At 43.7% G+C, this 144179-nt stretch overlaps 3 protein-coding genes across 5 annotated transcripts; 1 reads left to right on the forward strand and 2 right to left on the reverse strand.

Annotated features, from left to right (window-relative positions):
• The first annotated feature begins 1332 nt into the window (after positions 1–1332).
• Positions 1333–17195, forward strand: AMZ1 (archaelysin family metallopeptidase 1). 2 transcript variants are annotated; one of them, XM_032126248.1, is made up of 7 exons: positions 1333–1578; positions 8797–9127; positions 9745–9912; positions 10794–10922; positions 11264–11427; positions 12858–13034; positions 16490–17195. In XM_032126248.1, exons 2-7 carry the CDS (start codon positions 8824–8826, stop codon positions 17057–17059), a joined length of 1512 nt encoding a protein of 503 aa, XP_031982139.1. In that variant the 5' UTR covers positions 1333–1578; positions 8797–8823; the 3' UTR covers positions 17060–17195. The 2 variants fall into 2 exon arrangements, with proteins under 2 accessions (XP_031982139.1, XP_031982138.1); XM_032126247.1 differs by lacking the exon at positions 1333–1578 and adding an exon at positions 1713–8287.
• Positions 17196–22270: 5075 nt separating this feature from the next.
• Positions 22271–63682, reverse strand: GNA12 (G protein subunit alpha 12). Its single transcript, XM_032125709.1, has 4 exons — positions 63164–63682; positions 51325–51540; positions 30426–30476; positions 22271–29464 (listed from the first exon to the last, which is right to left on the reverse strand). The coding sequence occupies exons 1-4, from the start codon at positions 63482–63484 to the stop codon at positions 28895–28897; spliced, it is 1158 nt and encodes a 385-aa protein (XP_031981600.1). The 5' UTR covers positions 63485–63682; the 3' UTR covers positions 22271–28894.
• A 19211-nt stretch (positions 63683–82893) lies between these two features.
• CARD11 (caspase recruitment domain family member 11) lies at positions 82894–129386 on the reverse strand. Of its 2 annotated transcripts, XM_032126166.1 has the most exons (25): positions 129290–129386; positions 126612–126734; positions 106160–106372; positions 105423–105560; positions 104458–104783; positions 103522–103701; positions 101804–101956; positions 101585–101710; positions 100907–101104; positions 100227–100406; positions 99143–99197; positions 97809–97918; positions 96535–96638; positions 93835–93893; positions 93170–93302; positions 92490–92691; positions 91927–92053; positions 90605–90845; positions 90096–90192; positions 88945–89040; positions 87875–88007; positions 87154–87333; positions 85875–85999; positions 84929–85044; positions 82894–84368 (listed from the first exon to the last, which is right to left on the reverse strand). In XM_032126166.1, exons 2-25 carry the CDS (start codon positions 126622–126624, stop codon positions 84164–84166), a joined length of 3510 nt encoding a protein of 1169 aa, XP_031982057.1. In that variant the 5' UTR covers positions 126625–126734; positions 129290–129386; the 3' UTR covers positions 82894–84163. The 2 variants fall into 2 exon arrangements, with proteins under 2 accessions (XP_031982057.1, XP_031982058.1); XM_032126167.1 differs by lacking the exons at positions 126612–126734; positions 129290–129386 and adding an exon at positions 115286–115629.
• Positions 129387–144179: the final 14793 nt, after the last annotated feature.

Raw genomic sequence — 144179 nt, forward strand, 5'->3', positions numbered from 1 at the left:
AACTGCATGTGCCTGTCCCTGTATTTATAAAAAAAACCTGTGACAAGACAGGCTGCAAAACCCTGGAGTTCTGATTGTATCAACAACAAACAGAAAACTTGAGCAGATCAAGGAACCATCCTGCTCCCCACCAGTTTCATTTGCACCTTAACACAAGCAGTCCCACTTCAGGAGTCACTGAAAAATCCAATCCGGGTTTTCCCCATTCCATATTCTGAAAAAAAATCCAGTCCGGGTTTTCCCCCATTCCGTACTCCGTGAAAAATCCAGTCCGAGTTTTTCACCCATTCCGTACTCCAGAAAAAAATCCCGTCCGGGTTTCCCCCCATTCCGTACTCCGGGAAAACTCCAGTCCGGGTTTTCCCCCATTCCGTACTCCGGGAAATGTCCGGTCCGGGTTTTCCCCCATGCCGTACTCCGTACACCTGCCTTGGTCTGATTAGGAGAGCACAAATTAGGGCAATTTTTCACCAGCGATGCTGCCAGTGCCTCCAGAGCGATGCAGGCTCCGGGCACGCAGGCTGCAGCAGTGATGGTCTCATCCCGGTGCTTGCTAATCCTGCAGCACGGCACGTGGTCATCTGCCCACTCCCATGGCCACCGCGGCTCTGGCAGGACATTCTGCTGGCCCTTGCAAGGCCCGTGGTTGTGCTGGACCTGCAGATGGCATTCGGGCTTCCAGGACCACTACAGCTCCTGAGGTTGTAAAATATATTTTTTTTTCCTAATTTCAGTTTATGTCACTTAGGGACACGCTTGAGTCCCAGGCAGGGTATTCCTTTTTCCTCCCATCCAGGGATGGCAGAAATGAGGGATCAAAGCACTGAAGAGGATCAAAACCTGAAAGGCAGAAAAAATGAAGCCATGAAGAAACGGGAACAGAGATCCACTCCTTTAATGTAATCAACCTTTCCAAGAACAGATAATATTCCCGAATTAAAGGACATTGTGGGACACAAAAATGCATCCAGGTCATGTGGGAGCGATGCCGTGAGCGAGGCATCAGGAGAATTGCAAATACGGCTCGCAGGGCGGGGATGGCACCAGCCACCGGCACAACCAGACCCCAGACACCCGCTCCTCGCCCAGCTCTCATTAGAGCACAGATTAAAGGGTTTCCACCCCGCGGCACTGACGCGCTGCTCAGCCCCGGGTTCTTTTGGGAACGCGCTTCCCAAAACAAGGGCTGCCTGCGCTCCCGCTCCCCTCCCAGACGCCAGCGGCCGAGCCCGTCCTGCTCCCCCGCACCCCGTGTCCCCTCCGCACCGTGTCCCCTCCCGGCCCCGAGTCCCCTCCGGGCCCGGCCGCTCCCTCAGCCCGGCTCCGCGGGCGCTCCCCGGCGGTTGCCCCGCGCCCCGGCAGGAGGCGGCTCTGGGCGGCCGCTCGGCGAATCCCGCGGGCTCCCGGCGCCGGGGCCGAGCCCCCCTTTGCTCCCCCTTTTCCTCCTCCTCCTCCTCCTGCTGCTCCTCCTGCCGCCGCCGCCGCCGCTGCCGGGCTCCGCTCCGCCTCGCCAGCCCCGAGCCGGGTGCCCCGGCCCTGCCGCTCCTCCCGGCCTCCGCAGTCCCGGCCCGGCGGGCGGTGAGTCTTGTCCTGTCCCCCCGGGCAGGTCAGAGGGTTCGCGGGGTCGCCTCATCGGGGTAGAGCACGGCCAGGCGGGAAGGGGGGTCCGAGCGGCCCCGGCGTGCGGCGGGACCCCCCGGGGGGCTGGGGCATCTGCCGGGTGATGGGCATCGCCCCCGGGGTGACGGGCACCGCTCCGCGGGTCAGTGTGGCCGGGTTCAGGGAGATGGGCAGCCCTTTCCCGGCGACGGCATCGCTCCCCGGGTGATGGTGGCCGTGCTCGGGGCATCCTCCCCCGGTGGCGGCGGGTCACGTTTAGGGCATCCCCCCTCCGGCGGCTGGTGACCGCGCTTGGGGCATCTCCAGCCGGGGATTAGGGACTGCGCTCCGGGCATCATCCCCACGGGCTCCAGGGGTCCTGCCCGGGCACTCTTGGTGCACCCTGCCGGGGGTTTGCGGTGCCGGGCGGCTGAGCTCGGTCTTCGCGCTTGGTGCACGGTCCCAGAGTGCTGGGGGACTTGTTCCCTCTCTGCACGCCCACCCGTGGGATTCCCGCACCGGGGACCAGCATCAACAGCCCCTTTTCCACATCAGCGGGGCCGGGGGTGTCCAGGTGTCCCAGGAGCAGCACCTGCTTCTGCAGCCCTTCCAGAGCACGCCTCGTACGCAGCAACCCTCCGGCTGGCAGAGCTGGCACATCAGGGTACAGCCGGCCCCTACGAAATCGTGGATTTGGGCTCTTTGTCCCCCCTAGACATACTGGCTGTAGTAATACCTTGGATCCCCCTCCTTCTCCTTGGCTATAAAATGCCCACAAACATCCCCGACCTGGCGGCACCATTTAAAAAGCACTTGATGTTTTGGGAGGAGGAGGCACCGCGTGCCTTTATACCGCGGGATGAGCCACTTTTATAACGCCCGTGCTCCAGGGAATACCCACCCTTAGCTATACCTGTTTGGGAGTTCATCCGTATGGAAAACGCAGCCGCTTTCCTGGCTAACACTGGGGTTGTCTCGCAGAGACCATTTAGTCTGTCTAGACAAGTATGATGAAGAGCAAAGTGCCTGGAGCTGTGAGTGATTAGAGCTCGGGTATCTCTGCAGTGCTACGTTTGTTGCACAGCTCTGATAGATGCTGCTCGGTGCTTTCGGGTCTTTGGTTAGCAAGTGCACAGCACGCACACACAGATTGTGGAGGATTATTTCGTGTCAGAGCCAGGGAAGGAGAACACAGCCAGCCCTTCATCACATGTGTGCATGGGAGAAGCATCACAGGCAGTTAAACCAGACTAAAATGAACAGAGAAAACAATGAAAATGGTGAATAAACGGGTGATGAGGGGGAGGAGGGGGAAAGGCACATACTGCCAGCTTACTTTCTAAAGGGTAGTACAGAGAAGTTCATGAATGTTTGTGTGACACTTAGAGAGCCTCGAATAGCAGGCACTGAAAAATAGGGTAGCGCTTTGTACGAGCATAGAATAAATAAAATCCGTAGAAGAGAAGGCTGAAACAAGGGATAATGTATGTCCTCAGTACATATTAAAATGAAGCACAGTGTAGTGGGAGAGCAGGCTTTAACATAAAACAAAATCAAGGGCAAAGTGGATGTGTATGTGTTCTTAAATACTTAAGAACACTTAAATAAGAATATTTAAATAAGGACAGATGGAAGCACCTGCCTCCATCTTAAGTATTTAATGACCTTTACAAATCTTGTCTTTCACCTTGCAAACCTTTTTTGCATATTGTTGAGCTGTCCATCTAACTCGTCCCGCAGTCCAAGTTAATTAATGAGGCAGATTCCTGGGAGGACAAACTTCCAGGACTGAGCCTTGCAGCAGTAACACATCAATCACATTTCCAATAGGACAGGCAGATTCCCCTCCTGGTAAATGCACACGTGAATCCCTGAAGGTTTCCACAGCACCAGGAATGACTCTTCTCGAGACCATCTGTTTCTGAGCCACAGACATATTCTAGAGACACGGCACACAAATATTATTGGGATCTGGCACTATGTGAGGCCAGAAGGCTTTATCTGAGTTTATGGGCTGGAACACACACAGATCTGACTCAGTGCTTTGTGGCCCTTTAATGCCAAGCGAACAGAGGATGCCACAGCTCCACAAGTAGAGGGCTGAGCAGGTCCAGAGTGGATTTTCTCTGTGAGCAGAGGGGATTGATTCTGAAAACTGCTGGGTATCTCAAAATACTTGCACTTCAGGTCTGAACCTGGCCAAACAGATTTGGCGTGACCCCAGAAGCTGAGCCTACTCGGCAGGCAAAGCCTGGCTCCGTGTGAGGGGCTGTGTCGAGCTCCTCGAGGAAGGAGCTGGACCAGTGAGAATTTTGTTTGGAGCAGAGCTTCTCAGTCAAGAAAAATCTCTTTCTATACACGTCAACAAATAAATTGAGAAAATTGCTTTCAGGCTGTTGTTGGTGCAATATGGGGAAGCACTGGGAAGGAGAGGCTGATCCTGGAGCATCAGTAGCAGACACTAAGTGCAAATCTCAGAGAAAGAGCTATTAAGCAACTGGGGCATGTGTTGATAATTAGTTATCGCTCGTTATGTTTGCTCTGGGCTTTTCATTTCTGTTGACTGGCAATGAATTTTCTGCACTATCACTGCTTGTTTACAGTACAGCACCTAACAAACGTAATTAATCAGCGTTAAGAGACCCTGCTAATGTCCCTCTGACATCCAAAGAACCGGGTTAAGTCAGTTTGCCTCCAATTACTTCACAAGAGCTGAGAGGGGAAGGGAACAGAGGGAATCTCCTGTGCATCTGCAACCTGCAGTGCCTATGGGACAGTCAGAAATTACTTACAAATTGGCTTATAAAATAAATAACTTTAGAATGATCAGCTTAAAAAATAAATTAAAAAAAATACAATCTCTGCAATGTTAGGGTCAAATTCTATACAGTACCAAATAAATCCATTATGCACTGAGTGCCCTTTCTGTACAACATGGAATTTCTGCACACAAGACCATCCCTGTCTTGTCAGAATATCCCAAATGAACTCACACTGTATGATATTGCCTTGGCCTTTGAGAATCACCCTGATAGCCCCAGGCATATCTATCCAAGAAAGCAGTGTCAATATATTAGAGAATAAATGACATATCTATGAATTACAAACAGAATAATTCATAGGTAATTTCCAATTACAGAGAATAATTTATATGTGTCTGATTTGCAAAGAGAATAATTTATGAGTAACCTGAATTACACATGAAGCACATTAACAGGTTACTGTGGGAAAGGGAGTGTACAGACTGCTCGGGTGACACGTGCTGAGCCTGGATTTTGGGACATTTCTTGTGAAAGCACTCCCCATGAAAATAAAATCTGTCAGATGTCATAGTAAACAGATTTGTGTAATGTGCCCAATCTGATCTGAAACCTCTGAGAGGTGCTGAAAGCCAGAGACAGAGAATGTATTGGAGCTCTTGCCGTGTGGAGCGCCACAAGCAGAAAGGCCACAACTGGGGTCCTACAACAACAACCACTGGAAAAGGCTGCTGCCAGGAGCACACAAAGAGCCCAGTGCCAAAACCTTTGGGTTCTTTGTGTCTCCTCTGCACTGCGTAGATGTGATGATGGACAATATGAAATATGCAAATAACAGAAAAAAAGAGGAGGGTCTCCCTGAACTGGATGAGATTCCCAGCACAGGCTCCTTCCCTGCCCCTGGAGCCTGCAGGTGCTGGAGCACAAGCACATGTTCCATCCCACACACAGGGACATTGCTCCTTTGTATCATGGAACCACTGAGGTTGGAAAAGACCTCCAAGATCATCAGGTCCAACCTTCATGGACTTCTTACGGTCCAACACAGGTGCTCCTTGTTTAGGAAAAATTACAGTGTTAGTAAATGGCTGTGAGATGGAATGACAAAATGTGTACTGGGAAGAGGATGTTTTCCTAATAGTAAGGTAGAGAATGGCATGGAAGTGGACGTGGAGAGTGCCTCCAGTTGCAGCAGATCTCTACATTATTATCTTGCTTAAAGCATTTCTCAAGTGCAACTACAAATTATTAGATTTTTAAACAAAAAGAGTTAGTTTCTCCTTCCCAGGACTTGCTGGTCAGGTCCTACAGCTTGTCACTGAACAAGGGGCCAAATTAGCTTCTTTAAAGGCAAGACATCTTCTGAAATACCTGAAGGGCAGAAGGATGCATTGGTGCTTCCGCTTCTTCATCTGCACCCTGGCATCTTAAAAACTGAGTCGGGAAAGAAACTATCCAAGCCAAAGTGCCATTTCCTCCTGAGGCACTGCCCCAGGGAGTTACACCAGGCACCCTCAGCACAAGAGCTAAAAATTGTAAAGCCCTGTTGCTCTGCTTCAGTTAATGAAACACCATATCCATATATTAGACCAAGACAAATAACATCTACTATGGCTAATGTTGTAAAAGAGCTGCTTTTTTCGACCACTAAAGTTGGTCCATAAAATTTTTCTGAAGCATTAATTTTCTCAAATGAAATATTTTAGAAAAGCTTACTGAAGAGAAGTAATTGTCCTGGATTTGGAGAGTGTAATGGGTTGCTGCTGTTCTGTTGGAAGCAAAGCCAGACTCTCCAGGACAATGAGGCACATGTCACTGGAGACTGAATTCCTACAAATGAATCCCTGAGCTTTTGAACCACTAAAGCGTCGTCATGGGCATCCTTGGGCATGGTGAACATCACAAAACACCCATGGTCACAGCTGGGAATGTCTGGAGCTGGGTGAATGTCCCCTTTTAGGAAGCCTTGGGAAACAATGTATATCCCATAGCTTTGGGCTCGCACTATATTCCATGAGGGACCCCGGGGGGAACACTTACTACAAGACTGTGCACTCATTGTATTTGCTGTCACATACATCCACTCTTTACTGCTTCCCATTTAGCAGAGAAAAATCCATACATTTTAACCAGCTGCTCCTCCCCAGACCGACACTCCAGTTGTTGCCCGGAACATTAATGAAGGCAGCTCATGCTTCCAGAAACTTTAAAATTTAAATCCTTTAACATGATTGGTCTCAACCTAGAGCAAGTGCAAAGTCTCTTTCCTAACTTCTCTGGGAGCACTAAGCAGGCAGCAGCTCCTGGGATCACATCCTTGGGGAGTTGAATATTGCTAAGAGTTTCCCAGTGAAAGTTCTGCAATCTCCAGGAAAATGATCCTTTTATTTAAAGGCTGTGCAGAGCAAATGAAATCTTGTCCATTAGGAAAAGGCAAATCTTCACCCTAATCCAAGGCAAAACTCCTGATGACCTGCTGGGGTCAGACTCTCACTTTGTCCTCCCAAATCTGGAAGCAAGTCTGAAGTGTAGAGATTTGTGTCACTAAGTGCAGAGTAACCTCACACAAACTCTTGCTGCTCCCTGTAAAAACCAGCTGGAGCAATTTGGACAATTTTTGGCAGTAAGAAGAGCTGAGAAAGTATCACAGATTTTTTTTTTCTAAACTTTCACTGGATTAGAGCCCTTGTACACTTCAGATCCCCCGTGTCACCTGCTGTCAGCCTTTAATATGAGTGAAATACAAAGCTCGCAAAAAAATGAAAGAAAACTGCTTACCCACTCCCTCTCCAGGCTACACACCCTTAGAGACAAAAAAGATCACACAAAATGAGCCCTTTTAAGGACTACCAGTACATACACAGCTCTTCCCAAGGGTTAGATGAGAAGGAATGCAGTGTTAATTTTAATGGGCTGCCACTTTCCTCTTACAGTGCAAACCACCTCTGCATAACTGAGGAAAGGCTTCAGCTCATGTTGGTACTATTTTTTTAAATATTGAATTTTCTTAATCATATTGATGTCCTCAGGGGCCACTGAATGCCACTTACCTGGCAGAACTAGGCTGCAGACCTACTTAAATTATAGACTTAACCAGTTCCTCCTTAAAATATTTAATTTCTCTTTTTTTTTTTTTTTCTGTGATTGAATGCTGCTGTTAGAGCAGTGATGGTCAGCAGCTGAAGCATTTGGTATCCACCCAGAAAGCTTGTCTGGCTCCTTTTAAGTTACTATTAACTTGCCTAGAAGAAGAGAACACTCATTCCTAGAAACCCTGTGATTTTGTGCATACATACCCTGAATTTCTCATTCTGCTGTGTACAGGTGGAGCACTTACCTGTGGTGGGCAAAAAGCCCAAAGCACTGCTCCAAAATGCTCCAGTTCTGCTTGACAAAAAATTAGTGTCTTTGGAAAAATCCAGACATAGATTAGTCACAGGGGCTCTGCTTTTCTTCCTCTTTTTCTTCCCTCTCCCCAAGGTGTTTACTGGCACCTCCCCAAGTGCATAAACTGCAGTGGGAAATAGGTGCCTGACTTCTGCAGCTTTGGAGAACACTGGCCTTAGAAAGGAGCCTGGAGAGGACATTTACAGGATGCTCCAAATGAGCTTCTTTGTGCTGCAGGCTTTCATTTGCTCTTTATTTACCACTTGACATCATCCCCAGCGTTGCTGATGCTAACACAGTGTGGCATGAAGCCATTCACAAAGGGACACGATGGCAATGGGCCCGAGCGTGTCCTGCTAGAGAGGCACCACCAGCACACGTGAGCCTCACACAGCAGGTCCCACCTTGGCCGGGCAAACCTCCCCAAATCCTGCAGCCTGACAACAGCACTGGGAGCCAGCAGATGCCCTGGGATAATACCTAGGATTAAAAGCTCTTAGAGGAAATTGTCAACAGTCAACAGCTGCTTTCACTGGTGTCAGGTAAGTCAGAAGTTTAGGCTTCTGATCGACAGATGAAGACCGATATCGACCTCTTAGTTCCTGACATGGATCTATTCCAAGGAGTGTGGTTTATCCCAAGCAAATAGAAGCACCACCTTTCCACATCCTACAAGGTCCAGTGCAACCAGTTGCACAACACTCAGAGGCCTTTCCCATCTTATTGGGGCTTCAGGATAGAGCACCAAAAAAACCCCCAAACGAGTCAAGCCATCTGGTTTACTCCAGACACCCAGCAACGTTCTGGAGCTATGCATTCTTGAGCACCATCTGCTGGCACAGGGTCCCTGAGCCAGTGACACTCAGGGGATGTGGAGAACTCCGCAACCGCCGCTCCCACGCGACACGTAGGGCTCCAGGCCAGGGCAGTGTACAGCGTCCATAGCTCCCATCAGCTGGGATATTGGAGCAAACTGCTCTGGGGGCCGAGCGTGAGAAGGTTGCCCGTCCCTGGCGAGGCCGGGTGCTGATGGCTGTGTCCCCTTGCGCAGGCAGTGCCCGCCGTGGGTGCCCCGGCCATGCTGCAGTGCAAACACGCGCAGGAGTTCAGCTTCGGGCCCCGCGCTCTGAAGGATGCGCTCATCTCCACCAACCCCGCGCTGCAGGAGCTCTATGCCAAGGCCTTCTCCAGGGCGGAGAAGCTGTTCCTGTCCGAGGCCTACAACCCCCAGCGGACGCTGTTCTGCACGCTGCTCATCCGCACGGCCTTCGACTGGCTGCTCAGCCACCCCGATGCCCCCGAGGACTTCGAGACCTTCTACCATGCCATGCTGAGGAGGAAGCAGAACTTCTATCGAAAGCACATTTACCTGCAGCCTATAGGTAATGGGGGAATCTTCACTGGGCCGCCTGGAGAGACACAGGGGGGGCAGTGGGTGGTGCTGAGTGCTGCTAACACCCTCCTCTGAGGACTCACCGGCAAAGGCAATGGCCATAGCAAAGAAAAGTGTACCAGGCAAGGCTCTGACATGCTCCCGGCCCAGAGTCACAAGCCATGATGGTAGACCTGCCATGTAAATGGTATGTGTGCCCCTGGGTGAGGCTCGCTATGAATTTATGCATATATGTGTTTCAAAACATGAAACAAGGCTGGAAAAACCAGCATTTCTGGAGGTCTATCTCTGGTGGTTCATTAAACACAGCCACTCATTCCCACATTAATAATTCTGCACAACTTAAACAGGAGACAACCTTCCAGCACATCTGCTCTGCTAATGAGAGCGTACTAATGCCTTGAGCAACCTCTCAGGAAGAGCTCCCTCTTCTCCTCTATATCCATAACCACCCAGAGGTGTCCACCACATCCCCAGGTAGGCAATTACCTCCAGAATGAACCAGCCTGCCCCGTCCCCAGTAGCTGTGGCCAGTCCCACAAAACCCCTTCAGACCCTAATGTTCACCCTGGCTTTAAGGGACTGATAAGGAGCTTCTCTCCTCAGACTTAATCGAAGGGCCTGCGGGACTCTCGCTGCTGGATTCCCTCCAGAGCTGTGTGGAGTCTTTCTTCCTGGGTCTGCGTGTGAAGTGCCTTCCCTCCATCCCAGTCTCTTCCATTCACTGCTGCTTCCGCCACAGCCGGGACTCGGACAGGGTGCAGCTCCACGCAGGTGAGGAAGGACCTGGCAGCAGGGAGCCCACAAACACACCAGCCTGGCACACGGGCATGAGTGCTCCCGTAGGAAATGCCTGACACAGCCCTTCATTGCCTGAGCAGGGAGGGGATGAGGAAGGGAGTGAAAAGGGAGAAATCCTGTTCCCATGGAAAGCCCAGAGCTTTGAGGCTGGAAACAGGAATAAAAAACAAAGTGACTTTCATCATCTTTTCCTCTGCTGTTTGTATTTTTCAGTGCTATTATGTTTAGGTCCAGCTCTGCAAAGCGATCGGATCAGCTCTGCGGGAAGGCTCTGTTGATTTGGTGCACTCCGAGTTCTCCCATCCCTTGTCCAGAGCCAAAGTAAATTATTGGCCTGGGTGGTTCAGGGGGGGAACTCACAGGCCTTTCATGATAGGAAATTTGGGTTCAAGTGTCACACAGCTCCCCAGGGGAACAGGTTTGCCAGCTGCCAAACTCGCACTGCGCAAACATCCACCTGGAATGAGCTGTTTGCGGGTACCATGGGCAGCACATGCTCAGCACAGCCCCAGCACTGCAGCCCTGGGGCTGTTCCAGATCAGTTCTGAAATGCCTGTAGGGGAATTCTGCTCCCAGGTGCTCATTTCCATGGGTTAGTACTGAATTCACCTGCATTTCTGCTTTGTTTTAACTCTGTGCTCAGCTCCACTTCCAAAGTTAAGTCTTCTCTGATTTGAGGGATGGGTTACACAGCCATGGTTCTCTCAGTTCATGGTTCTCCATGATGAATCCAGCAGCTCTGCCTGTCTGTGGCTTGGATTACATCCTCACCACCATAAGCAGTAGAAATTCCGGCTCTTTGTGCCTTCCAGGGATACTTCATTTAAATTAACACCACTCTTGTATTTGTCCAGATGGGATCCTGAATTTCCTGAAGAACAATAAGCCCATGGATGCCCTGTGTGTCCTTGGACTCACTCTGCTGGACCTTTACCCATGTGAGACCTGGAGCTTCACATTCAGCAAATTCCTGCCAGGACAAGGTGGGATTGGTGTCCCATGATGATCTAGCACAGCGTGTGAATAAGGCAGCACTGTACCAAAAGCCTTCCCTGGGAGACTAGAATAGCCAAACCTTATCCTTAACATGTTAATCAACCCCTGATAAGAGGAACTAGATTTTCCCAATTTAAAATTAGGGGGATCAGGGCTCCTGATCCAACCAGAGATAACTGAGGTGATACAAACCTTTTGGGGAGTGGGTCTCATCACACCCTGTGTGCCCAGCTGGACTCTGCTCCCACAGCTGTATTTTCATGCTGCATAAGATGAGAGACAGTTGTAAAAGAGCAGATGCCTGACTTGTACTCCCCTCTCTTCACAGAAGTGGGAGTCTGCAGCTTTGCCAGGTTTTCTGGGGATTTCCCCCAGGCTGGTTGTAGCAGCTTGAACCCACCCACACAGAAGGAAGAGCTGTGTGAAGTCAGCAAGGAGGGCAGAGACCGGACCTTGCAGTTCAGTGCCCAGGAGATGGTCCAGTGCTGTAAGGTAGGACCAGCAATCTCCTGCACCTTGTTTCTTCCTGTGTAGGGTTAAATATTTCAGGCCAGGGCACAATCCATGCTTCAGCCCAGTGAAGCAGCCATGAGACTACTCCCAGAAGCACAGGCAATCACAGCTAAGTCCACACCAAATTCAGACATAGAGAGCTTGCACTTTAGTGCACTGCATAGACAACTCCCACTCCCCTTGCCACTGGAGCAAATGACAGCATCAGTTATGGGGAGGCTACAGGACTTGCCTCAATACAGAATGGTTTGGGTTGGAAGGACCTGAAAGACCATCTTGTCCCAAACCCCTGCCATGGGCAGGGACACCTTCCACTAAAGCAGGTTATGTCACGGAGCAGCACTGAAACAACTTTGCCCAGCTCCCAGGCTCATGCCTGGGTAATCCTGAGTATTCTGCTTGTCAGGCACAGCAGGGCTGATACGGTATTTGGAAGTTAATCAGAATATCTGGTGGAGCTGTGTGTAACTAACAGATGGCTGGAAAGGGTGACTCTGTCCTCCTCAGACATTGGCACCTGCAAGGGGAGGGGTCCCTGTGCCAGACCTGGCACATGAATGGATGAGAATAATACCTCAGCCAAATTTGCACATTATATGCAGATGCCCTTAAACCCCCTCACCTCCAACACATCCTCTTCATGCGTGCTGTCCTCCCTCATCCCAGCATCTGCCAGATTCCAGCTCTGCTTCCAGTGTTCCTCCCAAAGCTGGCCCACACAGAGCAGTCCCACCAGTACCTTTGAAGTCATTTCCCTTTGCTCCCCTGGTATTTGCTCAGGATTTTCTAGTTTCAGGTCTCTTTCTGTAGTAATTTCAAATGATATTAAGTGGCAATGGGAGGAGGAGAGGAATCCTCCATCCTCAGCCTTTCCACAGTTGCCAATTCCCAAGTCAGTCATGCTTGGCCAGCTGACTCCAGCTCAGTCTTTTTGCTTTGGCACAAATGCTGATGGAGTCTGTTCTGGAAGGACCCAGATCTGTTATTGCCAATAGCTTCTTACACATTTCTCACCCAGGCTGTGTTGCTCTTTTCAGGCCCAGTGGGACTGGTTTTCCTCTTTAAAAAAACCCTGAAACAACCAAAAACCTCCAAACACCACATTGTCCTTGGGGAAGAGCAGGAGCAGCATTGCCCCACAACTCCAAACACGCTGCCTACAGAGCTTCCCACATCTGCCTCACCCACACCCACCCTTCCTTCTCCACAACACAAACATGGAACTGGGAAGAGGCAGCCAGGTTCTCTTATCACCTTGGAAAAGCCTAGGCTGGAGGAGTGCCATTGCTGGGCAAGAGGTTGGTTAGACCGTCAGGGAGCAGGGAACGTGGAACAGCAGAGGAGGAGGAGGAGGGGGCAGCAGAAACAGGAATGACCATGCACTGCTGTGACCTTTGCTTCCCTGAAAGGTGACCTGTCATGAGATCTGCCACCTGATGGGGCTGGGGACGTGCCGCTGGCTGCAGTGCATCATGCAGGGCGCCCTGAGCCTGGACGAGGCCCTGCTGCGGCCCCTGGAGCCGTGTCCCATCTGCCTGCGGAAGCTGCAGCACGTCGTGGGCTTCAAACTCATCGAGCGCTACAGGGTGAGACCCCATCCCCCAGGCCCTCCTGGAGCAGGGGCAGGGCGAGGACAGGGTGGCTCAGCCCAAACCTCAGCACTGAAGGTGCTGCAGCAGCATGGTGAAGGCAGGAGCTCTCAGGAGCTCTCAGTGCAAGGTGCTGAGGCACAGAGGTGTTGTACACGGGCTCTGACCAACAAAACAATTCACACAAGCTTCAGGGCTTTTGGCTTTTCCCAAGAAACACTGCCACAGTCAAACCACACTTTCCTACTCCCACAAACAAGGTGGGTAGGGCAGGCAGATTGCAAGCAGGGGCAGCAGCAAGCACAGGGATTCCCACAGCTACGCCCTTTCCTGTGCCACCCAGGATTTTTGCCTCTCTGTGGCTGCTGGAAACAGGGAGGACATTGTAACTGTGTACTTTGCTGCAGTTATTCTGTTTAAATTTATGAGAAAGGATCCCAACTTATTACCGCCAATAAGTGGAAGGTCCCAGACTCATCTTTTGTCTCTTCTCTCCCACCCACACATGTTTAGACAGATCAGGAACAGTGCTAAAACACCCTTAGCTCCTGAAAGGGTTTTCTACCTCTGCTGTCTAAAAGGCAGGATTCAGTACCCAAATGGTTGGTGGAATAGAAATAATGTCACCATTCTCACTCAGCACCCATCTTCTCCCTGGTTGTGATTCCTGTCTGACACACATCATGTTCAGAGGCAGGATTTTCCACGGCTGCCTATTTTAAAGTCTGTGGGTTGTATTTGTAACAAGATATGAGGAGAATGAGAAAGGGGATGCCTCTAGTTTCATTCAGCTCAGAATCAGATACACAGAACATGGCAAAGACTGTGGGGAAACACACATTTTTTGTGGTTTTCCTACTTATCTGTGGTGCTGCCAGACCCTCCTCTTACTCTGGCTGTTTGATCCCTGCTTCTGTCTGAGAGGTGTCTAAATTGCCCAGACCACCAGAGGAACAAATCCTGATTTATTTAAACACCCATCCTGTCAGCATCCAGCCAGTGCTTTCTAGAAGAGAACTGCCACCTGCATTAAGCTTTTTTAGAAACATTTTTGCCTTTACACCTGCAGCAAATACTGTAATTGGCTCAGCATCCTCCGGTGACAGGGAACACAAACCTGAAGGAATGATACACTTGCCAAATGTCACATCTGCTTCCTCGAGAAGGCAAAGCTCAGCTAGATATAGTACAAGCTGGTGTAAGAGAGCTGTGATAATCTCTGTAAGGGGCTTTGCCATAATGTTGAGAGGAGACATAAATACCAGAGATGAATTAAATAGTTAAGGAACCCGACAGAAGAGAGCAGAAAGCATTTCGAGACAATAACAGAGAGCAAAGTTAACTTGCCAAGCACGTTAAGTGCAAGTCTGAAGTCACATTTCCTCTTGGAAAACTATCACAGATCCCCACCTGCCACAAAACAGCTTCAGACACTCACAATAACCGCAGGAAATGCCAGACCCAAGCTGTGCTTTGGCAGCAGCAGCAGGTAACACTGCTCAAATCTGCAACTGAGACATGGTTACGGGCAGAGGAGCACGTGGGGCAGGAAAGCAGTCCTTATGCAGCAGAAAGAGCCCCTCAATCTATTTATCCGAGTTGCACTCAGAAACACACTCCATTTTTTCATCCCAGCTGCTTATTCCAGCATGAGTCATCTTGAAAACTGAAAGCAAGTTAATTCTCCTGGTGTTTCCCCACCACAATCAACATTTCCACATTTCCACCTGCTGCTTCTGCAGCATCCCAGGCTGTCCTCACTTAGTAGCTGGATGAGTTTGCAGTGGCCACACACACAGAGACAGCAGGTCCCAGTGACATCCTTGGGGTGGACATCCACTTCAACTGCTCTTGCCTGCAGGTAAACAAAACCCACACAGAGCTTATCCCTTCCTGGTTAAACAGGAGAACATAAGAGGCTGCAGCCCTTCAAACCACCCAAAGTTCAAAAGAATAAGCCACCCAAAGGATGAGAGACTGAAGAGATTCTGGGAATTCAGGTAGTGATCTTGAGTTGATCATCTCCTTTTTCTGCCTTGAATAAGCCAAATGTACTGTTGGAACATCTGCATCTCCACAGCCTTTTTTCTTCTTGGGAATTGGGCTAAGTAGCAATTGGGATTCCTTCCCAGATTCACTATTCTTGGGAATTTAGAGCCATTACAAAATCATGGGCTGCTTGCAGCTCTCCAGTAGCTTTGCTGTCCCTTTCACCAGCCCAGCTCCCACTGCAGCTTCTGGAGCTGCCTTTGTTGGATAAACCCAGAGGGAGGGAAGGGCCACTGGAGGTGGGATGAGGCAGGAGAAAAGTTGTCCCTGTACAATTTTTCTTGCCCCAGAGGGAGGGGGCAGGGTGGATTAACTAAGCTGAAAGAGTCCATTTTATTCCTGTACAAAATTCTTCCCCGAGGCTCCATGCTCAGACTGAAATGAGAAGCAGGGCCGATTTCTCCCACCCACTCAATTTGAGCTCTTTATCCTTTCTGTCACTTGCCTGAAGAGAGAGCAATAGAGGAGGGAAGGGGGAGGGAGCAGCAGGGTGCTGTGAGAGAAGGGAGCTCTGCAGGGCTGGGAATCTCCTGCCTGCTCCTCAAACACTGCAGCTCCCCCTGAGCTGGGCAGGGACAGGCCCAGCTCTGTGCCTGGCACACCATGGGGACAGCCCAGGCTAATCCTGTCACTGCTGAGCAACTGGGGGCTTTGCAAATGGATCACTGGGAGCTACAGAAAGTAAAGATGAAGAAATGGGGCCACAGGGGTGTGAAAAACTGCAAAACACAAAAAAAACCCCCAACACTGTAAACAAGGCAGACAAGATCCACTTTTACCCAGGGATGACTGGAGTACTGTGGTTAATTCCCTAAAGCATAAGAAATAAATGTGCCAGGAGCAACCCATCATATGCCTCATTGTGGCATTTAATATTTTAAAAGGAAATTGTCTCAGACATTTTCCTTTCATTAATTCTTTCCTGGAGCCAGCCTTCCCACTTGTTCATTTCAGCTCGGGAGGGGAAGAGCTATTCTTGGGAATAAAGCACACGTTACCACAGGCATTAACAGCACGATGAAATGCAATTCTTCACCACTATCTCAGGAGCTTTTATAATGACACAGTTTCCTCTGGAGAGGCATTGGTTTGCCTCTCCTGAAGACCACATTCACACAGCAGGGAGTGATCTGGTGAAGTTTTCTCTTACCATCTTCAGTAATAAGGCAGATAAAGTCCACATCTGACTGGAGGCAGCTCTGCCACAGTCCAAAAACATGGGAAAGAAAAGCTCCTGCTTTGTAGGGTCACCAGGAGTAATCTGAACCCATCATCTGGCAGAGAGGACCGTGGCAGCTGCAGCTGAGCCACCCAAGATAGACAGGTTTACCTGGCAAACACTGGGAAAGGTGTAACTGGTGTCTCTCATCCTCCACAATGAAACCTTTCTCCTCTCACCACAGAAGCTCTATTCTTGGACACAGACTGTGCTGTCCACGTGGCCAAGGCAGGAGTCAGCAGAGCTGTCTGCCTCAGAGGACATCCTCCCGTTCAGCTCCGACTCTGGGATGTGCTGCGAGAACGACTCCGAGGCTGTGACCTCCCTGTCCGAGCCGCTGACCCCCGACACCTGCAGCCAGGGCCTGTCCATCGGGCCGGAGCTGGAGCAGGACGAGCAGCCGAGCTTGCTGCCGGAGGCGCAGGGCCAGCCGCGGCTCCCCGGGCACACCAAGGCCACGGACACCATCAAGGATTACGAGCTGTGGCTGGAGATGTGCATTGCTGCCCTAGAGAGGAACGTCTCTGAGGAGGAACTGGCTCAAGTGGACAGGACCGTGGATGCCCTGGCTAAGTGGGAAATGTTTACAGGACAACTGCCTGCTATGCGGAAGGACCTGCCCTTTGCTAGGGACACCACCGGGCTACGAAAAGTTCTTGGAGACAAATTTTCCTCCTTGCGGAGGAAACTGAGCTCCAGAAAACTGTCCAAAGGGGAATCATCCCCTCATCGCTGGCGGTGGGAGGACAATTAGGCTGGGGCTGCCTTGGGCTGGCTTTGTTCACGTCACTGCCCTGCTTCCAGCCTTCCTCACCCCAAGTTGTTGCTGTCTAAGAGAAACAGCAACTCCCCCCAGGAATAAAAGGTGTTTTGTTTTCTGAGATTGCTAACACAGTTTTCATGTGATTGCTTCTTCTCTAAGGGTTTTTCCTGTGGTGGTCTAAGTGACAGCACCACCCCAAACCCACCTCAAGTCCCATGTGGGTGCTTTTATTTTCTTGGTCTGAAGTTGGCCAGGAAGAGGTCAGCCAGGTCCCCACCAAAGACTGAACATGCTCACACAGAAGCTCGGGCCATCTGAACAAACAGATGCAAACCAGGGCAGCTCTCCCACACACAGAGCTCTCCTCTGCTTAGCACGTCAGTCCCAGGCACAGATGAGATTTCTCCCTGTCCTCTCCCCCTCACAAACACTCGGAGTGCTCTGATCGCTGCCCCATCAGCTGGAGGTTGTGCTGAGCACAGGAGCACAATCCAGGCTGATGGGCTCTCACTGTAAGTTGGGGGAAGGTGAAGGAGATGGGCAAAGAGTAAAGCAGAAAGCTCCCTGGCAGCTCAGCTGGCCCAAAGAGCAGCGTTAGTGTGACGATTGTCTTCTGGCAGACTCTCAAGAGGATCTCCAGAGCTGCCTCAGTTCAAACAAAACCAGGCTTAGAGCGTGAGCTGGAACTACTCACATCCTCTGTAGATTGGCACAGGAGAGGAAACCTTTGGAAACATTCACAGACTCATTGATTATGAATGTAAAAGAGGGAACTACATGTGCATTCCTCTTTCTGCCTTGGGAAGTTAGCACCCTGGCCCTTCCCTCTTCCCTGCTCCATAAGGCCCCCACTGAGCAGGACTGGGTGCTGTGCTGGCACCCAGAGCAGCAGTGCCTCCCTTCCCATGGCCAGAGCATGCCGTTCCTCCCAGCTATTTATAGCCAGAGCTCAAGAGGCTGATGAGTTCTTTGCTCCTGCCAGGGGAAGGCTGACCCTCTCCATCCCCTGCTCCCTCAGCCCTGAGCACTGATAACGCTCCCACAGCTCATGGACACCTGGCTGAGCTCCAGATTTCTCCTGTCTAAAAATATCAGCAGGTAGGATCAGATCCAGTGCAGCTGGGAGAAGGGAGAGGATGTTTCCGTCTGAGAAGGAAACAGCTTTGGCTCTCCGGAGCACTTGCCCTGTGCACTTTGAGGCCTCCAAGCCTGCAGTGTGATTCTGGAGCGGGAAGCAAGAGGATAGACACTGGATAAACGCCGGAGATTTACACACGCAGGTGAGTAGCAAAGATGGTCTTACAGTAAATTCAGCTGGATTCCGGAAACACAAGCACTTCACACCCGCATGATTCATACCGGCAGAGAAAGGGAGTTTGGCTTCGGGACTGATGACAGCAATTCCTGGAAACATTTTTCCAGGCTGCGCGCCTGGACCGGGGCAGGCGCGGAGCAGCGGAGCCGCTGCTGCCGCCCTCTCCTGGCAGCCACAAAGGTGACGGGTTCTCATCCAAGACATTCTTCCCAGCAGCAGAAACTTTCTAAACAAGCTCCGCTTGAATTACAAATCCGAGTTCTGCCCCCGAACGCGCTCAGTTGTTGCCCGAACACATTTACTATTTTAAGCAAGAGATGACTCTCTGTTCAGCCTTGTTTGATCTTCCTTGGTTCCATACTCAATTATTAGGCTGAACTTTAGAAACCTTCCAGGAAGAGGCTCAGGATGACAATCCTGCCTAAGGGAACAGTGGCAGCTTTCCACCATAAAATTTCAAAGACAACAGAGGAGTGGGGTGGCACAGAAGGGCTGGAAGAAGTCACAGATGGGAGACTCCTTGTAACACTTGGCTTACATTTGTGCTGCTGCGAGAGCAGGAACTTCAACTGAAGAGCTGTTGTGACTCCAAACAGGTATTTTTGACACCATCACTGCCAGAACCACCACTTACCTGCTCAGCTTGTCCACAAGTGTTCCAGGTAAGACATAAATGAGATGGCTCAGCAGTGCCCACAGGCAACAGGCAGCTCCACAGTGAGAGGCACAAAATGGCTGGAAACCCTTCAGCAGCTGGAGGAGAGGGTCCCTGCAATATTCTACTGCAGGGTTTGGTCATGTGAAGACATTCCTGTGGAGGGGCTCCTCTTCACACCAGCAAAGGTTTCCAGTGCTGCTGCAGCACGTTAAGCACAGGGTCTGTGAGCAGCTCTTTGCCCCAGCCCACACCAATGCAAAGACTGGAGGCAGCCAAGGTTACACCGAAAATGAAGGTTATAACCAGAACTAAAGCACAAAGGCACAGCTGCTACTCCTCTCTGCAAGTAACAGAGTTGCAGGGGGCAGGAAACAGCTGACACAGGAATAAGTAGTAGACCAAATTGAAGGTAAGCCCCTAAGTAAGATTTCCCGCATTTTAAGCAGCAGGTTCCTGGGGAAATCCTTCTACTTGGAAAGGTGTGGGAACATAACTTGCAGCTAATAAGCTGCTGAGTAAGCTGTGAAACAGAAATACAGATGAGATAATTAGGAGCCACTTTAGAAGGTCAAGCTGTGGATCAACCATCAGCAAGAAGGAGTGTAGGGTGCTCTACATATAAATCCAACACCCTGAAGTCACTTACAACGCAGCAGCCAAGATTGGGGCTGGTTACAGCAGGTCCAGGAACTGTTCCTCTGTGTGGCAGGCAGTGGGCAGGAGACCTGGGTGCTCCCTGTGCAGCACCTCAGCCACAGCCTGGGGAGCCTTTGGCAGAAGACAGGCAGGGGAAGGAACTGGGCACTCAGATGGGAAGGGACAGCAGGTCCCAAAGGGACACAGTGCCAGCAGCCTGCCCCGAGCTCCCTGGGCACAGCCCAGGGCTCTGGCTGGCAGCCCTGGAGGGCACCACTTGTGTTTCTGTGCCTGGTGGCCTGGGGGTGCCTTGTGGGGACAGGCAGATGCTGTAGGAAGGAATCCTGCACATGACCGACCGTCAGGAGACCCCCCAGCAGACCTTCCTGCACCTCCTTCAGGCACCTCCTTCCTGCAGCTGCTGTTGGTTTCCCTGGAATACCCCTAAGGCACAACACAGATCCATGTCAGACTCCTCTGGCTCAGAGCATCTCCCCAACCACACCATCTTGTTGCCACCTGCAGCACCCTGCACCACCAAAGCAGCTCCCTTTCTGCCCCAAGCTCAAGGACACTTGTTTTGAAGCAATTTCTGAAGTCTAATCCTGAACATAGTAAAAACCAGTCTTTTAATAGCTTTACGAGCTCATAAAGACAAATATCTTCTTCCAAGAATAAACAGGCAGAACATTCCACTCCTACTATGAAAAGAGGGACTTGCTGTAGCTGAAGGGAGAGGGGAGACAAAGCAACTGTCCAGATGATAAAAAAAATCCCACAACAAAAAATTCCATGCTCTTTACTAGTTTGGGATGCAATTGCCTGCAACAGCTTGCAAGGGTGGGAGAGGAAAAACCAGCACCTTCCACAGACATTCCATCAGCATGATCCAGCCCTTTGTGATTTAACAGTGGCTGTGACCACCTCTCTCCTCTAAAAATGGTATTTCTCACTGAAGTCTGCTTCTGCTGAGCAAAATTGAGGCTTTAAGGGAAAGCTACTTTTGGTAAAAATCCCTGAACACTCATCCTAATTAACTCTTCCTGCCTTAACACCACACAGCTTCCCAAGATGCCAGTCAGTCCTGGGAAGTGGCAAGAAATTTGGTATTAGTAAAAAACTGAGTAAACTTCCTCCCAGGTCTGTAAGGATAATGGCATACCAGGCTGGAGCTAGAAACCACACAGATTTATTTAATTTCTCTCCTCAAAGAGTTCTAACAAATACTTAAATATTACTATAACCACCCCAAACCTTACACCTTGTACACTTGAGCAAAAATACAAGCTATACTTTGCATTTTAGAGCAGCCTCTCCCTGGGGAAAGAGCAATGCTTTCCCTTTTATATTCAGTTTGGATTACTGAAATTGCACAAGAGATACTCTGGTTCTGAACAGGGAGTTGTGCTGATCCTGGGAAGGTAATTCCAAGTTAATACATGGAGTTTAGGCTCTCCCTGGGGCACAAGCACTCACTGGCACTGAACAGACAAACCCACCTGCAGAACCAACTGCTTCAGCTCTGCTCTTATGGAACAACATCTGTGCAGCAGAGTTATGAAAGGAGCATCTCACAGGAACACCTGGGCCCCAAAAGGGCCAGTTTGCCTCACACAGCTCACCAAGGGGATCCCCTGGAGCTGCTGCTGTTGCTGAAAGCTTTTCAGATTACTTCGTGATCACACCTGGGCACCTTCTACCAGAGCATACTGGATTTGCAACTGGTCTGCCCTTGTTTTCAGAGGTGCAGAACACTGGCAGTACACGTCACCTGGAAGTGCTCAGCAACTCCAGGGACAAAGAGTTAGCCATTCTCAAAGGCCTGATGCAGCTGAAGTGCTGCATTTCCAATTACTAGTAGAAAGGACAAAAAATGCTCCATGAAGTGTTTTGAGTTGTGCACTGCCAGTGGAATTGGCATTAATAGTTTACACAAGAAACAATCAAGACTTGCCACAAAAATCTGCCAGATATGACCTTTTAAAGTGAGGGAATGTGAGGAAAGGTTATGGCATTCCTGAGGACTGGAGCCCGAGTTTTGGCAGCACTGGTTGCCACGGGATGGCAATGCTGTGTGACAGGGACACTGGTGACCCTCCAAAGGCTCTGCAGTGCTCCCAGAGAGGGGCCTGGCCCTGGGAAAGCAGCAGGCACAGTTCCCATGGCTATTTATTATCAGATGCTACACAGCACTGAGGAATCTCTAACAGGTGCTCCCATCCCAACAGGCCCAATTATCTTCCCTTGCTGAGCTTAAAATACATAAGCAAACTCCAGCTGTGCCTCCCCTCCCACTTCCCATCAGTGCTAATGCCCCAGTCAGCCCCAGGAATGCCACAGATGAACGAGTTCCAAGTTTCACTCAGGTTAATGTGTCATCAGCCTGAGCTCCTGGACACACTCAGAAGAATGACTCCAACCAGGAGTGGAGAAGTGGGAGATACCCAAATGTTACAGACTGAGATTTCATGGCATGACAGCTGCACTTCCGTACAGTCCACGCTGTCATTTGTCCAAAAAGCAACTCCCTCACAGAAAAAAATTTAAGAAAAAAGTCACTTCAGACTCTTGTTGAAAGACAAAACCCATAAAGAACAGTATAACAAGTCAAGTTTTAATAGATTTATAAAATTCATATATACAAAACAGTAAACTAAGTCACCAAAGCTATAAAATACACTTTTTACACATCACAATATAATTTTATCTAGTACACAGTTTTCATAAGTTGAAACTATTACAGCAAGTAGCTGCTTCTATCACGGATGCTGTTTTGGTGCTAGAAAGACACTTACGTGAGCAGTCTGGGACTGTGCTTTTACTTTATGCATTTTCCACCTTCTTTTAGTTTGTCACTGTTTTTAAAGTACTTTCCTGTGAATTGTTAAGAAAATTAAGGCTAAACTCAGGCCTTTCTTGCCCAATGTAGTGAACTGGTTTAAAAAAAGACTGATATTGCATAGTATGTGTGTTAACGCATAGGCACCAGAGAGCAAGTACATTGCAGAATAAAAGATATAACATCACTTGGCTTCCTAAGCTACGTGGTCATGTCACAGATAACCAACCTGGTGTTCTGTCAGTTTGCTTTCATACATTTTGATTCACAAACAAGACAACTCCTCACTAGAGCAAGAAACACCAGCACTGCTGTTCAGTGGAGTCTCCAGAAATACTTTTTCATCTGTATCATCAATTCAAGCCCATTCCACATTCCAGACAACACAGCCTGGAGGAACACTCCCTGTCCTACAGAGCGTTAATGGCTTCAGCGCAAACAGGAGTTTGAACACACCTCTCCAAACCTATGTCCCCCAACCACCTTCCCCAGTCTCGTGATCTCCCAACAGATCCTTTCTCCCCCACATCCCCCTGCTCCCTGCTATCTCCTCTCAGCCTTTGTGCCCAACCGCCTGCACGAGAGATTGACGGGAAGTAATAGCAGAGAAATTGTGCTACTCAAAACCTGTCACTTCCCCTCAAAAGATGCTCTCTGAGGTCCTAAAAATGTTGCTCTCCATCAGTTGTAGTTTTTATTCAAACAACAGAAACAGCCTCTTACCTTCTCATGCTCTGGTATCTTGAAGAAAGTTTAAGTAGCTGTCAGGAAGGAGTAAGATGCACTGTCTGGCCAGAGATCTGCATACTGTATTTTAGTCAAAATAGAGTTTCAGCACCCAGTGATGAACAGATGAAGAGAGATTTACAATGGCAGGGCCAGCCTTGCCAGCCTGCTGCTCTTAATTCACAGCCAATGGCTCCCTGGAGTCACTCAAAGCTTTTGGGTCAGTGCAGATGGTATTTCACCTCAATACAGTCTTCAAGCATCATCAGCTTTTGGGATCTGTTTAGAAACTAGCTCCCCTCTCCTGCTCCCCTCCAACATACTTTGGCTTTTTTTTTTTACCAGAATGCCCACCTTGGAAGTCAGTGCTGCTCTTTTTTCCCCCCTCTGACTATTTTCACACCAGACAGAAGATACGACCTTCAGTCACAGGCCAAGAGCTGTGCTGTGACAGCTCCTCCAGCCAGGCACAGAACCACCAGCACTGACAATCTAGTACCTCCACACTCTCCACCCAGTAAGAACACAAGCATATCAACACACAGACAAACTTCAACACTGCTTTCCAAATGCCATTAGAAAGATAAAAACGTCAAGGATCGAGCTAAACTGCCCAACCACCAAGATGAGCAAAGAAGCAGCATCACCTGGTTAGCAGATAGGCAGTTTCAGCTCCAAATCTCCTGGCTTTACCCATTTCCATCTATGTAAAAAAAGATTAGTGTTAAAACAAAGAAGTGCCCACGTCACAGCACAAAGCAGAGATCACCCCAGCTAATTACAAAACAGGTATTATTAAAAAGCACTAGGTCTTGCATTACCAATTATTCCTCACTAGGCTACAGTCCTCACGTAGAACTGTGTGGAGTCAGCATTAACTCAGGCCAAGTCTGGCCCAGACCATGCCAGTCTTGCTGATCCATAATGGATGCTCCCTAAAAAACTGTTAAAAGCTCATTTACAGAAGTAGGCACAGATGTTTTATAGTTGCTACTGAAACACCCCACCCACCACTTCGTGTTACAGAATTAAAGAGTATGAGGTAAAGAGTTGGCAGTGCTATATTAAACCCCTGACTACACCACGTGATTTTATACTAGAAAGAGAATATAGAAAAGAGGCTGCTACTAAACTTACAGTTCTCATCGTAAGATCAGTGTTTGGTTTACATGACAAACTGCACTGTGTGGAGGTGTTGCTGCATATCGTGTTTGTCTCTCAAGCTGGCACACATTAAATCATCCATTAATCCAGCAGGTACTCCTGAAAATTTGATGACAGAAGCCAAGCTAAGTCAGGTGTCAAAACTTGAAAATCAGAGGGGCCTTTCAGAGAAATCCTGTAGGTCCAAGCACAGAAGGATTTTTTTCTCCCCCAGAACTAAAGAAGTACACACATAGAAAAGACTCCAAAACATAAGTTAATATAAGTTAAAACATAGTTAATACAAAGGCAGCCATCTAAAGGCAGCAGAGGACTTGTTTTCTAGAATGCTGTTCTGTGGAAGGTAGCTGTCTGTCACTAAAGGCAGCTGCAGGTTTCTTCAGTGGTACCACGTCTGTTCTTTTAACTGCTTTAATTCTACGTTTCTTTGCAGATCACAGTAACCAGGATGGGTGAATTCCCAGAGGGAATGAGGCCATGGGGATGTGGGGGCAACACACGGACAGGATGGGAAACACTCCAAATGCACCATTTTTCACACCAAATGCCACTTCAGCTGTCCTAAGGGAATTATATTTTTGTCTCCAGTGCCAGTACCAACAAACTCTTCCTACTCCGCTTCCCTATAGTTTCTTTGCCATTACTTTTTCTGCCTGCTTGGCTGCAGTGCAGCTTTACCTGCCTCAGAAGGCCTGGGGATGGTCATCTTCAGGAGCTTCTTCATTCTTGTAACATGCCTAGTTTTAGGTTTTACAGAGCAGCAATTAAAAAATTTAAATACATTAGCAAGTTAATAAGTCAAATAATCTATGCTGCTGTATTAAATAAAATAAGATCCATTCTTTGCATGAAACTGAAAGCATCTTTGAGTTGTAAAATTGAGCAGGCAGTAATTTCAATTCCATAACCACCATTAATTAATTTTCAACATTAAGAACTATTTAATTCCTTCAAAGTGACAAGTGCCTATTGAATATGTCACTTCCAGAAAACCACTCTTCCTTTTTAACTTCACCGAGGCACCTTGCAATGCATCTAAGGATTGTTCAGAGATTGACAGCACTGCAAGCTGCAGGAATGGTACTGACTGACACACTCGATTAGCTTAACACTTGTTTTTGAGGACAACAAACACAAAGTAGTGTTGGATAAATGACTCCCATTTAATTTTTCTACTTAAAACTCCAAGATTACGTCAGTCTCTGCCCCAAGCACTGGCTGCAAGAGCTTCCTCTCTTTGTCCTCGGGAGAGACAACCCCTTTGCAACAGTCTGTCACTGACCCCGGCTGTCAGAGCAGGGACAGCAAAAAGCTGCTTTTTTCTTAAAAAAAAAAAAGAAAAGAAAAAAAAAAGGTACTTGTTCAAGATCTCCATCTGATGATCATCCTGCCTGTGACCCATTTCCTGACCAGCCAAATGAACAATAAACCTATAAAGCTAACAAGAAAAGATGTTCTCTCCAGCTGTGTTTACCTGCTAAGTTCTCCAGGATGTCACTTAAAATAAAGTTTTCTATTTGTTTCTGGTGAAAGGACTAAGCAACCAACCAGGCCTGTCCCGAAATATGTGAACAACCTCATCTACCTAAGCTCTGCTTTAGTAATTCACTGATTTACCACAACATGACTTTCTGGCTTTATTATACTACAACTCACCTTGAAAAAAAAAACCCAAACCCACGCAGCTGTGGCAAGAAGAGGAGCGTATTTTGCAGAGAAAGCTGACACTTCAAAAAGACCCCCACATCCTTTTTACTCACAGGCCAGCTCATTTGCAAACTTGGGAAGTGCTTGACTTTTGCAAGGAGTTTCCTGACGTGGGGTTCCTGGTTTGATCCATCATTACCCAAACCTGACAGAACTCTGGGCCCACAGAGCCAAACCACTGATTTTCATCTGCAGGCTGCAGCCCCACACTTAGGCCCATTTCATCAATGAAAACAAGAAAGGCAAGAACGGGCCCAAGGTGAACAAACTGGTTCCCTAAGACTTAGTGTGCAAAACTGCCATATACAAAAAAAAAGCAGCTTGAGAGCTCAGTGCGAGATCTCTCATGCTGTTTCATTTCCAGGTGCAGATTTTAAGTTACTTATATTTTAAGTTGCATCATTAGCTCTGTTGAGAGTTTTAAATCCATAAGGTGACTAAGGATACAAAACCATGGATGAGTATCAAGAGAAAAACAGAACAGGAAATTCCATGCTATGCTTCCAGGTAAAACTACAGTAGATTCAGACACCAAACTGAGGTAATTCTCTAGAAAAAATACAGTTGAAAGGGAATGTTTAACTAATTTGAGAAAACAAGCATTATATTAACCCATCTGGAAAATTCAGTGGAAGAATAAAGCTCACGGCAAACTAAAACTAAAGTGAAGTCAACCTAGAAGCCAGGTGAGCCCACAACTGCCTCCTCTTTCCCAGCGTCTTGTGTGAAGTGAAAACCACTGCCAAGAACTCAGAAAACATCTGAAAGCTTTGAAAGCAGCCTTAGACTTCAGCCAGACAAATGGGCTTAGAGAAACCAACCTTATGTGATGAGTAAACTTGTTTGCATCACGCCAGGGTGAAACATTTTCCTTTTCAAATGTAATAATCTTGAGATTTTCCCCCCATCTGAATATTAGTCACATAACACTCTTCACCTTCAAGGTTAAAAATCAATAAATATTTAAAAGACAGAGTTGGTCCTGGCAAAATAAGACTTGTTACAAGGAAGCTAATTCCTGTTTAAGTTTGCTGAAATTTAAGTTAGATTTTCCCATCTGCAACTTCTCAGCTGCTTCTTACCTCGATTCTGTGCCTGTTACAGGCATGGAAACAGCCACAGCTTTTCCACTCTGAAGCCTGCACAAAGAAAGCCAGGAGGCTGCTGCATCAGGAAACTACACAAAAATACTGATATGAACATCTGCAAGCTTCAGAGGGGAAGAAAGATTCCAGATTTTATCCAAATTAACATGAAAGGACGACGGAACAGGACTTTTCTTTGACCACATTTCCCATGGGACTACCAGCTGAAGTAAAACTTTGCTTGTTTTGACATGCCATTACAGGCTCAAAGGGGATAAGAACTCCAGGGAATCTGCTGACTTTTTATGGGTACAAACAGCCCTTCAGGTTTTATTCTTGGACAAAAACTATGACAAAAATTGCACAGTAAACTATGTGTGAGTTACCTAAAGGATAGCACTACAATATCTTCGGTTTGTTCATGTACCCCACACTGTAGTAGAAAAGATTCAATGTCTGTACGCAGAAAAGGCACCTGGCAGAGATTGAGAGCACAAGGAAATTCGGAGTTCACATCCAAATTATTCACAGCCTCTTGCCCTTTTACACACAAACCACTGCCCAAAAGGGGCGACTCCAAACTTGACCGTGCTCCGGGTTCCATGTGCATCCCTACAGGCTGAAGATCCCATTAAGACACAGATTAAAGCCTAATTTTACAGCAAGGTCTTGCTGTCCAAATACATCAGTGCAGCTGGAAAGCCGGGATCTCCAGGGTGTTCAGTCTTCCTACAAGGTCAGCTGTTGGGAACTAATCAAGCAGCTGCTGTGCTACCAAAACCTTTGCTTAAGAGTTTAATCAGCTTTCAAACTTTTGAGTACAGATGAAGCCCTGTCATGTGAGACACTGAACCTTCACAAATTCTGCCCACTGTGGCTGTGAGGACAGTGCTGGCTTGCCATGGAGCACATCTCCCTCGAGCACACACTGTGCAGATACATGGCTGGGTGCTCCAGCACAGGCTGCTGCACCAAGGAAATCAGCTTTCCCACGATGTAACACCCTCCATACATAGTGCAAAATAAACCCTTCTTCGTATCAGCAAGGCCTTAACTCCCCATCCCATTTACTCCAACATGAGTTTCCTTACACAGTTTTAGACTTCTGCCTCAGGAGACTCATGCAAAGCCTTCAGACAAGAGCTGTGCATCCACCTTGGAAGGTGGATTCTAGACCCTCAGCAAAGCTGAACACACACACAAGACCTGGTTATATTCCTAAGGGTTAAGAACGGAACTTCCATTAACATTCTCCAACACAGCTGCCAATCTCATCATGTTTAGATTAGTTTGATCGATTCAGCACCTCCAAACTACAAAAAAAAGGCAGTTTGTACAACTAGAGTTTCTGAAAAATGAGCGCATTCATTTGAAACGTGTCTTCCATCCATGGTTTGTCAGAGATTTCTGTTCTCAAAGAAGGCAGACGGTGGTTATGTCATTCAGCGTTCCAAACTCGGTACAGAACCTACCATGGCCAGGTTTCAGTAGTGTTTCTAGTCCAAATGATTCAGTAGCTAACATCAACATGACTCCTCCGGCCTATAGCTCCTCTGTTTGGACTGGCTAGTGTACAGCATTCCTGAGCCAAGGAATTCGCATGGGTCCTACACCGCATGCAAGGGCCAGAAAGAAAGGATAAAAACTTTGATCGAACCCTCCAGCGAAATTTCAACAGAGCAGGGGCTGCTCTCCTTCACTGCAGCATGATATCCTTGAGGTTCTCCTGCAGGATGGTGTCCTTGACGGCGTGGAACACGAAGCGGATGTTCTCCGTGTCGATGGCCGTGGTGAAGTGGTGGAAGAGGGGCTTGCTGCGGTTCCGCCGCTTCCTGTCGAAGCACTGCACCAGGTAACGCTGCACGTCCTCCAGCCGGTGAGGGTCGCCCTTGAAGTCCGAGAAATACTTCTTAATGCTGACAGTCTTTACCTTCTCGATGAGAAGATCCATCTTGTTGAGGAATAGGATAATGGAAACGTTAAAGAAAAGCTTGTTATTGACTATTGTCTCAAAGATATTCATGGACTCCACGAGTCTGTTTGTGCGCCTGTCTTCCATGAGGACCTGGTCGTATTCACTGGAGGAGACCATGAACAAAATTGAAGTTATTCCATCAAAGCACTGGAACCATTTTTGACGCTGAGATCTCTGTCCCCCTACATCCACCATCTTGAAAGGAATTTTTTTAATGATGAAATCATGCTCTACTATCCCCTTCGTGGCTTTTCTGGCCAGCAAAATATCTTGTTTGCTGGGAAAATAATTCTGCAAAAGAAAGGAGAGATGCATCAAAAAAAGTCGTTCAAAAATGCTGGCTAATGCCTGAATACTGAAGTAAATCACCAGGAGCTGCCTTTTTAAACCATCACATGAAGAATGAATACTCAACTCTAAAACATTGGCCTGTTAATCACTTAGCTCAACACTTTGGTAAGCAGCTACAGATCCTGAGACACACAAGAACAAAAATAAAGGACTAATTCACTCCTTCACATTTTTATCCTTCAAGCCTCTTCATTTAAGGCTGAAGTGTATTTTTTCGTCATGAAATTCTTAGCTACAGTGTTCCTGCCACTTAGGTACAACAAAGCAGATCAAGTCATCACTGTATTTTTTTTTTAAATTTACTTTTTCCACAGTTCATTACTCTTACAAGGACCATCTTGAAAGCTTTAGTGGAAATTCTTCTTCCAGGTTCACACTCCATGACCAGCGAGTACAGCAACAGATTCTACCACAAGCTGTGGCCCAACCTACCACTGTAGAGAAATCTGTTCTTCAGAACCTTATCACTGTTACTATTTAGGAAAATCAACCCTTTTTCCTCCAAGTCTCCTGACAGATGTTTTCATTACAGGTTTTGAATCCTACAAGTGTCAGGAAGGGTTTTTATTTTGCTAAGGTTTCATTCTGCTACCTTAAGTAGCACCAGCCATCAGAGCATCAGGAAAAGTGAATGAGATCCAGAGACTGCATAGAAGGGCTGATAAAATATGTGCACAAATACAACTTCCACTTGTTGTCTGTCAAAAAAGATTACGCAAATACCAAGCTTCAGTTTCATAAAGCTGGAGTTTACTATTTCTAGAGAAAGAAAACTGAAATTATTTAATGCATTATTATTTTAAAAAATCAACTGAAGAACCCAACCAAACCCCATTAATCACAGCACACTCAGGCTTTCCCTGTCTCTTGGAGCTCTCTGGGTCAGTAGAAGGTTTCTTACCAGCTGACCGATCCGATCCAGGTTATCCAGGAAGTATTTCACCGATTCACCCTGTGGAAAAGGAAAGACATGGGAACTAAGCTTGTTTCTAGGATAGCAAATCCAACAGAACCAAGGACTTCTCACTTTCCAACATGCACTGAGGTCTAACAGAGCAGTATCAGCAGGCCTGGAAAAATCAAAGTTGAGTCGAGATTTGAACAAATGCTCCAATCTATCCAGTAAATCTTTACAATAAAAAAGAAGTGTTATTAAGTCAGTTCTTTGACTTAAAGAATTAGGCTTTTTCCCCCTTGTAAGATAAGTGCAGTTAACTGACACTGAGTGGGAGTAAAAATGAAACACTTTATAAGAAACCAATGTATTTTGTTTAAAATTCATAACAGTGAACAAAAGCATATCCTAGACTGGCTGGCGTATCTTTAGAAAAGTGAAAGATTTAAGTCACCCACAATTTATGATGACTTAAGCTAGACTTGCTTGTCACAAACAAATGAAAAAAGGAACATTCTGAAGGACTTGCTCTTCTACAGATAGCTTCCCTTCTGGGCTCAAGACTTTTAATAACACATTTGCTCATCTTATACGAAGCCCTTTAGCAGTTATATTGAGAAGAAAAGAGGAATATTTACAGGGAAAATTCACTCTTGTGTGAAAATTTACTCTTGTGTAAGAGGATTTGGCCTTTTATCACACAAGCTCGCCTGTGTGTCACACTCAAATCAAGGGCCCCTCTTTGCATTAGTGGGGACAAGAAGCCCTGCACTTACTTTTAAAGAAGTAACAAAATTGTTTCCCTACAGATGCAGACTACTCTGGAGTGAAACTCTCCTGCAAACACTTCCCTAGCACGCAGAAGAAATTCAGTAAATCTTCTTCATTGTTCAGGATGTGTCTTACAGTTGTAGCCATGTGATGAGAAACAATCAAGTGGAAAATCCTGCTGCCTTTTAGTGATTTTAGGCAGGAAAACCCATGCCTATCACAGAGCAGGGCTGTCAGTCATGACCAAATGACAGACAGTAGGTGCCCTCACCAAGTCACCAATTCAGAATGGAACTTTCTCCAAGTACTGCCCTGGACTCCAGCAGCAATATAAACTCTTAAACCACACATCCTCCTCTACACCATGGCCCTGAGACAGCAGAACAGAATTATTCCCCCCAGTACAACTCTAAACAGATGCCAACACAACAGCTCATTGTGAGGAATCAGACTGGAGATCAGAGGATTCAGTGCTGGACAAGGACACACTCCCAGCATAAGGCACACACAAAAGGAGCTGGAGCTTATTATTTCCTAACATTTAAAACTGGATGTGTCTTTTCATAAAGAAGAGAGAACACTTGGATTTGCAAAAGACTACCGTGTATCAACAAAAGATTTACGATGGATTGCTAGCAGAAAAAAACCACTTTTTTTTGGGGTGGGGGGGGAGAGGGGAAGTTTCCAAAGAACAATTGCTCTAAGAGCTTCCTTACAATCATGAATTTTCATAAGGTGAAAGTAATTTCCTGTATTTTTTGGCACTCTGTGGATCAGAAGAGATATTACAGACTGCATGAATAAGAGAAAAGGGCTTCCTGTACAGCATTAGTCATGTTCAGGAGATGGGAGAGCCCAGAAAGAAAAGATCACTGAAGCTACAAAAAACCCCTTCTCTATCTATTGTGCTCTGTCCCACACAGTGCCTTCAGATATGCAAAAATACTGCAAAGGGGCCATCTCTGATAGAGATTCTTCCAATTTTCTACCCAGTTGCTTTAAGAGTCTCTGCCTGTCCATCCACCCGCCCACGCTGGAGCAGGGAACAGCCGTGTGCCTGTGAAATGCAGGGACACACAGGCAGGATCACCTGATTTACAGCTTCTGCCTCCCCTATTTCCCACCCCACACATCCATCACTCTGACATTCTGCACATTGATAAGGAGGTAAGAAAATAAACTGATTAATAGAAAATATACACATTCATTTCTGCAGTGATTTAGGGAAAACAGACTTCTCCAGGTTCTTATCCAGCTCTTCCTAACGTTGCAATTAAGCCAGGCAATTTGTTCAGGGAAATTTTAAGCAGCAATGGCAAAGCACTGGGAGAGCTGGGTAACCAGTCAGGTTACAAGTCAGGTGGCTGGAACAGGTGTGAGCACCATATGCATGGTCTGACAGATCTGAAGGAATCTGAACATTCTCCTCTAGCACAGAATCCAAAGGCATCCAGTACTTAAGTCAAAATATCTGTTTCCAGCCAAAACAACAAATCCTCAACAAGCTCCAGAGGGTTTGAAGTTAAAAAATCCTCAAAATGTTAAAGCACACAAACATGAAGGGAGGAAAAACACCCACCAAAACCCTCCCCGAATAATAACCCCAAACCCAGTGCACACACTCAAAAACCTCCTGGTTTAATGATTCCCGACTAGCAATTCCTGTGTTATGTTCTACAGAAGTGTGGACTCAGTTCCTGCTCTGAAGGCCTCTGGAATAATCTTGTTCTACATCTTAGTCAGATTTACAGAAAACTGGAATGTTTTGGGAAGCACATTCAGCTCCTTGAGCCAGTAGCACACACAAGTGCACGGAGCATTAACTGACTCGATGAGTAACATGTAACATATTAAATGAGGAAAATATGGAAACTCCAGGTTTCACAACTGTTTGCTTTTAGTGTTTTTAATTAGAACAATTATGCTAACTGAACATTCCTTTCTAGATTCATTTTTCCTTGCCATCCAGGGAAAATAGACAGCAATATTAATTAGATCTGGAAGTCAAATTTATTTAGGTTTATATCAAGCTGCACTTAAATGGATTTTTGAATTCCACTAATAAATTACTATTTATGCAAAGCTGTCTTATCCTTTGCAATTATACACACATATACAAACAAATGCTTATGCATATAAATGTATGTATATAAAAATACACAAACAGAATTTCTAAATCAAAGTAGATTTTCCTTTCAAGGCAAATAATTATTGAAATGAAGTATCAGCTGCCCCTTTTGTGTTGAAATTTTTTTTTCTCTTCAAGACACTGACCATAAAGAAGCTGGTTTGACTTTTTCAGTGCAAATGTTTAGTGTTTCTCCAATATCTATCTGGCCACTCAGCTACATTCAAAGCTGGCTTAGCACTTCAAGTGCTCTCCTTCCCCAGATCTTAGCCAGTTATTTCAGGTCCATGACCATGACTTCCTATAAAAGTGTCAGCAAATATTTGCAATTGATTCATCAGATACTAAAAATATCTTTATGCACATTGATGACTTCAATTTCAGTATTTTAATGGTTATCTTGGAAAAAAAAGGTTATTTTAACATCACAATCTATTTTAAGATATGCTCACAAGCAGCAAAATAGAAATGAAAGCTGAAGTTATTTATAATATATGTATATTTATAGGCTCGATGTGTATTTATACTATGTGTAAATACCTAAATATAATCACATTGTGGTATGTTCACTTAAAAACAAACAAAAAAGCTCCAGATCAGATCCTTCACAGGCTGATGTTGCAAGAAAAACTGGCAGCTCCGGAAACCTCCTCAGATCAATGATGTTCATAGAAGGTTGTTCAGCTTCTGCCTTTCAGGTTTAAAAAGATCACATCTTGCATTGTCCTAACAGCACACTACTTCCTTAAAAAATATTCTAATTATATTCATAAATAATGCTGTTAAAATATGAAAGACCATTTAATTTCAACCAGCACTATACTGAGATAGGAAGCCCCATTCTGTCACAGTCCCAGCAGAGTCTGCCAGTGTAGATTTACACACTGACATTTCTTACTTATTTTTGACTAGTAGTCTGTCGGTTCATTTCACATTGGAAAGTTACAAACCAGTTAGCTATTTTTATGGATTTTCATCCCCCTTGATAATAAATCAAGATGCTTCAGTGGTGTCTCCTGCACCCACACCCCGTGTTTTACGGGACAGCTGTGGGGGAAGGAAGAGTGACCTCTGAGTTATGAGTTTTATGTAACTCAGATGGTCCTTTTTTAGTGCCCCAGGGTACAACAGTGACCATTCGTGTTCCACTCCTTGCTCACCACACAAGAGTGACCACAAGGCTCGGGTGACTCATTCTGTCACTGCTGATCTCTCCTCCCTCTGCAATTCAGATCCTCTGAGTAACAGTTTTGCCAACTGGGACCAAGAGAAGGAGTAAGAGATGCTGTTCCCATTGTTCAGAAGGATGAGTCACTGCACATCTGGGAACTGGGGGAATCAAGAAACACAAACACAAGGCCTCAGATGAGCCCACAATGCAGTATTGCTATCGGATTATTTTTTTAAAAATCGTTATTTTTTTAAACTGGCCTATCTGCAGTAAAAAGTTTGGTGAAGCCAGAGAAAATAGTACAATTTGTTTAAAAACTGACTGGTGGGGGAGAAAGGGAGGAAAGTTGAAATGTAAACATATACTCCTGCTTCCTGAAATAGTCCTCTAAAACTTTTTATATGCTAGATTATTTTGACCACAGCATTCTCAAGGGGCAAAAGCCATGAAACACAGAAATTTTTAATCTACCTATTTTGTACTATGTGAATGCCATCTTAACATTAGCTCCAAATAAGTCACCATGAAAATAACTGATTGAATTCAACATCCCTGTTCCTTCAGGCTACGCTCAGAGCACATAGGAAATCTCCACAGAGAAATATTATAACTAATCTGGCATCACTTCCTTTGCCATTGATAGCCTCATTTTGGGCAGAGTTCGCAAGCAGTATTTATTTCATGAAAATAAATGCACAGCAATCATATGCAAATTACTTTAAAATACTCCCAGAAACTCAGTAATTGGACATGTTCTGCAAGGCCAGAATTTATCAACTTGTCACTGTAATCCTCAGTTATTCAAAGTGAGCATTGGTCAGATCATAAAGGACAGTGAAATATCTCATTGTCCAGTTCCCTAAAATACTGGCTCATTTCAAACTTTTGCTTCTGAAAAGCAGTTCCTCTAAATTCTGCTCTGCACTAAAAGACTTGAAAGGGGACCCTCTGTTCCAAATTGGCTTTTTTCCTTTCCTTGTCCCAAGGCCTTTTTGACATAATAATTATTTAGCCCTTCCTGATCATTCTGTCTCTGGCTGCTAAATTTAGAGTGCACAATTTAAGGCAGACCTGTCAGTCTTAGCTTGTTTCAGATGATGAATTAAACCACAGAGGAAGGAAACGCTGTACTTCAAGGAAGCATCTAATACAGATCTAGCAGAATTCCCATAATACAGATCTAACAGAATTCCCCTAACAGCAAAACACCCAGAGAAACAGATACTGCAAACAACTGCCACAAACTGCAGCAGAATCTGCAACAGGAGAGAACAGTGACCCGGATAAAACATCAGTGTTGGTCACCTACCCTCTGCTCAGGAGCTGTAAAATATTCAGCAGCAGGGCTGAGAAACACAGGAAATCCAGGAGATCCCAGAAAGATGGTTGGGAATCTCCCAGCTCTGAGATCTTGGAAACACAAATGGGATGGACTTAAAGCACTGACACAATTTACATAAGGAACCATTCCATAAGGGCTGCTGGAGACACATACAGACAAAAAGCAAACTTGCAAGCAAAATCTTTGTTTTCAAACACTGAGATCTCCTCTTTTCCAAGCTTCCTGGGACGTCAATCACCTTTTGACTGTAAGGGGTCTGAATGTTACCATTTCAGATGTTTCACAAAAGCAAGAGGCCCAAAGGAAGAGCAAGGTTACAAAATAACCAGGAGACCAGTCTTTGAAAATGTTGGAGATGTCAGATCAGCCAGGTTTTTGGGTACTGAAATTAGAACCAAAACCTCACCATCAAAAAGTGATACAGCAAACGCTTTCCTTAGTGAGAGCTACTGGACACAAGCAGCAGGTTGCCACCCTGTCAGCTTAACACACATCCTTTGGAAGCAAACAGGCTCAGGCTCTGCCCCCTGCTTCTGTCCAAGGGCTACAATTCTCCTGAGGGGCAACTACAAACAAACAGCTCCCCCTCCCCAAGCCCACAGGCTCCTTCAAGAGCTTACTTCTATTGAGCCTCACTGCTAACAGGGCATGGATTTACTGCCGCCAGGAGCATGTTCTCCCCTCTCTGACAGCTGATGAATTCAGTATTATTTTCCAAGGAGGTGAGCAAGTCTGTGCTTGTTAAGAATTCCCCCAGAGGATGCTGAAGTAACCTAAATTGCCCCGAAATGCTGATGCCCACTGGACACTGCAATTCTGTTCTACAGATATTCTACATCCTGTCTGGGCATCGAAATTTATTGACACAAGACAAACATTAATTTTTCATTCAATCACCAGCTCCAATGCAGAGACCAACCACTTCTTCTTATTTAAGCTGTACAGAATTCCAGCTATCAAATCTCTCCAGTGTTATTTAACTTCCTCCTTAACAACAGACTGAGCTCCTGGCTCCCATCCAGCAACTCCAGTGCTTATCCAAGTTGCTGCTATCTGGACCATACAAACATACCAACTACAAAAAAGTACCATATGGTTCCAAACTTCTAAAAATTACCTCTCCTTTCTCCTGCCTAGTTACACACGGTAGGTAACAGATGTTGAAGTCTGAGAATATTTTAAAAAATTCATTATTTGTAAGCTCAGTACAAACAGGCAATGGAAAAATTTATTTGTACACGTCAGGGTGGGTTTATATAAAGTCATCTACATGATCTACATGGCCTGTGCTTTGCAGCATAGGTGATAATTATTTAATTCTCCAGAAAAAGTTTAGGCTAATCAGAGCTTCCATATCAGTACTGAGATTTGTGGAATCCTGTGACTGAAATTCTAGCTTTGCAGCTAAGAAACACTCATACAGGAGCAGAGTTCTTGTGCTGAAGGGCAACTCTTAACATGCGTTAGCTTTTTCCAGCAATCAAATACAGCAATTCTTTCTCCCAAGTGCTGCAAGGAGAAAAACAAAGTTACGTTTTTTTCCTGAAATTCTAGGTATTTCTACATCAACAGGATGTAGAGGAGATAAATTACTTTTGGACTAGGTTAACAATTCTGTCCATTTGTCTCAAATATGCACACAAGCAGCAGTGCCTCCAGGAGGAAAGGAATTTTCTGTTAATAGACTAAGGCAGGCTCCATCCTACACTCAAAGCTTCAAGAAACATTAACAAAAAAATCCCTGTAATTTTGATTTTACTCATACTTACTGTCCTAATCACTGCTGTTCCTGCTTCACAGATTTGCAGTGGCTGGAAGAAAAACAGGTGCAAACAGCAGAGAAAACAGCACTGGCCACAAACAAAACACAAAGTTGCACAGTGCAACACAGAATTTTAGCTTTAAAAAAACATAAATCTAGAAAAATCCTTAACCAGACAGACCTGCACATCAGCCACAGTGATTCAGCATGTCCTACCCTTCACTGACCAGCACCTAGCAAGAGTCAAGCAGTGGATGCAAGGGGATATAGACCAAATTCATGAGGAAGAAGCAGTTATGTTTAAACAACAAAAATAGTTTGATGACTGCATCCAACATCAGCAGCGAGCCCGGCTCAGTCCTGGCACGACTGGACGCCAGACCTACTCCTAAGCATCCCATGGAAGGATTCCTTCCTGTTTCCCTGCCAACTGTCCAAGGGAATACATTGTCTGCAAGGGCTGCCAGAGTCCTTTCATCTCCCACACCGGAGGTTCTCTGTGGAGCCGAGCGAGCGCACACCAGGCTCAGCTTCTCATTCCAGGCACAGCCAGCTCAACACCCCAAAGGCAACTGAAACAACACTCCTGCCACAGTTAGAACAAAGTCCCGAGCTGTAGAAGGAAGGATGGATCCAAGATTCTGGCCCATCACAAGCAAATTATCCCATTTATTCTCAGTAGGCAGCTGCCACGGAAAAACGGGCATTTTCAACTAACACAGCAGAATTTAGAAGCAACTGGATGTATTTACATCCCCTGGAATGACGCACAATCCCGTTATTCCGTGACCCCAGGCCCATGCTTTGTTCCCAGCAGGTCAGAATGCAAACCTGAAAATTGCTTTGTTTACAGGAGACATCTGCAGAACCAGAACAGACAGTGACAAAAAAAAAAAAGCACCTTCTGAATAAATCTAGTCAGCAGTACTGACTATCTGATCAAGACTAAATCACAAGTTTACCAGCAAGTTTCCCTTTCAAATCTTATCAGATCAAGGGATGGGAAATAAATATCTTAGATCTTGTGGGCTGAAAAAGCAGCTAACACCAGCCATGAGAGAATGTTGAGCTTGGACTTTTCCATGGCAGGTGGCCAGCTGGAAAGCTCAGCAACTTGGATGCACTTACAAGAGGCATAACCTTGAGTATCTTGCAGAACGATGCTTCCTGCTCCACTTACACACCAAAGATTTGCTGCAGTGTCCTAATGCTCCACTTTCTGGGGAAATATCAGCTCAGACACGATATACTGAAATTTGTCTGTTGTTAAATGGTGACTATAAGGATTGAAAAGCATCACTTATCCCTCATATTTTTTAAAAATTTTGTTCTAAATAATTATTTTATCTGTATGTATACAACTGAGACATTTTTAGATGGGCCGACTAAAATGATGGTCTTGCAAAACCCAGAAAGCTGCTCAGTATCTGAAAGGAAGGTTAAATGTAACCTAAGTCTTAGCTGCACTCAGATGTGCTATTTAACAGTTTGATTCCTAAAAATCAAGCGTGTAGAGAATAGAGTGCAGAAAGAAATGAAATTCCACCTTGCTTAGATTACTCTGAAGTTGTGCCCCATGCCCATTACCTCAGCACTTGGCAGGCTCAACAACAATGAACACAAAGTTTGCAAGTCTGAGGGACTCCTCAAAGCAGCTTCACATCTGATTTTCAAGAATCATTTGCCCCAGAAACAAAAACCTCCTTTTTAATAAAAGTTTAGTATTTGTTAATTCTAAGAGACTTAAAATTGACCAGCTCCAAACTCTGAGGTGCAGCTTCTGCCACCTGTTACCCTGCCTGCCCTCCCAGTGCCTTTCCAATCAGTGGAAATTCTCATCCTGCTCTCTGCACTTAGAAGCTCCTCAGCACCTTGTGTTCCCCCACTCACACCAAGACTTGTATCTACCAAGGCTGACCTTTCACACATACCTGTAAATCCCTCAGATCAAGTTGTCCCATGTCCCATGCCAAGAACATTTACTTCATTAGTTCCCAGCTGCATTCTGGGTCTGTGAGAGGGTTTCACCCAAGCGGTGACTGCCCTCCCCAAACCTCATCTCTCCTGCTCCAGTGCCAGTGATAGCACTGTGTGTTGAGTCCAGGAGATGAATGAACCCCAAAGGACCTTTGGTGACCTGAAATAAACTTCATTTTCCATTCACAATCAAGTCAAGTTCTCTCTTATGATCGTATTTATAGGCATTATCTTGCATGGCTTTTTATCTATTCACATCAAACCGTATCAGCTATTCTAAATAGTCTCTCCCTTCCTGATGCCTGTTTTGGCATGAGGAGGAGAAATTCTCCAAATCTGCACTTAAATCTTTACCCTATTGATACTGCAGTATGAAGATTTCACGCACCCTAAGGTACTTTTAATTTAATTTCAGAATTTGTTCTCTTTCAGGTCTGAAAACAAATCTAAAGATGAAATATGTGATTAGAAATAAGTGACAGCTTCCATCCTCAAGGCCTCATCTACACATAGAAATGAATCAAGCCACAGTGGAAAATGAAGTGAGTTTAACAAACTTTTCCAAGCTGTTGGGCAGACTAGCCTATTAAAAAAAAATCCTAATTAAAGCCTCAGTCACATCCTACTGAACCGGAGAGAGGGCAGCAGTCCAGCCACGTGGACGGCTAGCTGAACTCCCTGCAACCAGGAATGCACGTGCTGGGCTGGAAGAAAGAAACCAGAAAAAAGAGGATATAGTAGGTGGTTCTTTTGTCTCCTGCCCATGTCTAACACCATTACTGATTCAGTACTGTACTTTGACCAGACTGAAACCACACGGATCAAGGTCTTGAATTCAGAGGTGGAATTAAATGGGAAAGAGTTCCATAAATAAACCAGTGCTTTTTCAGTTTGAGATCTTACTGAGTTTTCCAAAGTAGAATTAAGCGAGTATCAAGGAAAGCAAGTCAAATTAAGAGCTTTGGGGGCGGGGTGGAGAGCAGACCTTCTAAGGACAAACACCAACAGTTTGTTCAGGAGGAAAGCCAAGTGAAGCACAAGTCTGCCACAGTCTGACTGCAGGAATCCGTGTTGTATACAGAGGAGACATTTGAAAGGTGTCAATAAATTACTTCTCAGAGCAACATGTTTTCCACTTTCTCAAACAGAAAATCTTGCATGATGTTTCCAAGAAGTTTTCCTGCCCTCCCCCAAATCCGAAGTCAATAATAGAGCGAAACAGGTTTACTCCTCAGACTTGCTTTAGGTATAGCTGCAAACTCATGAGAAGGTGGGGACCATGCTGCCTTCTGCCCTTGTGACAGAAGCCTTCCCAGCAGTGCAGCTGAGAAAGAACTGGAACATAGCTAACCTTACCCTTCTCTGGGAAGGGAACTCAACAGCTCTGCTCCCTCCACTAGTGTCTGCTTATCAGCTGGTTGGTTTGTGGCACTTTGGAGCACTGAGATATCTCCTGGAACAGTATCACATTCAGATGCATCTTAAGTCATCTGATCTATGAAACCCTCCCCTGTTGCACAGCTACCACTGCATACAAACCCAGAAGCCAAAAGTCAAACACTGTTTCTTCCCTTCCTCTGCTCTCCTCCTCCTCCACACTCAATACCTGTGAAACAGAGCCTGGATTTGAACAGTCCATGAACACTTCAGATACTCTGCTAACTCGGAACACTAACATTGAAAAAACTCATCTTTGAGGTACAGGCATCTTATTTTGGCATCAGGAGAGGAACCATTGCTTGGGAGAAGGATCAGTGAGATAAAGACATTGTCATCACTCCTTGACAAGCACCAGGTTAAGGCAACTCGTGCCCACTTGCAATGCCCATTGCTTGTTCCTTCCCCAGCAGCACAGTGTCACCCCCTCAGCTGTGCTCAGTCACTCCCAGGCTGCATTCTGCCTCTTCTCTAGAAGCTTCCAAAAAACCCACTTGTGCCAACATAAGCAAGAGCACAATGCAAAGCAGAACTCCCCAAACCACCATTTCCTATTGCTCACTGGATTACTCTGTCCCAGAGCTATAGCCCAAGGTAAGCTGAAGCCAAGACTGGTGTGCATTTAGTAAAACTCTTCATGTTTTAAGGCAAAACACGCTTGTTTTGAGAACAGCAGGAGCAGGGGAATAGACAGAAGAACAGCAGGTTAAAGACATTACACTCTTTTTGAGAGGTCATTGCAAAAAGGGCAGGATCTGGATAGGTAGCAAGGGTACAACATCACCACCTGAGCAGGTTATTGCTGCCTAACCATCCTACCTGCATTTTCCTTTTCATCTTGCTGTCAGGTCCCATCTTTTAAAAAACATGGGCTCATTAACCATAATTCACTGTCAGTGTGACAAGTAAAGAACAACTTCAAATATATGTTAAGTATAAAAATACAGAAGATATGCCATTAAGACTTTCTTGTAAAAACAGACCTAGTTTTTAATGTTTTGCTTATTTGTTCATCTGTTCTTGTTACTTGTTCTTGATCCTACATAGCTTACAATAAACTGGGATATTCAGGAAAGCCTGAAAGCATTCATTACCCATTATCCTATTAAAATCAGTGGCCCCATTGAAAAATCCAAGCCTTAACCTCTTACGGTTTTTTTCTCAAGGGAACCTTTTAGAAAATTTTTAAAGGCACTGAAAACAGCCTTGCTGGCTGTCCCAGTTCTAGGTGAAAAGCGCAAGGTTTGGTACCAATAAAAAGCTGAATGGGAACCAAAGGAAAGCTGAATCACTATAAAGAACATATAAATGAGGTACAAAAGGCTGACTTGTAAAACTGGAACTTTCTGAAGTGCACTGTCAGCACTGCTGTTCTGAGCAGAGAGAGCCATGTCAGGGAGACAGGCTTAACAAAACCAGTCACCTCTTCTTGGACAGTGCCTGTTTTTTTCCCCCAATTTCCTGAAACCAACCACAGGGTCAGAAAGCTGCTAATACAGCACACAGCAAGTAGCAGGAGCTCTCTCTTTTCCTTCACACAGCTAAGCCAGTCCTTGCTGGATCTTTAAGTAGTGCACATAGCTTTCATACAACAAAAACTTTCAACTCCCGTATCATGGTAACACAAATGTAAAAGTCTCCTTTTCAGTTGTATCTTTGAGACTGAAGGGATGAAACCAGTCTGACAAGTGGAGCCCTTCCACTAGAAACAATATTCTTTGGTTTTAGGCAGATAAACATTAACATATATGTCTCTGCATAATGAAGTATTTTTGTAGCAACTAAAATAAAAGTTGTCCTTGTGCTACCATGGCTTTAACCTATGCAGATGCTCATTACTGAATATATGAGTTCTCTCCTGCTTCCACCAAACTTCAGAAGGAACCCTTCATCAGACTCCCTTTGTCATTCACAGGGTGCACCCTTAAATGTGTCTCACTTCTCAGATTTCTGGAATACATTCTCATTACTGGGAATCTCTAAGGTGATACTAGTTGCCAATTTTAAAGTCTCCTGAATGATTGAGGTCCATTAGAAACTTTCTGAGTATGAAATTAAACAGCATAATCAAAAGCTGAAGGCTGCTCACTGGGCTGGATTTGTCTCTGCCCAGACCTTTCCTGCACACTAGAAAGGGATAAAGAGATTACTTCAGTGGTTTGTAGCTACAGTTGGGTACTGGCTCAGCCTGAACTGAAAGTTTCCTTCCTTGTTTCTCACAGCATGTGCCAGCATTTCTTGATGGGAATGCAAAGATTAATTACAGCTGTACTTGCTCTGAACAAATCCTCATATTCAATACAGTCCTGCAAGATTTAGAGTAGCACTAATTAGGGCTTAGAACAACAATTCTGCAAAGACAAACATACCGAGTATTTTTTCTAATTATTTTATGCATAATAAAATTAAAGCTTCTTTCCAGAACCAAGGTGGCATTTATTCTCAAGAGCTGGGAGCCAAAAGGACTTTTCCAGCCTAAGAACATTAGATTTAGTGTTTCAGTGCTGTTGTTGAAGGTAAGATATCAAACCATAGCCACTTCCATTCGCATATAGAGAGGCAAGGGTGAGTAAAAAATCCTTTGGGACAACCAGACAGTTCTCTAAGGGGCTCAATTACAAAGAGGTAAAGACAAAAAAAGTCTGTCCTTAGTAAAATACACATAAGGAAAAAGAAACCTTCCAACCAGAAAAACGGCAATCATTAGGCAAGATGCAAACTCTTGCAATGAATTTTCACCACGGGAGCTGTAAATATGAAGTTGCTTCTCTCATTTCTCTTAACCACACCAAAAATACAGTCAAGATGTATTGGCTTCCAAGGGCCAATAGCAAACAGCTCCTACAGGAAGCCTTACATAGTACCAGACTTTTTAATCTGCCTCCAAGAACCTGAACGTTAAAGGTAGGACCACACTAAGTCTGAATTTCAGCCTTTTGGTACCCATAGAGAGCAGAGCATTAATGAAGTGCATTAATTGTACATCTTACAGACTTTAGAGGTGATTTTGCACCAAGTCTTTGATCTTCAAATAATGTAAAAATCAAAAAGTTGTAGAGTGCTCAGAATTCACTACACAGAATAGCAGGAAAGCCAGTAGCACAGCTCTCTTTATTCAGGTCCATCTCAGCTCCCATATGGTAGGCATATCAATTTCTTGTTATCCACTTATTTATTATGTATGATCTGCTCATTACTTTCCAACTTATCCTCCCAATTCCATGCAGGCTACATTTCACCCAGCTGTTGCACTTTGTCATAACCTGAGGTCAGGAGAAATTCATGGCAAGAATCCTTCTATTTTTCCACAGAGCATTTAGCACTCAATGCTTGGTTGAGGCTTCAGGTAGGCACAGTAACAAACTGCTGTTCTCCAAGAATTTTCCACTTGCACTGTTTTAAAAAAGTCATAATTCATGACCTTTCTGGTTCTTCTTATTTCTCTCCAATAGCAGACAGTATTTAAGAATGGCTAATGACTGTTTTACCCATCTTACACAGCTTTCTGTGATGGTAAAGGTTGGTTCTGCCTCAGAGAACAGCTCCTATCACTGAGAAAAGATATTGCAAGAGCAGGTTTTCCCAGAATTCAAAATGACTCGCAGTGATTCTCTAAACGGTTGTGAATCCAGCCTAATTGAAATGCAAGTTCTTCTCACCTCTTGTTCAATGGCACTTAAAGCAAAACTGAGAGTACCAAGTGCAGCATTCCTTCCTGTGGGTGACAGCCAACATCTCCAACTGTGCCTCCTGCTCCAGCTCAGTCCTCAGGCTGAATCCCTGACTGTCAAGACACACTGGCACAGCCAAACCCCACACTGCTCCAGGAGCTCTCTGGTGGCAGCAGGCCCATTAACATATCTCATTTTAACAATTACTTTTAGAATATTGCAAATATAATAGCAGACTGAGGATTTAACTTCAGCAGATGCAAACGGATGAACTCCACAGCCTTAGCCAATATCCACAGAATTTTGTGTGAAGGTTTCCAGCTGCATGTTGCTTTGTTATCTCTCAATTTTTAATGAAACCTAAACTATAACTCACTAACTTTCACCTCCTTTAACAAAATGCCACTTCTGTTTGAGGGTTCTTACTTGAGACCTTGCTCTGAAAAAAATTTTCCTATTTGGTTATAGAGACAGGATTAGAAGCCAGGGACTCCAGCTGCTAATCCTTCCTGCTGCAGAGCAGCCACCATGCTTTGCAGTATTACACTTAAACAAGCAATTAACTTCTCCTGCTGTACAAAGATGAGTCAGACTCCATAACCCGACCATAAACTTTGGAGCTCTTGGGACTGGAAACAGAACTAGAACTAAGAATTTAAATCTGGATCTCTGGCACTTAATTGCCATGACACCGGCCTAAAACCTTGCTCAGATATTTAACTAAGAAACATCTTCTTAACTCTCCCTTCTGTACAAGTCCAGAGCAGGGCATTATTCATGCTGCATTGATAAAGTCTGCAAGTCTGTGATCTTTCAGGTTAATACAACATCTCTTGTCAGATAAGGCAAAGTTTCAGAATTCTAACATAAAACCAGATTATAAGGGACTATTATTGTATTTTATATATATATATAAAATATAGCCACCTTATCATTCCTTACATGTACTAGCTGTATTTCAGACAAGCCTATTTACCATCCACAGCTTCACAATTAGCTTTAAAAAAGAAATAAATCATAGAATATTGTTAGAAACAGATATACTTGACTTTCAGCACTAATAGTGTGCCAATACAAAAAATTAAGGCTCAGCAACAGCAATCGTGAGTTTCTGCACTGTAGCTCTACTGTCAATCCCTTGTTTTGTAAAAAATGTTGTGGGTTAGAGCGGTATGTCCCATCCAGATCTAGAAAAGAAAACAAAAAACCACGTAACTTCCCAGAAATAATTTAGTTTCACAGGAGTCCTGCAAGCTAGGAAATACCCACGCAGAGCTCAAAAGTAATTTGGCAAAGAGTTGCTGCCTAGTCCCAATTACATGCATTAAATGGTAACAAGATTTCCCAGGCTGGCCCTTGGAGCAGTGTGGTTATTGCCTTTGTATATCTCACCAGCATTGGTCAAGCCTCAGCGGATTTCAGTGATGAAATATGAGAGTTTCACGGCTCTGGGAAAAAAAAAAAAATCATCCTTGCAGAATAGGCAACATTCAGAGTCTCTTGTGTAAGCTCATATTCAAACAGTAGTTTGCAAAGAGAAGAGCTCATTTTTGTGTTACAGCCAATTGTATAAGATGGGCTTGATTTGACACTCGGTATTTCCTCAAGTGCATCAGCAAGTGTTTTACAGCGATGCCAGGCACAAGTATTCCTGCATTTCAGGGCTGTGCCATATGTGCTGAAAGTGCAAATTGCCCAGAAACATGCTTTTAGGGCTGCCTCTACTCTGCCATTGCATCTTGAAGAGAAATAAACAGTTGGAAAGTCCATACTTCAGGATTCAGGAAATCTCTGCTAAAGTGCACTGAAGAACTCTCACAAAATACAGCCCATTGCTGTAGATTTCATTGCATATGTCACTTCAAAAATCACCTACTTCTCACATTAAGTCAGTTCTCTGCTGCCCCATCTCTCAATTCACTTGGCTTCAGTCAAATGCAGCCACAAAATCTCCCAGTGCCTCAGGGCCAATGTACAGCCCAACTCCTGATTACATCACTGCTGTACCAAGCATTTCTGTACAAAAATAAAGACATTTAAGCCACAGTTTGCCTACTCTGAATCACGAATTAGTGTGAGTAACTGGTGCCTCCCCTCCACACTGCTCAGAGCACACAGCTGGCTGCCCGTGAGGCTTTGAAGCCATCAGCTCCTTGCATGGGGAGAATGCAGCAACAAAGCTCTCCTACCCCAAGGAGCAAGCTGTTCCCTCTGCAGTGTTCCAGCATACTGCCTGTCCTGGCAGGCAGAATTTAACCAATTCCAGGGTCTGCTTAAAGGAAAAACAACAAACCCCACATCTAATTCTCAGGGGAGTGACCCACGTCCTATTACAAATACCTCCAATTCCCCCTTACCTCAAACACACACAGAATGGTGAATGAATATAAAAGAATGGGTCTTTAAAACATTTTCCAGAGTCTTCCCACATCCAAGGCTTCAGAGGCTCTCAGTATTTGAAGTATTAATGGAAGCGTTCCATACAATTCCCTGTGCACACATCTAAAAATAGCTATGGACACAGTAGTAAGGTTTTTGTCTATATTTGCAAGAGTCTTACTTCCCTCTCAGGAACCACAACTTCCCATTAATGCTGACATTTATTTTTTCTTTTTAAAAAAGCTATTAAAACACCAGAAAGTCTTTTAACAGTGCAGTGAATGTCAATAATAATATTAATAGCAACAATTTCAATTGATATTCTGGTGACGGATCATGAACATATTCTCTATATCAACAATGTCAATTTTGCTCTAAGAACTGATGAAGCCACATGATGGCCTTGGCAGATCTGCTCATCACTATGCATCTGTTCTGCCCGTGACAAAAATATAATTTTTTTTCCCCTTACAAGCCCTATTTATCCCATCTTTACCCACAATGACATCAAGCACACCAAGCTGCAAGAAGTCAAAAGAGTATCTAACCTTGTGTCAATACTTTTTGCTCTGGACACATTAAAGAAGTGAATGGCTTCTCACATTCTCACACTAGAGACCTGAGAGGATGGAAAAAACCAAAAAAAAAATCCCAAACCACAAAATGGAACAGAAACCACATGACCAAAGCAATTCCTATCTTGGCTTTGGTCTCCACCATTTACAGCATAAAAGGAAATGTCATTTATGGGTGAAAAAGAGCCTGCAGATACACACACCCAAACTCCCAAGTACACCCAAGTACTTGTCATTAGGCTCAAACTGAAGAAGCTTCCACCCTCACAGCTAAATCCTGCTGGAAATCCCATGGCCCTTTCTCGAGAAACCATTCCCAGTGGGATTTGTCTCCCCCTGCTGCTAATGGGGGATTTCCAGCCCCTTGCCCAAACTACCACAGGCACCCTCCTAAGAACAATCGTTACAGGACATTTGGAGACTCGTGACCAATGTATTCCCTTCTAACACACAGACAGAAAATGGGGTGGGGAAATAATGAGGGCAGGCGAGAAGGGAGAAAAATCCCATTCTGATTACAAAGGAATTCCTATTCCAGTAGTTAAAAAACGAGGACAGACGTGACAATGGAAGCAAACATACAATGAAGCTTTTGTCCCCAAACTACTTGGCTCCCATACAAGGAAAAGAGGAACTTGGGTTGGTGGGGACTGGCTGGGGCAGGGGAAGAGCGAGAGGCTGATGTTTGTGAAAAGAAAGCAAAATTGGTTAGTCTGCTTTAAGAAAGGCTGGGAAGACAAAAGCAAAAAAAAAAGCAGCCTGCTATTGTAGAATCCACCCACTCACTTCTGAAACGCTCTAAGACCCAGACAGGGATTTACAACCAGCACTTGTAGGCACTGAGTATAAAGCAGAAAACACTCAAATGCCTAGAGGCAGCTTCTCTGGTGCCAGAGAAGCAGCTTTGAGATTGCACAGGGTTATGGTCAGAGCTGTTTTCTTTCAACAAGTTTGTTACTGCTGAGTCAGCCACTGAGCTGGGCATTGCAGACCATAGGAAGGCACCTGTACACTGCAAGTTTCAGCTCTAGTCAACAAACCAACGTGTTTTACTTTTTAACAGTCACACAACTTCCTGGAGAAACAGAGCATTCAAGAGCAGACCAATAATCCTACAGCTTTGAAGCCAAAATAACAATGATTAAAAAGAAGCTGGTGTTCAGTTGATGCCAAGACCAGGGTGAAGAAAACGCCAATGCTGAATGGGGTTGTTTTTTCAAACAGTGTCAAGGTACATTCAGAAAGATCACAGTAATGTAAAGCTGCAAAATTTTGGTGATGGTTTAAGAACTATTTTAAAGATAATAAATTCAGTTTAAACCCAGCATATTCCATTTAATAGCTCGCTTATACTAGGGAAGAAAGAGAGTGCTGATGCAGAGGTTTTCTTTAGCCTGAGTTAAAATCAGTTCAGAAAAGATTTATTTTCTCAGAGTCCACTATATCTGGCTTCTATTTATTTACACAAGTCTATATCCAGCAAGGGTTTAAACTAAATGAAGGTATGGGTTTATACATATCATATGCAATTACAAATTAGGCATCTCCTTAAACCACCTCTTTCTTTAAAATGTTATGTAGTTTTAAACTTTTTTTGAAAAGGAATAGTACAGTTGCTTATTCCCATATACTCAGGCAATCAGACATCTACTGAACTGAGAAGGAAGCAATGGAAACTTGTTCAAGTTACTACAGTGTTAATAATTTGTTTAATCCAAGCAGCATTTGTATCCTTGAGACCAATGTACTACATTTAAAAACCTTTTATGCAGCCAAGTGCTTTTTGCTAGTTACAACTGAGGCAGTTTCTAATCCCCTGGTGATGCAGCCTGCACAATAAAATAACAGCACCCAGATTTTCACGTTGTCAGTGCCACAGGTGCAGGACTGGGATGGAGTCACAGTGTTTTCGTGACACTCATGGTTGCACTACTGACAGGGTAACAGCCCTGGTGCCTGCAGCAGCTCCAGCTGCTCCAGCAACACTACACAGGTTCCATCAATGGCATCCAAAAGGATGCACCACGGAACTGTAGCACAGTGTTGAAGATGACAGCATATCAAATGATCACTTGCATGCCTCTCTGCTTTGTTTCTCTGGGGCTTTTTTATTTTTTTGGTATTTCCTGTTTAATCCTCTAAGCCAGGGAATGCAGAGGTAGGCCTACTACTTTTGGAACACTATTTATTCAACAAATGGGACTTTTTCCCCCCTCCCCAGTTTGATACTACTTTATTGCTAACCAGCACAGGAACGAACCTCCCACATGATCCCCATCTGAATCTCCCTCAACAAACAAAATCCATGCTTGACCACAGCATTTCCCAGGGATAAAAAACAAACAGTCTTAACAGGCTGCTGATGCCACTATTGCTTACTATACTGGATTCTCTTAGCAGTTGTTTCATGGTAAATTCAAGTTCCCCGTGGCACAAACCATCTCTATATTTCACATTTGAACAGTGCTTAGAACAGCAAAGCCTGTGTCTACAGACACTAGGAATAATGGAACAATTAATCCATCCTCTCTCCCCCTGCACATCCTTCCCCCGCCCCCAGTGCTGTAACATGGAAATTGTTTCATTTTTAGCCTAAGGAAGTGAGGTTTATTCAATCATCCTGTGACAGTTTTACTTCACCATTTCATTTATTCTTCACCTATTTGGCAGTCTCATGATACTTCAGAGACAGATTTCAAAGATATGCAACAACAAGACTCAAACAGGCATCTTATTAGTGGAGACAGACAAGTACCCAAGGGCTGCAACATGAGTTTAACTACAGCATCAGACACTAGAGAACCCACACAGAGAAGCAGCATCAGGGAATAATCAGAATTTCACTATCCAATTTCTCTAGTTCTCATTTTCCTTCAACTGTATCTACTTCCCTTGTGAGAGAGTCTAAGGGAGACTATACAAAGCCACGTTTCTATCCTTTAACCCCTCTAATTAAACAATGATAACAGTAATTGTGCTACCAGGTTGTTTGGATCAGTATCCTGTTCCACAAAACAGGGAAGAAAAAGAGAAGAAAAAAAAAAAATCCTCTCTATCTTGTACATATGAAGAAAAAGGAGTGGATTATGAACAGCTGTCAGAAACATATCCCATACCAGAAGTGCAGCTATTTTGGCACAAGAGCATGAAGACCCAACAAGAAAGCAGGGAAGAGAGCACATTTTTACTCTGTCATCTTTCAGTTGCTTATCCAAGTTTCACTTGCAGACGTCAGGATGAAAAGAAACAGCCAGGGAGCAGCAGCCGGAATGGGTGTTGCATTCACTTCAAAAGAGCTGCATGCAGGAAGAGTTCGCCAGTATCAATACAGTGCAGGCTGGCAGGACTGGAAAGTTACAAATTAAGTGTGCCTTCATCAGTGACCTACTATGAACAGATCTACTGAGCTGCTAAAATATTTTTAGTTCAACCAATTCCTGCCTTTTTTGGTTTCTCCTGCTCTTCCAGTTTATCCAGTCATGCACTTTTCCACTCCCTCTTACTGCCATGTAGTTTTTCAAGTTTGGATCCAATTACCACTTGTTTCTGCTGCTGAAGTGCTCAGATTTACAGCACTCCTACAAACAGCTAACAGGGTGGCTCCATCTTGCACGTAGCAAGATGTCTTTCAGCTGAGGCAAGATTTATACAGCAGAACTTTCTCCTCCCACCACAGAGACGGATGTACTCACCAGCTGATACTCGCTCCGACGGCTGAAGGCTTCCTTGATTCCCGAATCCCTCCAGAGCGCACCCAGGGCAGGGACATAGAGCTGGAAGGTGGCAGGCTCGATGGGCATTCCAGCTTTGTTTTCAAAGGCCATCAGAAACATTCCGTGCTTCTCATTCTCTGTGTACTGCCAAGGGATCCCCAGTTTGTCCCGTGCGTCAACCAGAACCCTGCAGCCCTAAAGAATGATTCAGATAAGAAAGTCAGTGATAAAAAGATTAAAGTGTAACAGAACAAGGACTTGAAGGTACTTGAAGATTATTTTTTTGACACTGTTCTGGTAAGACTGAACTCAGGAGAGAATCATAAACACTGTTTATTGCAACATCTCCAACAGAAGTAAGATAGAGCCTGCTTCTGTAAGCAATTTAGCCACAAAATATTTCCCCAGGTGGAAAAAGTATTAGCGGCAACAGCTAATGGCAACAAGCAGTGCTACCAACAGATAATGAAAGTAAACATCAATGAGAGTATGAAAAGTGTCTGGGAATTAAGAAAACTGTCTGGGAACTAACGTGTGATCAACATAGCTCTAGTTTTAAAAGTAACACCATGCCTGAAACCATGTTCTTCCATCTTTTTCTTTGCATTTGGGTTTTAGACACCAAAAAGGACATCCCAGCTTTCTCAAGCATTAGGGAGATCAGAAGAGCATTAGAGGACTGAAGATACTGCATAGATTCCAAAGCTACCAGGCTCAGGAAAGCAGATCCAGTTTTCTTCAGAATCAGCTTACTTTTTGAACTTGCCACACATTTGCTAAGCAATGTGTGACAGGTAGGTTTTGCTACTCTAATACTGCAAGAGAAATCTGGAAGCAAACCTACCTAGTTCTCATTTCAGTTCAGGATTACTGAGCTGCTTATTTTCACATTTTTGCAGTTTTTATGGAAACTTAATTTCATATTCATGGCAACAAGCCAAACACATGAGGTTAAGGAAATTCTAAGCTTCAATCTTGAATCCAACTTCACCTGCAGTAAATAGCTTCCAATGGCCAATATTTATTTCTCAATAGCAAGCACCATTTTAGTAATGGATAGAACTGCTAATGGTGACTCAGCATCTCAAGTACCATCGAGTTCACAAGTAAAATCTGTGGGTTATATTGAATTACTTTTCTCATTGTGTTGATCTTTGGATTTAGAGATATGAAAATAAATAAAATAAAAAAATCTCCAAAACTGAAGTTCTGTTTCCACAGCTATTCACATAAGCCTCCACATTACTGGACTGATCTCTCTTTCTGCATATTTTAAGCTATCAAGACTGCATGTATGTTTTCTTAACACTTGAACCTTTCTGCTCTCCAGTCCTTTAGCATCACCACAACAGCAACTTCCCAATAGCAACTAAGATTAGAGAGGGAAGTGAGAAGCAACTTAGTGGAGTGTCACAGAATAGGAATTCAAAGAAAAGTGTCGTGGTTGTCACTGCCCAACAGTGCTCCTGAAGTGCAGCTTCCCAAAAATGTAAATATTTATGATTCTCTACTGATTGTTACTTCTTTTTATAAAGTAGAGAATATATCTCCACAATACCACAAAAAGACTAAAATCAAATATATTTACCAACTGCTGCTTTAAATCCCAGACATAACTATTTAGTAACTCCATCATACAGACCAAAAGCCAACTCTCATTCCAAGTTGCAGAGTTGATCCCTTTATTAACAGAAGTCTTTAGATCGTTATTTGAACTAACAAACAGAAGCATGAAAAACCCATGTAGAATGCTCTGTCTCTGAATTGCAGATGCCTCCACGACATCTCACAGCTTCAGACACTTTTGCAAACCATCCCTTGCACACACCCCCATCTTGGCTGCAACTGAAAGGCAGGGTCAGCTCCCCACTATGCCCAGTCAAGAACTTGGGAGATTTTTCCAGAGCATGGTGGTGACTTGAGACCAGCAGTACACAGTTATTTCTAGGTGTTTCATGCCAGGTTTGTCTTTGCTCAGTGAGAACTGGTGTGTATAAAATGGTGAGTCAGCACTGTGGGGGGGACAGTGATCACCATCTCCCTGGCCACTTCCCCATGGATCACCATCCCCCACGGATCACCACCTCCCCACACTGCCCCGGGCCCCGCACAGAGCTCCCAGCCCACGCAGCTCTGACCTTTCTCCTGCCTGGGCGCAGCTCTGCAGGATCTCCCCCAGCTGCTCAGCTCCAGCTCTGGGGCTGGTTTAACTCTTCTCCATCTCACAGCCACTGCAGAGCATCTCAAAGGAATGGCTGCAGGACTGCACAATTCCTGCTTGGATAAAAGAGCACTGGGACCTCAGTCTAAGTGCACTTCCCCACACTATCACTCTGACTTTCCCAGCTCCCACTGGAGACACAGAGGTTCTCAAGAGACTGTTTATTATTAGGGAAAGTTTCATTGTTTGTGTGGAGAAAACCACAGAACAGTTTCAATCAAGGGCGTAGAGACTGCTCCAGTCCCAGAATAGTCACTTATCTGCTGGCTGCTGCTCGTTGGAAATGCAGGTCTGACCCTCCCTGAGGCAAGAGAAGGAACTAAACTTAGGTCCCACAGACCCTGTGGGAATGCATTAACTACTGTAAGGTCACCCATGGGGAGCACGTGGCATCAGCACCTTCCTCTCAGTGCTCTAGAGACAGAGGTGTTGCCACCAAGTCACATGTGGAGCCTGATCTGGGACAAAGTGATTCAGTAGTAGGACATCAGCATCAGCACTGACAAACAGACACACACTGAATGAAGAAAATAAAAAAACAGGATAGAGGTTAGCAGGAATCCTGTCCTATGCACACCCACAGAACAGCACCTCTCAAATTTTTTAGAACACATCTGCTTCAAGATGTGTCTCTAAAACACATCAGGAATAAAAGCTTTACATAATGAGTAAAATAGTCAATGTTTCTTCCTCCCAACTCTTAGCAGTTAGAAGTGTGACTCAGCAAAATCCTCAAGAAAGTGAATCTAAACTTAACATTTCTCCATCTCCACAAAACAGTTCCATAAATGCTACAAACAGATGTCAGAAAGATGAGGAGAAACAGAGAAATCACTAAATTTAGATCCTATGTACTGCTATTCTCGCATCTCAGACTTACTGGTAACACTGTATTTTGCAACCACATCGAGCATTTGATAATCCTTGCCTCATTAATCTGCAGAGCAAGCTACCATAGGAAAGGTTTCCTCTCACTGGAAACACCAGCAAGACACTTTTCCTACCCCTTTCCTGACAGTTTTTCTCATTTTCTGCTACTATAGAAAATGTCAATTCACTCTTTCATTCATAAGGCTGAACACCATCAATTACCATTCTGTTTTCAAATTTGGAATATAGAAAAAAAATGAAGCAACAACTTTAGATGTGGAATAAACTTCTGAACACTTCAACTAATTTAAAGCTTTTATGCTGCAGGACCCAGAATAAGCACAGATGGATAGAATTAGAACTCACAGATAAGGATAGTGTCAGGCATTAGAAAATAGCAAACCAGCAGCATAATGGAAGCACCAGCTAGGGAGGAGAAAATAGGAAATTCTCTGTTCCATTCCTTTCCTAATAATTTTTAATATATTCAAGTCACTGCATAAATCCCTGGCATGCACAAAGCCTGAATGGAATCAGGGTAGAAGAAAAAGATGTAACAAGAGTGTGATGTGATCTACTTCATGAAGTATTGCATCTTACACAGAAGAAAACATTAAATCTAGAAATCCACAGATTCAAAAAAAGATAATTAAGGCACAGTATACAAGAAACTTACAGAAATTACAAACCACTTGCAGAAAGGAAATAGACAAAGACTGTTTTTCTCCTTCCCCTTGCTAGACAAATATGATTTATCAAACAGCAATTTGAACTAGAAACCTACACAGCTCCGGCCAGACAAATGCATTTACACAGGATGTTGGCCAAAAGCAAAAATGGACTCAAAAAGCCATGAAGACAAATAGGTAGAAGGAAAGTCCAAAGAGGACTATTCGATTACATTCCAGATGCAAATCCTGGCTCAAGAAATTTCCAAAACCAAAGGCTGCCAATAACTGGAAGAGCACACCAAAGGATTACATTGCCTTGTGCTCGTACCCGTTTTTGGTTGTGGGTTGTTTTTTCATGTCATAGACAAAGCCCGAGCTCCTTGGCCTGACACAACACAGCTGTTTGGAGCATGTTTGCTACTCACCAGCAGTAGAAAGGCTTTAGGAGCATTTACACAAATGCTCATTACTGGGACCGGCTCAAATATAATTTTTCTCCTTTACTCTTGAAAGCATCCTAGCTTTGAAAAAAATCCAGGTTCTCTTGTATTTTTAAATAATAATTAAATGAATTTGTAGGAATTATTAGAAAGGTTATCACGAGCTAATGTCAATCGAAGCCAGAGATATTTGCCCATACAGGAAAAGAAGTGTTGCAGTATCTAAAGAGCAGCATGATTTAAGCACATCTTGTATCTGTACTTACACCGCTTCATAAAACACAACATTCACTTTTTAAATTATTCACATACTCCAATACTTGGATTCATCATCCTTAAAACCTCACACCTTTGACCAGATGGACCAACACAGAGGCCAAGTGAACACCCCTCAGTTAAGCACCATACACAGAATTGGCACAACACGTCTGGGGGGCACTCACTCACAGGCAAAGCCAGGTTCTTCCATGCACACACCAGCAGTCAAGTGATCAAAAAAACTGATTATTCCAGTCAGTGTCCAGAGAGAAGACGCAAACCTGCTCAGAGTTTGTATACAAATAGAAGAGTCTCCTACAGTGCATTTTCTCAAAATAATTTTAGGGAACTGCTACTGGGTCTGAGATCACAGACCCAGCAGTAACTGTTACACATGAAATACTACAGCAGCTACTTTTTACACTTTGACCATTAATACACTGTTTAACCTCACAGCAACCCCCAAAATCTCCAGCATCTACGTAACAGTTATGGACCTTATTGTCCTGAGAGAAGTGCTGATCCCTGCTGAGTACTGCCTGGGGGACTCCAGGTCACAGCTAACAGGCACTGCTGTCTTCTCCTATGGCTGCAAAGCAACAGGAACACTGCAGGCACAGGGAGATTCAAACTTGTTTCCTACTGAGTGCTTTTCCTGTTGTTGACAAGGAACTGGCAAAAGTCTGGGGATCTCATCTCACAGAGACCAATATAAATCTGAGCTACTGCCAACAGGATTGCTCCCACCTCAACCTGCAGATACTCCTTGGAGCCAGAGGAACAGTACAAGGTGATGCAGCCACAGGAACACAGGTCCAGCTGCACAATTTTTAAAAATAAAGTTAGCAAATATAATCATATGCACTGTTTGTAAATTGCCATCTGGAACACTGCAGAGAAGGTGACCTACTACAAACAGAGTGATAGCACGACAATCAGATTTTTACAGCACACCATCATAAAAGCATTAAAAGAGTTTTTCTTTGATCTATGTCCTTGGAGCATTACAGCCAAGCAGTAGTAGAGAACCCAATGTTATTCAGGATAAGGTTTCACACTGCAGAACAGTCAAACTACAAGGTACCATCAAAAGGGACATCTTTCCTGGCAGTGGAGTTCCACCCTGTCCTGATAAGTTTGTCATTTGCCTGAGCCCACAACCCAGTGAGCAAACATCACTAAAAACCTGGTCATTTATATAAAAAGTGATTTCCATTGCCTGTATTAGTTTGCTGTGAGGTGAGACACAAGGGTAGGGGTGGGAACAGCACCAGTTGGCCCAGTTAGACAACGAAAAGGCTCCCCAGTTATGCATGTCCTCTCACCACTCATATTCCAGTACCACCCAGGTGAGAGCAGGGCAAACAGCAAAGATGACCTACCTTCCAGCCCAACATACAAATAAAAAATGAGAACAAAGGTGAAGTGTCATTTACCTCGTCCACAGGAACACAAATATTAAAAAACATTTGGATTAGCCACTGAGTCTCTGGATTGGGAGCAGCAGCGATGTCTGCTTGTCTGGAAACTCTGAAAAGAGTCCTTGTCTTTGACTGAACCCAGCAAAATGACGATAAATGCAGCAGAAGGAAAATACTCAGTGCAAACTTTACTTGTAACTCAGCACAGAGTAGACAGAGGATGACCTCAGAGATGACGACTGGTGCAGGACCTCACAAAAAGTTCCCAGTTAATGCTTTCAGACTTGTATGACCAGCTTTCTGCTTGCCCTGAGACCATCACACCAATATCAGCACATAGTCAGTTCATGCTTTCTAAGAGAGAACAAGTAGCATCTGCAGTTCCAAACGTATCCCTGCCATGCTGCCCTCATGGATTCAGTACCCAGCACACGTGTTCAGACAGGGCTTTCAGTGCCAGGGTGAGACCAGCTCCCAACCTTCACTAGGCTGAAAAATCCCAGGCAAGTGGTGGAAACTCATTTGGAAACTCTGCAGCCTCCAATTTTTTTCAGCTTTTTCCATGTTGGAATTTGCACTGAACTTACTTTTTCAGACAATGTGCACTAGGGCTTGCTCCGAAGTTTTCCTGCAAACATTTTTAACAGCACAATTTGCTAATTTTTTTGCCAACACTGTTTCCAAACTAATTAGAAAAATACATGTATAGTCAACCAAGTGAATATAATGTAACCTCCCAAATTTAGTCACTCCAGCGACTAAACTTTTGTCTGGAAGACATCAAAGTATGTGCCTGCAGTCTCCAGGGACTAAGTCATGTTCTGCAATACTAATGACTACATCTCAAGAGCATTGTGAGCTCCATTTTGGAACAACTATGAATAGTAATCATTTGCTACTGATCATTACTCCTCTTCCAGTATCTGCCATAATGAAGAGAGACTGCTGTCTCCTAGCCCAACCAAGAGACACCCCAAATGCAATGGGACCACCAGAGTTGATAGAATTTACATTTAAGATATAGAAAATACTAACTAGAAGTTAGTAAGAGGTGCATTGATTAAATGAACCCAGAACAACAAGATCAACAAGACTCATCAGGGGTTTTTGTCTTTTCTACATAATTTAGTGAATATTATTTTTCTTAATAGAATAAGCTCAGAGCAGAGATAATCAGAATTAAAAAGCTGTTCTATTACAGAACTTTAGCACTTCTATATTAAATTTAAAGGAAAAGGTTCTAATTAACCACAGTTCCTACACTCTCCCTGCCATTCCTCTGAGAAGAGGCTGTTCCAGCAGAAAGGAGATTGACACTGTCCTGAGACCAACTACTCAAACAGCTGGATCACAGCTCTGAAGTAACAAATGGAGTGTCACCATCATCACCTCCTAATGGGCTTCCAAATTCATTTGCATGTAAACCCAGGGAAGTGTGGAGTAAAGGTAATTTTAAGAGTAACTGGGTTTTACATGATGTATTCCCCCTGAGTTTTTAGGCTACTGGAAGAAATATGCTTACATTATAAATGAGCAGTAACTTGGTCACTTTCAAGTGTAGCTCCCAAACAAACTGAGGAATAATCTGTTTCCATATCCCAGAGTTTGCATCTGTACCTGGCTGAAACCTGAAGGCTGCAAAAGAGTTTTCTTGGTTTGTTTGTTGGCGACAGGAGGTACAACCACCTTACTTCAGCCACCATAAACACAACTTAAGTAAATTCAAGGTACACAGAGTCCCAGCAACAGTCCAGATTTAGTATTAATTGCAGAAGTCTAAAGTTATTCTTAAAACTGCGTTCAGCACAAGCCACTTACTTTGCTTTACTGCCACTTATATTCCTGCTATCAAGGAGAAATGCTCTCAGGTATCCCCTCATGTATTGCAGCTGCACTCAAAAGTCCCAAAGGACTGTTCCTGAAAGATCTTTCATGTTCAGAATCTTTCCTTGTTTTTTCCCCACTCAGAGCTCAGAAATGAAATTACACATAACTTCCTCTGCAGTCCTTCCCTCTGCAATTCCAGGCTTTTCAATTCCACAGTCAATCACTACAGCTCAAGCCACAAACAACAAGAAAACACTCATGGATGTATTGAAACCTTGAGCTGGTCTTTCCATTCTCAACAAGAAAACTAACATTACCAAAAGAGCTCAACAGATTATACTTCAGGCTTTTAAAAGCTGAACTTTTTCTCTCTTCAGATCGAAATCTCCTAAACAAGCTGGTGCAAGTACCACTCTGGTGCTTGTAGATTGCTTTAATTATTTTCTTATGCAACTAAACCAGGTTTTTTTTAAGCAGCATGATATTCACATACTTGAAACAAAAATACATTTAGACAAGGAACATCAGAGTTGTGACTCGTTGAGTGTCTGAGCTCTTTAACTTTTATCAAAGGAACCAAGTAGAGTAGCAAGGCCAACCCATCTGTTTTGGATGGAAGGTATCAAAAGACTCCTGTAGCCACAGTTGAAAAGCATCAAAATACTCATGTAATACCACCACACACTGCTAAGATTTGAAATTTAAGGTACATGAAAGTTTTCCAAGTTTCTCTGCATAGCCAGGAGTCACCTTAAAATTCACGCCTCAGCAGCCAGACAGCCCTGTCCTAGGCACTTTCCTTTTCCAGGTGGGTGTGCTGAAGTCCTGAAGCCTGTGTACTCATACCAGGACATTAACACTACTGCTTTTCACTTCCATCATCAAAAGTTCCAAAAAGTTACTTTGAAACTTAGCCTTGATTAACAAGCAAAACCCGAGTTAACCGATGACTATTTACCTTAAACCAAAGCAAAACTCCTGTATTTGAATACCATCCCACAAATGCCAGAAAAAGCTAGCAAGGCCCTGAACCATCACCTGTACTAAATGGAAAAGTAAATTCTGTATCATAGGTTTATTTTACTTCAGCATTTTGTTTCTAACTAGGGTTTCCCCAAAATGGGAGATGAGAACCAGAGAGAACAGGGTAAGCAAAGAACGCAGCATTAAGATGATATCAGAAAAGCAAGGTGAAAACTCAAAATAAAGTGGAAGCTGACACTAATGTCAAATTACACTCAGCACTGTTATTTTCAAAGAGGTTTCACATTGTGTTCTCTGAATCAGTTTCTTCATTCTCCATAAGCTGTACAGTTGCCTAAACACTACTGCAATAAGCATTTTAGAAATATCCAGCACTGTTGAAGAGAGTAGGAATGCTCCTCCTTCAGAGTTTAGTCATGGCTGGAAAGTGAAAATTTACCATTTAATCTCAGAGATTTACACTGCATTTCTAACTCAGATCTCAGTGTTGCAGAAGCTTAGCAGGACCATTGTTTGATCATGCTGAGGACTGTGTGGAAAAAGGGGCTAAGGTTGCTGCAGCTGTACTTGACAATGTCACACAGATTTATATGCTACTTGATAGGATCATTTCCACTTCACTTTGTCCACATACGGTATGATAAAAATTCATCCGAGATCTTTTACTGTCAGCTAAACACATGGTGATCTTGGCTTCGTTAAGTCTTAGTGGGTGATCATGGAACTTCCTGAAAAAGTAAAAAGAACCTGTAGTCTAAACACTGTTACAGAAAGAGCAGCAATCACGTGCACTTGACAATTTATTTTGTCAAAGAAGCTAAATAAGTTTACTTTAAATACTAGATGTTTATCCACAGAACAAAGTTTAATGCAAGCGAGTATTACACAATTACCCTAAAATAAATGCACTGACAACATCACTCTGTTTTGAAAGCCGTTATTCTGTCTTGGTATTTGATTTCTTCCTGATGAGTATGGCAGAATATCAAGGTGTTATCAGGTTTCTTCCCGATGAGCAAAAATGCAAACAAAACATCTACTGCCTTCCCACCAGAAAACTCTTCTAGTTCCCTTTGTTTGTTCTCCCTCCTTCTGCCTGCTTTCTCCACAGTTACTATTCCCAAGCTATTCCCCAAAAATTTATGGGGGGAGTGTAAACTGTATTCTTATATGCAAGAGCCACCTGTGTCATCTGGAAAAGCAAGGGAAGGAAGAGTCTGACATGTACCAAGAGGAGAGCCCTAACCTAACCTTAACACTCCCAAATTACCATCTACAAGGCCAAAAGAGCAATCGATCCGCTGAACCATATTAACTCACTTTAAAATTACTTCCAAATTTTATTTTCAGGATTAAAAGAGTTTAAAAGATTCAACTGACATAGTCCAAGAAGTGCTGTTAACTATCAGAACACCTGACTGCTACCTCGAGGACCCAGATTCTACTTTGAATTCTGCAAATCTGCCCAGAGCCATCCAGCAAACAAGTGTTTCAAGTGTGTGACTCTGCCTCCCCTACTACAAGAAGGAGACACTTTCCTTTCCAAAGCACACTAAGTTCTACTGCTGAAAGCTCTACACCTTCTGCATACATAAAATATTACATCATTTTACCATAACTGCTACTGCTTAGACAACTTAAAAAGGAAGGAGTCTCAGATTTTTCCATTTTCACAAACTGCTTCCCTAAAAGCTTTTTCTACTACTTGAAACTAGTAGCAGTAAAAAATAAATCACAGGCAGGACCACAATAAGCATTAAGACCTAAAATAAGACTCCTTATTTCTAGGCATATAGATTTAAAAAAATTGTAACACTCTCTTTGCTCACATAGCTACAATCAGAGAGAAGTTTCTGAATTTCAACTTTCATGCAGTTAATGGGCTCCAGCCTGAAAATGGACAAAAAAAAAAAAGGAAAAGAAAATTAGACAACAATTTTCCTGTTCATTAACAGAAGTGAAAGCCCTTTATGGACTAGCAGCATTCTTAGAAACAAGAGTCATTGTATGCATGCACTTATTAAGTGCACATAAAGCTTCTATTTAAACACAAATCTGGAAACTCAAAAGTAACTCGTTATCTTTAACTTGCACAGTTCCCTTTCCTTTAACTTTGTATGAAATCTCACATAACCTCACAAATCCATGCCCGCAAAAGAATGGAGACAGTCCTACAGAAAAATATAGGCAGGAAAGCAGCATTTCTTTTAGGGAAAGATTATGAAGATGAAGAGAGAGACACTCCTGAGTGAGCTTTTCACGTATCTTCAGGTATTTTCTGAAATGTGATCACTTCTACCTGCACAGGACATCAAAGCTTGTAACCCTGAAAGAAACAGTATTTGCCAAGGTTGATCTTCCCTAATTTGGGAAATATGGGTCTGTAGACCAAAGGCTCTCCCAGCAGGTTTTATATTCTCCAGTCAATACAGAAATACACTGCCAGCACTATAAAGCCGGCACACACACTGAACAAAAACTTTCCTGCAAAGGCACCAAACCAAAGTTATTTCCCTTTCAGCTCTAGGTTTGATAACGGCCCACACTGCCCAACTCCGCGGGCCTCCACTCCCCCATTTCTGAAAATGTACCAAGGAACAACCACTTGCAGCCACAGCATCCGTACAAGGACCCCTTTCTTGTCCCATCTCGAGGTACGCAGACTGGGGACACTTTGCAAAAGTAGAGAAATTCCTCCTAATTTCTTCAAATCTTGAAGTTTCTCCAATTCCGACTTCGAGGATGCTCTCATAATGTTTTTTCCAGAAGGCAGGCCACACCTATATCCTCTTTCCTCTGCGTTTCCACAAAGCTTTTCTCAATCCCCTTTGCAGGGAAATTTTCTTTGAGCCTTTTTCCTGGAAGCTTTCAGCCGGGTAACGCCGGAGCCCACATCCCCCGGCCCCCCGCAGCACAAAGGTCCCCGCCCTCCGAAACACCTGCACCGAGACCCCTTCCCGGGAGGAGGGAGCACCGAGAGCCGCGGCGGGGCAGGCGGGGGGCGCAGCCGCCGCCCCGGCCGAGCGCTCACATCCTTTTCCGACGGCGGCTCGGGGCACGGCCCAAGCTCCCGGCGCTGCGGGATGTGCCGGCGCCGGCCTCCATCCCCCCTCCGCCGCCCCTCACCTTGAGGATGTTCTCGTAGATGGTGGCCCGGAACTCCAGCAGCGCTTTCTGGTCGAACTCGCGGCCGTGGATGATCCGCATCTGCTTGAGGAAGGTGGACTTGCCGCTCTCGCCGGCGCCCAGCAGCAGGATCTTGACGAGGCGGCGCACGGCGCGCCGCTCCCGGGCCAGCATCGCGTCGATCTCCCGGCTGCGCCGCCGCGCCTCCCGCTCCGCATCGCGGCTCCGCTCCTTGCCGTCCCTCCGCGGCTGCTCCCCGGCGCGGCCCGCGGCCTCGGCCGGCAGCAGGCAGCGGCTCAGGGTACGCACCACGCCGGACATGGCGGCGGCGGCCCGGCCGGAGCGCTCACAACGCCGCCGCCGAGACCCCGAGCTCCGCCAGCATCGGGCGGAGGCCGCCGAGACGCTGCGACCGGGAGGAGGAGCAGCCGCAGCCGGGGGCTACGGGCCGGGACCGCCCATTACCCGCTCCGTCTCGGCGGAGGGAGGGAGCGGCCGGCCGGGGGAGGGGTGGGGGCGGCGGGGCGCGGCCCGCAGGCCCTGCCCGGGGAGGGGTCGCGATCGCCCCGCGCCGCTCGGAGAGGGCTGCGCGGGGCCGGGGGCGGCAGGAGGCGCCCGGAGCCCTCGGCGCGGGGTCGCGGCGGTGCCGCGGCGGGGCGGGGGACGCGCGGCCCCGGCCCCTCACACAGCGAGCACCGCCGCCCGCGCGGGGAGGAGCCCTGGCCTCTCTTACTGGGCGACAGCGCTGTCGCTCAACACCCCCGTCCTCCAATTGGAGATGGTGGCGCGCGGGGCGGGGCCAATCCGGTGACGCGGCGCAGGGCAAGGTGGGGCGGGGGGCGGGGACAGAGGCGCGAGCACCAATCAGCGGAGAGAGGGCGTGGCCTCTCTGGCGGGGGCGGGGCCTAAGGGACCGAGGGAGGAGGCGGGAGCACCGCCCGGTGAGTGACGTCACGCCGTGCCCCGTGTTATTGGCGTGACGTCACGGCGGCACCGGGATGACGTGCGGGGCAGCCGCGGCGCCGGGGCCGGGCCGGGGGTACCGGGGCCGGGGTTTGTAGCGTGCGGGGAGAACCCAGCGGGGTTCGTTCCCACCAGAGTGACCGAGCGGCCAGGTCATGCAGTGACGTAGAGAAACGTCATCGCTGACGTCATCAGAGAACACGTGTGCATGGCACTGCAGCATCCTTAGATCCTTGCTCAGCCAGATTAAGCTGCACAGGGATTTGTCTCCGCAGACCGGGCTGCCCCTGGCAGCTGATCCCGAGTGGATCTAGCCTCTCCTTTGGCATCCGAACTCCAACACCCAGGGTGAACCTGCTCGTCTGGGACACTTCAGTCCTTGGCTGACATGGGGTGTAATTCCTTGCAAACATGCTGGAGCAAACCAGTGCTGGGCTGATGGCGAGGTGAGGATTAAAGTATCAAAGTACATGTTTGAAAGAAAATCCCCCCGGGTCTCGTGGTTAGGTACTGGAGGGGAAAAAAAAAAACATTTTGGGAAACAGTTGGTGTGTGATCACGGAGCAGTGGCTGGGATCCCAGATCTTCTGGCTGCAGAATGAAATCATAAAAGACAGGCACATGTCCTCTGTTCTATGAGATTATTTGTCCTTTCTGCATTACTTCTGTCTGTACTTCCAATTATTTATGCCATAAACTTCTAGTCCAGTTTAAGTTTCCAATAATTTATCCTCCCCAGGCTTGCTCCAAACACCGGGGCAAGTGACACAAATATAGAGAGCTGAGGGAAACTATTAGGATGACTGGGATTTCACAGAATATTAAGGATGCTGAGAATCACAGAACGGTTTGAGTTGGAAAAGACCTTACAGATCATCTCATTGCACCCCCTGCCATGGACAGGGACACCTTCCACTATCCCAGGTTGCTCCAAGTCTTGTCTAACCTGACCTTGGACACTTCCAGGGATGGGGCAGCCACAGCTTCTCTGGGCAACCTGTGCCAGGGCCTCCCCACCCTCACAGGGAAGAATTTCTTCCCCATATCCAATTTAACTCTACCTCTCTTCAGCTTAAGGCCATTCCCTCTTGTCCTGTCACAAGCCCTTGTCAAAAGTTCCTCCCCTGCCTCCTTGTAGGTATTGAGACATCTCAAAAAGTCAGGGAGTCACGATTTAAAAGAAAAACAATTAAAGAAATCCTTTCATGGAAGTGAGAATCCCGTGTGAGGATCAATCCCACTGAGATGCTATTGTCAGCTCTTTCCCAAAGAACAAGTGTTTTTCCCCCTGGCAAGAAGAGACATTTCAAAACACATTTAGGTATTGGAGATTTCAGGAGACCAGCACAAGACTCTTAGTCCTGAGCCATTCACTACAGAAGCTTTCTTGAACAGTTTCCCTGCCATGATCTTACTGTTCAATTGTAGTTTGAGACTCAGGAGCAGCTCATTCCACCCATAAAATGCTGCTGTAGTTCAGGAGTTTCCCACTGGATGTCATGATTGCCCTGCCAGAACCCAGTAACACCGGCGGGGTGGAGACAAACAACGCAACCCCGAACCCGCCGTTCTCTGATTTTCCAACAGCTGAGCACTCAGGACTCCCGCTGGAATCCACAGATGTTAAACTGCCTGGAAATCGGGCCCTATGCAGCTGTGGAGTGCCCAGATTGGCGTTTTCTGATTAGCTCGGTTTCTCCTGCCCCACTGGCTTTGTCTGTGCCCTACTTGAGGTCCTCTTCTGACTTCTGAGGTGCTGAGGGGTTTTGGCAGTGAGCTCAGTAGTTATGAAGTCCAACTCCAGCGACAGACCTGTTTCATGTGGGAGAGGGAAATTGTGCTATACAATAAACTAATCACATAAATCAGTTGCCAGACGTCCTTAGTTCTCCATGCATTCATCCATGAAAGCAGCTTTCAACAGCTCCCATCTAATTGTCAAAAGGAAAAGGTCCACCCCTCCCTCCCTCCGTCCCCCGCAGCACTGTTGTTCCTCATGGAATCATTGGGAAGCGGCTCCCGGAGCAGGACAAAGCAGAATTCTGTTTGCTCCTGCAGCTCTGCAGCAGCCGGGGCTGGTGCTGTGCCCGGGGCCCGGGCAGGGCTCACAGCCACGCGTGACGATCCCACATTGATGGCCCTGCAGAGGTTTTGTCGTGAGCGTAAGCAGGAGGTGAAAGAGGCCCTGATGAGGGACAGGTTTGTACTCAGCCTCAGAGAATTCCCTTTTCCCCTTTATTACCTGCCCAGCTCTATGCGTCAAGATTTCTGGTTCATCTCCCTTATTTGGGCTTAGACTGAAATTAAAACAATTTATATTGATACAAAATAAAATAAATCAACATCAATTACTTCCTTTTTCCGTTCTTTTACTTTCTCAGTTTTTCATTTTTTCCTATTATTTTTCTATTTCTACTCTGTTTTCTTCTTCCCTATCTCTGTTTCTTCCTGTAACGCCCGTTCTCTTTCTGCTGATTGTCCAGCTGCTTCTATTCCTCCTTCTTTCATCTCCCACAGAGAGAGGGAAAAGACTAAAACATGGAAGAGAACAGAGAACTGGAGGATAGAAAGACAGGGCCGTTGAGGGCAACATTATTTCCACTTCCCCCCTTGGCTATGAGCAACTGAATTATGAGCAGAAAGATGGGGAGCTCTTGGAGGAAAGGCTGGGGAATAAACTTCTGGGGCTCTGGCCCTGAGAGCATCTGCAGATTAAAGCTGGAAAGGTGTCTGGCAGCTGGAGAAGGCAGTGGGCTGCTTCTGCTTGAAGACCTGACTGCAGATGGGAGTGACAAGAGGAGGCCCAGTGGGAAGGAGCTGCTGCCTCTCGAGCTGAGGGCGCAGCTGATGGACCCTCAAGTGTATTGAAAACTGTTTGCCCATACCTGGGACATGGCTGCTGTCTCCCTGAGCCCCACCAGACACCATCACTGCCAGGAAGAACATTTTGCTCAGTGAAATTGGGAAGCAAATAAACCACAAGGAGGATTTGCCCCCACTGCAGTAGTAGCGCCTTGCAGCAATACCAGAGCTACTGCAATCAAAACTCCAGAGCTTAGGCAAGAAACTGGAGGTCTTGACAGGACAGCAGGAAAAGGTGTGCAGTGATGGAATCAGCCAAGGTGATAAATCACCCTCCTTGTGCTGGGTGAGCAAACTGAGTCAGAATATTGAACTTTTGCTACCACAGGGCAGGTGCACTCCTGGCTTAGCCTGGGTGATTTGAAGATGTCTGGGCCCTTGAATTGCTCATTGTGCATTCAGGCAGCAAAGCTTGTAGATCTGAAGAGCATTTATGATCTAAGCTCCTTTCGCTGCTTCTCTGTTGAGACTGTGACTCTCTTTGCCTGAGGAGGTGCAGGAGTTTATGTGCACTTCAAGCCTTACCTAAGCTGGTAGTTTTGTCGTGTTAAAAGTGCCATGTTCTGCTTATTGCATTCTCGAGGTTTTATATGGCTTTTTCAATGGCCCTCTCTCTGCACACTCCCCATGGCAGAATGAAAAAGTGGCGAGAGGCAAAGGGAATAACATTCTCCTGCAGAGGAATGAACAAGAGCAGTTCAAACAGATCAACCACTTTCTAGCAACATCATTAAGTATATGGGAACCTTCTGGCACTAAAGTATTACTTTTTGCTGTAGGTATTGAACCCTTGGCTGGTTGTTATCTGCAAGACTTTATGATCCCTACTCTATTCTCTTTCTGAGAGATCCCAATTTTTTGAAGTGCTTGCAGTCTTAAAACTCATGAAGCCAAAGAAAACTGAAGTAGTTTGGTACCTCTCAAGAAAAAAACCCACTTACTAGTGAATTTGTATCTCAGTATTTGCCTTGTCCCTTTTAATGCCACTGGAAGGGGTGAGAGAACTGGGTTTATTCAGCCTCGAGAGAAGGTTGAGGGGAGAACTTATCACCATGTTCCAGTATTTAAAGAGTGGCTACAAAGAAGAGGGAGACTCCCTTTTTACCAGGAGTCACATGGAAAGGATGGGGGGAATGGGTACAAGTTATTCCTGTGCAGATTCTGACTGGACACAAGAGGAAAATTTGTCACAATGAGAACAATCTGTCATCAGAATAATGTTCTCAGAGAATTGGTGGATTCCCCAACATTGGACACTTTTAAGGTTCAGCTGGACAGGGTGCTGGGACATCCTGTCTAGACCAGTCTTTCACCAAGAAAGGTTGCACCAGATGATCCTTGAGGTCCATTCCAACCTGGGGAGGGATTCTATGATTTCAGTGTATCCTGATTTTTAATTATATTTTCTTTCTCCTTCGATAGCTCTGTGAATACAGAGGCTGCAGAACCTTTGGTGCATACTGTTTGTGAGTTCTCTTGCAGTGGATTCTCTTGCAGTGGCGCAGCCCAGCTGCCACCAAGCAGTAAAAATGCCATATTATGTCAAAGCAATTACTCCTGCTTCTCTTATTAAATTGGCAGCCGCTATTTTTTCTTTTCTGTGCGGTATTTTCATCTTCTGTCCCACAGAAGACACATTACTCATATACATAAAGTATGTGAGTCGTGACACTTCATGGAGTTAATTTTCAGTATTTTCAGACTGCTTGACAGCAGCCTGTTCTCCTTCATTACACACCAGCCAGCAAGTGGATTAGTTTACTTTCAAAACACAAAACCTCATATTAATCCACAAACAATTAATTATTGAGAGAAGACAAGCATATTTTGAATCCAGCCTGTGACTTTCCTACTTATTTCATGCAACAAGGCATGATCTGTGTAATTCCAGGCATGTCCTGCCAAGCATTCTGCAGCTCTTAGTGAAGACTGGATAATAGGAAAAAATCCTTTCCTATGAGGCCCTGGCACAGGGTGCCCAGAGAAGCTGTGGCTGCCCCATCCCTGGAAGTGTCCAAGGCCAGGTTGGACAGGGCTTGGAGCAACCTGGGATAGTGGAAAGTGGCCCTGCCCATGGCAAGGGGTTGGAACCTGATGGTCTTTAAGATCCTTTCCAACCCAAACCATTCTGGGACTTTGTGAAGTTACTGTGATTACATCCCAGGATGATGAACCTTGGTTGTGAGAGTGAACAAAGATCAGAAATTGAGGTTCTGCTCCAAGGTGTTCCCTCAGAGGGCACAGAACCTGGGGCTGTGAGACCTGAGTGGGGCTGTTTCAAGTTCTGAGCTCTAAATGTGGGGACACATTCCAGCAGCAAAAGGGACAGAACTGTCCCTGTGCTGGCTCAAGTGTTCTCGGTGTACAGAAAGACCTGGCATTGCAGAAACAACTTAAAAGCAGACCTAAGTCCTGAAAGCATTTGGACCTCTGATTTTGAGTACAGAAGGCTCCAGCAATAAGGCTGAGGGGATTGAGCTTTGTCAATTTAGGTGCATTTTGTTTAGTCATCCAAGTCATGAAAAGTAATCGGAAAACAAGATGAGTGACATTAAGAGGGAAAAAAAGGCACAAATCTATAAATTGCACAAACAAAGCCAAAGCCCTGGGAGCAGAACCTCATGCATTTGCTGCCAAGCTATGTCCATTTTTTTTCTGCATTGTTTTTAAAATGACTTTTCATCTGGTGGTGCAGAGCCAAATATCTCCACGGGCAACATGTATCTCCCCAAACTCGTTGGAAATTAGCAAGCCTTAATAAAATTTATGCATGGCTTGCTATTGCAGTTCCACAGCTAAAGGGAAAACAGATGTTCTCTTTAGTTATTCTCTTCATGTCCAAAGGAAAGCTGTTGGTTACAGTTTGGTTTTAACAAGGCTGGTGCTGAAAAGGTTACAAATGATGCAATTTTTGCAATCTTACTCCAAGACTCTCTGTGAACCTGAATTGCTGAGGTGACACTTGCAGATGCCTGTCACCCACTTACCAGCCTCATATTTCTTAACAGCTCCACTTTAGGATGAATAAATGGAACAGAGTTCCCAGTATTTGCCTGAGATCACTAACAGGCTGGCGGGCCAGGCTCCGAGCCCCTTGGCTCAATCCACGGTGAAGTTCCTCAGCCTGGGCTGGTTTCAGAGGTGAGGCAGAACGGATGGATGGTGCATCTGAGAAGTGTCATTGGACATGTCACTGAATGGGCCTCTCCAGGCTTCAACAGGAAGAAGGGAAGAAGCCTTGATTCCTCATCTCCCTCAGCTGGCTCCCTTCGCTGAGCACACATGCACCCTGCCCACAGCATTCCCCACTCACACTGCAGATGGGCAATCTTCCCTCTTTCCATTTTTACACAAATATTTTCAAGATGTGCAAAAAATGATGTCGGCACTTACGGTGAGTGTTTGCCATCTGAAAGAGTTTGCCCTTGCAAACATGGAAGCATGTGTGCACATATATCTGAAATTCGTATTTTACTTTGCAGATGTGTGGCAAACACAGAGCCTTTCAAAATGCTAATATTTGTTTGTTTCTACAACATATTTATTCATTGCTCCCTCAACAAAGGATCTCAAGCCTTCTTTATTCCTCTGCAGCTACCAAATGGACATTGATATAAAAAACCTTCTCTCTATCCACAAAAAAATGTCCCAAATAACAGCAAATGCAGTAAATTGTAGACATTGGTTTAATACCCTTTCTAAGTGTTTATTCAAACAATCCTTTTTAGTCTGTGAATATTCATGGTCTTACAGATAATATGGAAGATAAACACTCACGCCACACCTAAATGCCACGATCAGCTAATTTAGGAATTATTGCTCTACCAAAAATGGAGAAGGAACAGGTCCTGTCACTTAAAGAAACGATAGCAAATGATGCAAAACCCAGGTGGCAGGAATGCAGAGAGGACCTGGCAGGAGCTAACCAGATGAGTGATCAGCATTTTATTCAGACAGTGTTTCAGCGTCCACCCAGAGGAGATTAAGTATCCTGTCCTCTCAGTGCAGAGAAGAAGAAATAAATCAGCTTTTTCCACAAGTAGGGTGGCAGGGAGTTAATTAGGAATGGAAAAAATATATTTCAGTTTGAAAAGGAATAAAAATGGACAAACGAAGGAACTAAAAGACACTGAAAACATGTTGGAACCCACCTGGGAGGCTGACTGAGAATCCTGCCCGGGGATCTGCAGCCACAGGGGACTGACACAACAGGTGATGCCGACAGCTCTCTGAAAGCTGCAGTCCAGCAGCCAAATGCTGCTGCTCTGAGTTGTTATATGAAAGCAGACATTTCCCATAACCTGTCTCATGTCAGAGTCTTTCCAACCACAAAGCGTAGAAAAAAGGCAAGGTTGCATAAAGAAATAAAAAGAACCTTCGTTTTCTTCTTAACGTAGTTTTTAAAAACCACAACCCTTGTTAAAGTCAACAGGAATTTGCTCCACATCTCTTCTAATTTGCCTCCCAGGATTTGTGCAAAACTAGATGATGACAGACTCTACTATTAGAACAAGCAAAACTACACCAGAAAATTAGCAGAAGCCACAAGCAGTAGAACAGTGGTGAAACCACCTTATTGCCCTGTGTTCAGTGATTTCCATCAATGGTTTAACAGTAAAGGTCAATTAAATGAGTGGTAGATACTGATACCCGCTGGCCGTGGCTCTGCTCTGTGTTGTTGGAGCACATGGGTACGGATATGCTAAAGCAGGAACAGCTTCCAAAGGCAATGCACCATCTCCCCCCAGCCTGATCCGAGGTTAGATGTGCCTGGGGCATGTTCCTCTGCTCCTAATGAGTATCAGTTCCAAACTAAGGCTGCCAGTCCCCTTCTGTCAGCTGAAGGACAGTGTTCTAGGAGGGGTAAAGACTTCTGTATCCCTCTGGGATTAAACCCCGGGTACCAGGGGGTTTGGGGCATGTTGCCTTGCAGGAGGCAAAGTCCTGGTTGTCAGCTGAGGGGTGACACACACCTCTGTGGAAAATGGCACAGGGCCTGCTCCATGCCATTCCAGAGCCCTTCTTGCCAGGAATGCCGTAGGCTGCAGGTCACTGCTCAAGAGGAAAGCTTGGATGTAAATGAATGCATGAACATGGCTTCTGGCTGAAATATTTAATCAATGTGGAAGTGCCACCAGTGAATATCAACATTCCTCATTTTGGGTAAAAGCTGGGAGTCACATTCCAACAATATATTCAGAAAGCATCAATATATTCAGATTGCATCGGCTGATGCAGGAGCACAGGCTGTGGTCAATCACCATCCTGGTAATTTAGGAGAGTGCAGAAGAAGGAGTGCTGGCTTTTGAGTGTCTCCATGTCTGTTATTTATACACTGTGTCATCTGGAGCTGGCTGTTTGCTTGTAGCTTTGGGCTGACAGTTCCCTGATTCCAAAGGCAATTCAGCCCCTGACATAAAGCAGAGGAACAATGCAGAGTTCCTGTAAAACAACAGTGCTCCCCCCACTGCTGTCAGAATGCAGGGATTAGATGCAGAATAATGCAGTCCCTGATCAAACCTGCAGCTGTAATTCAACCTCTGGACAGTGCTGATGTCATAAATTTGGGAAGAAAGTGCAACTCAAGCGATTTGTGAACAAGAGCTGGTGAGTCCAATTGAATTACAGTTGTGGGAGCAGCCGGGATCCCCCTGCACCAAATCATTACTAATGAGAGCCAGAGAGTGATTACTTACAACTTTAATGAAATTGAATTTTAATTTATAACCTTGGCTAGGAGAAGGAAGAAACATACACTGAATATTTGGGGGTGACAGGGCAAAAGTAAAAAACAGAAATCCAAAATATATGGATGGACAATGCATCCTCCTGGAAGAGAGAAGATAAAATTTTATCCTCAAAAATAAATTCATATTTAAGGAAACAGTTGTGATACAGTGAGGACTGAAGAAAGCTATTCTATATCACAGTTGATGATGAAAGACCTCAGAAAGAAAATGCTCAGATGTGTTTTCTCTGAACCATTTATAATGCTCAGAAAAAGGGGAATCTTTAGCTGATTCTCAAGCCATCACTGCCCATTATTTTAGCATGAAATCAGGAGAATGGTAACCACAAGCACCACTGACATATTCTAATCAAATAATCCCATGGAACTCTTTCTGAGCAAGTCTTCCAATTTCAGCACTGAGTGATTCACTACTGGAAGGAAAAGCATAATTAACATTAAATACTGGTTTCAATAGAATTCTGTTTCTCGCTGCTTCCCATCACTCTGGAGGTATCACTCTGCTATTTTAATACCCTTTTTAATATTGTAGCTTTTCTGCTGGTGCTACAGGAAGGCCTAGGGAGGTTAAGAAAAGTGGTTTATGAAGTTTGTCTCAGATATGGAAATGTGAGGAGAGAGAGGAAAAACAGAGAACTTGAGTGGAGGAACACAAAATGGATGAATAAAAGAGCACATGTGGCTCACGACACAGATCACACAAGTTTTGCAACTCAAAATATGAATCTGCAATTCGAGGATGACTAGGAAGGTGTGGGATGGGTTGTGGAAGGTCTGAGACATGGGGCTTGCAGCCAGGGTCACACCAATCAGGTGGAGTATGGAGAGGTGGTGAAAAATGCTCCGACTTTTGACTTTACATTTATTTTACAGAAGGTAAATCAATATCTCTTCACCCCAGTGCACTTGTGTCATATGGCTTTCTGTTACAAGGTGACCAGGGCTTGGACATGTCTCTTCTGAGCTGAAAACAGCTTAATCCAAAGGGATTTTTTTCTGCAAATATCTGAAGCACTGTATTACTTCATGCCATGGGGTGATGGGATCCAACCCAGTATTTTATGTGCAACTTGACTATCATCAATAGAAACTATTACTACTCAAACAGTGAAACATGCAAATTGAATGGGAATTCAGTGGTATTTGCATATATTAAACTATTTTGTTAAAAGGGGTAGTATTAAAAGAAGATTTGCTGGACAGGAGGAGATTTTCAAAGATACAGGGAGGGTTCTACTGGGAGAAATGTTATAAGAAGGGGTGGCTAATAGTGAAAGGTCTTCAAAAATGCTTCAAAAAATTATTTCCCATCGAAGTGTTTTGCGGTGCACGCTCATTTCCCCAGCCTCACATGCCCTCATTGATGTTGGGAGCCGAAGCTGTTTCCTGCCACCACTGGAGGGAGACCTCATTCCTTCAAAGAGCTGTAAAACTTCTGCTGCCAGACTGCACTTCACTAAGGAAGACTGAAAAATAATCTGGAGAAATACAGCTGCTGAATTTGATCCAGGCTGGACACGGTGAATCACAGGTTCTAATAACAATAATAATGCAGCACGAGTGAAACAGTGCCAGATTAACAGAGGTGCTTAATGTTTCCACTCTGATCAATACTGCTCAAGTGAGTCTGCCCCAGGGTCTGAACTCAGTCCTGGTTAAATCCACCACCATTCCCCTCCCTCCTTCCTCGCCCCCTCCCCTCACTCTCAGGCTGTGCCTGCAGAAGCCATTTGTGATGTTAAATTCTCAGGCTGATATTTCCTAACCCTTTCTCTCACTGTGACCTTAAGTGTGACCAAAAAATGTTTCCGTCACTGGCATTATTTTCATTTTCACTTAACCCCTACTGGCCTAGTGGCCTATTTTACAATCATTCAATTACCTCCACTGCTGCTGAAAAAAAACAACCAGGGAGAAAATAATTTTTTGGTGCACCTCAAGGTCGTTGACAGCAGGAGGATAGAGAGCCATCAGGCAAGGTCCAAGTCACTCAGGCACTGGTGGCCCAGTGACAAGTGCATGGATGTGCTTCAGAGAGGGACCAGGACGTACAACTCAGCTCTAAAACCCCAAAGCTTCTGCTGGTGGAACAAAAGAAGCAGTTCTGCTAGGAAAAAAAGAAAAAAAAAACCAAATCAAAAAAAGGGAGCAATTCTCCCCAATGCCATGTGACATGTTCCCAAAAGGATGATGTTGCACATGTCTGTATAGACACATTCTGCTGGGTGGTGACACAGATGTGTGTTTGCACATGTACACACTCACCCACTCTGCCCAAGTTACAAAACAGCATCTCAGCAAGACAAAACTCGTGATAAGAAAGAAATTCCTGTCTGAAGGACTCTCACATTTCCAGTAACAGTGAAGGGCCCACGGAAACTTTCAGCTCAGCTGACTGACTGTGGTTTGTGTTTTGAACTTTATTAATGACACATGCTACCACCTGAGAGCTGCCTCCTCACTCCTTAACTAGGCTACTTCTAAAATTAGTGCAGAAAACAAAGCCTTTGTTGAACATATATTCTCATCACCTCCCCACGCAACTGCATCTGACACCTACAGTTGCAGCCAACCATGAGTTTCCTGTTGTACTCACTGAATGGGGCAATTTCAGAGTAAATATAGTTCAAACACTTATAAATCTCTAGAGTGAAATCCCTGCTGTGCTGAAAATAGGAGCTTCACCACAGATTTTGATAGTTTTTCAGTCAGTTTTAAAGTTGCTTTTGGTTCTCAGTGAGCCTTGTTACTGGCAAGGGGACGATTAATGTAATCTTACAGCGTGTGCCACCCTGTGTCTTCCTGCTGACCCACACGTCAGCTTCCATAAAGCACCACGGACTTCCTGACAGGAATCATCTGCTCTGCCCTCATGGCTTAGATGTGCTGGCTGGAGACTGCAAGATCCAGCTTGTGAACAGTGACCTAAGACATTAGAGAAGAGATAGGAAGGAGCAGGAAAAAACCCATAATCACCATCAGCTCCATTAATTTTACTGCAGGACAAAACCTCCCCCTGGTACAACCTGCTCGTTCCAGCCTAAGCACAGGTGCCTGTTCTGCAAGTCTGTACCTCCCATCTGCTTCAGCTCCAGCAGTGGTTCTGGCCAGTGCTAAGCATTTGTAAGGTGTCATCTTGGAGAGATAATTTGTGCTCGGTATCCATGATTCTCATGGATTTCCTTAGGACTCCACCTGCAGGACTTCACACACTGGTGGAGTCTCATTATCACAAAATCTCCATATGCTGTTTTATAGCAGAGAAGGTCATGGCTTAGTTGCTGGAAGAACCCACTGTTCTGACTATCACCACAGAAATAGAAAGGGCTAAAGAGAAGAGAAATTCAAATCCCTATCCCTACTGCACAGTGCAGTTCAATCTTCCCGAGGCATACAAAGTAAATAGTAGTAATAAAATGTGATAGGAAAATCAATTGGAACAAATGAAGCACTGTCTGTGCTGTATTCCAGCTCCTCCGTCCCATTGTTACCGCTTTGATTAATAAACAGCAATCTGATAATGAGCAAATCACCTCAGCACCAGGATATGGGGAAGCTAATGCTGCAGGCAGCCTACAATGACAAAGCTGAATCTTCCCAGTGTAAGGTTGTGTTTGGAAGGTGCTGGGCTGGTCCAGGAGGTTGGGTCAGAGGAACCACGACCACCACAGGACAGGCTCAGAGGGCAGAGCTCTTTGGGAGAGGAGCCGTTGTAAGCCACTGGATTTGATGTTATATTTATAAACGTGCACTTAGAACCAGGCATCAATTTTTCACATTCATTTAATAGAAGTTTACCCCACTGGCTTTCTCTAGGGTGCAAGAATGAAGGCAACAGCCCAAAATTGGCTCTTAAAACAGTATTTTAACAATACAGTAATGTTAGTGTAGGGAACTCCAACTAGGTCAGAGTTGATATCCAGCTTAGTTTCTTTCTGGCGCATATTTAGACGGAACTGCATGCTAATGGAATTGTGTCCATTTCTGCCAGGAGTAAATCAGTTTAATTATGAGTTATTCTTTATTTCTTACTGTGTTTATTTCTTTCCTGTTCTTTCCAAATGTTCCCATGACCATGGTTGGAGATTGCCTTGTGCAGCCCTTCCTCAGCAGTGTCCTGACGTGCTCTGGTGCCTTCCTGAGCACTCTGTTAGGAGTTACTCTGACTGCTGCTGTTTGAGCAGGGGGTTGAACTTCAGCAAGTGTCAGTGCCGGTTTCTGTCTCCTTGCTGTTTTGCTAAGCCTTGGTAGATGCAATCACTGCAGGCTGTGCCAGAGATCCTTGTTAGTTCTCCACCTCTGTGAGCAAAAATTATCAGATTCACTGACATTTCAGACACAGAGACGAGGAGCAGTGTACATAATTGATGTGAGACCACTGATTGCAGGGAATTTAAATCAGAAGTAGGGATCTGTTGTCCGAAGAACTGGATATACCCAACACTTGTCATCAAGGAATGGTTCCAAGAGCTGACTGCTGACCACGAGAAGGCTTTTCTACCAACATGGGAAAAAGAAATTAATGGGACAGGGGATAAAGGAGAAATCTTAGTTCTAAAGTGGAATTTTTCCAAATGCTACGGTGTTAAAATGGTTACTTTGGTAGTGCTCTGAAATGTCAGGATGGCTGCTGTATCTGAGGGAAAGACAGGTGGAGTAGTAGCTATTGCTGCTCAGATTGCAGCAATTAATTCACATATCCTCTGAAAACAGCAAGGGAAGCAAGCTACATCCCATGTCTCTTTCACATTCCATCCCAGATCCACTACTTTGCTCTACTTCCCATTTTCCCTGGTGGGAGCAGCCTGGTCCTGGCCCCAGTCCTGGTTCCTCATCCCTGGGGTGGTGTCCCTCCGTTCTGCACAGGCTTCTGACAAGGCTGCAGCGTATCTCTCCTGTGTTTCCCCCCAGAACCTCTCACCTGCAGGCTGCTGCTGCCCTGATGATAGGACTGGGGGCTGCAGGTCTTTTCCTGCCTTGTCTTTGCCCAGGCATAATGGGGATCCTCTGAAAGAGCCATCTCTCCATCTTTGTCTTTCTGCATCTGCACTTTGGAAGAAAATCAATATTGCTGTTTGTTGCTAAATTGTCAGACAGCTTTTGATGCTAATATCTGATGAAGCAGACATGCTGTTGTAGATAGTTACTCTCAAACAGGTTCTCTATCATCTACCATCTGCTTTTAAAAGGTCTTTTTTTCCTTTTTTCCAGTGACTAATGGTGTATTTAACCCTGGAGAGCCTCTGATCTGAACATCAGACATTTCTGCAGCACAGGAACAGAAAAGAGGAGGTGGGGGAGGGAGAGTGAATGAGCTTCCTGTTGTTCTAACTTGGCTTACTGGTAGGGTTCTCAAATCAAACTAGAAATCTCACCACTTAAGGCAAGCCCCACTCAAACCCTTGATCCAGCTGCCAGATGGCATCACCCCCTCACCCAGAGTCTTGAGACAGAGCAGTGCAGCCCAGGGGGGGAGCCAGGCCGTGTCACTGGCCCATGTGGACAAGTGCCCTCAGTTCTCTGTCACCTGCTCCATCCATACAGTGACAGCACCTTCTTCTTAAAGAAGCATTAGTTCTGCAGGTGAAATCTGCAGGGATGCCAGGCCTTCTGTTTGCTTCTGCAGCCTCAAAATTTACAAGGAATCAATGAAAAGTCTGTGAGAACAGATTCCTCAGTGTTTGGGTCCGGGATTGTCCCTGAGAGTCAGACAGAGTTTTACAGAGATATCAAAAGTGATGCCTGGGAGCATGGCAGAATTCTGCAGTGCCTGAAGGATATGGAGGAAATCACATGCCACAGGCTTTCAGCAGTGCCTTGGCTGAATTAGGTGTTCTTCCCAGGAAAGTGTTGGACAGAATGGTCAGCCCAGTTGCTGCAGGTTCTCTGTGGGCAGGACTGGCACAGCAGGGTCACTGTAACTCTTGCTGTGCCAGGAGGCTGTCCCAGGCACTGACTGTACTGCCACCCAAGCTGCCAGTGCTCAAGAGCCCCTATTCACTGTGCCTGAACCAAAATTCACACTGGATTTGGTCTCCAAAGCCAAAAGCCACATGGCCTTGGATCCATGGGAGAGCCTCCTTTTTGTTCTGCAGAGGAGTCTGGAAAAGCATAAGGTTTTCCTGGAATTACAGTTTCAACTGACACCTGTTCCTGAATCTTGTGGTGCTCTGGTGAGGGACCTCAGGGCTGCACACCCCAAATCAGCCCTTGTGGTACACAGGGTGCAGAGCAAGCAACTCTGGGAACTGAGCAAGCAGGAGAAAGGGGGGGAGACAACGTGACTTAGAAGCAGTGAATCACGATCTCCTGTTTGATATTGTGTGTCTCTTTCTGAGATACTGTTCAATTCTCAGAGCTGAACGAGAGCAAGGGAGACGGAAACTGCACCAAAGGGGAGCACATTTTCACGGTCTAAGCTGATTTAAGGCTGAATGACTTGGAATACACAATACAAATAACTGCAAAATCCAAGAATGCTGCTCTCCCAGAAGCCCAAAACTCTTGTGTCTTGCTTTTCCAGTCTCCAGGGAACAGTTTAACTGCTGCTTAGACAGCCCAGCCCAGACAGAGCTGAAGAAGCTGAGAGAAGCTCCAGGGCTCAGCAGTGCCCGACTTCAGCATTGTACTGAGCTCTCAAACCCTGGGCCATGAAAATAGCTTGGCACAAAGAACACAGAAATCTCTAACAGGTTTACAGGCATTTTTCCAGCTTTGGCATCTATCTCCACTTCAAGTTTGTAGGCACAAGCCTGCTTTGTGTGTGTTCCTACCCCCCTGTAAATTGTGCTGCCAGAGATGTCTGTGCTGCAGCCGGACCTGACTGACAGCTTTGCCTTCAGCCAGAATTCTGATTCAAAGGAATATCCAATTCTGTGTCATAAAGTTTGCATGAAATTTTTACCTGCAACAATTCCCCAATGTGCTGAACTGCATGATGCTGACTTATACAATACATCATTTTAGCAGCAGAGTTAAACAAAACGCAAAGCCAGACTCAGTTTGATTTTTCTCTTGTGATCACAGACATAATACCACATGTGAGAACTGTAAGCCATTACTTCCATTATTTTGTAGTATAAAAACATCAAATACAAGTGTTTCAATCTAATCAAATGTTTAAATGTAGACTTTTAAAACTATTTCAACTATAAAAATTAAAAACTAACGCCAAAATTTTCTTCAGATAAAAGATTGAAAGTATGTGAAATATTGAAAATGACTGCTTCAGTATTATTGAAATACTTTAAACTTTTAAAAAATGAAATGTTAGAATGGAAGAATTTCCACAGACATTTGATTTAGATGAAAACATATTTTCTAACAGGACAAGTTAAAAAATTTCCAATTGCATTTTCTAGTGGGCAATTTTTCAATGACATTTTCAGAAAAACATTCTGCATGTGAAAAATTTTCCAACAAGCTCTTGTGAGCTCTTAAAGGCAAGAAGAACTAGTTTTCAAATAACCCATTTTGAAAGGCACTTATTATTCTATGTTTTACGCCTTTTACAGCAGAAGCAGCAGACCAAACATAAGGCAATTTTGGGCTTTCTGTTACCTCCTTTCTAACTTAAAATACAAATTGCTGTGAAATGTTCCCAGACCTCAATTAAAAACCATGAATGATTTTAAAATGGGTTGTGCTGAGAATGCTGCTTACCTTAGGTAGGGATGTACACCTGGGATCCACACACAGCAGCTGGGCCTGAGCTCTGGTGTCCAAACACAGCCTCCAGTTCCAACTCAGGTCTGCAGCTTGAGTCTCCCTCTTTAGACTGATTCAGAGAATGTATCTGAATTTTGGGGGTACCTGCAAATCCAGTTATTGCCCCCAAACCTCATATCATGTGCTGTCTAAAATACAGAAGCAACCAAATCAACATTAAACTTGTCCCATTCTAACCCTTTGATGAGATCAGGTGGAGAATCTGCTTGAGATTTCATTGTGACACTATTTACAAGGAACATTTACAACATTTCCAATTCCCACTTCGTTTTCTGAATTGTTCTTCCCAGTTTTTTGACCACACAATCCCTACTGAAGCTGGCTATGCCTGGTGGGCTTTTGTGTCTGTGCTGAGCCCAGGTTTGTGTAAATGGGATGTGCATGTGAGGAGGGATGTGGCCTAAGGTGATACCTCACAAAGGAGATTTAGCAGAATGGAAAATACCGCAACGATCTACAGCCCAAATTCCAGGCCTGCACCTCCAATCTGCCAGTTCAGGACTTGGAATCCACACTGATTCCAGCACTCTGACATTCAGGGAAAACCATGGCCTCTTTTCAAGATCTGAAACAGTTTTTCAAAAGGTGCAGGGGTTAATTTCCTTCAGCTGAGAGGGAGAGCTCTTGGCTCCAGAGCAGAAGCATCTCCCAGCCAGTGTAAATGACAGTGGCCCCTTTTACTCTGTGGCTGTTGTGCAGCTCCACTCCAGCTACAGATCTGCTCTTGGAGTTCACACCCAGAAGGCAAGAGGGAACTGAGTTTTCAGTCCTTCTCCACCGACTCACAGAGAGATGAGGGTTATGCAGGCTACAGCACCCAGCTGTGCCATGAACTGCACTGTGCAGGGTCTGGTTGCTTTGCATCACATGAGCAGGCAACCACAATGCCCTGTAGTGTCTGCAGAGCTGGGAATTTACAGATGCACTTGGATGTGAGAAGAAAAGCCTGTTCCATGTATCCATTCCTCTCTTGTTTCACAGAAATAATTAGATCTCTTGTTCTCTGCCTCAATCTCTACTTCCACTTTTCCCATAAGGTGGTTTAGCTGTCTTAAATTACAGATCAAAGAGCTAAATGCTAAAGGCCAGGCTAATTCTCTCGTTTCTTGCCGTAGTCTATGAAAACCCCAGACAGATCAGAGGGCAATCCATCTCACCCTCAGATAGCCACCTCCAGTAAGCCAGACATACAGCTCTTTGGAGGTGTATCTCTGCTCACTGCTAAAGGAACCTCCTCCAGAGTTTGGCATATGCCTTTCCTGTGCCAAAAGTGAAGTGGGACAAATCACATCTGCAGCTTTGTCCATGCAAAGAGACATAAAGCTGTGGGGAGATCACTGCAGAAACAACAGCAGCATTCTGAGATAGTCCATCCCCTCTGCCCCACCAGCCATCTGTTGCAGCCATTCTAGCAGATGGTAGCGATCCCTGTGGCACAGCCAGTGGCACACGGACATCCTCCGCGCGCTGTCCGGTGAGCAGTCAGCTGGTGGCTCCTGGAGGCATCTGATGCTGACCTGGCTGAACTTTTTGCTGAAGCAGCTGAGAAATGTTCCTGCAGTTCCTCCCATTGCTCAGCTGCGGACTCAAAAGCTTTCACAAGAGGGGCAGGAACAAACCACAGGCAGCTGTTACACAAGGTTGCATTATCAGGACATTAGGAATGAATGCAAAATGCCCCTGAAAGGCTTAGTTCTTCCAACTGATGCTTTCTTATTTCTGCTTGAGCTACAGAGGATCTCTGAAGGATCATCCAATTTGTTCTATATATACCCCAACTGGTTGTTAGTCCTTGCCCTGGAGGGAGTTGAAAATTGTGTGTGTAGCCTGTCCTTTTCGTAAAGAGATTGCACATGGAAGTTTCCCCCTGCTTGCACAGTCCAAGCAGATGGCACTGGGCAGGTAAAAAGCTATTCTCTGAGAAGTGCTAGCTATGAACATTCTTTCAAACATTAGTAACTTGAGAAACACAGCGGCAGCAATTAGATGTAAAGTGACATAAATTACTTCTTGAAGATTCCATTAGTTAAAAAATGATGTGCATAAAAGAGAAGAGCATAAAAGAAAAAAGAGCATCAAGTAAAAGCGCAATCCCACAAGCCAACATACACTGACCCAGTCTACCTGAGAGACACCCCCAGCAGAAGTTTGTTGCAAAGACTAGGGAGCAGCTGATCTAACGAAGGCAACCAGACCAGATATTTTATTTAGATTCTGATTGGTTTTTTATTGCCTGCTGCAAAAATCAGTCCACACCACCAAGATGGGGGACTGGGGATGAACACAGAAGCAAAAAGTAAATTTGTTATTAAATGCATCTTAAAATGGAGGGATATGGCAAGGAAAGAAAGATCTAAGGACAATGGGATGCACAACTCTTTATCTGTAGGTCAATTTTTATTGCATTTCAGATCAGCAATTGCGCGAGTCATTATTATCGGGTCAGTTTTATTGGATCAATTTGGCAATCTCAGTACAGCGTCTAATGTCGAGAGGAAAGGTTTCAAAGACTGAAGAGATTTAGGAGTCCAAGTCACACTCATGAACAGTGGAACTTAAACTCTCTGAGGACTTAAGTGCTTTTGAAAATGGGACATGGTCTCCTCAGCCCTATACACACTTCTGGAAGTGTGCATTATCCCACTTGGCCACAGCACAGCGTGGTGCTCGCCGGTCTCCTTGCTGTCAGTCACGGCACACAGGTCAAGGACTGAGTGGTTCACAGAAATTACTGGCTTATGAAATTCTTCTTTTCTTCTTCTCAGAATAGTCCCTCCTGTTGACAGCAGGCATGTTGGCAGGCAGTGATGTCATAGAAAAATATTTCAGTGAAGAAACAGAGAAACCTGTTGTCCAGAGAAGGCACCACGGTATTTTCCATGAGTAAAAAAATGTTAAAAACTGAGAGATGTACAAATGAATATGATGCAGAGGCAGGGATAAACTAAATGAAATGTTGGCAGATCTGGAAAGATCTGATGTACCACTGGGACAGTGAAGTCTGTTTTCCTGTAAGTGCCAGGACTACAAAGGAAACCTGCAAAACTGTTAAATAAAACTGGGGTTTCAAAAGGAAGGGAAAATTTTCATTTTAGTTAATGCCAGGAAGAATAGCTGTTTTCTTCTCTTTTCATTAAAATGGCTGTGGAGAAACAGGGCGACAGAGCTGCTCTGGCCATCAGCAGTTGTGCTGCTGTTGCTCCCAACCAGCCTCCAGCTTCCTCAGCTGGGTATGTTCTCACTTCAGGGGGGTGTGGGGCACATATCAATTCCACATCCTGAAGCCCAATCCCCATGCCTTATCCCTTTTAGATTCCACTTATTTGGTCTCATCAGAAGTTTTCAATGAGATAAAAGAAATCCGTATTTTGAACATAATAAATTACCCCAACCTCCCTCTCAAGGTCTTTGTCCTCATGTGTTAAACAGGTGCTGTCCCTTAAGAAATGCCAGCGGATCAGAAATTGTGGTGGTGGCTGTGGTCTGTCCCACAGCCTGGATCCCAGCATCTGAGACATGGGCTCTTCAACACAGCTCCAGTTCCATTCCAGACATGCATCCTGCCAGCAGGAAGTGCCCAGCCAGCAAGGGTGAAACAGGAGTGAGCTCTGGGCACCTCATCAAAGAATTCTGTGAGCCCCTGCTCCACCTGGATGTGTCATTTGCTCACCAAAGAGCTCCATGTTACTTATGGCTTTTTATAGCTGATCCTCATCTATCCAAATGGTTTTCCGCTGCTCTTCCCCGATCCTGTCTTTTATTGTCCGGATAAGATCCTCAATGCTGCTCCATGCCTCTGCCTCCACAGAGGCATAAAGGCAAGGCAGTGCTTCTAGTTCTTTCTCCTTCAGGCGGCACATCCGTAAAAACTCATCCTCAGCCTCTGGCTTCGGCAGCAGCTTCCTGGATCAAATGAGCAGATCAAAAATAAATGTCCTGCATTCTAAGTTAATCCTGTAGTCCCAGCTGTTCCATCAAGAATTTATTTTCTCCTAACTACATACAAGCAATAAAAGCAGTGAAGAATGCAGCTACTCCAGGTATGCTCTCCCCTTACCTTCATGCTGCCCCCAAGGAGAAATATTTGCTATGGGGAAACAATTTAAGAGCATTGAATGGAGGGAGAGTGCAAATGTTTATGAGCTCTCCTCTTCCAGCTTGCATTACCTTAAGAAATGCTGTGGGAGTGCTGAGCATGGAGAAAACCACATTTTCTTTGGTCTCATCCTCCCACAATGCTCATTGCCACCAGTGACAGTGAAAGAGTGCCAGACTTGGGGAAATCCTGCTTTCTCCGGTTGTAAGATTTCAGGGAGGAATCATGGGAGGAAATAGTGCACATAGAAGTACCAGATGGAGAGGGATGAGGTTCTTTATTTCTCTCAGTGAGAACATTATTGGACTCAAGAATCATTCACTGAATAAGACGGAATATCAAATATGCAAAAGGTTTGATATGTTACCTGAACCTCTTGATGTTTTTCTCTGAGACTCTTATAAAGAGAACAATAGGATATATCTTGGCTTTGATTAAATCCTTTGTGCAGCTTATTCCAGCTTCCAGGAGACAATGCTTGTTCTAAAAACAAAGTCATAACAGTGTCACAAAGGAAATTCACTGCTGTGGAATCTCAAGATAATGGTATCTATCCCTTATGGGGTCATTTAGAAAGCTCTCTATTTACCATTGTACTGATTTAAAACCTTTTAATCAAATACATTTAAAGTCCAGCTCCTCCTACTGGTTTAAAACTAGTCAGTCAAATATCAGCTGAGCTTAACAGCTTTCCAAAAAGGTTTAAAATGGAAATGGATTGTTCTAAAGATGAAAAGTATGATAAAATACCAGTTTTACATAGAGACACAAAACACAGGCTTGCTTTCTGTTCAGAAAGAACATCCGATGCAACTACTTGTGAGAGAAAAAACCATCACTTTAATTCTCCTTTTTTTTCCATGCTGTGCATCAAATCTACTCTATTTGACATCAGATCTCTGTCTTGGGCATTGTTATCTTTCTTCTGTACACCCCTGTGTCTGGGTTTCAGGCTTCCCTTTCCTTTGTCTAGGTTCTTGTATCTCTCACTCTCTCATGTATTCATATATACTTATGATATGAAAAGGAAATGACTAAAGGATGGAGTACAGAAAATGAAAGGATACTTAACTGCATCTATGTGGGTCATCACAGGGAATGAAGGAGAATATAAAAGAATATGGCTGAGGATGGGAAAGGAAAGGAAAACAAGAGCACAAATAAAAAGCCATTTGGGGGAATAAATACAAATCTGAGATTGAAGGAGGGCAGGATAGCGAACATGCAACTTTAAATTGGTCCGTCTCTTATGCAAGACATGGCAGAGAGGTTCACAGAGAGCCCAGGGAAGGGACACAGAGGACTGGGAGCACCTTGGCAGTGACAGCCTCAATGTTGGCAGGTACAATACATTCGTATGTGTTCAGATTCTTTTCTCTGCTGAAGATGACAGTCTCCGTCCTTTGCTTCCTTAAGAACTCTTCCTTCGTTACAATATCTAGGAAGAGATGTGGTTGGGGATAGAATCAAATTTACAACAGCAGAACATGTAGAAAATATCCAGTAGTACTTCACATGGGATGTAAGGATGGTTCAGGGAAGGAAGATGAGCAATGAATTGTCTTAACAGCTGCCTCATTTCTTCCATTGAATTCAATTAAAGCCTAATCTGATCACAGCTGAGCATCTCAGCTATATCCTACACCAATGAGTCCTTGGGCAATTACTACGACACTATGAAGGCATTAAATTAAAACAGTAAATACAATTCCAGCACCTAATGTTATGTAGTAACAGTTCAGGGATGGAGGATGCTGAGAAGTGCTAAAAAAAGAAGGTCTCCTCAGCACAGGATCCTAAAACAAGGATTTAGTGTTCCAACATTTGTGTTTAAAGTTTCAAAAAAAATTGGCTTAGGTTGCAATGTGTGATACCAGCCCCCTTGTGAATTGCAGCTCCACATCAAAGCTTTTGTTTTATGTTGCAAGACAGGGGATATTTATTATAATACTTAACTTCTCAGGTTCTCTGTCTGGATGACTGTAAGGCTGCATACTATGCTGTGGGTATTCAATATTAGTGTAAAAATGAAACGTCAGCTCTGTTTAATGCTGGGTTGTATACAATCCTGCCCTGCGGCCACCATGGCACTGCGTACTGCTTTAATAGTAAATACTTAGCATGAAAGAAAATCAGTCTTTCCAGTAGATCAAATGCACAATCTTCACAGCTTGGATGAGACAGAAACCTAAAGTCGCTCTAGGGAAGATATGCCTCATAATAGCAAATACTAGAAACAAATTAATCAAAATTTCACATTGCCTAGATATGCAGTATGCAAACAGTATGCAAACAGAAAGAGCACTCACAGCATTTCAGTCTCTGAGGGGCAGCCTAGCAACCACACAGCATACACATGGATAATATTTATAGACATAGAATCTCATAACCATGTGTAGTGGCTGTCTCAAAAACATTCAAATATCCCAGATAGTCTCAAAAAGCAGGATTTACAGCTACACATCACTCTGATGTGACTTGAAGTACCTCAAGCAGCTCTCACATGTGCATTCCCCTACGTGTGCACGCATATATATGTTCGTATTTCCAACACTGAGGGTTGACAGTCATGGCCCTCTTTTATCCCATTACCTGGCTTGCATATGTTGAATTCCAGGGCACCTCCAGAGTTGAGAAGCTTCTGCACCAAGGGCTTGGCAAGCATGGTGGGGGTGAACAGTACAGGGCGCCTGCGCTCGCAGTGGATGGGTCTCACCAAGCTATAGGGGATCAGACTGAGCTTCTTATCGATTTCACTCTCAGAATCCAAATCTGAGCAAAGAACAAGACATTTATCATCTGAGTTCCCCTCCATCAATATTTGGAGAAAAAAAGGAGACACACATGAACCAGAAATGGCATGATTAGTCATACTGGTCCTCCTTCCCCTTTTGCTGGGGTTGTCTTTACTATACTCACAGCACTATGATGTCCAACCTAATACTAGATTCAAGTGCCTTTTGCTTTCAAGAGATTATTTCTTAACCTCTTCAACACAACATTTGCTTGGAGACTTTCTGCTTGTTAGCTTGACTTACTCTAAATTAAATGTTTTTGAGCAAAAGGCAAGAAAGCACTTAGGAAGAACTGCCAGTCAAACAGGACATTTCAGCGTCCTAAAGCTGCCCATGAAGGCTTAGTGGCCCAAGAACTTATAGCAGAATCAGTTTTGGTCACAAATCCTGTTGAACTTTTGCAGAGTCAACCACAAACGCAAGACCTATGATACATTTCATAGCCATGCTGTTGTGTAGATGTTTAGGTAGGCCTTTGTGTCAGTGCTATGTGTGTAAAGGCTGTTTTAGATCTGCACCTTCCAGTTTCTCAGGCAGCTGCTTCTTCCCTTCGGATGAGCTCAGTGCCAGGCCCGAGGGCCAGCCCGTGACGATGCGGACCCGCTCGTTGCTGTTCATTCGTTTGTATTTGTTCTCAGACCTACTGACAAACTAAAAAATGAACAAAAAAAAGAGAGATTTGACTCTCATTTCTTGCATTATTTACCCGCCCCATGTATTCATCAGCTGACACCCATTAACTACGAGATCTGAATCACCGGTGTCTATCAAAGACAGGACTCCATGGATCTGTGGACTGACTTCTAAGGCTCTTTAAATATCATAGATCTGTTTCAGAGCAGGTGTTAATCCCCTCTGGGATTTCTTGTTTTGTTCTCTGCTCTTAAGAGGCATGTTTTCCCTTCACAGAGCTCCCTGCTATCACCAGTACAAGCACTGATGTGTACATCATACCCAGAGTATGTGCACAAATGTATCACAAGTTATACCCAAACTGCCTCTTCTTTACTCTACAAGAGAGACTTAAAAACTCCCAAATGGCATCTTTTTACAGTTATTTTACATGAGAAATGGGCTTCATGCTTTCCTTCCTCATCCACCCGACTATTCCTCTATCCAAACATTAACTCCTCCTCCTGTGTATTTGCTAACCTTTCACAACCTCCTTCCTTCACAAGGTTTATCTTTCACCCACAAGTCTCTGTCACGCTCAGTCACTGGCCCACAGTTAAAGGACTATTTCCTGATGGAGCCCTATCTCACAGAGACTTGGAGATTTGATCCAGTCCATTGGATTTGTCCTTATGGTACAAGCAAAGCACATTTCAGCCTCTGATGGCAGACGTGGGATTCCTCAAGGCACATCCGTAATGGAAGCTATGCTCTTAAAAACAAACACCCCGCATCACAACAGAAAACACAACCCATCCTTCTCGTTCGTGCATTAAATCTCTTTTTGATAGGAATAAATTCCAATACAACCTCTAGACCTGAGCTGGGATTTCTGGGGGAATTAGGATAGCCTGAGTATATCAGCTGTTCAGATCCACTATTTCAGACATTGCACTGAGGATTTGAACTTTATTACCTGCAAAATCTGGCCCAAAAGAAAGCTTGCTCTGGACAGGCGAGGGCTGGTTTTTGGGTCGCTCTGTGGGGCAGGCTCCTCTGGCTGCAATGTATTCTAGTAAAAAAGAACACAGGCGTTTTTCTTCTCCACCCTCTTTTTTGTATTTGTTTTTTTAAATCATAATATTTGGGAAACAAAACAAGCCAAGACAGATATTTTATATTTCCAGTAAAAGAGGAGAGTGATCGATACCTATCCCAAATACAATGTTCTAAACAAACTGTGGACATAGCATGGCTTGTGCCAAGAAGCACTGCTTTTTCACTGCTGTTCACACTCCTTTTTTCACAGACTGCTCTCCACACCTAAGAAAGAGGTAATTTCTGCACCAAGAAGATCATGCACAGCTTTTGCTTTCACAAGCACCTCTTCCAGTGATCTCTGTCCCTTTGATCAGTGGGGATGCGAGCACAGAAGGAATGTGTGACACTTAACCTTGACTGAAATCAAGCACAAGCACCGTCTACCTGTCCCTGCAAAAGTTAGAAGCATGAATGTCTCCCAGACTCTAAAAATAACTTACAGCAACTAATACACTGGGAAGGTAATTTTAATTTTGTAAAGATGGAATTTTGGGGTCTAAAGAAAGAAAAATCAAATTACTTTTTGTGATGGAAAAGGAGAAAATAGAAGGGCTGTTGTGTGTGAAGGCCTGATAATCCCAATTCTCTCTACAACATCTAGGCTGGAAGAGACAGGTCTTTCTAAAGTGGGACAATAGACTCTGTGGTTTAGAGGCTTGTTCACAATCGGAGAGAAGTAACTCTGATTATTAACTCCAAGGACACAGCTTCTTCCTCATGTGTACATGAAGATGCATTCAATGTTTACAGGCAGAGAAGCATGAGAAGGGTAACTAAAGCACAGAACAGTTTTGACTTTTAAAGTGTACTCCTTCATAGCTGGAAGGGTTAATAGTGAGCCAGAGCTGGGTTCATTCCCAGGGACATTATTTAAAGCAAACAGAAGGTGCCCATTGCCTGACACAATCAAAACCTACAGAGAATGTAAACAGGAATTTCTGTAAAATGATGATGAAAAATGAAAAATGAAAAAACAGTAGCAGGGGAGTATGAGGTGTTAAAAAGACTTTGTTTGTGGATACTTACCCGCAGTGCCCGAAGGGTATTGTAGGAGTTTTCTGTCTCATCTTTGCTTCCTCTGTGCATCAACCGCTGCAGCTTCACCAAAAGGAGTTGCTGGGCTCTGAAAGAAAGGATGGAATCACGTAGATCAAGATAGTTTTGAAACCACTCACAAGAAAGCTGGATTGCAATGGGTCTGTGCCTACAGAAAAGATTAAATAGAAATAGCAGTGAGGACTGACTGAACCATGAAGTAAAGGCAGGAACAAAATAATATGGAGAACTGCACTGCAGTTAAGGATTAAAGAATATCCCTGGAATATTTGCGTATTATACTTTTTGAGCAACCCACTTTATTTTTTCAGGTGACATCTGGAATCTCCTTTCTTAAGTTTTATAGCTCATGTTGTAGTTTAACATCACCAGATCTTATCTCAAAATTTAAGACAGATACCTCTTTCCTTACAGCCGTAATTAAGTTCCCTGTTTCTAGATCCCCGCTCTCAGTTGTGGCCACTCAGCATCACCCTCACCTGCTGTAGCTGGGAATGGTCCCCATCTCCAGGTCCCTGTCAGTGAAGGGATCCACCCTGGCACACAGCCACTCACACCTGCCCTGGTACATGGTGTCGAGGATGTGGACGATCTCATCGCATTTCACTGACAGGGAGCAGCAGTCCAGCTGGCTGGAGATATTCAGGTTCAGGCGGATGTGAAATGAATCCCCCGAGGTGATGAGCCCTTCTTCCAGCTCCGACAGCAGCTTCCGGTACCCTGCAGCAGGGAGGGAAGGGGTGAGGCAGGATCTCACACTCTGCTCTTGCTGCATTCCCGGGCATCCTCTGGGAGAAGCCACAGCACAAACTCCTGGGGCTCCTCCGAGAGAGGTTTGTACTTCCAGAGCGCTGCCTGCAGTAGTTCCAGCAAGATCATGGGCCTGCACCTCAGAGATACTGATGGGGCATTGCTTCAGGGACAGACCATGCTGCTGCTGTCAGGCCTGTGGGAATATTCTCATTATAATGCTGCTTTTAGGTAACTCCATTCTCAGTACTCCCCACATAACCTGTGGAACAGAGAACTCACCAAAGACGCAGACACAGCTATAGCTCTGCCCTCTAAGTACAGTGTGAGTTCTGCCACCAATTTTACTGGCAAGCTATTCCCCTTATTAGCTCTAATTGGCACTCCCAGAATCTATAACATGCTTTATCTGCAGTTAAGTGATGCTCAAAAAATTGCAATAGTCTTTTCTACCGTTGAAAACATCAAAGAAAATCAAAGGCATCACTTCTTGTGTGATCTATGCAGCTGAAATTCTCTAACCAGCATAAAAACACGAACGCCCATTTATACACACCAGTAAAGAATGGATTTTGGAATGTAATTTTTGATCCATAACCTGAAATTATCATTATAGGCCCTGAACACTAAAATCAGATTCTGTTCGCCACACATGAACTCCGGCTGTTAAAGATAAGATAAAGCCACAAAGTAATAAACAGGGCAACTCCATCAGGTAAATGCTAAATTGACCAGCTGGATAAAGATCATTCAGCTCACCACGTTGTATTGCAAAAAACTGTACATAAAAATAAGCTTGAACGTGTTTCACGAATCACGTTGCTATTGGCCACCATGTAAATTTTTCAGAATCCTCTTGACAAGCACATGGGCTTTTTATTTTCTCAGTCACCAGGCTAAAAGCTGAAACAGTTCCACATAGGTGCTGTAATTAACACCAGTGGCATGCTCCAGATTTATCCCAATACAAAGGATATGCTGGTCCTGTCACTCTCTTCCAGACAAGTTGCTATAACAGACCATATGAGATGAGAAATACTTCCGGTCTTACCTTCATGATTTGATTTATACTGGAGTGTTACTGGACCACTGCACCTCTGAATTGTCCAGTGAACTTCTTCCTTTGTGCAAGTATCCAAGGGAACACTTTGATTTTCCCCTTTAATGCAGCCCTCCAGCTAGATACGAAAGAAATATCACTCTCCAGCGCAGGGTCAATATCTGAGTCAATTATACCATTTTTTTAAAGTGTCATAATCTTTTTCTTATTAAACAATGCAGACACTTTGCTATCAGGATGTAGATTATGTCTTAATGATATAATTATTTTTCTCTCAAATTAGGAATGCTAACAGTCAACAGAACTGCAGCACTTGGACAATCCCAGGCTTCCCTGGGAGTAAGGAGTGCAGGAATATAAATTGTGGGGGGTGTTTTTTTCCCCTTGGAGGCATTTTAATAGGAAAATGGTCTGGCAACATTGGCAATGGAGGGAAAACTAAGTAAAGAGAAACTTGGCAGAAGCACTGTTGAACTTGTGCTCATGGGCTGCCAGGGACAGCATAGGTGGGTGGGCAGACACCCTGTGCCACTTGGTGATGATTTCATGCTCACCAGGAGGATCTGGTGTCCCTCCCGAAGGCCAGCTTTCTCTGCAGGGGAGCCTGTCTTGACAGAGCTGATGAAGCTGCCCTTGTCATTGCCCCCGAGCAGGGTGATCTCTGAGTTGAGGCTGTCCCCGTTGAGTGTCACGCGCTGGATCGTGTGACACGAGCTCCTGATGCGGCCCACAGACGTGACAGAGGGACGGAAGGGTCTGGTCCATGAGAGGAAGGGACAGTTGGTTATCTCACTGAGTTAAATGCATGTATGATAAATGAAAGATATAGAAGTAAACCTCCAGCATTACCAAGCACTAGGATCTAAGGACTCTAAAAGAAATCCTCCTCGTTACAGCACAAGTTCTGGAGAAGAGCATCTGGATAGATCCCAGTGCTCTGGCATCTCTGAAAACTCAGCGTACAACAGTTCTCCACTCTGCAAGCTCTTGCAGCGAGATAGCAAGATCACAAAGAGAAATTTAAGCCTTTAGAACGTTTAGTCTGCCTTGAAGTTTTTGAAATTTGAGGATGACCTTCATAGGTTTACGGGACATGAAGGGGCTCCAAGATAACGTTATATTGCTGCCACCATAATCACTCCTGCCACTATAACTTCAGCAACTAATAAATAAATAGAGAGTTTCTACCACAGCACCCTTTCCTCTCAGGTATTTGAGATGCCAGTTTACCTACCTTTCTAGAGAGAACTTTCTAAATATGGAGTTGACATGCTCAAGCTCATAGGCATCCAGGCCTTCTGACTGATGAGAAGAAGAGGAAGAGTGCACTGAAGGAGCTCCATGTGACTGCCTGTCATGACTGTCATCTGGAAAGAGTAACAAGAATGATAATGAATCCTAGATAAAGTGACAAAGATGAAAGAGAGGAAAATTAATTTTAATTGAACCCAACCAAAGCTGAAGTAGGAAATTCCTCAGGCAGAGGCATGAGGACGTGGCACGAGGAATGCCTCTCTCATAGAATAGAAAGTGGGAAGGGACCTCTGGAGACTGTCTAGTCAAAGGTCAGTGCAGGGTCAGCTCAAGGAGATTGCTCAGGACTTTGTCCAGTTGAAGGACATCTAAGGATGAAGAGTTTGACTAAAACTCTCTGGACAACCCTGTTCTAGTGCTTGACCCCCCCTCACAGTAAAAAAACGAATCCTTTTCCCACTTAGTTCTTCAGGAATGACCGCTTTCCCCTTCTTAACACTGGCTGACCCTTTGTTTTCTCAATTTACTCACAGATTGTGAGTCCCATTTTCTTAGAGGGGGTTGGTTATCTGACAGTCTCTGTAGCTGGGGAGCTGATAACATATTAGCTCATATTTCAATTACACATGATATCCTCTTGCTTACCATCCAGCTCCAAAGCATCACATCCAAAGCTGTCATTGTCCTCTTCAACCAAGCTGGAACTAAAAACAAAGCATGAGATAATGGAAGAGAGAGAAAGTTGCACACTTTCCAGCTTTCAGCAGATTTCATTAAGTTCCGAAGGAGGAACTTCTTCTGTGAAAAAGGAAGATGTTGGAGGCGTTGCATCAGGCAATGGTGCAGATGCAAAAAAATAAGCAAGTAACATCCTTGAGAGTCCGGGGGAGATATAGAAAAGGGCAGGAAGACAACATGTGTCAGCCAGCATGGGAAGCATGTGAAGCAGCAAGAAGGTTCAGAAGGAAGAAATGCCAACAGCAGTGAGGGAATGAAGATTTTGCTGAGGACAAAAGGAAGCTGCTGACTGATGGTCTGGTGTGTGACTCACACCACACTTGGTTCACATGGAGATAAAGGGCTGCACAATGCCTGCTGTGCATGCACTGCACCATGGGGGTTTTCCATGACAGAGCAAAAAGCCAGAAGTTCACTGATGGACAGAGTAAATGCAAGGGAAGTTACTGAGGTGCAGCAGTAAGGAGTAATTTATCTGCTTGATTTAAAGTGCTTGAAGTTTTTTATAGCAGTTTCAGGGTACCTCGCGTGGCTACTCAGGTACCTGCAGTACAGAACAGCAAAGTGCTCCAGGCTTTGGGAACTGCCACAGCTCTGCTCCCAGCCCAGCTCGTACAGCCATTCCTGGTAGAGGTGACTGGATTGGTTGGCCTGAAAACCACTCAAGATTCTCTAAAATTCTGCTCTTACAGGGGTATTGGGGCTGTCCAGCCAAGTGAGTGATCTGTCAGCTTCACTAGAAGGACTTCATTAAAGCATGTCCTTTGGTTGCAAAGCTGTTTAAATAACAGCTAGTTGTTTTTCCCATTCAGAATGATTTGTAGGTCTCCTGTGGAGCTGATATTCCTCATATTTGGCTGTAGCTGAAGGGTGAATTTTTGCAGCCAGGCTGCAGAGGATCAGCTATTTTTACAGCATGCATAAGCAGAGAAATAATGTACCTTTTCCTACATTAAATGATGATCTCACCTTTTTTATTCACACAAATTAAGTTGAGATGAACTGTGAAACCTGCAACTTGGCTTGCAAACAGCAATTATTCTGGATTATGTTCACAAATAAGTTACAAAAATTTATCATGCTAATTATAAAGTTATAAGCTACAGTGAATTTTTGGGCAGGCTCTTGAGATACTTGACTTTAGTGATTATGAGCTCAACAAAGTAAACCCACATTCAGACCTTGTTCCAGGGTACCTTTTCTTTCCACACAAAGAATATCTAATATGAGGGAAAAATTCAGATTTCAATACAACTCAGTCTTCCAGTGCCTTAACACATGGAACAGAATACAGTCACAGTTACAGTGAAATAAGTCCAGAAGATGAATAATCTCTGTGTAATCTCTACTGTGTTCTGTAATACACTGCAAATATTGAAAGGTTCAGGCATGCCAAAGGCTTCTCAAGCACCTGAGGCACAAAACATTCAAATCATTAATAAAAAAGCCTTTTCTCATCTTGTAATAAAACACACTTTAAAAAGGGACTTGGAGGGCAATGTAGGAGAAGCTAAGGGAGACTGAAATAAACACTGCTTAAAGCCTCAGCAGCCTACAAAATTATGTGGGAGGACCAGCTGAGGATGCCCTCAGTGGAAAGCTGTCTTGCAAAGCTCTCCAGAGAGAGAGGCAAAAGTGGCAGTCTGCCCAAGATCAGATTGTTTTGAAAAACATAAAAATATGAATAAAGGTCTAATAAAGATTAGATATCAAAAATAGATCTAATAAAGATCTAAACCCTCCACATATATTGCTTTCTTCTAAATTGGTCTGCTCTGTTCTTTTTTCCTTCTGCTTGGGACCTTTAGGGAATGTATTTGTATTTCCCGATATTTCTGATGCAGACACTGATGCTATTGACACCACACCAACACAGCATGTCTGAGTATCACATTGCAAAAAACCTTTTAGAAAAGGGGTCAGTGCCCTTTAGGGAACTGTGAGGCAGGAGAGGTCTCTCTCCTTCCTGCCACCAACTTCCCACTCACCAGCTGATGAGATTTCACTGCCAGGGGAAGTCCATGGGGCCCTGACCCGACAGAAGTGGAAGCTGCAGCAGAAGGTGAAGCCAAGAGCAAAGCCTCTCTCTCCACTCCCTGCTCTGCTGAGAAGCAGACCCTGAGACTCAGAAAAACCACCTCCCTCCTCCACTTCTCCCCTCCACTCCTCGCAGACATGCAAGCAACCCTGCTCACTTCGGCAGCTTACAGAGAAGAAGGGCGAGCTTTGAAAGAAGGGGAAAGAACAGGGACACAAGGGCAGCATGGAGCTGAGGGGCAAAAACTGAAGCTGGATCAGTGTACGAAGGTAGAGAGAGCACTTTCTCCAACAGCATCAGTGCAAGTGATTCCAGTCCTGTTTCTGTTTCTGTCCATTACAAAGTCAGTGCTGCAGTGGTATCACTGTGTCATTCATCCTGGCTGAACCGTCAGGCACTCCTGAGTGGTTTGGACAAAATGCGGGATGAAGGGCTGCAGCCTTGAGAAGTTAACCCTGCTGCTTTATAGAGGCTCTTCAATCAGAGGCAGACACAAGGATCTCTACAGCCCTTTTTTCCTTGTCCTTGTGCCATTGGGCTCAGGACAGGTTTCCCCACATGTGACCCACCTGCAGTGAGGGGTGTCCTCTTTGCAACGCCGCACGATGGAATCGTTCCCAGGAGGCTCGGGAGTGGTCGACATGATGCTGTCGTTGCGATTCCGCAGGGTTTGCTTTGAACAAGAAACCAAAAGGTTTCAGAAAGGTTATCTGGTTGAAATGTGCTCTCACCTCTAAGCCACAGCAGCATTAGCAGTGGTGCTCTGCACTGGCCATAGTCTGCACTGAGAAGCACACACAGAAAAAGAAGAAAAGTCGATTCTAGCTGTGCAGAATCCAAGAGCACTCATATATCCCAGTTTTTAGCACAATGCCCAGCTTGTGTGCTGGCACTGCATCTTCTCCTGTGACCACATAACTGCCTGATTTACTAAGCCATTGTAACTTTACCCTTGATGTGTGGTGTATATGTTGCACAGCTGACACAGGAGGAGGATGAAAAGCAGTATGTCTACTTATATAAATATATATATAGTTGGAATGAGACAGAAAAACACAGATCTTCATATGTTAAATAATCTTCCAGTACACTGGAAACTAAAACCTGAATTGCACTAGAGGGAAGACCAGTATAAGGCATCTAAACATTCAACAGATATTCCAAAAAGATATTCCTAACCCAGCTAAGCTTATTATGAGTGGCAGCAAGTTCTTTCCTGGCTATTCTTGAGTATAATTTTAATTTCCTGGGGGCAGCATTTTTCACGGTGTTCTAGAAAGATGTCTTGTTCTTTGTTATTAACACTCTGCAAGAGCACTCTCTCTATCTGCCTGTCCTGCTGTGTCAGTGCTCACATATGTATAATGGAATATCTACCTTGGAAGATTATGGGGATACAGCAAGCAGGGAAGAAATGGTTTGATTATGGTATGCAGAAATTTCCAACTGTGATCTGCACCCCTTTTCTCACTTGCTGTTACTTATAGACAGGAAAAGCATCATAGAACTCAAAAAATCCTTAGAATTTTCCCAGATAAGTTACAAAGCAGTTTTAAAGCAAATCTCTTTCTTCTAACAGTAAATGTTAAATGGCATAAGGAGACAGCAAGAGGTCATAAATACCTCTGAAATATCTTTAAATAAACATAAACCAATTCTGTGATTTTGGGAAAGGCTAATAACATAGTTCTAACAAAATGCTGGTAAAAGGATTAAGGGAGCTTCTGACAAGGGCCTTGAATGTGATCACAGCTGGGATGCTGGGGAAGTGCTAATACTGAGCTGTGAAAGCGCTGAACCACATTAGGAGAGACAGTTGTAGACAGGCAAGGGGCATCCTTACAATCCTGGTGACTTCACAGCTGCTGATGGAGTTACTGATGGACACAGAGGAGCTCGTGTCCGTGCGGCCGGTGCTGCCCTCGGCCCCGTCTTCATCCTGTGCTCTGACTGCTGCACTCATGGGGACACAGGGAAACACAGACAAAACACACGAGAGAGAAGCACGTCAGAGCACTTCCAGTGCAGAGTCTTTCACAGATGTGCCACTGCACTTATGTTCTCTTTCCATTTCAGCTGGTCTTGTACTGGACAGGGGCTGCAGACACGCTCCTGCTCTGCAGCTCTGGCTCCCACACCTTCCCCAGCAGTTCCCGACAAAGCACGGAAATTCCCACCCCTCTGCACAGACTCCTGCCCACTTTGTCTCCCAACTCTGTCCTGGCCATTTTTAATAGATCTGTGAATGCTATTTGACAAATAAAGAAAGATTGTTTCGTGAATTTATGTTCTAACTTCATCACCTGAACCAGGTGATCTGCAAGGTAGGCTCATTGAATTACACATTTTTACTAGAAAAAATTTACAAGGATCAAGAAGCCTGGGATCCCTCCGCAGCCCCAGGTAACACAGAGCGAATGTGGACTCTTCCCCTTCCTCAGCACCTCTGATTGGTACTAATGTTGCACACTGCCTGCTAGCAAAGCTGCTGTTTAACATGGAGTACCTCGGAGCGGGAGCCGTGTTTGCCATGGTGTTTTGTCCAACAGAGGCACACTGTAACACACAACAACTGAAGGAAGTGCTGCCTCTGATGGTGTTTGTTTCAGGGATAGTGTTACACAAATAGGAGGAATTAGGAGTAACTCAAACATGAGTGTACAGCAACAAATTTGGTAACTTGGCAGCTGGCTGGGGCGTGGGTCAATCCCCCTCTCTGAGCTTTGCAATGCTTTAGATTTAAAATTAATTCTGTTTTGCTGAAGGACAAAGGAACTCATTAGACAATCACTAGATTAGGGCCTTTTCAGCTTGAATGATTTTTCCAACAGCAAAAAGAGAATGGTATGATGATTTTTAGTGCAGATGTTACACAAATGACTTTACAACTTTTGTAAACTAAATGGAAAACTGAGAAAACAGAAAATTTAGCTAAGCTATGGGATGCACATCGTGTGCCTGTGGAGGCATCTTTGGATGGAGAGGACAGTGAAGTAGAACACTTGACTACTTTAAATTATTACATTGGTATCTGTGAGAGAAACTGGTTTTTTTTTACTGACTTGGACTTAGTTAACAATTTCCCTGGTTGGCATATTTGCTAAAACAACTTAAAGAGATTAAGTGAAAGAGACAAAGCAATGGAAAAGGAATAAGGACATGGGTGCTCTTTCTGACCTTGAAACTCTGATGTTTTGTTCATGCTGACAGGGGATTTAGCTCTTGGACTTATCTAAAAGTAAGAGGACAAAAATCAGCACAAATGCAGAATATTTGCCACACACTGTAAACCAGATATTTTTACCACCTTTTTTCACCGCTACGTTGTAATATACTTGCCCTCCTTTAAACAACAAGACCCAAAATTTGGAAGATATTTAGGTATCTAAATACCACAGCAGTGATGGAGGGTTGCTACCTGACTACTTTTGAATGTCTGGCCCAAATAACATTGCAATTTACAGATTCTGCTGAGGAAACAAAGAGACAAAAGGTGAAGTGGGTGCCTTGGGACTGGTTTCAGGCAGCTGTTAATACAACAGGCATCCTTTTGGAGTGTGCAATGTGAAAAATGCAGCTCTATCGCCATAAGTAATAATGACAGAGCTCAGAAAGGTTATGAAGGGCAGGGAGAATTCAAACGCAGATGAAAGGAAAGAGAACCTCAAAAGCCGGAATGTTAGATTTTTGTGGGTTTTCTTTACAATTCATGAATACAGCGTCAGATAATAGCTGTGTGAATGCAGCTGGTTGGGAAAATCATGAACCTAACTCATGCTACCCCTTCCTGTTAAGGGTGAGGAAATTGCCATAATTTAATTCTAAATTAGACGGTTAATTTTGCTCTAGACTGTGTCCACTTCTTTCTATTTTTCCTTCCAGCTGCTGAGAGCTTTTCCTCCAACACTTTGTTTTTCACCTTCAGTGTGTGTTGGACCTCAGGCATTATGTCATTTTTTTCCCCACTAATGTTAAGGAGGCAAAGAATCAATTTATTGACAACGCTCCAAGAATGTGAATGAACAGCAGAAGCAAGAAGAAAACAGAAAATGGGGAGAAGGGACAGAAAACAGTCTATAAAGCCTGATTAGATCTGCTCCTCAAGATGCAAATCACCACAGGGCAAAAACTGACAGCTCACTATCATACACAAATCTATTACCTTTACAGCAGTTTCAGAGGCACTGCCACAACATGTGTTATGTCTGATAGTTCTAACAGTCCCTGCTCTGTGTCATTCCAGCCTCAGATTCAGACACACCTGGATCCCCTTTAGGTTCACTCTTCTCTTGAGACGAACTTGATCAGGCAAGAAGAATTTGTTGTCTTCTGGAGAGTCTTCAGAAGTGGAGGAGTCATCGGCTTCCTGACCATTGGCTTTTGGGCCAGAAGTCCCAAAGGCCTGGGAGATAACGGTAATGGGAAGATTCCGTGGCAAACTCTAAAGGTCACAAGGGAACACTTTTACTTCTGAGACCAGTTTGGTACAACACATGACCTTCCTTTAGAGCAATCTGATTGAACCTATTGTGACTCTGTGCTTCCGAAGTTCATGTAGAATGTGGCTCCAAACCCAATCAATAATTTGGGTTGAGATTAGTGGGGATTTCTGTTCACTGCCTGAATTCTGTTTCACTCACATTCCTAAAAATATTTGTAGTTTCTAACCCAGTTTAGAAAATAATTGGTTTTCTGTATTTCTTTCCCTACCATTTAAAGTTAAGCTGTGGAATGGCAGCCTTTGGGAAGGCATGTGCATGACAGACAACCTGAACAACACTACAGCAAAGAATTCACAACACTGACGTTTAGTTGGAGGAGATTATTTTTTTCAGTTAATTCATGGAAAGAATTTAAAAAGTCCCCTCTCCCTTCCAGACCAAAATGTTTGCAAAAGCAAGTCTTAACAAAAGAGATCACATCTGTTTTGCTCAGCTGTACCTGGTCAAGGAAGTTGTTGTCCTTGGAGAGGCGCCGGAGTTTGCACTCCAGGTTGACGATGCACGCTTCCTTCCGCACCACCTCGATTCGGAGCTCGTCGTTCCGCTCCTCCAGCTCCCGGATCTGCTTCCTGTATTTGTCCTTCTCTATCAGACAGTGTGAGTACTGCGTCTGAGCCTCGTCGCGCGAGCGGAATGCCTGCAGCGGGGCAAGAACCCTCTGTGGCACCTGGGCACCAGACCCTCCTCCTGCTGCTTTTGTTTGTGAAGTGCTGGCAACGGGCACTTCAGAAGTGGTACCCAGTCACCCATTAACACAGCAATCAGGACCAGGATGTGCCACAGTAGCACCATCAAAAATTATGATGATGAAGGTTTACATCTCCCTCTGGGTTGGTGGGAAAATGTCCCAGAGTGCAAACGGGGTGACTTGACACTGACATAAAGCCTTGCAGGAGCTGTTGTTAAGATCCTGGCTCTGCCTGCCAGATGCTACACTGTGGAAACAACCCAATATTACCCTGTGTTTAATTACCCTAATGCAAATCCCAACAAGTAATTCTTTTAACTGCTTATTTTATAATGGTATTTTGGGCCCAATTACCCACAATTCCCCAAAGTGACACAGAGGAGATAGAGGCTTTTGCTACTGATTTCCCCCACTTTAACTGTGAGATACCTGGTCCCGCTCCTTTTCCACCTCTTCCAGCTGTATCATTACAGTGTTCATGCGGTGCTTGTACATCTCACAGTCTTTTCCTAGTGTTGAGCACTTTAACTCCAAATCTTCTTTCTCCTCAAGATACTGGAAATGACAAACTGTTAACCACCACCACTCCCAGAGGCATTTTGGGCACCAGCCTGAGATATTCCATCTCTCAACCCTTCCATTTCTCACCTTGTCTCTCAAGTCCTCCACATGACGAATCTCCTCTTGGAGATTAAAGATCTTGTTGACCAACTCATGACGATCCTCCAGTGCCTCCTTACGGTCGTGTTCCAGAATATCCAAAATGGCTTTGTCTGAATCTGGCAAACCCCTCTTGTCAGCCTGAGGAAAGACATTTTTTAGAGCCAGGCCAGGGAAACAGAAAATAGTTTTGCAGGGAGAAAAGTATCAAAGACAGTAACAGGCAAGAGGAATAGCAAATGAACAAGGTACTGCAATGGGAAAGCAGGAGAAGAGATGGACATTTGTTCATATTTTAAAGCATTGTCAGAAAAGACGAATAAAATCTGTCTTGCTGTCAGAATAATCTGATGAAGGAACTGTTTTACTGGTCTATTGTACTGGCTGTAATTTGATCTGGTTTGGATGCAGTGACAATTCTTCACTCCAAGCCCTGCATTCAAAACTCTTTTCTATTAATCAGCTCTCACTGAGCACAAAAATCACCCTCTTCCAAAGAGCAGGGCCTAAGAAAATATTCAGGAGAATTTTTAAGTCATGCACAGGCTTTGCAGAGCTGTGCTCAGAGAATATTAAACATGCCTGGAGTACCTTGTTCCACTACTTCATTTCCTACACTGTCCAGGAATATAATTTCTTTCAGATTTAAAATTAAAAAGATTACCAAAGCAGGTTCCAACACATAATTGCCATTCAAAATTAACCATAAATGGAAGATGAAAAAAGCACGAAATGCCAGCAAGAAATATGCATATTTTTTTTTTTTAAATACCTAGACTGAATTGGAGATTTCAGGGACATTTCGGTTATCCAGTATTTCTAAGCATTCCTAAGCATTTCTAAAACAACCTGGTTCAAGTTTATTTATACTTTTGCTTAGGAGAATTTAAATCCTATTTTTAGCTATTTCTCTGTTTCTTTAAGTGCTGTAAGACCATTTCAATTAATATAACAGACCTACATGGACCAGAACTCCCAGAATCTTCTATCCTACACTGTTTTTCAACCTTTGAATTGGATTTGTGTTAGAACTAAGAATCGTTAGGTGCTGCTAGAGGCTACAGCCATTTCTGAAAGGCCTTCTATTGATAATTTTTAAGTGTCATTTTAAAATGCCACAAACATTTCCAACAAAGTGCTAAGCAGTCTCATATATATCCCATTATTTGGCTAAGCTCTAAATGTGCTGCACATCATTTGTTTTCCCTACCTATCCAAACACACATTAGTTGAGCTCCCTGTGCAAGCAGGATTCTCCAGGGCACCCTGGTGCTTAGTGACCGCTCAAGTACAGGAACCTTTGTTACCCTCTGCTTCATTAAAACCTTTTTGGCAAAGATATGACAACAGCCTGACACAGGGTACACAGAGCCACTGTCAGAAATTTCTGGACTGGCTGTTTAACAGAGCTTTGCAGTGACAGGCTGGTACAATGTTCAGCAATTCAACACTGCATTCTTGGAAGAGCCAATTTCTCATGTACACTTGATTTTTTTTAGAGGACTATTTTTGTAGAGCTCCTCCTCATGCGTCTGCGCAGGGAGCACTCCAGGCAGCTGGGAGCTGTACAACCAGCCTTCTGTTTGTCCAAACTTTGCACTTATGCTGGTTGAAGCTTTGCAGGCAGAGGTTTCAGCCAACACTTCCTGCACTGTAACTGGAATATGCTTGAGTTTGGATTTAAAGGCAGCAATCTGCTTTTATACCTGAATGATGGACTGTAACTCTTGGATTTTAGTCTTCATCATCTCATTTTCCCGCTCCAGCTCCAGAACCTGTTCCTTTTTGGGTCGGTTTTCAATATCATTTTTCAGCTTCAAAGACTGGTTCCTCTCCAGCTTGCACTCCTCTTCCACCTTGTTCAAGCGATGCTTCAGCTGGTCAATCTAGAGCAGCCAGGGAGAGTGAAAAGGAGAAAGAGGAGAGGGAGAGAATCCTTCCTAGCTCTGACATTTAGTGCTCTGAAAAAGCTCTCACTTCCAGGTGAAAACATAGGGGGAAAAATAGTTTAAACTGTGAATGCTAAGGAGGAGTTGATAATTGGGTGCTGAATGTCCACAACTGAACTGGTGAAATTTCAAGTACAAACCGGCTACTTGCCAGCTGTAACTCATATGGGCTGATTGTGAATATTTAGAACACCTGGATTAAAAAAAAGTGACATGTCCCCAATCCTTCAATAAATAAAGACGTATGAAACAGAATGAACACTTAAGAGGCTGACCACACATTGTGCTTTTTGCACGTGGACTATTTGGATCAGGAAAAACAGGAGAAAATTCACGATATGTTTCTGAATAAACCCTCAGCAGCTGTAGTGCTGCTGGATAACTGTACCAAGATATTACTAAGCCTAAAAAAGCCAAAATTATGTTCTTAGTAAGGAAGTATGTTTTAAATTTTATTTTTACTTGCATTCTGTTAATTCATTATCTGCCATTAATACACCTCACTGCAGTTGGCATTTCTATACATTGATGCCTCCAATCATCTGGGTACTGTCTTGGGGTGACCTTACGATGTGTATCCCATATCAGCAAGCAAAAGAGAGCTCTACACCTTTCTGCTTCTCATTTTCCCAGATGCCACTGGCGCTCTCCATTGCTGTTGCTGACTAAAGCACCCCAGAGCATTTATCTCACCTCCAACTGCAGGTCCCGGCTCCTTATCACAGCCATGCTCTTCTCGTCACTCAGCTGGGCATATCTCATGGCCAGATTGTAGTTCTCATCTTTCACCTTGACCAGCTCATCGTTGTAGTTGTTTCTCTCCTCTTTCATCTTGTTGTACCTCTCCTGGAAGGTCAGCAGCTCTATCTTGTTCAGCTTTAGCTGCTTTCGCTCATCCTCCAGCTGGCGGGACTTGGCCAGGAGCTCACAGCGCTGCATGTCTTTTGTCTTCACTTGCTGCTGCAGCTTGATGATCTCATTCATTAGGAAATGGGTTAGGCCTTCATGTCCCTCCTCCACTGAAAATGTTTGAACAGCTTATCAATGTCTAGCGAAGTACCTTATTTAAGTTACTTTATTAACAAGTAGGATCAGAAGAACTAAGTAAGAAACAAGGGGCCAGAATATGTACAGAGGTGCAGAATTTGCACAAATTCATACACATCTGTATGTCTAACAGTACAAATATTACACAACACACTGGCATCAGAATCCCAATATACACACATACAGCTTGTCTAGATAGAAGACAAAGCCTTTACATTTGTCTTGTTTCAGCTGAGCCCGTAGAAATAGCACAACCTTTGTAAAATGAATCTGTACAAGTTCAATTAATCTGAATGCATCAAATGTGCTGCACATGTGTAGGTCATCAGCGTAATTTAGTTCACTGTTCCAATATAGCTTCTCCTGAGATTTCTGGCAATGTCTATCATTTCATTTGAAGCTCTTCAGCTTCATTCAGACAGCTAGGATGTCCCTTTGCTTTATACATTACCTACCACATTTTGCTTTGAAGGGGACTGAAAAGCTGCAGAATGCTACAATAAGATTAGCTTTTATTTCCACTTCTTTCCCAAAAAAAAAAACCAAAAAACAAGCCAGTCTTCCAGATAGTCCTTAGTTCAACAGGCTCCTTTATGATTGATTCTACTCACCAACAATAGTGGAAAATCTCCGAGTAGGTTCTTTCCCTGTCACCAGTTTGTAGAGTTCAGGGTAGTAAAACTCCAGGCTCTCTAAGAACACCACGTAGCCTCTCTGGCCCTTGGTGTGGAGGATGTCCAGCAGTCGGCCTGGGTACAGACAGAAGAGAGGAGACACATCAGCCCCACCAGTAGCATGAGCAAGTACCACATCCCTGAAGTCAGACCTGCCTAAGGTTCATCTCTGCCACGGCAACGAGCTGTGCAAAATCTGGCTGATTAACTGAGTTCAGCTGAGCCCATAAAGTAATGCCACCAATTCTGCATGTTTGTGCTGATCGTTATTCTGAAGGAGTAGAATGGGCAAATTGGTCTGGAAATTTCAAAGGACAAGTTATTCCGTGCAGCCTTTACCAGGCAAGGATGGCAGATCCTCCAATGACAAATCACAAAGTACTGCAAGCTGAAAATTTGCTCCTAGAATGGCACTGGCTGCTGCTCATGTTAACTGAAATATTTGCCAAGGCCTTGACGGGAGTTTGAACCCCATGAGCTCCAGTCCGCACAGCACTGGAAAGAGTCTTTGTGATCAAAATAGCACCAGAATCCTCCCTTACTTTAAACCTCCTCTAAATAAGATTAAAGGTTTTCATTTGGTGATGTGCAACTTGATACAGGCTCCCTCCAGACTTAGCAAAGCAAAGCTATTCACACAGGGATGCAGATAGAGCCACTGACCAGACAATTACCTGCTCTGTTAATTTTGGAGGGCAGCATAAGGGAGTTGAGAACCTCATCCTCATCCTGCTCATCGATGACTTTGCACTGCCGTAAGTAGGGGGTAAGTTTGGCTGGGTTGATGTAGCGGCTCAGCATGTGCCGGTTGCATTCCACATTCTCCCACAAAGCCTCCTCTTCATCTTTCAGTGTCTCCAGGCAGTCATCCATCTCTGGCTCTGCTCCTGAACAAGGGAAACAACTGGCAAATGAACACCAAGCAGGAGAGCTTCAATCCCAGTAGTTTTTTGTACTTCCACGTCATATGGGATGAGCTCAGAACCACTTCTGACTAACGCTGAATTTGCCCAATATTGAAGCTGTTTGAAGTGCAGCCTGTCCACAGCTTATCTGGGAAATGACAGTTCACAGAAGTGCTATCTTGAGTCTGTGAACTATTGCTCATCGCTCTCCAGTGATGAATCTGCACTCACCCAACTCCACCAAGGTCTCTACAAGTCAGAGGATCCCTCTGCTCAAGAGAGGCAGTGGCAAAGCGCACAGTGCAAGGCAAGAAGTGAATGAACCTGCAGAGCTCAGAGCAAAGACAAATACTGGCTGCAGGCAATGAAGGCATTTATCCTCACCTCCTTTGCTCCTCTCAGCTGTACTGAGGTGAACCTGTGCAGATGCGATGAGCCAGCACCTGTAAGTGGCTGCACACAAGAACAGTTAAGGCAGGTCTGTGTCTGCAGCCGGCTGTGGATGCATTGAGGGGTGTGAGTACAGGTACCTGGGAGCTCAGACCTTGCCTTTCCCTGCAGGAGGGGGGAGGTAACAGCGTTGTGTCACTGCAGTCTGAAAATGTTCTTGACTCATGCAAATGCTGTCACACGGTTTCTGAGTGCTTGCAAAGCAATTTCCTGCCAGCTCCTAATTTGTACCCACCTCATTAGAGAAGGTTACATGGCAGGCTACAGTGAGGCAAGAAAACTTGTACTGAAGTTAAAACAAAAGAAACTTTGCAAAAAAACCAAAAATATCTTTCCTTCTTTATTTTGTAATAAATATTAACTTTTCACTTAGTGCTATTTTGCATTCTAGCTTTCACAGAATCTCGTGATCCAGGTGGCACGTGGAACATAAGCTTCTATTTCAAGTTCAGAGACCCTGGTGGAAGAATATGCAATTCTTGGATCATATGCGACGAGAGCTGTGCTTTATGAGGCTTTGCTGGTAATCAGTAACTAAAGACCTCAAAAGCAACATGTTGTTTTCCTCAGCTTCCAGCTGTAGGAACTGGGGAGCAGCCTGCGTTACACGGAGCATCCCTGGGCAAAACCAGCTCATAAACTGCACAGCCAAGGGTTATTAATTCCTCATTTTGAAAACTAAAGCCAAAAGTGCTAATCTGCTAAATAATGCGTTTGTCAGTGTTCTCACATAATGAAATACAGACTATTCCTACAAAAACAATGCATGCTCTCTGCTTGATGCTTTTAAAAGCTTTTTCAATTTGTCAAAAATCCTAGTTGGGGTTTCAATATCTCTGTGAGAAAAATTTGGATGGTTCCTCACAGTATGGGCAAGTTAAGGGAGTATTGCCAGGGGCTTTGTTCTTCTCCTGTACTCCAGCAGAGTTCTTTTCTTTTCAGTTTCACATCCTAGGAGCCACTTTTTCCACATTTGCTTTGATGCTTGCATGTGGATTCATTACTCTAGTTCAGAATATCGAATATTCTGGGAGAGACAGCAGTCCTCAGAGGGCCAGGAAGAGCAAGGCCGTTCAATGGGATCCAGAATCATGGGGCAAGGCTGTAGTTAGGGGAAAAATCTCCCTGATCTTATGAGCTCCACAATGGCTGGGTGAAATTCTCACCGAATGCCAGTATCTATGTGTGGTAAAACTGACACTGAAGCAATGAGCAGAATAAAGGTAAAACAGTAGAGAAAAAGCTTTACAAAGCAGGTTGCAGTGGGAGGAATGCTAAAGGGGAAAGAGCTTCATCTGAAGTCCTCACACATTCTCATGAGCCTCATTCTCCACCACTTATTCTGGAAGTAACTGTATTTCACTTCAAAGGTGAATTTAACAAACGCTACATAATTGGAGAAGCTGGACTTTGGGGAGTAGAAGGCAGTGAAGCAGAAGGTCACACAGTACCTCAGTCAGCTCACAGCCACAGCCATCCACTGCAGCTGAAAAAAGGAGAGTCACAGGCCCTTTAATTTCTGGGAGCGTACCAGGGAGCTCACAGATGGACCTCAGAGTGCAGAAGAAGCACTTGCCTGAATTTCATAAAACGCAAGATATCTTGTAATCTGCTGCACTGAACCAGAAATTATTGCACACTGTCAGCAGTTCCCTCAGGACATTAGTAAGGGATTTCTCCACTAAATGATTCAAAGAAGAGTTCACTCATCAGCGTAATTCTCAACACAAATACGCTTTTTTTTTTAACCTGACATTAAAAAAAATCTTTACCAAATAGTCCCTTGTGTATGGGCATAATACATCCATACTGTTATTTTGGGGACATAATGTTTAATGGGAAAGCAATAAGTATATTGGATGGGTGGCTAAGAATTTTAAAAGGAGATTTCTGGTAGCAAACTCCTGCTAAACACAGCGTATTAATAAGGAGAAAGCCCCGAGAAATGACACTTAGTGGGGTGGTCCTTCACTGCCATGTAGGAATGTCAGACTCTCCCTTTTGCTTTCTTCCTTGGAATTCCACCTTGGAAATGCCCTGCCAGAATCACAGCTAAGATCTGTCCTAACTTCCTGTGCTGTCCATCAGCTCCCAGGGGTGTGAAACAGGTATCTCTCCTCCCCTTCCTGGAGCTTGAGGCATTGCCTTTGTTGTGATTCTTTGGCCAGGCTGGTCTAAGAGCAGAACCCCCATGGAGCTCCAGTGTCCTGTGGAGCTGTTCCAGAGAAAATAGCAATGAACAGCTGATTTTAGTGCAGAACCCCTCCTACTGAGCAAATAATTCTTTGATTTAGTATTTAATATAATACTGAAGAGGAAACAAAACGCTTGCCATTGGTTGAAATTTTGGTGTGCTGGTCAAAAACCCAGATGTAACAACTGAAACTCAGTGGGAAACCAATAAAGGTCTTGTATTCCTGGCTTTAATTTTAGGAGTTTTTTAGCAGTACATGCATTTTCTAGGCATTTAATAGCCCTTATTCCCTGCTTCTGTCCTTCCTTCCTAGGATGATATTGCAGAAAAGTTGTTTTCACCTATAAAATTAAAAATGACAGATTTAAAATGTTTTCAAATGTGTAATCACTTATTAAATCTCATCTTTATTACCATTATCTACTTTGTGATTCCAGCACCTCTTGAGCTGTAAACTAACACATCCAGGAGTTGTAATATTTCATAGAAATACTATGGCATCCGTTACAAATCACAGGTGTGAAGTCACAGACTTGGACTGACTTCAACAGACATGAAGCAAAAAGAAATCAGAAATCACCACAGCAGTTAAAAAATTGCTCTCCTGCTGCTCCTTTCAGTAGTTAGTATACAAAATAGCTTTTAACTGCAGGAGAGCTTAATCCAGTAATAATCTCAGCTAGTTCTATCTATTTCAAAGGTCTCTGTAGATGTAGACAAATAAAAGAGAGAATCCCTTTTTACATTAAAAGGAACACTCTGCTCCCCTCGTCTCCTTTTCTCTCTCAGGGACTATCCTTCTGCTGGCTGTTACACACAAATGAATTGTTCTGTATGTTTGCTGGTTTTCTTGTGGTGTATTTTTCAGCTGAACAAATCACCTTGCAGTTAAAGCTGCTCTCTGTTCTCACTCAGACTCCACACTCTCATATGTCAGTGACACTCTCCACTGATCAAGGGAACAAAGCCTGCAGGCTTCAGACCCAGGGGTTCTATAAAGTGCTCATCATCAGGTCACATCTAAAGCTTCATTTTTGTTTTTTGTGCTTCTTTGATGATGGTGCAGAAATTAACCCTTCAGCTGTTTAATTATTTGCATCCCCGTGCTCTCAATTCCTGCCAGCCTGTCAATACTCAGGAGTTGTTGTGTAGCCGACTGCAAATGCAGCTTTTAGCTCAGGTTTCTGATTTCCTGATATCACCTTTGTGAAATATGTAAAAGTGGTTTTGTCTTCATACTGAGAAGCAGAAGTAAGTTTATTTTGGAAGAGGTAATCTATTGTAATGTTTTGAATTTCTGCATTTGTCACAGATGCTTGCAGACTGGCAGTATTTGAAAAGAAATCACAGCACACAAAATGTTTTGCATATTATAAGTTAATAAGAACAGAATTTTATGTTAAATGCTAAGTATGAATGAACTACATATAAATCATCATACTTTAAACCAAAAATAAAGATGAAACCAACACTTTGTGTATCTAATTATCCTCAACAATTTGAGGGTGTTGTTCTACATCCTCTTTCTCTGCACATCTCCAGAGTCCGTGGGGCAATGTCTTTTCTCCCTGCAGTTTGTATAGCACCTCACATGACTAAGTGTAACAACTGGGTGATTTTCTCAAAAGCTGCTTGTGTGGATATGTGCAGATTTGCAATATCAGAGAACCACAAAACCACAAAGGGATTTAGAGCTATTTTTACTTTTAGAGGAAAGTCACAGTTTAAAGTGTGATAAGGAAATTATATTCCTTTGCTTAAGGACAGGAGAGCTCTGTGTGCCCTCCAGGCTTTCTGAAATGCTGAATACCAGCAGTTTCCAATTATTCTGGCTGCTCTTTGGATGTTCTATGGTACTGAAAACCACTTTTAAAAGGCTTAAACATTGATAGAGAGGACTAAATTTGATTACCTATCCTTGCAATTTTTTTCGATACAGATGTCTAAATCCAGACTCCCAAGGGAGACGAGACAGTGTCTTCATCTGCCTTTAAGAATTTGCACTTTATATCCATTCTTCCTACCTCAGTGTCCCCACCTGAAAACAAGGCTGGCATGGGTATGTTTATGACAAGGTAGGACTTGTTAATTAGTGACTGCAAAGCACATGGAACCACTGAGATGGAAAGTCCCCAGAAAAATATTTATTATTAGTGCAGTTTTATTACTTCAGACTTCGCAGGCTTCAGAACACTTTCTGAAGGCAGCAGCACTGTTGAGTGGGCTGTGTTTCTGTTTTGGGTCATAATGATGCACATGAAAAGAACCATTCTGTGTATCTCAGAACCCCTTCTTTATACAAGAGATTCAACCAGCTTACTTATTTCAACAAAATAAAACAGAAAAAAATTGAATAAGAGATACCAAAGTAATAGAAGAGCAAGAAGCTTTAAACACAAAATAGGATTATTTTTGCACAAAAATGTCCTATTCAATTCAATTGAGTCAATCTTCCTGTTCCACACAGCCTACAAAAGAAACCTCAAACACCAGCAGACCTGCAAGGCTTCAGGGAGGCAAAGCTAGATCTTTGGTAGCTAACATGAGTAGTACTCCCATTTTCTGAATAGAAGAGAGGGAGAAGGAAGCAAACCAAACTCCCTAACTGCTTCAGAGAGCTCTGGAGGCATCTTCATCTGGCTTCAGAAGGGAGAAAGAAAATTCCCTTCATTTTCCTAACTATAAGTTCAGCAACCAAGTGAGAGAAAAAGAAATGAAGGGTTCTATTCTATTACTCTCATTCAGTACTTCTGCCCCCTGGAAAAAAACCAACCAAACCAAGCAGTGGAATAAATCAGAGATTTATGTCTAATCACTATTCCTGTCCTAACAGAAGGGGGGTCAGAAGAATTAATACTCTTGGAAATCTCTTTAACCATCACTTTCTTTGCCTTTATTTACTTTCCTAAGAACAGATCCATATAAAACCCCATCTCAGGGGAAAAAAAAAGGAAGCATAACTCATACATAAAGCATGGATCAGTTATTGGTGGTGTCAGTCAGGACAGCCAACAGTTTGCTTAGAACCACCTAAACCAGAAAACACCATGTGCAACAAAAACAGACAAGTGCTCAATATTGCAGGACAATATTGCCTAAGAGCTGAACAATGAATGAACTGAATGCCACACTTACTACATTGAGCTTTTGTGTATTTTGAAATTGCAAATGAAATTCTATACAATTCCTATTGCTTTCTGGGGGAAAACACTATTTACACATTAAGAACATCCTTTTGCCCCTGCAATACTGTTGCAAAGACCCCAATCAGTGCAGCAATACTCCTTAGGATCCTGCAACTATTTCTGTTTCACACAAGGCTGAGATCTGCGCTTTTCCATTTCACACCTCACCTGCTGGCAGGATCTGGTGTACCTCCTCCTCGAGTCTGGCAGCTTTAGAGGCTCCAAGCTCCCATCGCTTGATCGCACAGGAAGGAAGTGACTCATTTTGCTCAATGGCCAACTGACAGCAGGTTGTGCTGCCTCGAACAGGCAGCATCCAATCAGCTTTGGTTGTAGCACACACATTATTGATAATAAACAAAGACAATGGAAAAATCCTCCTCTGCAAATAGCTGAAATGATGTTTTGACAACTGTCATTTTCTGTGTGTCACTATTTCCTACAAACAATGAAGCTACTTCCAGCTCTGGCAGTAACACACAGGTTAAGCACTACTGAGAGAGGAGCAAATTTTGGGGGTGGATTGATCTCGCTGTTTTGAATCAGGCATGAATTTAAAAATCCAGTACCTCTCTAGTGAATGGAAAATGCTCTGCTCAAAACTCTTCATTTCACCATTTTATACTTCCACCTTGGAGTGCTCTCCAAAGATTAGTTTCCAGCCATCCTGAGCCTCGGATTCCCTCTGGGGTCCACAGAGAGAGATTTGTCCTCCTGATGCCAGTATCTACACTGGTGATTAGATGGGTATTATTCTGTTTTCACATGTTGTTTGAGAATCTGGTACCCAGGCTTCAGAAACTTCCATACTGCCATTATTCAACGCTAATATGTGTAAAAGTAAATGAGAAGTGAGAGATATGAACAATGAGAGATGCAGAAAAAAAAGTGAAGAGGGGAGAGAGAGAGATGAGATTTGAGGGTGAAAAATGGTGAGGTCAAGGGAAAAGAAAATATAAAAAGGTAACAGGAAAAGAAAAAGAAAGAGAATGAAAGTGAGGAACAAAAGTGAGACAGAGATGAGAATAGGAAAGGCCTTACTAAAGGCAAAGGCAAGGAATGTGGGAATAAATAGGGAAGGACCTTCCACAGATCCTGAAACATTAGAAATCAGCGTTACTTCTGAGCATGCAAATCAAGATAATGGCACAGTAATTAAAATAAATAATTTACCACAGGACTTCAGTGCATCTATTTTTTTGCAAAGTAGCAGTGGAGAGCTGAGCGCCTGACATTTAACAAATGCTTTAATCTACACATGCTCCGTCCTGTTCCATAGTGATGAGGAGGGCGGCAGAAATCGCTGTGCTAACGTAGTACAAATATGTTTATATAGTTGCCCTTCTGTTCTGGAGAATCAGCTACTGACACAAGCATTTCCTTTCAACTAATGTGTGCTAAAAGCCAAGATCTAAGAAAGAAGCTGTCATCCTCGGGCTGCCGAGGCTCATGAGAATGCTGGTCCAACAGACGCCTCAGAAGTCATTACTGGGTCCCAGGTTAATTTTTTCTTTAGACTGACTCACTTTGTTTTTACAATTGATAATGAGATTCTAGCCAGCTCAAGAGGAGGAGGAGGCACAGCTGGGGGCAAGTCCTGCGTGTTTAGGAGGAATGTTGAATTAAAAATTCAAGTTGCTCAAAGATGCAATTGGCTTTGATGACAGTAGGTTAGGTCCCAGTAAATGTGTGCTCAAATTACAAACCCCAGCACATCCTTTGGTACAGAGAGCCAGTGTTTGTGAGGGATCTCCACAGACTGAACTACATAAGAACCTGGTAAGGACAAAGGTTCATTAACTGGTACATATGAAACCCACACAACCCTGGCACAGACAGCCTGATTCTTATCAGTGCTGTTAACATTTCACTTCTATTAATACAAGTCACATCAGGAAGAGAGAAAGAATTGTAGCCCTGCCAAACAAAACTCCTACTTAGTCTGTTTCTTGAAAAAATTGTCATTTTCTACAAACTCTTACATTACAAAAGTTTTAAAAAATAACAGAGAGAAGAGCACTTTCCATCTAGTCAGTTAATGACCCTCTGTAGGTGATTCTCTCATCTCCAGACAGTCAAAGGATAACGCAGAACACATTCAAGGAGAGGACTGCACTCACTTAATCTCCACATTCAGAAACAATCGACAGTAAATGTGTAGGCCATTCTTAAAACAGAAAAGGTCACACTCCAATCTTGAATACTGTCAGATAATCTCACTGTAATTCACCATGACCCAGGAAACTTTGTAAATAATATTTCATATAGCAGGCTTTATAACATGGTAGGAAAATAAGACAGAGATCTATATGGAGAATCATAGAATTATGGAATCTTCTGAGTTGGAAGGGACCCACAAGGATCAGCCAGTCCAGCTCCTGGCCCTGCACAGGACACCCAAAAATCCCACCCTGTGCCTGAGAGCATTGTCCAAAGGCTCCTGGAGCTCTGGCAGCTGTGGGGCTGTGCCCATTCCCTGGGGAGCCTGGTCAGTGCCTGACCAACATCTGGGCAAAGAACCTTTTCCCAGTATCCAACCTAAACCCCCCTGACACAGCTCCAGCAGTTAAAGAATCCCACAGCTAGTCAAAACACACTAAATACAAAGAGAGGCAAATAAGAAGCCAACTCTCATAACCCCCCTATTAAGAACAACCTTAACGAACTACTCCAAATACATGAAAAACAACCCCCATGCAACCATGCAATACTGCACTACAAGAACAGCATGCACTGATTGTGATGAGAATGTGATTCAGTTAAACATCTTAAATATTCTGCAAAGGTATAATAGCTCCCACCGAACTCTGTGAAGACTTACCCAGTCCTGTTGAGCTTCTAATTTCCAGCAACATATCCTGTTGCATCAAACACTGGCTATTCTCCTGAAGCTGATGACTCCCATGGTCCACACATCCATTTTGATCATTTTATGTAAATGCATAGGTTATGTAGATTGACCAGATATCTACACTTTATTCCTTTTTGTGACCTCTTTGTAACCATTACTTTAAAACAGACTCTAATTTTAAAGCTCCACTGTAGCTGGAACAATGTCATACATACCTTACACAACCAACAACTCACTGGAAGAGGTGAGCTTCACTCCTAGCCACAGTCTGCCATAGTGCTGGACGCTCTGCTCATTGGCCAAATCCTTTCACCTTGCTCAGAGCTGCAGGAACATCTCAGTCAGCAGCACACAACACACACAGATGACAACTGGATGCCATTTGATGAGAAAAAGCCTACGATAAATCACAGCAGCCTGGCCTAGGAAGGGCAAACCCTCAGCGGGAATCAGAAGGAGCTTGATATTTTACTCCTTGCACATGGAAATGGTTGTGCTTGTTTTATGAATAGATCTTCCCTGCTTGTGCATTCTGGTCACCTCCTCTTCTTGCTCTGTGCCTTCTCTTTTTTTTCACCAGTGTTGTGGGGCTGTTTCACGCAGCTCCGGAAACTTACACCCACCACCCTCTCTCTCAGACTTACCATCTATATATAGCAGGCAGAAAGGTGCTGGGGGCTGCTTTACTTCCCTTTTCTTCTGAACAGAGCTTGTGGGTAACTTTCAAATGTGATACCACTGCTGAGGAAAGTCTTAGAGGAACTTCTCTCACCGCTACGGAGAGCTGGGGGCTTTGCATGGAGCAGGAGGAGGACCTCAGATAGGTCCCTTTTTCCTGCAGAGAACCCAGCTGGGTTTCCTTAGCCATGCCCTGTCACCAAAGGCCTGCAATTAAGAGCAGGAAAGCAATCTCTGCAAAACAGAGAGACAATTCACTCTCCGTCTTCCAGAATGGCTCCTGTAAGTCACTTCCGTAGCAATCTAAAGGAAAAATGGTCTGTTTGTACATTGTCTGTCCATTATTTCTGTAGTGGTAATGTCTCCATGACCTTGTCTTGCTGTCTTGGGGAAGAGATAATGCCAAATACTTGGCAATTCTATATTTTCTAGGTTCAAAGCATTGTAAGGAGGAATTAAGCATTTTCTGTTTCTCTCTCCATAACTAAGCCCATTGCTCTGAAGATAGAGAATAAAATACTGTAAAGCTTTCATGTGGAAAATTTATCCCCAAAGAATTAACTAACCATGGGAAGAGACTAAACTCTGGTCTCATCAGCAAACTCTGGCCAGTTCAGTTCACGGTTAATGTGTATTTTTTTTGAAGAGACTAAAGAAACAAACTACTAAAATAGCAATAAATCTGGCTATTTGCCTTCACCTGGTGTGGTTCTTGACCATGAGTCAAAGTAAGAAGAAGTATGAGAATTGTATTGAATTCTCCGCTGACTGTGGAAACAAATATTTGTGAAAATAACAACTGTAAAGTGATGCCAGAATTACATTCTATCTGTGAGCATCCCAGCCTTTAAGGATGGGCAGCTGTTATTAAAACAACATCTACAAAAACTACTACAAAAGCAATATTTGCAGGATTATTTGCACCCAAACCCTGATCTTCAGGAGATGTTTAACAGTACAAAGGGTGGTAACAAACTCAAAGTCAGAGGAAGTTTGTTTTATTCTCCCATCTTAAGCCTTGGAGCACAATAATTCCTTAGAACAGGCTGACAACAAAATCATTTGCAGAATGTGCAGAAAAGCCTTTGTTTTAAATGCAGCATTGCATTTGTGTCTGAGGTGAGGTTACACACAAGATGAGCACAAGCAAACGGCTTCCACTCGTGAGGATTGATTTCCCCTATTTCTCATTCCTGCTCCAGGGCACAGCTCATAATTAGGGTCAGATTTTCTAAGAGCACAGGTGGTATTTAGGCATCAAAATAAATGGGCAGATTTTTGCAAGCCTTGCCGTGGAGTGTGGGATAAGGTGGTGCTATGAATCACGGGCCTGGTGAGTGTTAAGCACTTTTTAAAATCAGGGCTTCTGTACACACTTAAATTGAAGTTGAATGCTTTCAAAAATCTTCTCACAACTGGAACATTCTTCAAATTCTAAGTATTGGAAAAATGGGCCTTTAAAGCTTTGTGAGGTGCTAATTTTCACATGAATGGGGAACTGCTCTCTATAGCACCTATAAATCTGGCTGGCAGCAGTATTTAAGTAGTTCTGGTTTTCTAGTGTTGTATAAACTCTCCAGCAGTGCACATTCCATGGGGAAGAGGGCAGATGCTGTGTGCCAGTGCTTACCTGTGTTAATTCTAAGCTCTGAAATAAATATTTTGCTAGCTAACAGGTGATGACAAACATTGCTGATGCATCAATCTCTTTTCAGTATATTGTTTCCAGCCACAACTGAGTTTTGAAGAATTAAATGAAATTTTAAGCTTTGAACCCTCTGAGACATAATAAAAGAAGGGTTCTTTCTACATGACTTTCTACAAGGAACGAAAACAAATTTATTTTTCTTATGCTCAAAAGCTCATACAGTGTAGAAACTGTATGAGGTTTTAGATTAGACTCTCCTTTCATCATTAGTTGCTCTATTTATCTTTTTTTTTCAAAGCCGGTGAGTTCAGCCTTGCAGAATCCATGCTGCTGACTCAGCTAACTGAGCCAAAACTCATAAAAATCTATTTAAAAAAGGTCCAATGATTTTATTTTCTAATCGTAAATATGAAATTTAATTAGCATCTCATTGCTAACGAAGTCACCATGGAAGACAAGACTGAGGAATTAGGCACAGGGGTGGAACATCAAGCGTAAGACAAAGCAACTGTTATGCAGGAGCCAATTTAACTCCTGCTTTTCTCCACTCATGTTTCAGAATTTTTAGGAATGATGCACAAGTTTCCTTCTCCGAGAGCAAGGCCCTTTGATCCTCTCTGTGCCAGTAATTAGTCCAGCATGATACCCCATCACACAAAATACAAAATAACAACAGATAAGGTTCACTCTGGATTAGGAAAGGAAGCAAGGCAGAGCAAGTTGGATCTGAATTCAAAATCCTGTTTTGTCATAAGCTACTCAGGTCAGCAAGTGTTTCAAATCCTGTAAAAGCAATAGACTCATCAAATGAGAAAAGAACTCTCATTATTCTCCAGGGTACAGCAAACATCAGAAAGATTAAAGGAATTTTTTTAAACGAAGCATATGGAGAATTTAAAAAGCCTCTTCAAATAGGAATGTGTCCAGCCTTTTCATTATCAGCAGTTTTAGAAGCTGTGTCCTAGGCTGACATGAGCACTGAGGTCGGCATTACTGGGTGGAATTCAGACTACTGGGAGCTTCCTCTGCCACCTTCTGCCTGAGTTCTTGAGAGGTTGGGAGTTCTTGCTCTGGCTTCACCCACCCAAGCCTGCAGGAGGGGGTTTCACAGGTGCCCTTCCCTGCACAGCAGCACAGTTACCTGAGCTGAAGGCAGGGACAGGTGCTCTCCTGGTGCCCCACTTGGTGCCTTGGTGAGGGAGCACAGAACACAGAACGTCACAGGAGAGGGGACTCAGTGTGATGTGGGCAAGTGCCGTGGGAGAGCTCTGCAAGGGGAACTGCAGTAACCACAAAGCTGTGCTTTCTCCCCACACTCACACTGAAATTGTTCACAGCAATCAGTGTGGGAGGAAGTGTTTACAGGACCTTTCCTGTGAGCAACTAATTATTAATAATTCCTGGATTGCTAGAAGAGCTGTAGGAGTAACTCTGTGAGTGGGCAAGCCCCTTGGGTGCTCTCAATGACAACATTCTCTGGGGTGAAAAGCAGTTTAGTAGTGGTGGTCCTGGTTACTTATATACATCAGGACAATTTCATATCACTTTTGCACAATCCGTTACCTGCAATAGCAAAGAGCCACACCCAGACATGTTATCACCAAGATGGACTGGGGTAACACTGCACATTTTATCAGGAATGCTGGTCCTGAGGTGAATGGTGGAGTTGAGGTGAACTGAGCAAGGACCAACAGCTCTCTTCAAACAACTGATGCGCAGCTCCTGGTATCTTCAGTGGAGTCGTGATGGAAGTCTCTGTGAATCAGACTTATCCCAGTTCAAATTCCTGAAATAACTCTGTTTCTTTCTAGTATTTATGATACCACTTATTCTAGCAAGGGAAAAAAAAGGGAATTAAACTTTCTCACTCCACAGTTAGAGGGTCTGAAATGGATAATTCTGGTAAAGCATATTTTTAAAGAATAAGGCAAGTTTAAAGCAATGGCCATATGCTCCTTTTGGATTCTTATATGCAAACCTTTAGCACTTAGCCAAAAATGTTGCTGTTCCTTTTCAGGACAGAATGGTCCAGCTGGTGGCTCAGAATCCACATTCAACCATCAGAAGGCACTCACCCCACTCACTGCTTTTTCTCGGAGGAATTAAGGATTGTTGGTTTGGGCAGCATATAACTGTACAGTTTCTCTTGGGCTTGTGTAAGGCCAAATTCACAGTAGAACAAATTTCTGGTCTGAGGTTACAGAGTTCACTGCCTCCACGTGAGGGGAGAGGAGAGGTGGGCAGGAACCACTTTTAGCCACAGACAACATAGTACAAAATGCCAGGATGTGGCATTGCCCAGCCCTCAGAAGCTGATGCTCTGATCTGAAACCCAGCACAGCCAACTGGCTGTGTGAAACATTCTCCACAAGAGAAAAGAACTGGAAGAATATCCCAGATGAAAATTTGACCTTGTTTAGAGAGTTTAGAGCTTGCTAAAACACAATGGCCTGTCTCTGCTTTCAGGCAGGTTTTTTTTCATTTGCTGTACTTGGTGCATTGCTTCATCTCCCTCAGTCACAAACTGGAGGTGAGTGATGCCTTCAGCTCTAAAGTCTGCTGTAGAGAGAGGAGTTTGCCAGATGCCTTCTCTCATTTGACAGGACCCGCATGCATGGGCTGGGAATCAGAATCAGAGAGGAGAAGGAAAGGAGATATTAAACAAGTGAGGAGAGTCAGACAAACTGGTCAGGCTGAAGGGAGAGAGGACTTGAGATGTCCTGTGAGGACCAAAGGAGCAGTAACAAACCAAACTCAGCCTTTTCTCATGTTTTTTCCTTGCAATATTTGAATGTGCAAATAATTTTTACTGTTTGGTCCCTTTGTGCAGAGACTATACTCAATCTGTGCTGATGGCATTGGTTATTCAATAGCCAGTATTTCTGAATTCATTCAAGATTTCTAATACTATCCTGCTCAAGTAGCTTTGGATTTCTGCACTATTATCATGTTGCAATGAGTTTACATTTTTCTGCATTGCAGCACATACTACAGTGTATCAGGAGCTTGTCACTGAATCCACAGCTTTCAAAGGGGCATTCAAATTCTGATCATTACTGTCTCAGACCGAGTGTTTTCCAGTTGTTCCTTGCAGGTGGAATATTCTTCCTGATATTGTATTCTCACCTGGCTTCTAAGGCCAACATGAAGCCAGCCCCACACTCCCAGGTGTGCAGCCTTGCTGGGCAGTGATTCAGTGAAGGTGCTGCTGTCAGTAGCGTTTAATTCAGCAAAACTGCCTGGATGCTGCTCTCAGTGTGGATATGGATGAGTCACAAAAACACCATTCTGTAGTGTAACAATCCTTATGAAAATATTCAAGTATCACTTTTCCTTCATTCCACAGACCTGCAGATTAAAAATCCCAACAGATTCAGCGTTTCCAGCCTTTCGGGAAATGTAAAACTCCTTCACTTTTTTTGAACAACTCAAGCAAGAAAAAACCACATTTTTTTCAATCCTGACACAGAAGTTTAAACAATTTTTGTTTCGTACTACCCTGGTATCTTTCATGGCATATATTGCAAAAAAGAGAGAATAAAAGACAGAAGGAAATTAAACCTTCTAAAATAAAACATGTTAGTCTTGGGTCTTTCTGAAAAATATGTAACTGGAAATACAGGGATATGTTACTGGAAGGACGAATCACACACAAAAGATTCTTAAATTTTGAGGCTTATTCTGACTTCCTTTGGCAGGAACTGTGAAGGAAGACCAGCAGAGTAGTAGCAGGGAAGTATCGTACCTTAAGCTTGTTTTTTTTCCTCAGGCTCAGCAATAGTAAAGAAAGTGGGAAAAATTTATGGAATTCTCTATTTTCAGTCACTGCAAATCATTAGTGAAAAGAGTTTGATGATCTCACTAACTACCTCATTATAAACTACAAAAACCATATGGAATGTAAACTACTTCACATGGTGCTCAGAGACATGATATAGTGCTGGACTTGGCAGTGCTGGGTTAACAGTTGGACTCAGTGACCTTAAAGGTCTTTTCCAACCTAAATAATTCTGTGATTCAGAAAAAGCCAAGCAATGAGATGCAGGAAGCAGATGCTGGATAGACACTATGACTTGTTCTTGTAAAAGACTGGGATGCACCAGTAGACTTTGGAGAGGATCCACACAAAACTGCAACCAGGGAGGAAAAGTTCTTTTAAACACAGACTCCATGCAACAGAGTTTGGTCAGCGAGTAGTGTACGTCACTGGTATTTGAATTGAGTTGTTAAAAGCCAAAAGCCTTCAAATGATCTTATAAATGTGATAATTTTTCAGTTCATGATCAAAGAGAAAAGTTTCAATCACCATTTTCACTGTAGTTGGAAATGTACTTGGTGTAAAAAGAATTGAAATACCCTTTGGGTGTTTTCCCAGTTTCATCAGGATTCAGAATCCCCAGAGGGAAATATTTGAAAGGTGTCTTTATTAGCGTTTCAAATCTTGGAGGAACTTATTTTTGTGCTCAAATATATTAAATGTGTGTAACAACCTATTAAGTACACTCACTTGAAATCATACACTGATTTCAAGTATGGGCACAGACAGACTGGAGATGTTTATATACATTTTTAGCTATAAAAATGAAGTGGAAACAATCCTTCAACTGCTAATGATAACCATATATGTACTGCTACCATACAGCTTTTTCTGCGTGCAGATGGAAAAAAAATCCTTATTCCATTTTAAACAGAAACCTTATGCTACATTTGGTCCTCAGCATCTCAATTACAACCTAAGGAGAATTTGCGCAGTGCTCAGAGGGCCAGTGGGAATCCTTTCCTTGGTTACACTGAAGTTGATTTGTCCCCTGAACTCCAAAAACCAGGGCTGGCTTGAGCAAATAACAAGTACCTTTGTGTAAGGCCAAGCTGGCCTCAGGGACCAGAACAAACACATCCCTTAATACTACACGAAGTTACTTCACAGACAAATTCACTGAGGCAACAATTACTACAAATAATATCACACACACAGCTGTATATACATTTATCCTTTTGACAAAACCAGAATGCTACAGCATTTCATTTGACATTTCTGATAGATTTCCAGTGAGATTTGACAAATTTCTCTTTCCTCTTGAGCTGCTAAACAGATTCACTGAAGCAGACAGCATTAGAAAGTAATGCCCCATCCAGCCCTGAAGATAAAATAGGTTTTGCAGGACTAACGTAACAGGAATATTCTCCTCACTACATGTTCAGCACTGGGGGCAGACAGTGTATAACACATTGCCAATTTTGGGTGCTATTAATAATGTACTTTTGTGAGCTGTGAAAACCCACCCTGCATGTTCGCCTTACATATATGAAAGCACAAAGTTCTTACCTGCTGGTAAAATGTTACATGTAGATCACTAAGGTTGTGAATTCATGGTACTCATAAACTATCACCCTTCCTAGAGCCCAAATATTTGGCAGAAGGTTATGAAGGGAGGTGTTTGAAATCAAAGTTCAGAGGAGACCTTCGTGCTTAACTTAAGTCAGTGTGCAACCCTCAGCCAAGGGAATCCACTGCCCAGAGCTGGGACACCGTGACAGGGAATCTGGCAGAGCTGCTGCTTTGTCAAACTGCACTTTAAACAGCCTGGCACTGCATTCTCCTCTTGCCTGGGAGGAGCAGAAGTGAGAGGGTGATATAGGGAGAGAATACAGACTAAAGCAGCAGAGACAACGAAGCTTTTATCACTCACTGGATGCGTGCCACAGACACCAATTATATACATTTGACAGCAACCATTATAATTCCAGAGTCCTTGAACAAATCACAAGCAGAAAGGTTACCTTCCTGAAAATGTTCTTTGCCATTAAATAAGTGACCCAGACTAGAGGGTGAAGGCAGCTCCTAAGAGAAAATTTGGGGGAAGGGTGGAGATGGAGAATCTTATTACATGTAGACCTATAAAACCACATCATTTGTTCTGAAAAAGGAATTGCAGATTCACTGCAGATGCTGGATTCACAGCAAAGCAGACAGGGTTCTGCAAATGCAAATCCTACAGACAGCAGTGGCAAAACAGACAAGAGACAAAGAATTTTTCTCTTGTATCAGTGGCAAAACTTGACCAGACTTGGTGGGGTTTATGGTTTTACCCTTCAATTTGAAAATCACAAGGCCTAGTTCCATATTTCTTTTTAAGTTTAGATTGCTATGGAGGCTACTGCCAAAGAAAGCTGCCATAGGTCAAACTCCACCATCAGTTACACAACTTAATGACCATATCTAAGTGAAAGATTTGTATTTCATGAAAGATGTATTTCAGTATCAAAGAGAGAGTTGAGCCATCTGCTAACAAGTGGGTAGCTAAGGATCTCTATAAATTTCATCCTCTGTGAGCAATCTTCCATATATCTGGTGAAAACTTTTCACCAAGCAACTGTATAGAAACCAAGGTCATTTGGTATATGGCATTCTGGTATCTTCAGCATATCTGGGATGCATCCTTCTAGAGAAGGTCCAAATTACCTTTAATTGGAACAAATCCATGCAGTCAGATGGTTCTCTCTTGTCACCCACATTAAAAGCTTATTGTTCTCTTAATTCAGAGTTAAGTCTAATTGGAAGTAACTATTTGCATAAGAGCAGAGAGTCAAACACATGATTCTGAATTTCTGTTCTGGAGTTGGCTCTCTTGATAGAGCAATTTGTTGAGTAGAATAGAAAGTTTCCAGGCTCTTTCCTGCTGAAATTTCTCCTCTGCCAGACACATGATTCAAGAAGCTGGACATACACACAAAAATAAAATTTCTGTCTCCAGATCCCCTTGCAAATGTCACAACACACCTTTGACGATGTCCATTTTTAACTCAACACAAGCAAACTATGTAATGCAAAAGAAAAAGGAGGGGGAGAGAGAGAGAGAAGAGACATTGTCTCAGCCAATTTATTTCTGGGAGACATCAAGTCTTTACCAAAAGAACCAGTAATAGGGTTCCAAATTTGCCAAAAATATTTCCAAATTTGCCCAAACCAGCACATAGGGGGCAAAATATACTAACAAAACAAGGCACAAAATCCACAAGTTTGGTAGAATGACTCAAAGGAATACAGATGCTGTTCCCGTCACAAGGTGAGTTACAACCGAGTAAGAAAGAGCCATATTAGACCTGTATGTATAAAATGAGCATCTCTTATTTTATTGTTCTAGGCTTGTAGTCTTTTTGCAAGTTCCAAAAGGCAAAAATATTTTAATGTACCTGTTTCTGTATTGAGAAGAGAATGCTCACAGCTCAAAGGCCTTTCTGAATCAGAAAGAATATCTTATAACTGCAAACATAAAATTGAAGCTCCTTTCATTCATAAGGAGACAGACAATTTGAGAGAGCACGACAGATCGCTAAGAGAATTCTCCCACATAATAATTCTCTTACTAATTCAGTTGAGTTTAGTAAGTGATCCATATTCAGTTCCCAAAAGACCACAACAGAACATCCATAGAAATAAATCTTCAGTCTCAATAGTCCTTCTTAAGAAGGTGAGGCTAAAAAGCTTCATCAAAGAAATGCACTTATTTGTCATATCTGATTCAAAGCATACAAATTTAAGCAAGGAATAATACCAGATATTGTCCTTGAATGCAGTTTTTAGCCATGCCTGATCTTGGTGACTCACCAATATGTCTGGTATAAAAGACATGAGCTGTTTCCAGATCCTAGGAGCAAAGTTACTCCCACTACAGCATTAGAGTTGAGAACTTCTACCTCTGAGACTTGGAATCCCATAGGATTCAACAGGACAAAAACTATGCCAGAGTCAGATCAGAAATTCTGCTGTGGGGAAGGAATTCCAGAAGTTTATTAAGCTTGGTAAAAAGATTTATGATCAAATAGCACTATTTTTATGGTTTTCCAAAGGCATTCTGCATTGTGCTCTCCCATTTTTTCATCCACCTTCAGTCCCATCACTAAGCTCTTCCTCTACTCAGGCTGCATATTCTGCAGAGGAAAGAGGAGCTGAGAGACTGCAATACTTCCTCTGGTTCCCCCGCAGGCTGGCAGCAGGGATCGTAAGGCAGCAGTGCAAGCCCATCTGCATCAGCAGTTCCTCCCAGTTTCAATGCAATATAAAGATAAAAACAGATAGAGAAACCTGGTGGAGAGCTGTGGTAAGGAGGTAGGAAGGAGTGGGATGGCAGAAAGAGAAGGGATAGAATACACAAAGTCAGGGCAGGCTGTATTTGAGAGTGGAGAGGAAGACAAAGGTGTTAGAAAATGCTGTTTGTGAGACAAAAAGAAACAGAGAGACAGGATGACAGTGGTTATTTGTTGTGAATGACTAACTATGAGTCTGAGCACTGGAAGGAAGCTATGCAAGTGTGAAAGTCTCTTATTTTGGGATGCATCCCCCAAAACCGTAAATATGCAAATCCTGCACATGTCCATGGAAGGGAATGACAGGAAAGAGACATGTGTGTAAGGACAGCCCAATGGAGAGGCAACACCTCTGTGTGGGCAAAAGGAACTTGCCAGGGCAGCAAACCCATGAGAGAGGGCATGGAGCAGGAAGTAGGAGCGTGTGTGTGAAGCTGGAGGAGCAACAGGAAAGGAGAACACAAGAACAAGAAGGAACTGACAGAGGGGAAGGAGGGAGAGATTAAGAACTTGAGGGAGGATGTACACTCTATTGCGCAGGCATGAAAGAAGGCAGAGGGAAAGGAAAGGAACAAACAAGGGAAACATTTGTCACACAGAAAATACTCTTGATGAAAAAAAGGCATAAAAAGATGGTGTAAAAGATAATTAGAGATAGAGAGAGTTGAGAATAGAATAAAGGAAGTGAGAAGAACGAATAAAAAGAGGAAGAAAACCAAATAAGAAAGATTTTACTAGTTAACAGAAAGCATAAGTCTCAGTGAAGAGATTTAAAGAAAGGGCTAGAGCACAACACACTATGGGCAGAACCAGAAATTCCCTGGAGACAAGTGCTGATGATCAGTCCTTCATCTCCCCTCTCCAGACCTCCATATCAACTCTCTTTCCCAGTGCACCTTTGCACTCCAGCTACAACCTGTTTGCCTCCCTGAGCCCTGGGCTCCAAAGATCGGCACATGCAAAGTACCAGACCTGCTGAGGGCAAGGAAAGCACGAACGGAACCATTTTCAAAGAAACTCTTGAGTATCAATGCAAAAACGGTCAAAGTGGAACTTCAAGTGATCAGAGCCAAGTGCTATGGTAGCCAGCAGGGAGGTGGAGCTGCTCTGACAGCTGCTTTCCTTACCTTGGGTGCTCATGAGTGACCGGCTGTCTCGCTGCAGCTCTGCAGGCTGCACTCTCTATGTCGCTTCCATGCAATTGTCAGCGTCTCTCCAGGAGTCTTGGAGACGTTATTTGTGCTCTGCAGCTGTTGAAAAGTAAAGGAAACACAAGGAGTAAAACACCCCCTGGCTCCCAAAGTGCAAAAGTTTTGGAAGAATCAGGAATGAAGGAGGCTGGGGCACTGGGGGAAGAACAAGCAAAGAGCCGCACAGAAAGTAAGAAAAAGTGTGTCAGAGACTGGGAGGGGCGGAGAAGGAAAATGCAAAGACCTGACAGGAAACCAGACTATAAATCTGCTTCGGGTTTGAAAAAAACACATTTCTGCTCCCCAGCGATGGAGCCTGTTTGCAAATGACTCTGCAGGCAGGTGACAGCAGAGCCCTGTCGCAGCAGGCAAGCAAATCAAGAGGCACCGTTGCCCCTTCCCCAGGAAGAGCAGAGGGCAGAGGTGGAGGCAGCGCAAATGCCCGGCTCAGGCAAAAAAAGCAGCCCGTCTCGAGTGCCTCACTTCCAGCTCCACACGCTTCCAGGGCATGTTTCCCTCGGGCACAAGGGGACGTGCTCAGTGCCAGCCTGGCTGGTGCTGTGCCTCTCCCAGCACAGGGCAGCAGCCCTGGTGTCTCAGGGCACTTGATGGTAGAAAGCAGGTGGGAGAGAAAAAAGAACGAAAGAACTGAAGAAAACAGAGTTTCAAGAATAACAGTTCCAGGCAGAAGGAGTTCTGGGTTTTCCCAAGGTTTCAAAGGTTTCTCATTAAATCATCTATTTTATTAGTAGCTTCTTTTGCTAAAAAGGTAGTCAACAGGGCTTACTTTAGATTAATACATTAGATTATTTTACAGTTGAACGATACTTTAAGCAATGTGTTTCCAAAAGGAGCTTTTGCTGACACAAAGAAGCTGCAGTACCTTGTATTTCTTCAATGTTGGATTTCAGGCTTTAGGCCAACATACAAGCCCAGCCCTGGTGGATCTCACAGAGAACGTTTACCTCTAGGATGCAACCATGAGCCTCCCTCCAGCCAAACCCACAGGAGCAAAGTCACTCAGCTCCTGCCCTTGCTATTGTTGTGGTCCTGCAGGACCAGGAGTCACCATCACTTCTAGAAACATCCTTCAGTGCTGCTGTCACCCTGCTCAGGGATCCTGAGCCTGAACCCCTTGCGTGGTGTGCTGGTTCTTGTACAAGGCACAGGTAGAGATCTACTCCCAGTCACTCCCAAGGCTTTACCTTTGCACTGGGCAGATGTGCACAAGTGAAGTCTCACTGGAATCAGGTCCTGGATGTGTGAGGATCAGAGAGAAGAACCCTTGAAGAAAGGATGAGTGTAATAAGGATGCCCGTGTGCAAGGGTGACTGCAAAGGTCATCAGTCCAGCTACAAGTGCAAACACATCAAATTACAGGAGCAATAAGGGGGAATTCGAGCAGAGTCACCCACAGGTTTTGTTGCCTGGAATGCCTTCTGCTCCTCATGATTTTTGCAAGGTTCAGTTTTTCTTTGAGGGTGACTAGAAAAAAGCAGCTATGTACATATGGCATGGCCATGTTTTTATTTCCTGAGAGAAAATAACAGAAATAAAATCAGAAACACTAGAAAAATAAGCATAAGCGACCTATGAGAGATAGGGAAAGCATAATGACAGTAGTGGAGTGAGAGAATAAGAAAGGAAAAAATATTTGGTAAGAGAATAAAGAAAAACACAACAAATGGAAAATAAGTACAAAAGAACAGTGGAAAAATTATCAAAGGATAGAGCAGCGTCAAAGAACAGAATAGAGGAAGTGAGGAGATAAAGTGAAAAGAAGAAATGTAAAGAAAATAGAGAAAACACAGGGCTCAAAGTGCCATAACACATAAAGTGTTCTTACCAAACTGAAAACCAGAACCCTGTAAAAATTGTAAGGGTGCAGAATATATTCCAGGCAGCAAAATGTGGTGGGCAGCTCTGCTCCAATCCTCCCTTATTTCTGCTCTAATTTCACATGTTCGTAACTGTACCTGGACTGGTGAGGGTCTAAGTTTATCCATAGTGATGATACTGAAAAGGACTCTGGAAGCAATTCCAGTTCTCTAAATCAAGAGCTCAAAGACTATAGAAGGTAGGGATTTCTGTCTCCTGCTGAGCAATAGCAGAACTTGCTACTACCCTACTAATTTTTTTCCAGTGAGGACTATACTGTGATGTGCTACTTACATTCTTGTGCAACGTTATCAAAATTCACTGCTGAATCAAACACTGCTGGAGTTGCATGTGATGAGGTGCAGGAAAACCTCCTGCTCTGAGCAGCCAAAAATCTCTCCATGTGACAACTGCACAGGTGAGGTTCTGCAGTTTCTGAGCAGGGGAAAGTCAGCAAAACTTTGGGGAAAACTACAAAATAGAACTGTAAGAATCGTGGCCAACAATTCTTCCATCAAAACCAATACAAGTCACTTTTGAGTTGAGCTTTCTGCTGCTTTCACAGAGGAAGCTGATTTGTGCATGCAACAGAGGAACCATTTTAAGCACAACCAGAGAAACTAACTCTGCTGGCAGGAGGCTCTGTGGCTTCACTTCAATTTTAAAACCACAGATCTTCCACACATAGTTCCTAACCTGAAAGGAAAAACATGCTAAAAATTCAAATCAAGACTCACCAAGTCTCATTACAGCTTTCTCCTTCTGTCCTTGATTTCTTCAGCAAACAGGGTATCAGCCAGCCCACTCTGAAACTGCCCTGGGGAGCCAAGCAAGGGGTTAGGTTTCATTTGTTCCTGTTTCTGCTTTTGCTTTGTTTAATTCTGTAGATTACAAACAGATCAAAAAGTACAGTAACTGTTTTAAAGAAGATGCCACATTTCCCTGGGCCGAAAGTGACGCTCTAGAGATGAAGCAATTATCCAGCAAAGCCTGAGCAGCTTTAAGGAATCTATCACAGAAATCAAAGGACCTAAAATTCTCATAGTCATAAAGGCTTTCCTGGCAAACTGAGATTAGCTGAGCAGGATACGGTCATCAATCACAAAGCCACATGCAACTGAGTATCAACGTTCTTTTATAAGAATTTACAATCTTAATCCCAGTTTTCAGGTGTAAAAAATTCTCTCAAGCTATAAAAGTGTTATGGTGAGGTTGCAGCTCCTTGAGGCTGGCAGACTGAAATGTGTTTCACACAATGTAAGTGTAGAAAATAATTATGTTCTATTAGGCAACCAGAAAACGAGAAAATTCAGATGCATCACCTAAAACACAGCAAAAAGCTGCAGAGTTTGAATAAGTGGCTTTCCTGGCCCAAATGCAGGGCTTAGTCTGACCGGTAGAGTTCTAAGCAAGAAATGTTCCATTTTTATTTTCTGGGGGGGAGAAAACTGATTTGCCTCAAAAAAATACTGTCTCTGTCCTCTGTTTCTTTTTTTGTAATAATAATAATAACAGTAATAGTAATAGTAATAATAATAATAATTATAATAATTTCACTGGAACATTCAGTTTAACAAGCTGTCCAGTCAATGGGTAACAATAAACAGTACTTTTTTGTTATTGTTGCTGGTTATTGCTTCTCAGATTTCTTTCATTAAACTTAGTGCAGGAAACAATAAATTGCACCTCTGCTTTCAAAGGAACTCCCCTCACTTGAAAGTCCCCTTGAAGGACTCACCTGGAATGTTTTCTGTCTCCCTCTTTCTCAGACGCTTCAGAAAAGAAGAGCATATTTAGTCCCTTCCAATTGGTCTGATTCTGCAGGATCTGAGCCCTGGTGGTACAACCTGAATTTCAAGTGCATCTTAAATCCTTTGGTGGTGCTGGATTTCCTTCCCTTCCTCCAGGCTTTTGCTTTGGGTTCCTTGCATAAAAAAGCCAGCAAAATGTCAAGGTTATTACATCAGGTGATCAACCAGTGAAGAAGACTTGGAACCTTAGATAGTCCTCCCCGTTTTTGCTGGCCTCCTAACTATTGCTCCCACGGGTGACTTTCATACCAGAACATCGTTATTGGTGTCTATAGGGAAAGTTGCTCTTCTTTGTCCTTCTGTCTGTCTCACAGGAATCATATATAATTCCTATGAGAATAAACTTCCCTCAGTGTAAGGTTCTCCTTGTACACCACAGCTTCCTGCAGAAGGTCTTTTTACAAGGTGATTCATCAGCTCTAAGTCAGAACTGAAGCTGCTGCAGAGTTTTAAATATCTGCAGACTGAAGAGTTAAAAAAAATATCAGCATTTGGAAGTAAAGAAACACTAAAATGTCCAGCTCTTAATCTGCTGCTCCTTTTCTTCTGTTCCCTTTTTCTCCCAAGAGAGCCATCCCAGCCCATGAGGAGACTGCCCTTGACTCCTCATCAGTGTAACAGTCCTGAAAATCCCTGGATACTAGAAACACATTTCACAAACTACTGATTTGAGAACTAATATATTGCATTTCTCCTGCATGCCTGAGCACAGCAGCACCGTATATATTGTTAACACAACCCTTCCAACTCTTTAGAGCAGAGAAACAGAAGTATTAAATATTTTCCCCGTTTTACATATTTTATATTATCAGCCTTGCTCAACTATCCTTAGAGACTATCATTCTTACTTAAGGATGCTCACAATTTATCATTTTTCTCTGGAGATCTGACTTCCAGAACAGAAGGATTTCCCTATTCAATTCACCAGCCTGTGCATAAGCAGCTGTTACTGTTATCTGCCTTTTCTAGGCATTAACATCAAAAATGCCCCTTGATCTTAAAAAGTGACACACAGTGTGGTTTCCTTAACACCTTTGGGGGTAATGGTTTAAATCCAGCAGGGAAATGTTCTCATCTATAGGTTTATGATACACATTTAAACAGTGTTTCAATTGCCTCAACTATGAAATAAGATGACAGCCAAACATATATCAGAGGGGGACAGAGAGCATAAAATTCCCTGTTTCATTTGACAGTGGTGGGACTTACGTGGTTTTGCACAAAATGTACATCTCTGTCAAGTTTGACAGTATTATGGGATTTATCCCAGTCACCTGTTAGCATATTCACCCATTGTGGAAAATTTGGGTTCAAATCCATTCTGGGATCTGGGTTCTCAGTCCATGGCACGGAAGACCAGCCCTCCACTGAAGCAAAGAACCAGACCTGAGCTTTTGATAAGATAAAGGTGAATAGATTTAAGCTGAAAGAGGGTAGATTTAGATGGGATATTGGGAAGAAATTCCTCCCTGTGAGGGTGTTGAGGCCCTGGCACAGGTTGCCCACAAAAGCTGTGGCTGCCCCATCCTTGGATTGTTCCAGGCCAGGTTGGACGGGCCTTGGAACAACCTGGGACACTGGAAGGTGTCCCTGCCCATGGCAGAGGGTAGAAAAAGATGGACTTTAAGGTCCTTTCCAACCCAAAGCACTCTGGGATTCTACGGTTCTGCATTTCTATCACCAATTCTGCCCCTTCTTGAGGCCAAAGAGGGGGAAGCTCCAGACTCTGTGACGCTCTTTGCAGCAGAGTCAGAGTTAATTTAGTGGTTATTCTAACTATTCTCTTTCCCTTACACATACATCATTCATCAAAATTGCGTATGAGCCATAGTTCAGGTGCTTATGCTTTTCCATATGTTCTTAATTACATGTCCATAGGGCTTAAAATCCAAGGATCTTTAAACCTTCCAGACAAATGATTTAGTTTCACAGCAACCAATGAGTTATGTATTCATATCCGTCCTCAATGGATGATGAGACAAAGTATTGGAGAGGTAAAAAAAGGAATATTTCCTCTCTCTTGCAAGTGGTAAAAATAGTTTTTTCACATAGTTCAATATTTTGGTCTATTAAAAAAAAACCCCAAAAAACAATACCACAACTGGAAAAAGTTAAGAGATCAAGGCAGACACTTCTAAAACAATATTTTTTTCTTAAAATAAGGAGGGACAGGAAGAAATCCAATCGCTCTTACGGATAAAAGAAACATCGATATAATCCAGATCATTGTCGTCTAAACAAATACTGGAAAAAATAATTTTAGTTCAACAACCTCTGTTGAATTTTTTCCTAAATAAATTAATCAGTCCCATATCTCTTCTTTTGCTTAAAACACAAGGTCACCTTTCCCCATTTATGTGATAGTAGCACTGTCAATATGTATTCTGAATAGTGCCCTGAAGGATTTAACATATCTGGAATCTGAAGGATAATCTATCAAACTTGAAATTCAATAGATGCAAGGAGAGGTGAGTTACTTTTGTTTGTTTGTTTGTTTGTTTTAAATTGGAAATTTTTCTTGTCTTCTTTATAGGCCAGCATTTATTCCAATTAAAAAAGTATGCATATTTTAATAGAGACAAATTGAAAACAACTGCCAAGTTTTAATGGCTTGCATTCTTCAACATTTTATCTTTTTGAATCTATAGAGATTTTTGAAAGGTCAGGAGGAGGAAAACTTGTGCTGAGAGCACAAGATACCTCACAGATACAGCAATGTTAGGGTTAATTAATAATATGAATGATGTAATTTCTAAACCAAGAGTTATATATTAATCCACATAGCTTGAATGGTAAGGGATATTTTTCACAGTTTAAATATCCAGGGAATGCAGCACAGACCTGGAAGTTAAGGATTTTTACCTTTCATTACAGGTCTTCTGCATCCACTGTGGTTCACAGAATCCACCAGTGCTTCTGTCTCCTCATCTGTAAAAAGAACCACGACACCTTTGAACTTGAAACTGTTCTATAAATGAGATGTGTCAAAACCAGAACATGAAACTTCATGTGAGCATATCATCAGTACACATTAGAAAAGCAAGAATTACTGTACTGAGTCACACCTAAGATCCATCTCTGCCAAACAACAGGAACTGCACATTCCCAAGGCTGGAAGCTGAAGCCATCCTTACAGATACACAGCTCCACTGCAGGAACAGGAGTTGGTTCATTATAGAGGAGAACAGAGATAAGCTTATGAAACAGGAATTTGCCAAAAGCAACTTGTGCTAAGCCAGTAATTTGATGGAAAAGTTATCAGATCCCAGAGGTCAGACTGAGATATTACCATGTTATGCCTTATTTCTCCTTATTGTTTCCCTTAAATAGAACAAGCTTTAGCCAACATCACATTCAGAGTTATTGTGCCGAAACGACAATGATCATTTCTGAAAGCAGAGGATTCAGAGGCAGGTTATGAACATATAATATTTTCCAAGCAGGGGAAAGAGGGCAGAAGCAGCAGGTAGTGGAGAGTTCTTGTGAGAATGAACTGGCCCCTGTGACATAGGGCACGGCCCAGAAGTGACAGAAATCTTGATGTCCCACTTGATCAGTATGTGGCATTTCTCTATGACTTGCTGCTTACAAATTATTTTTTCATCTTTGGATGTACTTGTTCTCCCAAGCTCTCATGTTCATTTTCTTTTTAACTGTGTCGGTCCCAAGGGAAGGACTCTGAGCATTCCTGTGGAAGAGCTCTTAGGATGCATATAAATAGTGGTCATATATCACGGCACATTTTACATATGTGAGATTAAATATAGTCATAAAACTATATGACTGCTATTTATTGATCCATAAATGAATACCTGGGTCAGAATTTTTAATATTTCTCTTTGAAACAATAGTGTAGGTTTCTAGAAGCTGTGCTTTCTCACTGCATGACAAGTCTGTGTTAGAATGCCTTTACAACTATAGGACTTTCACTTCATTCCAATACCCACATACCCACACTCATTACAGGCCATGAAATTTGTAACAAACATTAATTCACTTGTCATTCATGGAGTTACTTCTGATGCACCTGATGTAATAGAATGCAGATAACTCATCTCAAAATAAGTAATGGAAACGAAATTAATTCAAGCACACATTGGTCTAGGTTTTTATCTGTAGATCTAAATTGCCATGATTTTACTAACTTCTTAAATTTATTGCATTAATTGATAATGATATCTAATAAAACTGAAGCCTGATTTTATGAGACATTGCACTAATTACCTGGTTTGATGTGTTAATCACCTGATTCTTGTGTAAAACATACCAGACCACTGCTGAGTTTATTGACCCCCATTCCTTCACAGAAAGGTGCCTACATTATATTTTGTATAAAGGAGAGAAAGGACAGAGAGATGGGCACAGTCCTTTCATATAAGACTGAAAAAAACTGTCTAAAATTTACAGCACTGCATAGTGCTTTAGACTTATTTAAGATTCTAAAAAGTTTTGGCGAGAACAAAGAAACCATATTGTCTATTTCTGAAAAGACATGAAATTATGCATCTATCCTCTTTTGGCTCACCAAAATATGAAAAACTGCTTATAAAGTTGCAGGCTTAAACTTCCAGAGAGTAAAACCTGTAAATTTTAAGAAACCCCAGCGACTTCTAAATTGGAATTTCAGTGAGACAAAGAAGCAATAATCTTAAAAGTATTGACAGAAAGAGGGAACTACCATTTTATATCAGGATTTAGGGAATGATATATTCCCTTTGCAGCTATGGTATCCAATTCTTATCCTTACACGGTGAAACAAACTAAATTCTCTGTTCTATCATGGATCTATTGAGCTCTCTCTCTACACCAATATAACAGAATCCTGAAAATTTATCAACAACGAAATAATTATTTCTCAAAATACACCACCAGACAGCCTTTTGCTAATTACCTCCCTGTTGTTAGGGCCTGGCCTGCCTTTCTCCTGAGCAGAAGTCATGCCTGTCTTGTACCTCAGATTGTTGTATTTCTCTGAGCATGAGAAATGAAAGCATGCATGGAGTGTATTTGGTCTCACTGTATTTAACCACTCACTAATAGGCGATTCAAGGTTTGTTAGCATCGTCCACTTAATGAACAAGACAGGACACTTCCTTCAGGAATGGTCAGCAATCCATTTCTGGCTGTGCAAGCTTCCCAGGAGAAAAGTCAAGTGTTTGAACAAGACTATGGTTTGGGTCTTAAGAGATTTAACACATCGACAGCAGGCTGTCATGAAGGCCAAGAGCTGCTTGGAAAAACATCAGTCTTCCACTGACACGGCAGGGAATGCATTCCCTATAAACATTCTCTGAAATCTTTGTCCTGTGCTGTTACAGAAGTTGAAACAGGGAATCTGATGTTTTCCCATTTAATTTATTTTTAATACAGAAGGTCTGGAGCATGTTTCACATTTGGACACAGCCTGTGTCTGGAAATACAACCAAAGTAACTAAGCAATGATGTAATCAAAGTAATTAAACAAACAGGGTTTGGAGACGAGGGAGGAGCAGTGAAGACGGGTACATAAGTTTCAGAAGACTTCACTCTTGCAAAGACAGAAGTACAAGATGTTAGTAGCCAACAGGTGAAGATCTGCTGGCCAAAAAGCTGTAGCTCTCCATAGTTCTGTATGGACAAGGAAGCGAAAAAATCCTAGTGGAAATAGAAGGGTAATGAAATTGTCTTAAAAGTGATTTCATATACACAGAACACTGCTCTGGTCCAAAAACTATACATCAGTCACTGGCCTAAGGTCTTCCTGAGAAATACTCTGGTAATTGATGGCTTCAGAGAGAAGAAAAGAGGTGACAGCAAGGAAGAATAGAAAGCTTGTAATTTGAAGGGAATAAAAAAGCTTGAATCTAAAAGGAATAAAAAAATCATACATGAATATTGCACTTGGGATGATGAAAGGACAGAAGGGAAAACCAAACCTTGGACATGGAGTGTTGGTGGAAGAAGCTGCTGAGCAGGTGTGGAAGGATCAGTAACGATGAAAGCACAGATATACAGACAAAGGGGAGGTTTTGTCCTGATTTCTTGAAACAGACCAGGAATTAGTTTACGTTTCTAAAGACTGTGGTAGTGTTCTGCTTTCAACAACAGCTAAGAAACAGACATTTGCTATCAATAGTACTGTACACTGCTACAATACCTTCATCTGGGGTTCTCAGTAGTCACTGCCTCTCCCAAAACAAGCGGCTCAGTAATATTCACCTATGCATGCAGAAGAAACAGGACTTGAAATTTTCCAGCACAGCCACAGACATTCTCACCAGAGGCAGACAAGAAGTGACCTCACAAGACTTAGCACAACTTGATCCTTATTGCATTAAAATTGAGGTCCAACCTTTTTTTCATATGAGAAACCATTGTGGATGCCTGGGGTATAAGAAACAAAACAAGTATGATAGTGAGTACCAAAAGCCGTAATAAGCATGAATTAACAAACAAGAAGATGTGAGGAGACGGATTAAGATGATGATACAATGCTTTCAGCAGAGGCTTTCACTTTGCTGAGTCTAGTCTAAACTGACAGCCCTGGCTGGGAGCAAAAACTCAAGTGTTCAGAGGAGTGGAGAAGGAGAGCTCACTTTTATATTTTGCTGAGTTGAAAAGTGTCACTTTTCATTTCACTTTTATAGTTGCTGGAGACCATTACTGCTCAGGCAGGATTGGTTTTCCCTGCCCTGGAGAAAGTAAATGCCATGTGAGAAGGCAGTAACTGTGTGGTTTATTGGCTCATTACATGGTACCCCCACAAAAGCACTGCAGGCTCATCTGCAGTGCTTCAGCTTCACATCACTTGGGTGAGGCAGTGTACCAGGCACGGCTACTTTTGTTTATATAACTCTCAGCAGCTTTACAACAGGGGAGCAGGAACACGGTGTCTGCTCTGACAAGCCCAGAGGAGGCAGGATCATGACAAGAGACCTTGTAGGAACTTGCTGTCCTTGAAGAGAGGAGGGGTGATAGGGAGAACTATCAGGAGATGTAGTATGGTATAGACATATGGCAAAACTTGGTATAGACATTGGGCAAAACTTATTTCTGGAATAAGACAAATACATCCTTTTCAGCAGAATTCAGAATGTCTCCACATGCTGTGAGGGGGTGAAGGTGATGCAGTAAGGACAGATTCTTTCTGGCATGACCCTGAGAGCAGAGGAAGGGGCACTACAAAGCCCAACTTCTTCTTTTTGATTACAGAATTTAGATTAACCCACTGTGAGGCTTCTGAAGGAGGAGACAACTGTGGGTGTCATAGTATCTCTCTTTTTTCTAATGAATACTCAACGCTTCTGTGGATGAAAAGAAGAGGAAGAGGAGGCAGCACCCAGCTGTGCTGCTGGAATGGTCAGAAGCAAAGGGTAACTCATTCTGTCACGGAGCAAAAGACAGTAAGAGAAAATCAGAATATTCATTGTCTGTAGGTTCAGTGGCTGGATGGCACCAGGGTTGTGAAGTCAGACACTGTAGGATCAATGCACAAACACAACCTGCTGCTCTGCAGCTCCCTATAATTGAGGCAGCTGGCAATTGTCCCTGGAAATAGTGCACTGTTAGAATTAAGAAGAAGACTAAGGCAAAGTTAGTGGTTTGGATCTCAATTTTGCAGTCTCACGTAGGTTCTTCATACTGTGAACAGTCCTACTGAAGTATCAGTGCTTAAAATTAAGGCCATTAATAAGTCTCTGCAGGATCAGAATCAAGCATAGTATTTTTCAATCCTGTGTTAGTCCTGGAAAGGGGCTTCATGAGAAAGACATTAGAATAAAGTAGACTTGAAAGCATATTCCATAAATTCTAAGATCCTAGAACTCATACAAGCTGTGCTATTCATTAACGTTTCTGGTCTTCCCCAAAGTCATCAGAGATTAATATGATTGCTGCAGCAAAGGGCTACAAATACTATAGAGAAATAAAACATTTACATACATATAAAGCCAGACTAAATTTGATTGCTTTTGCATAGCATCTCCACATTTGTATTGATACATTTGCTATCATAAAGTGGGAAAAAGAAGACAATAATTTCTCTGCATTATTTCCAGTGCTGAATCCATCAATAGTGTGAAACATATGTCATAAACAGCAGTGAAATCCAGCCTTTCATCCCATCAAGGGTAAGACATTAGCCAGGTTATTATCAACGTAATGTCACAGAGCAAAGGAGAGGGTTTCAGGTGGGGTTTTCACATGAAAGGTAAAAAAATTCTTTCCATGGTGAGTTTCTATGACTGTTCTAACTGCCTCCAGCAAGTTTCATCAACCCTCCTTCCCCCCCCCCCCCCCCAGTAACAGATATCTTCCATTACCTCCACATGGATGCAGAGAGGGTTATCTCATACATCAGCTTTTTATTCAGGTAGCTAATGACTTCAACCAGACTGAAAGTACTTAAAATAAAATGCAGAAAATTTGACTGGAATGTTTTCAGAGTTTACAAACTCACAGGAGCTAGCAGAGTTGGAACAAAAAGTGAACTTCAAGGCTCTGTACAAATTGACAGATGGATTAAAATATACTTCAGCTCATTTCTTTTGTATCTACAGTAGATTAAATTATCACACTTGGTTCTTTTTGAAACTTTTTTCCCCCTCCCCAAGTGCCCAACTCTTTTCCTTGTTCTTGCATTCCATTCCTTAGTTCCCATGCAAAATTATATAAAGAGGTCTGTGGTCATTTAAGAAATCTTTGCCTCCATACCCAGGTCCTCATTTGTTTGCCAGTGCCAACTTGAGAGAGCAGGCAATGATGTGAAAATGTGGAACCAGAGAATGTGCACACGTTGCAGTTTCAAACTTCTCATTCCTGTATGTGCTCAGTCACTCGCAGCCTTTGCTGTCCCTGTTTAACTTCCCCAGGAACAGCAGTGCAGCTCCCTCAGCTGCCTTGGTGTTACTTGTTCCTGTGCCATCTGCATGTGTGACACTGATTTATTCAGCCACTCAGAGAGCTCCCAGGTTTGGCCAGGAGGACAAGCAGCAGCTTTGCTCTCCTAAGCAAAACACTTGTACAGTGCCCAGCTCGAGGTGCTCGGGTCTGATCTGCACCTGATGTGTCACTTCCATCTGACAGCGCCAAGAGACCCCAAATGTCCAGATCACAGAGTCTGTGAGTGCAGTTGTTTCCACACCACAAGGAAACGGCAGCAAACAGCACCTTCCTGTCCCCCTCCCCCTGCAGTGGTCAATCCCCACCATACCCAGCTGGTGAGAGAGCTCTACTGTGCTCTGCTACTTCAAAAACTTCATTACTTCTACAAAATATGTTGCAGCACATTTAACAATGCACTGTGAAGGATTATAAATAATTAAAACTAAACCATTCATGTCAGAAATAAATGAACAAAGCCCATTTTGCAATGCACCATCCCTGATTTATTTTTATTGCATTCATTTAGCTCATTTGTTAATTCTCAAAACCCAGCAGCCCGCACAGAGTGGGTCTCACACATGGTAGGGAATGCTAGTGAGGTTGTGTCTTCTCTCATAAAGGACCAGATAATTTTGGGTCAATAAAAACCATACAAAATACAGAAAATTATCAACCAACTGCTCCTGGATTTCACACTTGCTGTTTTCCAAGTGTCTCTGCTCTGAACATCTCTTTTTAAGAACCTTATCTGCACACTGCATTTGCATGGGGGATATGCAGAATCACACTCCAATTAGAAATAATTTTAAATACAGCTCTGGCTAGTATCTACCCTGTGAGCTACTGATATTACCTTGGCTGCTCCCTGACTTCCAGTGGGCTTGTTTGTGAGCATCATAAATAACATTGCTTCTTTTTAGAGCTGCAGTTTCATGAGGTGAGGATTTCTTTGGGGGTCCAGATTATGACAGTGGGGATTAGGCATTCTTCCCTTATTGCTGTGCTATTCTTATTTTCTGTATCACTGATATATTTAACAAAAAAACTTTGATCTCACACAGAAGAGGATAAATAAGCATATCATCCCAGATCTACTGCAATAAGAACCCATAATATAAAAAAGCCCCTACTTTTTTGCTTCATCTTATTTTAAAAGAGATTCTGTGTGGAAACATATGCAAATCTATAAACAAATGCATATATTAAACACTGAAACAATTCCTCAATGAAATTGTAATGGGCTTAAACACTACTTCAAGCTATTTTAGAACAAATACACATGCACCTGCAGCAAAATAAAATTCTGGAATAATATTGGACCCTTCCAATTCCATTCATTTAATCACAAACCTGGGTTTGTCTTTATGGCTCAGTCCCTGACAGCAGCGACTCCTGTAAAAGAAAGAGCTGTTTGGGCTTTCTTTGCTGGGAGAGTGCCCAAAGAATTTGGAAAGCACAAACTTATGTGAACCAGGAGAAAGCAGAATGCTCATCTCTCTTAAGTGTCTTTTCTTATGATTCTGCCAAAAAATATTTCAAATTCTATGCATGTATTGTTAATACTATGCTTAAATTAGTTCATACTATTCCAATATTAATTATCCCACAAAATTTTGCAACCACTGCAGAGTTATCTTTGGTGAAATTTCACAGGTTTATTGATTGTGTGTCAATACTTTAATCATAAAGAGTTTCACAGATGGAATATTTTAAATCCTTCCTAAGGTTTCCATGTGTTTCTCTGGGCTATTTTTTCTTGCCATTTAAAGAAGAAATACATTCTCAGAAGTTAAAATGGATTTGAACAGGTAAGAAATCAAAGGCTTTGCTTCTATTCTGGTCTTTTCTATACTATTCTATGCTGTTCTGTTCCATTCCTATGCTTTTCACAACACTGGAAGTGGAGAGCTTTGTAGACCCAAGTTGCTGCTCTTTTCTGGGAGTTTCCCTATTCATGAAACTGTAGAATATCCCTGCCTGCATTCCAAGTGCGCCACAGAAATTAGAGCATTTAATCTTGCTGCCTATTTACAGCAAAAACACCTACAAAAATGAACAGGATGCAGAATTAGGTGTCACACCCTTTAATTCTGAGAACAACTTGCTCTCATGCCCGATGTTTCCCAGCACAAGCAGCTCCTGATGCCTGGGCAAATCACCACCTCCAAGTGTGCTGCTCCCAGTGCGGATATGGGCACACAGACCCCTACAGTCTGTAGAACAAAGTGTACTCAGTGTGGCATTAAAAAGAGTTTGAGACAAGTGTACTCCTTGCTGATAGGAGTCCAGGTGCCCCCCAGGGATGGGGCTCTCCTGCTGTGCCAGGGGGGTTACACAAGGAGGTGCAAAGCACTGAGTGTTTGCTGAGTTGACGTCCAAGGAGAGGGGAGGAAGCAGATCCTTGGCTCTAATTCATAGTGAGAGAGGAGCTTCTGCACAACATCTGTTGTGAGAATCTTGCAGGAACAGCAGCTGAGCTCACCTGAATCCCTCAGCAAGAGATTCCTGTGTCCACACCTCCACAGACAGGACTGGGACAGACACCACTAATTAATAAACAAACCCCCCTCAGGTTCAGTAGGATGGGAACAGGCATTCACTGAGCACGAGCCCAGCTTCTCCCAGAACGTACCACACTCGGGCTGAACTTATGCACAAAATGATTATTCTAATCCATTCATCTTTATGCATGAACTGGATTTATTTTATTTTTCTAAGCCATTATTTAATACAATAGGCAATGCAGAAAGTAAGAAGCTAATACAATCACTTCTGCTGTGTACTGCATGCTTCTCTGGCTGAAAATGTAAAAATGTCAGAATGCATGAAGGATATCAGAAGTGTCACTAGGTCTGTTTTGCATGCAAGAAAGCACTGGAGAAGTTATTTTATTTAAAAATATATATTTACTCCAAATTAAATGTCTCCTACTATACCTTTAGTGCTCAACAACTAGTTTTCAAAAAAATTCTGATTGGTTTTTAGATATTTATATGTAATGCAAATAAATGATTAACAAGACTCAGATCCAGACTGAGATGTCAAGATGCACAACAACCTCAACCTGAGCAGCCTTGTCATCCCTGAGCTTTTAAACAGATGTGAACAGTTAAGGTGCCTCCCAGTTCCCACCAAAGGAACAGCTCTGAAACCTATTTTGCATTGACTAATGCTGCAGAGACCGAAATCTTCTCAAAGGAGCCACGTTACAACTAATGCTGCTCAGTTTTAAACCTGAATGCCCCTTATGTTTGGTATCTCTTACTTTCCACCTTACACATAATTTTCGTCAGAAGGAAGCAGCTACTGAAGGAACTGTAAGTTGAGCACTGTAAGTTTTTTTATACATGTGAACTTTGTCAGGGATTGCAGTTCAGTCTCGGTTCTGGGGAAACACAGTTCTGTTACTGTGATAGTTAAACGATGCCGTGACATTTGAACCAGCAACAAGTAAAGCAGAATATGTGATTCTTCCTCTTCAGATGGAGAGCAAATAGGCAGAGAGCCAGTTATGGACATAGTAGGGCTTACTGGTGCCCTTCAGCAGTGCTCAGATCCTGTTTGTCCACACTGGCAGGGCAGAGAGCTCCATCAGCAGCGTTGTGAACAAGAGTGGCTGGAGGCCAGGAGCAGGGCTGGGATGCAGGAGACACCGAGACCTCAGCCTGTCATGTCTGTTCATGAGTGCCTGAGCCCCTCCAGCAACAGGCAGCTGAGTATTAACACCATCACCAGAACAATGATGACTCTTTATTATTGAAGAAACACTATTTTAATCACCCCCTTTTTCTATTAAAACATTAACAAAAATCCCCAATAAGTAATCTGCACTTCACAAATGACAGTGACCTCGGTCTGCTGCTGCTCCAAACACAGCTTGCTTTAGGGCAATGGGCTCTTAACAACCGTCAGTTTACAGCAAATGAACATTTATCTGATTTTTTTTTAATCTATTGCATTGTATTTCTGTAATGGTGCTTGAAATTAACATTTTTACTCTGTTTTTTTCACTTTTTTGATCATTAATGTAGGAAATTATACTAGCAAAATGACTACAACACTTTCGTTTGTGTCCTAAAAACCTATTAAGTGTCTGAGTAGAAATTGTGGAGCTTTTGGAGGTTGACTGTCTTATTTCTAAGGTCATATTTAGCCTATTGACCTAAACCAAACTGACTCCGCCTCAAATATTCACAAGAAGAACCTTATAAAATTAAAAACGTGAAGTGAAAGAGGAAAATAGAGCCTAGACACATGGTTACATGATCAAAGCTAAAATTATCTGTAAGTAGTCAAAGTGTTCTAGAGATTTCCATCGGCTTTTTCTTCCTGGGAGGCCTTTGTTGTATTCTTCAGATTTAGAAAAGCTTGTAAATTGAGGTATTCCACAAGCTGCTGGATATAATTTATCTTACTTTAATTTATTGGAACATGTTTCTACATCACTGTTCTTATTTTAACAAAGACATTTTTTAAACTGGTAAAACTAAATGCATATTTAATTTATTTCACCCAGTAAAGAATCCTGGAGAAAATCAATTTCCATTTACAAAGGTATCCCAGCAGGCTGGATGTCCCATTACCGCAGTATTGTGCCTCTTACATCCAGGTTTATGTGACACATGCTATCATTTCTTCTCCATGATTCTATTACTTCTGGAAAACTATGTTAAAACATAATATAACATATAATGTGATTTCAGACTGACAAAAGCTGTGAAAATCAAAGGTAGTGCTGATCACTGGCAGGTTGGGTGATAGCACAGCCCATGATCAATGCACACATTTTCATATTTCTGCCACCACGTGACCAAGCAAACTTCTTATACCTCACCCTCCCAGCCACTGAGGTACTACCACTAGCAGTGTTTCCAACCTGCTGGGGCATGCAGTGGGCACTGCTGCTGTGTTATTCAGGCATTTACCCCAACCCCAGGACTGACAAACATCCCAC

The sequence above is a fragment of the Corvus moneduloides genome, chromosome 16 (genome assembly GCF_009650955.1).
Source record: "Corvus moneduloides isolate bCorMon1 chromosome 16, bCorMon1.pri, whole genome shotgun sequence".
Lineage (NCBI taxonomy): Eukaryota > Metazoa > Chordata > Aves > Passeriformes > Corvidae > Corvus > Corvus moneduloides.

Excerpts from the sequence above, each read along its gene's own strand:
- CARD11 (XM_032126166.1), bottom strand. Across the intron at positions 101,711-101,803 it reads TGGAGGACTTGAGAGACAAG|TATCTTGAGGAGAAAGAAGA; the intron begins GTGAGAAATGGA and ends TGTCATTTCCAG. Across the intron at positions 92,054-92,489 it reads AGGGACACCAGATCCTCCTG|CTGGAGGGCTGCATTAAAGG; the intron begins GTGAGCATGAAA and ends TTTCGTATCTAG.
- AMZ1 (XM_032126248.1), top strand. The coding sequence starts at position 8,824 with ATGCTGCAGTGCAAACACGCGCAGGAGTTCAGCTTCGGGCCCCGCGCT. Across the intron at positions 9,913-10,793 it reads CAGGGTGCAGCTCCACGCAG|ATGGGATCCTGAATTTCCTG; the intron begins GTGAGGAAGGAC and ends GTATTTGTCCAG. Across the intron at positions 10,923-11,263 it reads CAAATTCCTGCCAGGACAAG|AAGTGGGAGTCTGCAGCTTT; the intron begins GTGGGATTGGTG and ends CTCTCTTCACAG.
- GNA12 (XM_032125709.1), bottom strand. The coding sequence starts at position 63,484 with ATGTCCGGCGTGGTGCGTACCCTGAGCCGCTGCCTGCTGCCGGCCGAG. Across the intron at positions 51,541-63,163 it reads TCTACGAGAACATCCTCAAG|GGCTGCAGGGTTCTGGTTGA; the intron begins GTGAGGGGCGGC and ends ATCATTCTTTAG. Across the intron at positions 29,465-30,425 it reads TGGATCGGATCGGTCAGCTG|AATTATTTTCCCAGCAAACA; the intron begins GTAAGAAACCTT and ends TTTCTTTTGCAG.